The sequence below is a fragment of the Ochotona princeps genome, chromosome 11, assembly GCF_030435755.1.
Source record: "Ochotona princeps isolate mOchPri1 chromosome 11, mOchPri1.hap1, whole genome shotgun sequence".
NCBI lineage: Eukaryota > Metazoa > Chordata > Mammalia > Lagomorpha > Ochotonidae > Ochotona > Ochotona princeps.
The window spans coordinates 15,321,609-15,465,787 of record NC_080842.1 but is presented as its reverse complement, the minus strand read 5'-3'; the positions used below and the strand labels follow the sequence as shown (position 1 = coordinate 15,465,787).

Genomic DNA, 144,179 nt, shown 5'->3' with positions numbered 1-144,179 from the left:
CCACCGGCAAGCCCAAGGTCGGCTTCCCCCTGCCGCAGCCGCGGCTCAAGACTTCCTACACCAACCCAGTGGACGTACTGGACGGCGAGCGGGACAGGGCAGCCCGCTCGCAGGGCGCCTCCTCCCGCAGCACCCGGCCCTACCAGAGCTCGCTGCCCTGCGACTCGGACCTGTGAACGCCAGCCCCGCCCGGGCCCCTGGCTCCATTAGGATCGTGAGCATCTCGGAGGACACGCCGACGTAACCCGACCCTAATCTTGGGAGCTGCGGTTCCGCCTACAGCGGGAACCCCGGATACCTTCCAGTGCTCGATTTGGGTCAGCGACCTGCCTTTCCCGTGGCCAAGCTTGACTGCGGGAGGCATAGCCCAGCTCCGGCTCAGTCTTTGTTTCTGTAGTGTCTGGTTTTCAAATTCCCCAGAGTGATCCAGTCTTCTGATGAAAGGGCAGGCCTTATCGATTGCTAAAGGAGCCATATAGAACAAGTGACATTTGCTTTGTGGTGATCTGGGACAGTAACAGCAAAAGGACGAAATCAGCCTTCCAAAACAATGTGACGGCTTGTAACACCCTGAGCTACTACTGATGAATATTGCATCGGTATGACCAAATGTTATGCCTCCTCACCTCCCCCTTCCCCCACGCCGGCTAAATAACTCCTTGTCATTCTCTCAGGAAGCCAGTGTATTTCTGGCTGTGTTTGAAGGAGGTTCTCAAAATAAACTTAGAACGGTGCAAAATATTAGTAGCCTAATAAGAGCCGTGAGGAAGCAAAATGACCTGTTAAACTGAAGTCCCGCGTGAAATAGAATTTGTATCACTGATGTTTGGTGTGAACTTCGAGGTCAATGACTCAAAAGGTTCGGCTGTTCAGAAGCCACAGGAGAGCACGGTAGTGAGGACAACAGATCCAGCAATTTAAGGACTTCGGGATGGATCTTTTATTTATCAATAAAATTTTCAGGCAACCTTTTCAAAAACCCACTCCAAGCCTTTTGTCTCCAGCACGATCTTCCTTGCGGAAGCCAAGCCTCCAATCCTAGCTGTGTCCTGGCAGCTCGGGCCCTGGGGTCTGAAATCTAACACGCAGATCTTTGCACCTTTGAGAGCTAAAAGAAGCCAGTGGGCCCATTGAAATCCCTGAGCCTTTGTTTGCAGTTTCCCACTGCTTTCTGCCAAGCCCAGTCCTTGTTGGAAACTACTGGCTGCCCCAGTTTCCCCTGGAGGTGTACTCGTAAGCCCCACCCTCACCCCTGCAGCAGTGGTACTTAAAATCACTGGTAGCTTTGTGCTGCTGGCTGTCCATTCCAAATGGCTGATTTCACAGTGTGTTTCCCTGCACCCACTTTCATCTCTGCAAGGCAACTCGCAGGTCTAAAGTAGGAGTGGACAGCACAGGCTGCTGGTGGGCAGTGGGGTGATCTAGTGGGCTCCCTTTCCTGGCCCCTTTGCACTGGAATCACCTGCTCTTTTGGTTTTGAAGCCAAGCACAAAGGCTTATCACTTTGGGATCTTTTTTCCAGTGCAGATTTAGCAGGTCTGAAGGCTGATCAGGAAACTGCTTTCCTGGTGGGGCAAGAGCTGATAGTCCTGCATCAGGTTTTAGCAGGGACTCTTCACAGGCTAGTCCATCCTGCCTGGCGGCCCATGCTCAGGCCTTTGAGCACAGCCACCCGGGGGCTTGTGGAGACTTGCACTAGGGTGCAGAGCCAGCACATTGGGTGAGCACTGGCTACTTGGTGGCCAACAGCTTCGAAAGCAACAGAGAATTCAGGACCTAGCCAAACTGTGGAGAGACACTGGGGTTTTTGGCAAGCTGTGGTTCTTTCCTGTGTCATAATTACAAATCTTAGCTGCCGGGTGAAACCAATACTGGTGCTGTGTATGTTTCTCTTTCCCTCCTCCTCTTATTATTTTCCTGTGCTTTATACACAAACCACTTCCTCTTTGATGATTGAGATTTGGCTGCTGAAAGTCGCACTATTTTCTGCACTACTAACAGAGATAAAACTGACCCCCTTTATAGAATACCAGCTTGAAGGCTGGTGTGGTGGTGCACCCAGTTAAGCTGCCAGCTGCTGGCATCTTACAGGCATGCCTATTTGAGGCCTGTCTGTTCAGCTTCTGATCCTGCTCCCTGCTAATGCACCTGGGAAAGTGCAGAAGACGCCCCAAGTGCTTGTGTTCCTGCACTGGTATGGGAGACCCAGATGGAGTTCCAGGCACCTGGCTTTGACTCTGACCAGTTCTGGTCTTTGTGGCCATTTGGAGAATGAATTAGCAGGTGAAATGTATCTTTCTTTTTTTCTTCCTCTGTCTCTCTTTTTCTTAATTGGAAAAAGAAATGCAACTCTTTGGTTTTTGGTTTTGTTTGTTTTGTTTTTTGCTACAAAAAAAAAGTTCAGGAGGGAATAGAAGACTGCTGTGTTAGCCTGGGGTCCCCTTTTGGCCTGGGGTCATTTTCTGCTGCAGCAGCAGCATGAACCGCCCATGGGCCCGCCCGCAGTGCAAGAGGATGGAGAAGGCTGGCTGCCTGGAGTTGCTGCTGTGAGTGACGCTTCACCCCCAACTCACGACGGAACAGCCCAGCATCCGCACCACAGCGAGTCCACAGGCTTGCAATCGCTCTGCTACCTCACCTCAAGTACTTCACACCCCATCATACACCTGATCCTATCTTCCCACCCCATTTAATGGGTCTCCGGAAGGCTCTGCCTAGAGCACCAGGCATCAGAGAAACCAGAGCAGAAACCAGTGCCACAATCTGGCTCAAAACCAGATGCTCCCTGATCCCTCTTGGGAGGGGCCGTTTTCAGCACATAGCCTGCTTGCACCACCAGAGGCCGGGAGAGGAGCCTGTGGGGATACAGCAACAATTGCCCTCCCCACTTCTCTGTGCAGGTTGTTCTGCCTGCAGGTTTGTGTCACCTGACATGTTGCCTGGATACCTGGGGGCACTGTGGAAAAACAGAACAATTAGGGTCCTGCAAATCTCCCATGACAATGCACCAGAGTGAGCCAAGATTAAGGGGTGGGGGAGAAGTAGAGGCATTTTAACAGAAGTGGTCAGGAAAGAGGTGACACATGAGCAGAGGTGCAAAAGACAGGGGGGTATCGCAGGCAGTGGGAACAGCCAGTTCCCACTGAGGGAAGAGTGAAAGTAGGTGTCCAAACAAGGTTTTGCTTCTGCTCCATCCCAGAAGAGGGAGGTGAATATAGAAAGAAGCAAGTAACAAGATCAAGTAAGACTTGGCACATTGTGCCTTCTATCCTTTAGCAGGCTAATGGCTTTTTACAGAAGCCAGTAGAGTCTGGCAGAAAGTCCATCTGCTTCAGACCGTGCTTCCAGAATCAACTCGAAGTAACTAGATGCGTGAATAGCTGCTGGGGATCCGTGTGTTCAGCCCTGGGTAGCACCAGCCTCACAATACAGCAGCTCTTCCATCTTCAGGACAGCCATTGGAGCTTCCTAGTCAGGGTCTGTTCCCCTAGTGCAGCCCATGGGTCTAATGGTGCTGCAGGACGTTGGACGTGAAAAAAAACATGGCAGCAACCTCGTTTCTTGTCTTACAAGACAGAATTTTCATGCGGACAAACTGTTTGCAAAGTACAATGCATTTAGGAGAGAAAAAGGACTCTTGCCTGAGTGACAGGAGGGGGCTCCAAGGTAGGAAAGACCCGAGAAAATGGTAGAAATGGTGCTTTTTATGCACCATCTCAGGAAGGGGGGTTTATATGAATCACCACAAAAGCAGGGAGAAAAACCCTTATTCTCACGTTGGACAGTAATTTCTACCGCTCTGCCCCAAAGAAAAGGTGAGACCAGTAGCTTCCTTCCCCCACCCCGAAGGTAAATTGAGGTCACACCGTTCCTTTGACAGTAACCAAAATAATAAGTCTGGGCCAGTCTCCATGTTAAGGGACAGGGATTGACACACTCGAGGAAGAGTTGGGAAACATTTTAAAAGATAGTGTTATCAAAGGAGCACAATTAATGTTTTAAAGGTAACTTCACCAGAAACCCTAACTGTCCATCTACCTCCTGTAAAGGGGATCATGGAAGGAGGTTGGGTGTAGGGAAGGGGTAGAGGATGGGGCTGCTGGTTATCAGGAAAAGTGTGTGAGAATCTCAAACCTTCACTTGACAGGCAGGTGTTCATTCAAGGTGTTTCTTATGTTATACAGGCGTCATTTAAACTCCATTCATGACTTAGTCAAGCAAGGTCAAGTTTTTGCTTTATTTCAAACAAGCACATCCTAAACTACTTCCTCCATTAACTTCCGGGTGTCATAGGAGTTGTCTTGAAAATGCCAAAAAAAAAAAAGTTAAAAACCTATAGGTGGATTTCACAATTTTTTGCACCAAAACAAATTTAGGTTTCAGCTCCATTTTCTATGACCTTGTTGAGTGACCTTTGTGTGTGAACCTGTCACTTACCCAAGGTTTCCCATTTGCCTTTCTCTTTTACCTCTACATTGAAGGTGAAGCCTTCTCTGATAGTCCTGGAATGGGAACTAATCTTTCCTCAGTGCCCATTAGCAATTTAATCAAGTGATTTGCAAATGTCTTTCCCAGCCTAAATTCTCCTTGACCTTGTGGTTGAAGAAAGTAATGTAGCCCAAGGCTACTGGATTTGAAACCCAAATGAAATGTTTCCTCTTGAATAGAGATGGAGAAAACAAAAGATTCAATTATTCCTTCAAATAAAACCCAGTCTGAAACTCTCATCCAATCTTCCCAATGAACCGCACCCACATTCCCCTATCATTCTGTACAAGCAATGAGACCACTTCCACCTCTGGTGTTTCCCCAGTAAGCAAGTCTGACCATGCAGAAGTAAGAATTAATCTGCTCAGATTAAAGGACACACAGAGAAAGCCTAACACGGACCAGTGCTGAGTAGAGCACTTGATACCTGACCAAGACACATGGAGAGAATGGCTGAAGGCTGGACTCAAGCAGGATTTTTTCTACCTCTTGTCCAACTGGCCTGTCCAGTTTATAAGGACTCTGACAAACAGGTGAACCAGCAGTGCCGCCTGTAGGCCAATGTGACCAACAGGAGGAGAGTTTAAGGTGGTCCGTGCATGCATTTCACAGGTCCTGAGCAGTTTGGCCTTTGGCTTGGCAAATGCTCCTGTCCCCTCATTCCCCCACCGATATGAATGTCATTCATGCGAATGCCCTGCTTCTCCCCACAGAGCTGCTAGATGTACGTGATGAGACAGGCCTCCCTAGACTCCTGTTTCCCCACCAGCAAAAGTGGGAACACGGGATTAGAAATATCAGAGGGCCTCTCCAACTTTAACAGAATTATGGTAAAAGTTACAGACAGTTGAGGCAAGGTGGCAACAGCCGTAATTTGAACAGCGGAAGCAGGAGAAGCTGATTGACCTGCACTTCTAGTACTTGGTCTAGAGAATCAAGTTCCACATTCAAACTTTCTCTTTCTCTGAATGCCCTAGCCTCCCGGAGTTAAATAGCTAGAATTGACTGCATTGAGCTCCCATGGCCACAACCCCCACCCTCCTACTTGTTTCCTAAAGAATATGAATATAAAGTGCTTAAATTAACTGCTAACCACCAGCAATATGCACACAAGGTCAAGTTCTGTGTATGGTTCCTTGAGAAAAATTCATGAACCAATTGACTTATTTTTGTAAAGCCTCCTGTTCTCCAGAGGAAAGTTAACACTTGGATTAAATGTCTAGGAGAAAATTTAGAGTTTGAACTCCGCCGTGGGCTTGCTGTTCCAACCATCTGATGTAGAAGAATTAAGAAATGGACATGTAACATTAGACTAGAACAATACCAAGTTCATCCAGGGGAGTTGATTACATGCAGATTCTACAAATAGGTCAAGTTATGAAACTGAGACGAAAACTAGCTGACGCGGTAGGGTTGGTTAGGGAATATTAAAGATAAAACTCTGGGGGCTTTGTTGAGAAGATAAAGTAAGTCCTTCAGGTGAAAAGAACACTCAGATGTATTCTCAGACCGGGAAGGCATAACAGGATATGCTGAACTAGTTTCCAGGAGGTTAATATCTGGAAGAATTTTCACACGAGACTGCAGGTAGGAGGGCCAGTGAGGGTGCCTGCCTGTCTTAATCCTTTTGCACCAGTGCAGCAGTGAGAGACAAACACAGGGAGAGTTTAGCACAGGCTATTAAAGCATTCTCCAAGGGAGGCATGCGTGGATTATTAAAAGAAATCATGGCATTCACCCTGCTTCTCTGGTTTGGGGCTGTAACCCTTACATGTGAGAGCGCTGTCTGGGGACGTGGCCACGACATTCATAACTGGCATTTTTAGTGCCACATTGGAATTGCATGCCTCGAGCTCTCTGCACATGTGTCTTCCCAGCATGCCCTGGGAATGCCCACAGGGGAAAGGAGGCAGTTCTAATGCTGATTAGAACTAAAACGAAGCAGGGTCATGCCAATGTTAAACTGGGTCTCAGTGTGTATATGCCTTAAACTGGATTTTTCTGGTTTGTCTTAGTTTCTATTTTATGATTCTTCCACTAGAAAGTGGGCTCCTGGTGGAGAGCAGAGTCCCCGATCTTCCCCCTGATGAGGGTTTGGAGATTCATTCATAGGTACTCGAGTCTAATTATCTGCTGGACAGGAGAAAATATGAAGAAATCGGAGGTGGGGCCTGGTGTGGCAGGCTAGCAGCTAAAATCCTCGCCTTGCACATGCCAGGATCCCATATGGGTGCAGGTTCTAATCCCAGATGTTCCACTTCCCATCCAGCTCCCTGCTTGTGGCCTGGGAAAGCAGTCGAGGACAGCCCAACTCCTTGGGTCCCTGCACTTAGGAGAGAAACCCTGAAAAGCTCCTGGCTTCGGATAGGCTCGGCTCCGACCATCACGACCGCCTGGGGACTGAATCATTGGATGGAAGATCTTTCTGTCTCTGTCTCTCCTCCTCTCTCTATATATGACTTTCCAATAAAAACAAGTAAATAAATCTTGTCAGGTTTTAAGCGCACTTAAAGTTCCTACATTGTTACGCGCAGCTAATTCCCATAGCCAAGTCCTCTATTCACAATGTTTACCGCAGGTCAAAGTCCCAAATGCAGTAAGGTGCTTGTAAGTCCTTTATTCCAGCAGGGTAGGAACGGGAGCAGGGGTGGAGGGAGAGAAAGCTGGGAAGGACACATCTTCTGCCATGGTGGCAGGATGGGGGATGCCAGGGGAGGAGAAGCAACAAGATGGAGGGGGAAGGGGAAGAGCTAGGTACGAAGGGAAGGTCAGAGAGGGAGAAGAGGGGAAGGGCTAGGAGGGCTGTGTGCTCAGGCCCCAGGGTCTTGTGGTTGAGAGTAACCGAGCCACAGGTAGGTGGGTGGAGACGAGGAGGAGGGGCCAGCGATTGGGGAGTGGGACTCTCAGGTAAGGCGCCAGGTGAGATCTGATTGGTGGATAGCCGGAACAACGCGAATTTAAGGAGCTGTTGGGGAAGGGAAAGTTGGAAAGGGCACCGGGTCCAAGATGGGATGTTCAAATCACTCCTCACAAATCTTAAAAAAAAAAAAAAAGACCAAGGCAGCCTGCCCAAAGTGGGAATACCATTGGACATCACTGATACATGATAGTCTCATGCATTTTTCTGTATAAGTGAACACGGAGAGTGGCAGGAGAAAGCCACCGCGTTCTGTGCAGGACAGAAGGGTAGCATCCTGTGGTGCTGAAATAGCTGCTGTACAACACGGCTAAGATGCTGGAGCAACAATTCGCTGCTTGCTCTGTTTCCCAGTCCTGGAGGCCCAGACCCACCTTCTCAGGGTAGATGTTGCTCTCACAGTGATTCTTTATTTGGGAATGTTTTAATTGATGGGAAAAGTACAGTAAGAGACAGGTATGAACAGTCTAGAAAGGACCCAAGCCAAAGAAAAAAATCTTCCATATGAAATTTAATTTATCATCATTGGGACTCAAGGTACTGGAATCACGCACCCTTGCAGGCACTGCAGTGACATTTTTCTGTTTTCAGTCACTGCTCAATTGGCTCAGTGAGGTGTTTCCATCATTAGAGACATAGCTTCAGCAGGCTGTGCTTTGCCTAAGGCTGCCCAAGGTTGCAAAACCATACTCTTGCTTGGTTAACCAGCCTCCCGTCACAGGTCTGATTGCCTGGATTCCTTCCATGGGTGTGACGAGAACAGTAACCTGGAAAGGCAAGAGGACTTCACAGTAGCTCAAGCATCTCTACACTCCTCCTCAGGCAAGAGCCAGTGGAGGTGAATCCTGGCCACGCCCACACTCCACGCGGCTGACTACAGTATCCATTCAGTTTAGCTTAAAGGAGTCTCAGACCAATCATTTTTGCAAGCATCTAGATCTATGAACAATATTCACCTGTTGTATCAATTTGATAATCAAATGAAACCACAAGAAAACTTTATTTTTAAAAAAAGATTGATTTATTTTCATTGAAAAGTCAGATTTACAGAGTGGAGGAGAAACAGGAAGATCTTCCATCCACTGATTTACTCCCCAAGTGAGCCGCAACAGCCAGAGCTGAGCCAATCCGAAGCCAGGAGCCAGGAGTTTCTTCCGGGTCTCCCACGCGCGTGCAGGGTCCCAAGGCTTTGGGCCGTCCTCAACTGCTTTCCCAGGCCACAAGCAGGGAGCTGGATGGGAACTGGGACTGCTGGTACATGAACCAGTTCCATATGAGATCCCAGCAAGTTTAAGACAAGGACTTTAGCCACTAGGCTACCACACCGGGGCCAAGAAAAACTTTATTTTAAAAGGTTCATGTATTTTACTTAGAATCAGATTCACAAAGAAAGGGAGAGGCAGAGGGAGAGAGATTTTTTCATCTGCTGGCTCACTCCCCAAGGAGCCCTTATAGCCAAAGCAGAGTCTATTGGAAGCCAGGAGCCATGAGCTTCTTCTGGGTCTCCCACATGGGTATAGGTTCCTAAGGGCTTGGATCATCTTCCACTGCTTTCCCAGGCTATTAGCAGGGAGTTGGATTGGAAGTAGAGTGCTTGGAACTAGAACCACACCCATATGGGATGCTGGCTCCACAGGTGGAGGAATAACATGCTGTGTCATCAGACTTGCCTCAAGAAAAACAATTTTAATGAATTATTTTCCTTAAGAATTTATTTTCATTGGAAAGGCAGATTTACAGACAGAAAACCCTTCTACCCTCTTCATCACTCCTCAAACGGCCTCAACAGCCAGAGATGAGCCCATCTGGAGCCAGGAGCCAGGAGCTTTTCTGGGTCTCCAACATGGGTGCAAGGACCTAAGAACTTGAGTCATCATTTCCCAAGTCAGAAGCAGGGAGTTGGACGGAAAGTGGAGCAGCTGGGACATGAGCCAGCACCCCCACATGGTGTGCCGGTGCTTGGAGATGGAGAATTAGCCAGTTGAGCCATTGCACTGGCCCCTATGAATGAATTTTAAGCAAAAATGAATACTGACTTCTTAGGGAAGTTTACCTGGGCTAGGGAGTGGCAAGCAACTAGCACTTGGACTTTTGCTACACTGCAGAAACTTGAACTTTGTGTGTAATGGAGAAGCAAGTTGAGAGTGATTAGCCAGCACAAGGTTAGTGTCAGAGACAACATTCAGATCTAAATCTTCTGACTAGCACTTAGCCAGGCATCCTGAGATTTGAAAACTGTGACTAAACCGTAATTAACCTAAATCGCGTGGAGACTAAGCTGAAATATTAGCAGAGCGCTCACTAACGAAACCAGAGGGTTCCCTTGCATTTACAAATGAGTCATTGCAGTAAGTCATTACCATTTGCCTCAGCTGCAATGCCGTTCGAAAAGCGTGTGATGAAACATACAAGCAAGTTTTATCAGAATGCACCAGCTCTTTTAAAATAAGGTCAGTCCACTTGTAGAGAAATTCACAATCCCTGTGGCAAAAGAGGGTTGACAAGAGAGAGAACACACACCCAGTCACACCCACACAGAGCCGTGGATATGGCTGAACCACTCAGCAGTGAGCAGACATGGGTTTTAGGAGCTAACGTTAACCAACTCCTATAGCAGCCACTGTAGGATTGAGCACCCCAGGGAAGTCCAGCAAAAGCTAAAGGTCTTCATGACTATTTCTTGTACTTTTCACATCACTAACGTTTAATTGTCCAAACCGCTAAAGACAAGAGTTCCTGAGCAGTCGTTTGACACACGGAGCAGTGTTCACCGAGAGCCAGAAAAGCCCTTTCTGCTAATGCCGACTGCAGCCACCTCAGCAGGATTTTTCCCAGGGACAATCTCCATCTGTGTCCCACCGTCATTCTCCTTGTAGAGACTTCCTGGGCATCCCTGTTCATCGCAGGATTGGCTAACCACACCTCACTACTCGCCACACTCTCTTCCTCTTGGTGACTTTATTATGAGTCAGATTTCTTGATGACACTTGCATGAGTTCTAGAAACAAAGGCAAAGAGTTGCACCTGGAGGCAGCGCTGAGCTTGGGAAACGGTTAGGTAAAGGGCCAATCTGGTTGCTAAAGTTATTCTCTTATTTATTTATTTATTTATTTACTTATTTATTTAAATTTTATTACAAAGTCAGATATGCAGAGAGGAGAGAGAGTCAGAGAGGAAGATCTTCCATCCGATGATTCATTCCCCAAGTGACTGCAACAGCCAGTGCTGCTCCGATCCGAAGCCGGGAACCAGGAACCTCTTCTGGGTCTCCCACGCGGGTGCAGGGTCCCAAAGCTCTGGGCCATCCTCAACTGCTTCCCCAGGCCACAAGGAGGGAGCTGGATGGGAAGTGGAGCTGCCGGGATTAGACTCGGCGCCCATATAGGATCCCAGGGCGTTCAAGGTGAGGACTTTAGTCCACTAGGCCACGCCTCTGGGCCCGCCTAAAGTTATTCTCAATAGGAGTTATGCTCCACACTGAAAGCTGATTGCTGTTTATATGAGAGAGGATGGATATATGGATCTCATCCACTGACCCAGTCGGCAGATGCCTACAGTGGAGCTAGTCTCCCAGATGCGTGGTAGGAACCCCCAACAGTGGAGGCATTGAAGTTGCTTCCCAGGATCCACATTAGCAGGAAACAAAGTCATGAGCTGACACCAGGAATACTACCAGCTACTCCACTGTGGGACCCATTAAACAGTGTTCCATTTGGCAAAGATTGACCACTCCTGGCCATCTCTTTAGCTTGAAAAGAGACAGAGATGTAACTTAAAGTCATTGCTGTATCATCTCATCACAAATTGCTAGGCTGCCTAATGACCATTCTCAATATGAATTCCACCAAAAAGGGACTCCTGGGTGAAATCAGTTTGGGGAACCGGTTTGGTGCAAATAAAATGGATTTCTTTACTGCTAGACTTAGAGCTTTGAACATGCTAATACACAAAGGAATTACCAAAACGGGCTCTTGCCTACAAACATATTTGTGTACTGCTCAAAGACTTTGATAAAAGACTTTGCCATTTAATAACTTTGAGAAAAGTGTCAAATGCTTATGTGAGGATACTTAAAAATATTCATGGGAAGCGGAATTAAGAGATAAATTTAGGGGTTGATATCATGGTATGAAAAGTTAAACCAGCACCTATAACATGAGCATCTAATATGGGCACTGGTTCAAGTCCCGGCAGCTCCACTTTCGATCTAGTTCCATGTTAATGCACCTGGGAGAGCAGCGGAAAATGGCTCAGGTCCTTGGGCCTCTGCACCCAAGGTGGGAGACCTGGATGAAGCTCCTGACTTTGACATAGCCCATCCCTGGCCGTAGCTGTCATGTGTGGGAAAAAAAAAAACAGCTAATGGAAGATCTCTATCTCACCCCCTCTCTGTAATTCTGTCAGATAAATAAATCTTTAAAAATCAAAGGTGTAGGGGCTGTTACCTTGGCACGATATGCTACAAATCTGCTTGCATTCCATATGGACACTGGTTCAGGTCCCTGCTGCTTCACTTCTTTTAACCTTCTATTTAGTCAATTTATTTTATTTCTGATGATGCTTACATAGTTGAGATGTATGTCCATGTGGAGCATGATTAGGATGGGAAGGGTCAAGGATTGGGGGAAAGTAGATGAAACAATTACTTCTGTTTCTTTTTCTTTCTCTCTCTCACTCTCTCTTTTTTTTCTTTCTTCCTCTACCTGGGAAAAATGGGGAAAGAATGGGAGAGGGCAACAACCAACAGCCTAACCACATCAGTACCTAAGGATATCATCCTGGGGTTCCCTAAATGAGCTGCTCCACCTCTGATCTGGCTCACTGCTAGTGGCCTGGGAGGGTAGAAAAAGATGGCGGAAGTCTTTGGCTCCCCGCACCTGAGTAAGAGACCTGGAAGAAGCTCCTGTCTCCTGGCTTCGGACTGGCTCAGCTCCTGCTGTTGTGGTCACTTGGGGAGTGAATCCTCAGACGGAAGATTTTCCTCTCAGTCTCTCCTCCTTTCTCCTCCTCCTCACTCCCCATCCACCTTTTTCTGCAACGACTACAATGGCCAGAGCTGAGCCAATCCAAAGCCAGGAGCCTCTTCTGGATCTCCCACACAGATGCAGGGTCCCAAGGCTTTGGGCCGTCCTGCACTGCTTTCCCAGGCCACACACAGGGAGCTGGAAAGGAAGTGGAGCAGCTGGGATACGAACCAGTGCCTATATGGGATCCCAGAGTGTGCAAAGCATGGACTTTAGCCACTAGGCTACTGCACCAGGGCCCCCAAGTAACATCTTAATCACTCTGCCAAATGCCCACCCCGTGATATCTTGTGACATTCAGTGATCCAGTCAAGTCTTACAGCTGTGCGGTCAAGGGCATGCCCTGACCATTCCTCCTTGGTCACAACCTCAAGCTCTAAATGTCAGCACCACTCATCCCTGCAGCTTCAAGGGTCTTTGTGCCTTGCCCGCTCCGACGTCCAGTACAAGCACTGAGCACACTTGTACAAGTCAGGTGTGAGTAGTCCCGTAGCTGCACACATGGGCACGCTCTTCTCAATTGCAGGCCTCCATGAGCTCTTTCACAGGGCCTTAAGTCACTGCACAAACTGATTTTTTTTAAAAGCAAATTAAACCAGAAGCAATGCAGCATGTTAGGCCACCAGCTTCCTCGTTTCTGCAGTCCTGGCCATTGTGGCCATTTGGAAAGTGGACCAAGAGCTAGAAGATCTTGTTTTCTCTGTCAAGAAGAAGGAGGAGAAGAGGAAGCAGAAGAAGAACTCAGTCCAGGAGGCCAGAGCTGGCTCAAGAGCTTGGGTACCTGTCACCTATGTAGAGATGTGCGTGGAGTTCCGGGCTCCTGGCTTCACGCTGTTGCAGCTGCTTGGGGGAGTGAACCAGGGGGTGGAAGTTCTCTTTTTCCCTCTGTCCCTGCCATCTCTGTCTCCATCTCCACCTCTGCCAGGCTGCTTTTGAAATAAATACATCTTTTGGAAAACTTGTTAGGTTCTAGATACGTTTGATAACACAGATTTGATTCTAGAAACTGTGTGTGGAACTGTGACCACTGTGCACCTGGGGAAACGCCAAAGAAGCAGTAAGTGCCAAGCTGGAAAGAGAGGTGTTCTCTTCTCAGGGAGGACATAAGCTAGTCCGCAAGGATGGGGGTCACCTGCTGCACAGCTTCTTTTCAGGACTGGGGCTCAGGTGTCAGCACATGAGCCACACCTAAGAGCCCACCCCTTCTGGGGCAACGCCAAGGGCACCCCTTTGTGAAGAGTTAGGTTCCAGCACCACTTTGTGTGGTTAGGTGTTAACCACTCGTAGGTTTTTGCAACCCGGTTTTAGATACAGAACAGTGGTCCCAGTGACAGAAATTCAAACGCCCCTGGCCCAAAGCAGCCCACGTAAGGACAGTCTGGCCGGCCCAGTACTCAGGACAGAACTGATCTTGAAGCGGACCCCGCCCCTGTAGGTAGATGCCCTCTGACATGTCCTGCTCCCTCGACGCTACTGCCTGGAGTAGTTTGCTGGTGCTGCCTGAGACCACCTGAGCCGCAAACGTGCTTAAGGTGACAGCCCAGAAGAGACTGCACTCTGGCTTCCGGAGACTGAGGAAGGCGCTCAGGGGCAGGGAGTTGCATGCGACCCACGTTTAGCTGGAGGCAAGTGCTCCCTCTGCACCTGCGAGTACACTGGGAGGGAAAGGCAGCCAACTCCACCTCCCTCACTTCCCACACCCGACTGGCTGCGAAGAGGCCGAAAAGTCAGGGACCGCCGACCCCTCCCACATCCCGTGTAGCCCCTCGAGGACCGCCAGCCTCGCCCTCCTATGTCTTCCGGGGAGAAAAAGGCGGGTGGGCAGCAGCGAGAGGCATCAAGTTCTCGGCCCTCTGGCCCCCCGCAGAGCCGCTTGCACGCGGAGCTGCGTGAGGAAGCCATTCCCCACCCACCGCCCGGTCTCTGCTCAGCTGCTGCGAGGTTCCCCGAGGCGACCAACAGGAGCGAGTGGACACACCACCGGGAAGGGGACAAGGTGCAGGCGCCGAGGACGCATGAGAGAAGTAAGGGCCAGAAAGAAGGATTTTTATAATTAATGAGTCGATTAATCTGGAAGAGCAGTAACAGCAACTTACCAGCTACTGCAAGAAACATGAATAAGGATCAACGATGTGGCATGGCTGGTTAAGCCGCTGCCTTTGCCCTTGGCATCCTACATGGGAGCACTGGTTCCAGTCCCAGCCGCTCCACTTCCCACCCAGCTCCTTGCTAACACACATCTCTGGAAGGCGGAGGAAAAACGATCCCTGCTATCCCTGTGTGAGAAAAGAATGGGGTTCCTGACTTTTGGCTTCCACCTGGCCCAGCCGTGGCTGTTGTGGGCTTTTGAGGAAATGAACCAGTGGATGGAAATTTTTTTTATTGCTGGTGCTCTGCCTTTCAAACAAAAAGAGAAACCAAAGAAATGTGATCAGAAGATACCCTATCATACTATGGTAAGAACCTTGGATCAGGGTCAGAAACAGCCAAACCCCGTGTTGTGTAGAAGAGACACACTTGAAGAGTTGCACAGAAAATTTGAAAAATTATATATATATACATACATATATGAGAGAAGATGTCAGTTATCCATCAGCTAGCAATGGGAACATGTTCTGAGATAAGCAATGTCAGGTGACCATCACGGGGTGCACTTACACAAACCTAGCCCACGAGGAGCAGTCACTCCATGTGGCCACTTCATGCCTTCAGGAGACCCAGTAAACACAGATGAGAGAGGCTGCTGCCTGCATAACAGGGCATACTGCTTTACACTAAGAGAGCCCATTAAAATGATGATGAGAATTCATAATACAGAAAATACGTAAGCCAAGAGTGTATGCAAACATGAGCAAGTATTAGGTGCTGCACATAATTGTATGGCTACCTTCCTATTCGATGGGCAGCGCAGTAGGCTTGTTTATACTGTATTGCCATGAATATGCAAGTAACTCATTGTGCAAGAATGTTGCACCAGCACTAGGAAGTTTTCAGCTCTTACATGGGACCACCATCGTCTGTGCAGTCTGTCTGCCCATCATTATGCAGTGCCTCACGATGTTGCTTTCTTGGACTCAAACTAATGACCTTGGATATTTCAATCACATGGAGAAACAGGATGTTTCGAAGGATGCATCCATTCTGCTAAATGCTTCCGGGTCTTTACCATAATTCACTCAGAGCAACTAGATTCCCTGGGAAAGGTTTTGCAGACTGACCTTTCCTGCTTTGGGCTTTTGCTGCCACCTAGAGACGGCATCTGCTCACAACACTTTGTCCTTACCGCACAAACCCATGCTCAGCATCCAGCTGGGTCAGAAGCCAAGGTGCCCAGACAGGAACTGATTCTCACATGGGATGATGCTGGCGTCGAATGCAGTGGCTTAACCCACTACAGCACAGCGCCAGCCCCTACATTTACTTCTTAAAGAACCCTCAAAATGGCACTGTTTATTTCATGCTTTTCCTGCACCAGGCATCCTGTGCAGGTTTATTTGTTCTTCACAACAGTTTGGAGAGAGCTATTCACCTCCTTGCTTGCAGGTGAAGAAAAAAAAACAGTTCACAGAAATCAAGTAGTTTGTAAATCCCCTCCAAAAAACCCCATGCAACTGATAGCTGAGAGTTTCTGGGCTTAATCCCGAGTGTTCAGGTGCATGACAATGCTTTACAAAATGGCACCCTTGACTTACTCAAACACACAGAAAAATCAGTCTTTTTAAAAATTTTAATGATCTTTACATAGTTGGTTAGGGCTCAAAGGCTCAAGGGCTACAGGAAAGTGGGTAAGACCATTGTTTCCACATTCTCTTTTTTCCTTCCTGTATCTGGGGGAAGGGCAGAGACAAAGGGAGAAGCCACACCCACCCTCCCAACCACCCCAGGGTCACTGATGTGGAGCATGCTCTGAGGGCACTGCTCAAGTGGTTTTGATTGTTCAGCTGTTCTGAATTGCTGCCAAGCTCGCCATTCCAAGCACGATGAAATCTCTTCAGAATCCACTGGCTGACATAGTCCACCTTAGCGTCTCCATTGCCCAGAGAAAAATCAGTCTTAAAGTAGAATAACTCAAACCACCCTCCCCAAAGAGGGCTAAAATGTGAGTTACAGCACTGTACTGCTTTTACATATTATAATTTCTTGATGGTATCAATGTCTAAATCTCCACCATCAATTCAAAACATTTACAGGAGCTGATTACCTGAAACTTATAAATTCTTGAAAAGAATGACCAAGGAGCTCTTCTGGGGCAGGGACTTCTGGTGCTGTATCCATGCCATCCCACTAATGTGTTCTTGGTGCTGTATCAGCCACATGAAGCCAACCATGATATGACGTAGTGGCTGCACCGACAGTGGACGGAGACCACGCACGGGTGCCGGGAGCCCGTGATCACCACAGCACCCATCTGAATCAGTGTCTGCTTTGCTTCTTCAGATCTTTTGGAGAGTAGCCCGCTCCAAAAGCTACGAAAGAACACTCCTTGGCATGATGGTACAAACCTCTCTCTTCTTTCGCTACTTGGGTTTATTACAATAACTTTTTCATTGCTCTCCACTTAATTCAAATTGTGCAGCTCTAGAAGTAAGTGTTGGACCTAGCAATTAGGAGTCTGGTGAGGATCTCCACTCCCCCTATTGGGTGCCTGGTTTTGAGTCCCAGCTTTGGTTCCAGTTTCCTGCTAATGCAGATTCTAGGAGGTGGCAGAGTGGGATGGAATGATTCCTGTCACCCATGTGAGGGACTTGGATGGAGCTCCTGGCTCTGGTTTTGTTCTGGCCCAGCCCCAGCCACTCAGGGCATTCGGGAAGTGGACTAACAAGTGGGAGCTCTCTGTCTATCCTTCTGAATATTTTAACAAATTGTACAACCATGTTTTTAAAAGGTATGTAATATTTAATTATGGGGAGCAATTTGTTTTTACCATTCTGAACCTCAATTTCCTTCTCTATAAAATGAGTAAACATGGCCAGACAGACTCTAAGATCCATTGGGATTCTCCCAACCCATGGTTTTAGGAGGCGCTGAGCCGTGAAGGGTTGCACCATTCCGAGCTTTCATTTCCATTCCTCAAGATGCCCACTATTATTCGCCAATGCTTAACATTGCATCACCAAGAAAATTTTTTAAGCAAATCTTACTCTTGACTCGAGACTTTGATTTTCATCAGTCATAAATAATTACTGTTGACAGTTTACACTGACAAGTGTTTGAGGAGTTGTCAATAAAATGCTCATTTTACTGATTTTTTTTCTTCCTTATGACTTGAAATTTGAGTAGCTCAGGTTTAACTATTAGTGAGCATGCTGTTCTCTCTGTTACACGGCCAGAGAACCAAAAGCTTTGCTTCTAGTGCCCACGTGAATCAGAAGTAACAAGATTACAAAAGATAATGCAGGCAAGAATAGACTGGCACCTGAGTAAGTCACCTCAAAACCCTCAGAAGAGCCACCCGTTGATCTGGAGATAATTATCCAAGATCCTTCCAACAGGTGGAATGAGATGCCAGGTCAATACTGCCAGGAGTCAGTGATAGTCCCCAGACTGCGCCCACACCTGCACCTGCCCACACCCTGCAGCCAGGCTTACAGCCAGGCTTCCCGACGGGAAGTGGAAAACACATCTGCCCCTGGGCATGTCAGCACAGCCAAGCCCAGTCCCTTCTCAGTCACATCATGGCAAAGCCCGCCTTCAGCTGCAAGCCTCGCAAGCTACATGACCTGCTCTCAGCTGACAAATGACCAGGCATGACTTGATGGACACTTGAAGGAAAGATCTAAAATACAAGCAAAGTAAAAGATATTCAAGCAAACAACCAGAAACCAGAGAATCAGAAGGAACCATGAAGGGGGCAGAAGAAAACTGTAGAAAGTAGGAGTCTGGGCCCCGGCACAGTGGCCTAGCGGCTTGAACGCTAGTCCTCACCTTGAACGCACCGGGATCCCATATGGGCGCCAGTTCTAATCCCAGCAGCTCCACTTCCCATCCAGCTCCCTGCTTGTGGCCTGGGAAAGCAGTTGAGGACGGCCCAATGCATTGGGACCCTGCACCCGCGTGGGAGACCCGGAAGAGGTTCCAGGTTCCCGGCTTCGGATTGGCGCAGCACCGGCCCGTTGCGGCTCACTTGAGGAGTGAATCATCGGACGGAAGATCTTCCTCTGTCTCTCCTCTTCTCTGTATATCTGACTTTGCAATAAAAAAAAAAAAGAAAGAAAAGATAGTAGGAGTCTGCTCTGAAAAATACACTTATACTTGACATCTTCTATTGACAAAACAAGGTGACATTTTTTTTTAAAGATTTATTCATTTTATTACAGCCAGATATACACAGAGGAGGAGAGACAGAGAGGAAGATCTTCCGTCCGATGATTCACTCCCCAAGTGAGCCGCAAAGGCCGCTGCGCGCCGATCCGATGCCGGGAACCTGGAACCTCTTCCGGGTCTCCCATGCGGGTGCAGTGTCCCAATGCATTGGGCCGTCCTCGACTGCTTTCCCAGGCCACAAGCAGGGAGCTGGATGGGAAGTGGAGCTGCTGGGACTAGAACCAGCGCCCATATGGGATCCCGGTGCGTTCAAGGTGAGGACTTTAGCCGCTAGGCCACGCCGCCGGACCCACAAGGTGACATTTTTAAGGAATATGAAAACCTTGGTAGTTAAAGATTGACAGCCATTTAAAGCCAATAACTGTACTTAAAATAAGGTTGGAAGAAATTTTCTTAAAGAACTTTTACAAGTAACATTTTAAATTAATAATAACTATATGGGATACAATATGACATTTTAATATATGTATATAGTGTGTATTGATCAAAGCAGTGCAAGCAGCATTTTTCCTTTTTTGATGATAGTTTATGATTGGAGTCTTGCCTCTTCTGTTTTCTGTTTTCTTAAATGATACATCATAGTTTCCTGTGAATGACTGTCACTTCACTGCTGTTAAACGCAGGGAGTTCATTCCTTTGAATTCTGATGTGGTGCCCGTTACCCAACTTCTCTCTGTCCCCTCTGTCCTTCCCAGGCACCAGTAACCATCACTCTGAATTCAGATAGAATCCTTGGCTTTCACATGTGAGGGAGACCATACAGTATTTGTCTGTGTGCCTGCCTTATTTTACCTGACCTGATACCATCTGGTTCTGTCCATTTTGGTGCGGATAATGAACTTTAACTGTGTGTGTGTCCAAGTGTAAGACAGGATTGAAGAACAATGAACTAGGACGTTTGGTCCTCGAAGCTGCCTCATGGCTCCTCTGGACTGCTTATGGCGTAATGGGAGAAGCGCGAAATAAACTGAAAATGGGAGTTAGGATTAAAAAGAGAAGAACTTAAATATTTGAAAAGTGCTCACTCTGGCTATGGAAAGAATAAAAAAAGTGTGTTCAGGAAAAAAACACAAGTAATATGGCCAACCAAATGTCCACTAAGGAGAACAGTACAGATGGAAGGCAGACAGACCCTGTTTATCTTTACCACGGAGGAAAAGGGGCTGGAAGGCATTTCTGAGCTCTGCAACCCCCAGTACAGGCCCATGGTGCCACAGACTTGTGGGCATTTGTATACAGCATTCCTTGACCCCCATAGTTGTGGTCCAAGCAGGTGTACATATAGCTGGGCCATCTTTCCAGGAGGCACAACTAGGAGGCTTCGGGGATGCCCACGGGATGCTAACTCTGCTTGTGTGCAGTGTGCAAGATCCACACAGGTGAGGTTGTGCCCATTTAAGTATCAAAGGATGTCTCCAGTGTGTCTGGGGGCCCACACAGCAGGCTTCCACAGAGGCAGTACTCCCCCCATGGACCCTACTACGGCAACGTTTTTCAGAGCTTAGGTGTTAGAGCTGTTGGAGAGTCTGCGGTAAAGCGACAGAATTATTGGTAGAATTATTGGCAGAATTATTGTAGCAGCGTCATCCCTGAGACCCCAGACCTGAAGAGCCACGAGTCTGCAACTCGAGCCTGGGAGTGTCTCAGGAGTGTAACTCTAACCTGTAAGAACTGCTTTGTGGGCTGTACCCAACAAAACCATGGAGAAGGGGCTACCCAGTACCTTGGAGTCCCAGCTCCCAGCCCAGTGGATGCAGAAGATAGGACGTGGAGTTAAAGAAGATTATATGCAAGAATCAAGATTTAAAGTCACTTGCCTTAGGCAGTAACTTTATTGGCACCTGCCAAAGCCTTGGGATCCTGTACTCACATGGAAGACATAGAAGAAGTACCAGGCTTCTGGCTTCATATCAGCGCAACCCTGGCCATGGCAACCATTTGGGACGTAACCAACAGATGGAAAATCTTTCTCTGTGTCTGCTTCTCTTTGTGATTCTACCTTTCCAGTAAAAATAACTAAATTTCTCCTTTAAAACAAAATTTAACCTGCCATAGAATTATTGAATTTCAAGTTGAAACTGCAGTTGTCTTGGCAGGGCTGGTTGAAATGATGTTGCAGGCCTTATAAGGCCTGTGGCTTGGGTGTTCCTCACCCTTGCTGGATAATGAAGAAAGCAGGGGTGAGGGAGAGGGAGAAAGAAGGGTAAAGGAAGAATAGAATCCCTCCAGGTGCACCTGCACCTCCACTGCAATCAGGTTTCAGCAAATAGTCCACAGGGACGTGAGGGCCAGCAATCCAGCATCCTGAAAACCGCTCATAAGAAACCACCATGAGGTTTCCTGTGCACTCTCTGACAGAACTACTCATTCAGAATTCCAGAACTACAGGTTCCTGCCAAGCGCAGCTGGTGGGGAGAAGCTGGATTTAGGCAGCAGGACAGACACTCGGAGACAACCCGTCTCTGACGTCAAAATGAGTTTCCTAGCTAAGCCGTGTCAAGCGTCAGAATGTTTAGGATGAAGATTTGTAGGCTCTGCTGGGACCAACTGAACTGCAATCTTTTTTTTTAAAGATTTTTTTTTTTTTATTGCAAAGTCAGATATATAGAGAGAGGAGGAGAGACAGAGAGGACTATCTTCCATCTGATGATTCACTCCCCAAATGACCGCAATGGCAGGAGCTGTGCCAATCTGAAGCCAGGATCCAGGAACTCTTCTGGGTCTCCCACACAGGTGCAGGGTCTCAAGGCTTTGGGCCATCCTCGACTGCTTTCCCAGGTCACAGGCAGGGAGCTGGATGGGAAACAAGGCTGCCAGGACTAGAACTGGCGCCCGTATGGGATGCCGGAGCTTTTCAAGGCAAAGACTTTAGCTGCTAGGCCACCGCGCCAGGCCCTGCAATCTTAAAGGATGGGATGGGATCGCACAAACTTTATTTAACAGGTGTGTTTCTTAAGCACATGTAACAACTTTTTTTAAAAAGGTTTATTTATTTTCACTGGAAAGGCAGATTCACAGAGAGAAGGGGAGACAGACAGAAAAATCTTCCATCCACTGGTTCACTCCTCAAGCAAGTACCACAGTCACAGCTGAGCTGATCTGAGCCAGAAGCCAGAAGCCTCTTCCGGGCTCCCACACGGGTGCAGGGTCCCAGGACCTTGGGCCGTCCTCCACTGCTTTCCCAGGCCACAAGCAGGGAGCTGGATGGGAAGTGTGGCCACTGGTTCAGGAACAGGCATTCACAAGGCATGGCATCCATGCCATGCTTGGAGGTGGAGTATTAACCAATTGAAACATTGTACCAGCCTCAACTCTGTATTTCTTAAGGTTAAGAAATGCCCCCTGGTGACCCAGATTCTTTTTTCTGGACTCACCCGAGCCATTAGTACTTACTTAGCAACATTTTTTGGCTACAGTTACCCCTCTTAGGTTCCATCTTCTGTCCCTGGGATATTGTGATAATCACCATATGAAACACATCTGTGCAAGGCGCTATTGTACCAGTTCCTTAAAATGTAGTGGTGCACACCTACAAGCATTCATATCATTCTGTCTGCCGTTGCCTAAGCATGGACGACAAGACAGACCAGCAGCATTGCCCTTGCAGGGGTGCGGTGGGCTTTAATCAAAATGACTGCAGGGAGCCGCTGGGGAAGGCAGCTTTCTTTAGCTCACAGCTTGGGAGGTCCGCAGTTCCGCAGGAGACAGCCTGGTTGGCTGAAGCTTTCGATGACGCAACAGGGGAACCCGTGTGCAGAGAGGATCACCCGGCGGCCAGGCGGCAGAGACCGGGCAGCACACCTATCCACCCTGATGCTCGTTTCTCAGGAAGCCGGGTCATGCCCCAGCTGCTTCACTTCCCATTAAGCTCTCTGCTAGTGGCCAGGGAAAGCAGTAGAGGACGGCCCACAGCCTTGGGACTCTGCCTGAGTGGGAGACTTGGAAGAAGCTTCTGGCTCCTGGCTTTAGATCAGCTCAGCTCCAACTGTTACAGCCACTTGGGGAGTTACCAGTGGATGGGAAATCTTCCTCTCTGTGTCTCCTTCTCTCTGTAACTCTACCTCTCCAGTAAAAATAAATCAATCTTGAAGACAGGAAGGAAGGAAGGAAGGAAGGGAGGAAGCCAGCCATCATCTCACAGCCGTACACCTGTACCCTGGCTGACTAATCCAGTCGGTCACCTCTGGATAGCTCCCCATTCAAGGGCCATAGTTAGGGCAAGTCTCTACCTAATGCATCAATTGCTCACTAACCATTAATGCAAGACTTCTAGGCTTAAACACCTATGCCCAATTTAGTGACCAGAATCTTCTCCACAGAAGCTTGCAAGATAATGTAACCACACCAAGGATGATGAATGTTGAAATAATTAAAAGAGGAATATTCTTCTCACCTTTTAAAATATCTTTTTAACTTAATTATTAAACTTCATTGTGCTTTTGAGATAAAGTATATTTAATTCCACACCTTAGATGATACTATAACTGAGGTCTAAAGGTTGCCATTAACTTTTTATGCTTTATTATTTGTTTTTCCTATTTATTATAATATTATAAATTGATTATGTAAGAATTCAGAATACTTAAAGCGTAAAGAAAAAAAAACAGATTCATAATTCTATCATTCAGAGATAGCCAGTTAATATTTGTCTGTTTTTTCTTCTGTTTCTTTGTAAAATTGAAATTATACTACACTCTGTGAATGTTGTTTTTTTTTTTAAGGTTTGCTTATTTGAAAGGAAGAGAGGGAAAGCCAGAGAGAGAGATTTGCCATCTGCTGGTTCACTCCCCAAATAGCCACGAAGGCGAGGGCAGGGCCTGGCCAGGAGCAGGAGCCCCGGTGGGTCTTTCCCATGGGTGGGCATCTTCCTCTGCCTTTCCAGGTGTGAAGGAAGTAGCCATTACTTGAACTGGTGCTCATAGGGGATGCTGGCACCACAGGCTGGCTTAACTTGCTAAGCCACAATGCCAGCCTCCAATGTGTCTATAAACCTATCAAAAGCAGTTAACTATATCACGACATATTCTTAACAAACATGATTTTTAAAATGTTTATCTCTTCTTTTGATTGTACCAAAATTTACATATGTATAGCTCCACTGATTGTCTCTAGTGATTTTCTGCTATGCCACTACTGTGATAAGCATATTATGTACGCAATTATGTTTATTTGGGATTGGTTTCTAAATAAACTCCTAGAAGTAAATTGATTAAATTAAGCAGTTTGGGATAATGAAGGCTTCCACTGTGTTTTTCCAAATCATTGTTTTAAAAAAGATTTTATTTTTACGTAACAGGAAGAGTTACAAGGAAAAGGAGACACACACACACACACACACACACACAGAACTCTGCCACCCACTTGCTCATTCCTTTAATAGCTGCAATGGCAGGAGCTGGCTGGGTCCAAGGCCAGGAGCATTGTCTGCATCTCTCCTTTGGGTGCAGTGGCCCAGCACAAAAGCAGGGCGCTGGATCGGAAGTGGAGCTGTCAGGACACGAACAAGCATCCATTATGGGATGCTGGCACTGCAGGTGGAAGCTTAGTCTACTATGCTACCACGCCAGCTCCCTCCAAATTACTCTTCAGACAAGTTCTTTGAATCACTTTTAACTCTCCATTTCATCAAACTCTGCATCAATGAGCCCATCGATTCTTCCTTCACAAGGCCTATCTTTGCACTCCTGCCCTCCTAGGTCAAGCTCTGTCTGCTCTACCTGGGTGGGTGGCACTGTGGCACCTTCCTGCCCACAGCTCTACTTCCACAGCTGGCTTCCTGCCTTCTCTCCCCTCACGCCTGCCCTACCTCTGACTTTGCTTTTTCAGCGGGGTTATTTCTTTTGAGTATTTGTGTCTCTCCCTAGTGTATGCTATCATCTCCTGCTTTTTGAATGAGGGGACGTTTGTTCATCTCACCGAACAGGACTTTGGAGAACTGGCTACGACCAACATTCTCTACGTCATGTTAAAGGGCCCGTGTCCCCATCACTGTCTGGACAGGAAGATGCTTTGTCTTGTCCTGCTAACCGGGAAGACCCCATCGGACTTTTTAAGATGTACTCCTTGCTAGCATGAAGCCCTCCCTGGCCCTGTGCCCCCTCACCTGCCTTGCCACGTCTCCTAGCCCACGTGCAACAGACACTTGTTATATGAATGAGTCAGCATGAAATGGAGATTATAAAAACGGCGCAGGTGGGAGAATGGCTGAACCCCACCTGATGCAGGGATAATACTCTACTCCGTAGATGAAGAAATAAGTGAGGCACTTTGTGACCAAAAGGCAGCCTCTGATTCATTTTTACCTGACCAGGTACAGCAGAGGTATATCTTCAAAAATTGATTGAGGCACAGTGGGCTTAAGCTGTGGCTTGTAACACCCATATCCTGTAACAGAGCACCTGCCTCCACGGTCAACTTGGCTTCCTGTTAACATAACTCAAGTAACTGGGTCCTTGACACACGTCTGGGGGACCTGGATGGACTTCCTGTCTCCTGGTTTTAGCCTGGCCCAGCCAGTTGTTGCAAACATCTAGGGGGTGAACCATTGATGGATGTTCTCTGTGTCTATCACTTTGGCTCTCAAATAAATTTTTTTTAATTTCAAAAATTTATGGAAAGGAATTAAAAGACAAGTCGACTTTGATGTAAAATCATTTTCAAATCTATGCAAATTGTTTTTCAGAACATGCATTCTTCATGAACCTTTGGAAGCATTCTAAATGTGTGTGTAATGTTAAAGTTACACAGTCAGGTGGATCCATGACACAAGGCTAGGATTACTGGCTGGAGGCTGGGATTACGTCTTCCGTTGTGGGAATCAGTAGACACCAACATGGGCCCTGTAAGATTGTTAGCAAACAGACATAAGGACTTTAGGCATTTGCCAGGACACTGGATACTGTGATTGGCCTTTATGGATCAAGCCTGGAGAGGATCCCCATCACTACTGAGTTGGGGTGATGATCTCAGGGAAGAGCCAACAGCCTGCGATTTTGTTACAGGAACGGCCTTCAGTCTGATGGCTGGGAATTTATTTTAAGCCAGCAGGATAGCAGAGTGTCAACAGAAAGAGTCCAACCATCCCGCGCAGACCTGAGACGCAGCAGCAAATGCTGGCGGGTGAAGAATAAGCGGTCAGGGAGAAGACTCCTGCAGAGCAGCAAGGCAGCCGGAGAGCACCAGCAACCACCATCTCTGACCACCAGGTGGCGCAGCCGCTCTCGGTGGCTCCCCTGCCAGCTGAGCTTGGTGACCCCAGGGATGTGTCTGGAGGTGGGCTGCAGTCAGTCACCACTGCGGCTATTTCACCCTTGTCACAGTTTTAACACTTGAAAACACTTGGCTACATTTTCAAGAATTAAAAAAAGGTTCAGCTTAAGCGATATCAATTTACAATCAGATAGGGTATAATGAAAATAAAGCTGGGGAGGAGTGGTCGGCTCCTTGCTGCACACCCGCATCCCATATTCCAGTCTGGGCTGCGCTCACCACATAGCTTCCCGCTGGATCGTCCCTGGGAGGCAGTAGGCGATGCTTCCAGTGACTGGGAGAGCTGGTCTTGTAATGTGCCTCTGAAGGCAATTCAGACACAACAAAATGTGAAAACCTGCTGGAAGCCTGGCTCCATAGCTGGGCTTCAGGGTTTGTTTTTTAATATTTACTTATTTTTATTGGAAAGTCAGATATACAGAGAGAAGGAGAGACAGAGAGGAAGATCCTCAGTCCGCTGGCTCACTCCCCAAGTGGCCACAACGGCCAGAGCTGAGCAGATCCAAAGCCAGGAGCCAGAAACTTCCTCCGGGTCTCCCACACGGGTGCAGGGTCCCAATGCATTGGGCCGTCCTCGACTGCTTTCCCAGGCCACAAGCAGGGAGCTGGATGGGAGCAGGGCTGCTAGGATTAGAACCGGCTCCCATATGGGATCCCAGCATGTTCAAGGTGAGGACTTTAGCCGCTAGGCCACAGCACCTTGCCTGGCTCCAGGATTTGAATCCACGCCCTGCCATTTAATAGCTGTGTGACTGGTACTACTGACTGGGTGCCTATCCTCTCATCTGTGAAAAGGGCATATTAGCATCCGCTTCATAAGATGATTACAAGGACGAAATGAATTAATATGTTAAATCTGCCTTGAATAGCTGTATGGGTTAGTTATTACCATAATTCAAAAGCAATGAAATCATTAATATGGAAATCATGATGCTGCAAATAACAGAGACACATTTGAGGCCTAAGACCACTTACCACTCTTGTCCTAGATATACAGCAATAATAACAGCATTAATAAAAAACAGTAATACAGGATAATAAATCATTAATAAATATCAAATACTTTAAGTTGTTTCCTGGAAAAAGACAATATGCAACATCAGATTTTAATACAGAATAATACATTCTTACCATACAGTCCTTTTCAATATTTGGAAAGCAAATAGGAAACACTAAAGGTTTGACTGTAAAGATATGCATCTTGTCACCTTAAGTGCCTTGCAAATATCAGGATATCAGTGGGGTCTCCCAGAGGCGTGCTGTTTAACACAAGAGTGTGTCCTAAACGGAGTGGAGCAGAAAAGATGCTCAGATGGCTGGAACAACTGGACACGTGACACGAGACCACAAACGAGAAAAAACTCAGCTTTATGGTATGAGAAGAATCGTCAATTAGATCTGGGCTTTGCTGCTGCAATGGCTCTTTCTGGAAGTCTGAGAAAGACAGAGAACAAGTTCCCCTCTGAGTGTGTAGCCCATTGAGCCATCTTCTGCCCACGGCCCCAGGAAACTCAGGGATCCCTGAACTTGGCGTAAAATCAGGAGTGACTGGAAAGTTGGAAAGTCTGTTGGTCTAAGAGGTTGTCATTGCATAAACCAAACTATTTTTCAACAGGTCTGCTTATGGATTTATTTACTTGAAAAACACAGTAACAAAGGGAAAAAAAAAGAAAAGAAAGAGAACGAAGTCTTCATCTACTTGTTCACTCCCTCAAGCTCCTAGAGCTGAGCCAGGTCAAAGCCAGCAGCCTGTCAGGGTCTCCCATGTGGGTGACAGGGTCCTGTGTATTCAGGCCACCAATGATCACCTATCCAGTGCATTAGTAGGAAGCTGGATTAGAGACAGAACACTGATGACTCAAACTGGTGCTCTGATATGGGATGTGGGTGTGCCAAGCGGTGGCATAACCCACTGTGCCACACCAGTCCTCTGAGGCAAACCTTAAAGCCTGAATGTCAGCATGTCACACTCTCACCAGCCACCAAGCTTCCACATGGTTCAGCTGCCTGCTCCAGACTAACAGCTATCGGCTTTCTGCTATTTCTGCCTAATACAGCGAGAAGTGCGACTTTCAAACTTATTTTAAGGAACTACAACTCGTGGCTGTTGAGATGCCATGGGGTAAACTATTGCCTGTGACACCAGCATCCATAGGGACATCTGTTGGAGTCCCAGCTGCTCCACTTCCCATCCAGCTCCCTGAGGAGGCAGTGGAGGATGGTAGGAGCACCTGGGCTCCTAAACCCAACATGGGAAACCCGAATGGAGTTCCAGGCTCATGGCTTTGACCTGCCCTGGCCCAAACTGTGCAGCCGTATGGGGAATATAGCAGGGGATGGAAAAACCCTCTTTCTGTAATTCTGCCTTTGAGATAAAAAAATAAATATTTTTAGAAAACGGCAGCTAAAAAGAGTACTTTCCCAAGGCACCCCAAATTAAGAAACAGGTTTCATTAATCTATGGAAGTAATAATGAAAAAATAAAGTTCCAAAGGACATCTGAACAGCACAGGCTCACTAGTCCATGTTCGCGCCCGTGGAATTCTTAGCGTGCCGGGAAGTGACAGGAGGACTTGCGCACCACAGAGGATGCCCACACTGACGCTTTTCGAATTCCTTCTGTCACGTGGTACAATCGGCGCATTGGGAGGAGGAGCACGTGACACGCCAAGTCACTCGCGACTCCAGCTGTCCCACGGTCCCATTCAGATCCATTTTGGCAGCCCCACAGCTGCGGGTGCAGCCCAATGGGTGTCTCCAGGCATGACAGAGCAGCGACAGGGACAGGCCCACCGGCCCTGAAAATGATCTTGAGACAGGCAGGCCAGCACTGCAGACCCTGGTCGCACTTTTTATAGCTCAGATAGTTAGAATAAAGAGAAATGCATGCATATGGTTGATGATGTGTAAAACATGAAAGCATAGATGTTTTAAAATGACATGTAATAAACATGTGATTTCACAATGCAGCTATAAGCACTATTAACACTTCCACATATATGCGCATGTAAATGTATATATGTACGCAGAGGAAAAGCAAAACTGAAAGACACTTTCTTTTTCCTCATTATCTGTACCTTTTCTCTTGACATAGTGCCAAAGTTGTGAAAAAGTGGCAAAAATAAGATAAGGAATTTTAATGCACTCTGCCCCCAGTTCTCCAAATATTAATGCTGGATCCCATTTGTTCTGTGTTTCTCCCTCTTGTGTGCGTATCTTTTTTATCTGAACCATCTGATGGCAAACTGCAAGCCTCACGCATTCTTGTTTCCAAATACTTCTCTATGTTTGCTCCCTAAAAACAAGACCTATCTTATAGCACATACTCAGGTTAGACTCCTGAAAGTCATGAAATTAAAACTGCTACAACCGTTCCACTGCACTGCAGAGTTTGTTTAATGTCACAGGTTATCTTACTATCTCTCTCTCTCTCTCTCTCTCTCTCTCTTTCTCACACAGAGTCTGGCCCAGCCATCAGTCCAAGGTCACCTTTGGCCTATTTTCTTCTGGTTTTCTTCTGCCTGGAGAGTCGCTCTTTCTTGCCTGAGAGTTTGAAAGGTATCCATAATCATTTTGTAACAGACTTGGAGTTGTTGGCAGTTTCTTCTCCATCGCATTCCTGTCCCGCTGCTTTGGCAAGAATGCCATGGGAGTGACGCAGGGTTTGTTCTTGGCGCGCCCTATGAGGAGGCTCTGGCTCTGGCACATGACTGGGGGCCTTTGATAATGTAGTATCTGCATGCTACTGTAAATGCTATTCTACCCTAGGCAGCTAAACACCATCCAGCAGCTTTAGTTATCTTCCAGATTTCCCTTGTCCCTTCCCTTGGTGAGCTTGCCAAAGGCAATTATGATCACAAGCTTTTGCTCATCCAATTGCTCCTCATTTACTGGGTCAACAGTCATGGATTTTAATTTTATTTCATGATTTATAATCTGTTGAGTTTATTTTACTGCTCATATTGTCCCAGGGTTGTCCAGTGGGAACCTCTGCTATCTGGCTTCTTGAGGATATGTCCCCATCATTCTTGGGGTGCCTCCTTCCTTCCTGTTTTGCACAGCAAGATGTTCTAGCCCTGAAATCGGCTGATTTCCCATGAGCTGCAGCTCCAGCGGTGGAGGGAGGTGTGCAGGTCCAGATCCATCTTTGAGCATGTCCATCGCTGCTGCTATCCTTGGTCCTAGACAGTCCCAGCAACCAGAGCCAGAGACTGATGTCTGGGTCTCGAGAGTCCATCGGTTTCTATATCTACATCTGTAAAGCCATGTGGTTTTGTTGGCTCCTTCTATTCTGACTGAGCACCATTCTAGTTTTCTCCCTTTGATGATTTAAATTGCCATTTTCCGGTTGCTTTTAGAGTGATCCAACCTTTGCTATTCCCTTAGCATGTGAGTGCACTGGGGGCAAACCTCAAAGCTATGGGAATGCCTAGAGCTCCAGTGAAGGTGGGTCTGCCAACATCATCCTGTTGAGTCTTTCTCGCCTTTCTCTTTTTCTCTGTTTTGCAATCCTAAATTGGCAATATAGGTCTGCTTTAAATTCTATTGAGTTAGTTTGACCCCAGAGAGGCCTCACATTTGGTCTTGTCAGTCCGTGTTTCAAAAACAGGTCTTCCCAAATAGTCTTACAGAGATGCCCAGAGCACAAAGTTTCCTGTTGAGGTTTACTTTCCTTCTTCCTTGAGTTGTGTAAAACATCTTCCTATGGTTACAGCAATCAGCCCTGCACAGCTAATATATCACTCCTCCAATCTCTCTACTTCAGAACTTTTAGTTCTTTGTCTTTGAGCTTCAAAATAATTCCTGGTGAAATCCCTGAATGTGAGCGATCCCACAAATTGGTTTATTGATGACCCCCTAAGACAGAAGTCTTATAGTCAATTCTTTAATGCCATGTATGGTCAAGGGGCAACTATCCCAGGCTCTGCCAAATCTTATTGCTTCAGGCCACAATGTGGCAGAGGCGGACTTAGTTACAAAGAGAACTGGTCAGCACATGTGTGTGACTCAGCACAATGAGAACAATAACCCTAGTGTGGATGGGTCAGCTCCAGTAAGTCAGTAGATGTGGGATAGTAGTTTAATGAGCTGCCCCAGATTCAACTCAAACTGCAAGCAAGTTCAAGCTTAAGCTCAATCATTGGCCCAATGCCCTAGAGAAAGACACGCTTCAGATCCTATGGTTTCTTGGGCAGAGGTGATTCAGGGTCTTTTTTTTTTGTTTTTAAATATTTATTTATTTTTAATAGAAAGGTAGATTTACAGAGAGAAAAGGAGAAACAGAAAGATCTTCAGTCCGTTTGTTCACGCCGTAGATGGTTGCAATGGCCGCAACTGAGCTGAGTTGATCTAAAGCCAGGAGCCAGGAGCTTCTTCTGGGTCTCCCAAACAGATGTAGGGTCCCAAGAATTTGAGCCATCCTCCCCTGCCTTCCCAGGCCACAGTCAGGGAGCTGGATGGGAAGTGGAACATCCAGAACATGAACCAGCACCCACATGGGATCCCAGCACCTGCAAGGTGAGGATTTAGCTACTGAGCCATCACGCCAGAGCCTCTCCAGGTCTTCAGTCAAGTCCTCTGATCCTATGTTTAGTGGTCTTCCCGGTGCTCTGTTAGCTGTGCTCCAGCCCGTGTTCACAGGGCATTGGCAAAATCAGTTGAAAGAGAAGCCTGATTAGATCAGAAGTCAGCCTTGCTTCGTGTTGCTGCTACATAAAGGTAGTGAGTGAAATATTCTAGTATCTCCCAGAAGCTGGATGCACTTTATCTCATGAAGAAATAAAAACTCACTTCAGAAGTCATTTTCATAGCCCCCTTTTAATAATCAGCCCCAGTGCATGAAGGAAGAACTCCAACGCAAGATTCCTTTTCAAGGAGTCACAAACCAATCGCAGTGAAATGTCTAACTAGGGAACTGTAATTTCCTGACCCCAAGCCATTAAACCTTAGCAATGGCATCACATTAGCTTGTTTGCATGTAATGGTTTAAACATAGACTTGCCAGTTCAAAGCACTGGGAACTATTTCATTACGCTCTCTTCCTAGCTGTGCAAGAGTGACCATGTGCCAAGGCTGAGAAATGACAAGTTTACCCACAAAGTACGGAGAACTCGGATCCGTACAAAGAAGGGGACTCCAGTCTTTAATTACACAGCACTACTTGACTTAAGCAAATGGAGTGATCAAACCTTGTGGCCATATTCTTGGATGTGGAAACTGGGAACGATACTATGTTCTTTACTTCCTCTTAGATTCTCACAGGAGTTATGAGCAGAATTTATACCAAAATACACAGAGGGGATCTTGGATGGAGGTTCTGGGATTGGTTCTAGAGAGAGGAAGGACCCAGGCCAAGTCTCTCCTCCCTTGTGGTTTATGTTTCTGAAGATGAATTAAGCATAGGCATAATTTGAACTCTGAAGCAGATGGCACACCTGCTCTGATGACCAACGAAAGGTTAAGTGATATGCAGGAGAGGGATGTTAATTTTGCCCGACAATTCTGGAAGGCAATAAGGAGGAGGCAGCATGTTAGTCGGACCTGGGCATGGGCAGCTCTTTCAGCTAGCGATGGGAATTCTATGAACAGGAAATAGTCTAAGCAGAGTGAATCAAGGGCCAAGCGATGGGTAAGTACAGGCATGGGGTGCAGGGTGAGTAATACGGTGTGTAGCCCATCCAGTGCTGACTCTTCCACTGTCCTAAACAGTGCCCAGCACAGGAGACTGCCTTGGTCTCCTAGTCTGCTCAGACTGCCGTGAAAAACGCCTCAGATGCTGCAGTTTAGAAAGAGCAGGAGTTTATTACTCACAGCTCTGGGAGTCCAAGGTGAAGGCATCAGTGATCCAGTGTCCCATAGGGCTTGCTCCCTGCTCTGTGGATGGTGCCTCTGTGTGTATGGTGGAGGGCACGAAGGCCACTCAATCTCCCGGCGCTTCTTCCACAAGGACCCTAATGCTACTCTCATAACCCAGTCGCCTCCTGAATAGCATGCACCAAGCCCTCCAGCCAGGAGGGAGTGTGGCGGTGCCCTAGGTCTCAGCCCTTGTAGCCCGGGAGAGCTCTGCTCAGTACTGTTGACTGGCCGGCGCAGCATCGCGATGTGCCATGGCCTTTCACTTCAGCACTGACAAGGTCCTGTAGGCGCTCCTCCCTCTGGTGCTAGTAAAACCCCATGCTTCCTAGCTCATGGCTGGCATCATGGAGCTCCTGGCACCCTTCACTGCTCTGCTACTCCACCCTGCACCCAAATCCCCACCCAAGGGTGGTGGAGGCTTCCACCTTCCCCCAGTCCACGACAAAGCCCTGTGTCCTTGCATTGGAACCTGAAGTAACTCTGAAATCAGTTGTTGCCCTGGTTACTGTAGCATCACTTCTTAAGTTTGCTTGTAGAGTTCAATGCCATGCCTGCCTAAACCCATTTCCACCAGTCTGAGACTGGCCTGATGAGCTGTGCATGCGCATAAAGGAGGATGAGGACCCCGCAAGCTGCCCCCTGGAACCAGCCATGCATGCCTCACAGGCTGGTTTCTGACTGGTCAGCCTGCAGCAGAACCTGGTTTGCACCTACACACTAGAGTCCAGTCACTAGATGTTGCCATCTGCGTGCCCGTTGGCTTTCTAAAGTTGTCCCACTCAGCTGTGTTCACTTCTCCAATTCTTGGTTCTGTGAAGAGCAGCTCTGATTCTGGAGGGGCTCTGTAACTGGTCTCAGATGGCCTTGGGCTGGTGGGAGGGAGGGTGGGGCACATCCAAGTCCACAGACTATTCTTGAGAAGGCCTCTCTTCCACATTCCGACACGTGTGGGAAGGTTGCACATTCAGTTCCCACTTTGGAGACTCAAAATTTCCATCAGCATCTTAAAGGACAGTCCTGGCAGGAAGGATTCCTGCGCTTTAATGCATTCTCTCTGCAACTACTGGATCCTAATGATACGGTGTAGGGAAAGCAGCTAGTTCAGGCTCGTGAATCTGGAAGCTGTACCTTCCCCATGTATGTAATACTTTTTGTCCACCTGTGCCTCAGAGGGCACCAATCATTACCTAGGACTGGGGGAGGTGGGGTTGCATTGTGTGACTTTCCCCCTCAAGCTTTATAAAAGCCCATGCTAGGGAGGGTTTCATTGCTGGCACTTCAGCCTTTTTTTACCTTCTACATGCTCCAGCTCTTAGTCTCCCCTGAGCCTGCTTACTCTCTTGTTTCCTGCACATGAACTTGGAGAACTAAAGTTCTCTCTCCCTTACTCTTTTGCTTTCTGGCTCACTTCCCCCCAAACATGGTCCACATTTGTCTGTATTCCTCACCCTCTGAATAAAGTTGACCACTTGCTTAAGCCGTGTTGGTGCCTATACTTTAAGTGCTTTTTAAGAAGCAAGAACCTAGAAAATAAATAGTTGGCCTTAACCTAGCCCACAACATTAGAACCCTATGTTACTATCCCAGGAGACACAAATGTTTGATAGAGCAGTTTGGGAAACATTGGATTATTCTCATTGCTTAGAGAAAAACTTGTCTCACTCAAACTATTCCTTGAACAAGGAGGTGATTCTTTTTAGAAAGAGCTTCCCAACACAGTAGTTGTGTCCCTTAGTGACAAGAAAGAACACATCTGAGACATGCACTATTAGGTGATCTCAATGTTGTGCAAACATCATGGAACGTGCCTACGTGAAGGGACTAGGATTGCCACCTGTCACCAGGTGTGCAACCTTATGGGAGTACCACTGTATACATGGGCAGTCCAAGGCAGACTGAAAATCACCCTGTGTGCAGGACTGTATTTTTTTTAGAGATTTATTTTTTGTTTTTATTTGAAAGTCAGATACACAGAGAGGAGAGACCGAGAGAGATCTTCTGTCTGATGATTCACTCCCCAGCTGGCTGCAATGTCTGGAGCTGAGCTGATCTGGATCCAGGAGCGAGGAGCTTCTTCCAGGTCTCCCACATGGGTACAGAAGCCCAAGGCCTTTGGGCTGCGCTCAACTGCTTTCCCAGGCCACAAGCAAGGAGTTGGATGGGAAGCTGGGCCACTGGGAATAGAACTGATGCCCATATGGGATCCCAGTATGTGCAAGACAAGGACTTTAGCTGCTAGGTTACCACGCCAGGCTGCAGGCCTGTGTTCTAACAGGGAGTCTGTTACCAGGAGAGTGGTTGCAGCCTGTTGTCTTGCAAGTCCTCTTCCTACTCATCAGTGGGGAGTTCTTCAGGCAACCTGCCCTGATGGAGATGGAAGCAGTTACCTGCAAAGAAGATGCTAAGCATTTGAATTCGCCACCAAAGTTGCCACCTTGTGGCAACTTTGAAAGTGCCCAGCATTTCACTTTTAAATTTCAGTAAACATGGAACCTTCTTCAATAAACTCACAAGCAGGTAGGTAAATGGCCTTGGGAAGGAGCTAGATACTTGATAAATAATGCACGTCTAAATTGTCACGGCTTAGTGTGTGACCTGCTCAGCAAGTTTAAGGGACGTGGAGTTGCTTGCAGAAGGAAAACAGAGCCTGCATTGATGACACTTGCTTCCTGAGCTCTCCAGCCGGCAGGGGACAGCAGTGGTTCTCAGTGGGAGTCGTTAGTGTTATCTGGAGACAGCTGGTCCAGTGGTCACTCCATGGAAACTGCCTGTGGCTGCAGCACTCCTTCGGAAATGCCAGCTACCCCGCATCTCAGTTTTTGCTGGCAATGTGTGCATGTGTCCAGGACAGCGAGCGGATGGTTCTCCCTGCCTGTCCTGAGTCCCGCAAAGGCCCTCCTGGCCTGGGGCCTACTGCTTCTGCCCTTCCCTCTCTCATCTTCTCAGACCTCCACACAGGTGCTCACTCTTGCTTTCCACCTTACCCCAGGGTGATACTTACTGGTGTGGGTTTCAGTGAAAAACTGAATAGGGAAAAAGCATGGGAACTGCTACGCCCTCCCTGAATCCACAAGCTTTGATTTAGAAATATAGCAGACCACAGATCCCAAAATTGAGGCGTCAAAGGTCCAGCCTGAAAATAGGGACTCTTCCGGGTCCCTCTCCAGCTAGGACCCAGTCCCCAGAGAGTACTGCCACCCACCTCCCATAGGGCAAACCTGACTTAATGCAACACCATGGTCTCTTGTGATCAAAATGAAACCACAGAAACAGCAATAACTAAATTCTAAAAGTATCATGGTTTAATCATTTGTTTGTATTTTTATTAAAATTTTTTTAAATTTCTGCCTGGTTATGACAATGAAATAGGAAACCACAATTACAATTCACAAACTGTGGCATGGAAAACAACACGCACTCTGTCAGGAATTACATCAAACCCTTTCCTTTTTATTCATTCAAAGAGAGTCCAATGTACAAGTGTCAAATATGAGCACTGTCATTCTATGTATTTTTTGTTTGTTTTCTCTTAGAAGGGGGAAAAAGACATTTGTTCTGGCAGCACGCTTACAATTCCAGGAAGTGGTTTTGATACCACCAGTTTCAGGCAAGAGACACCGTTATAAACCTGGAAGGCATATTTTGCTGAGGCGAGGGACTCCTCGGCTGGAAAACCATTCTTCCTGTGCTTTGTGAATGGGCTGTCAGCCTCAGCCAGTGACTGAGTCTTTGCAGGTGTTGAAAGAGAAAATGGAATTTCCTGCACAGACAGCAGAAATTGCCATGGAGCAGAGTGTTCCTGTATCCCGAGCCCCGCCCCCCCCCCACCTCCAAGCTAGTTCTGCCTTCCTGGGGCTTCTCTGTGGTTACACGACCCTCCACCAGGGGCCACCCTTTTTCTAGAACCACGCGACACCAATGTTACCTCCTACACTGCTTCTCTAGGGTTCCAGTGATGGCACAAAACATCAGTTATCAGAAATCAGATATTAAGACTGTGGGCACTTTGTTCACACTAGGAGCAGACACTTGGGGGGAGGGATGTGTTGCTCTGAGGAGCACTTCTTTCATTTTCCATGCCCCCCTCTCCCTTGGGGGTGTCAGCCCAACATCATACACTTAACAGAATATTTTTCATGTAGAAGACTGGTCAAAGTTGGTTCAATGGACAGTGGCAACTGTCTTATGCCAATTAAAAAAGAAAAAACTTATTGCCCAACAATTCAATAGTTCATGAAGCAAGTAAATGTTACCATTCAGTACACACACACACACACACACACACACACACACACACACACATATACACACACACGAGAACTGTGACAAAAGGATCAACCCGAGTTATGTTGTGACTGTGTACAAAAAGCAAATGAACCCCCTAAACTTGATTAACGCCACATTCAAGTGTGGAGACACTCGAGTGTCACCTGATCTGTGGGACTCTTTTCTAGCTGGAGGAAGTCAGATAAATTCCACCGGCCGACCCAGAGCCAGCCCAGTGGCCTTGCTGGGCACAGCAGATTCTGCACCAAACAAATGTGTAATTTCCTGCAATGCAGCCACTTGTTTATTTCTCGGAGCGCGTTTTGTAGGCTGTGGCATTCCAAGAATCAACACTTTGTACAAGAAGTGGAAGAGGAATACCAGCTGACTCGTTCCTTGCCTGCCACTGGTGAGAAACGGTTGGCTTTCCATGGTGTCTGATTTCCAGGGGGAGGAGTCGGAGGGAAACATACGGCTTCTATGTTCTCCAAAGTTTAGGTGCTACTACTACAGTGTATGTTGCTTGGCCCCAACTGGGTGAAAGAGAACAAGTGATTTGCCGGTTTGCTTTTCTAGCTGCACCTTATGGAGGTTTTTAAATCCAGCATTTTGCTGGCCCTGGGCAGCAGACTGTGTCCAATGAGAGGCTCTGTGTGTTATTACCATTAAGGTGGGATCCAGCCTTCCACCTGGCCAGCCCGCTGTTGGAGGGTCCACCAGCCAGTGTGAAAGTGCTGTGCTGATTCCCAGACTGTCCAGACAGGGACTTACTAGCACAGAGCCCCTGGGTCTGACCAGTCACAGACCCCTGATTTGCATTAAGTTAGGCCAAGGCTCAGGGTGCCTTTAACTGCTATGGTGCCTCTGGCTTTGCCCGACACTCAGACTACATGGAGGAAGGGAAGGAATCACCCTGTGCCATGCCTGGTGACTAACAGGCAGGGATCACTATGGAAAAGCAGGGTGGGGACCAAGCCATGGTTGCAAACGCAGTTAAGGGCCCAGCTGCCTACCGGCAAGCTTAGAACCATGGGCTCCTGGACAAACACCTGTTTTGTTTTTCACATCTGAGAAGGAGGATTGACAAATCAAGAAAGAAAAAAAAAATTTAGTCTCACGGGAAAAAGAAGAGATCAGCTCCAGTTTGGCACAGTTCTCATGCAAAATATTGCACCCAGTGTCAACTAACGCTAGAAGCTTCAAACTGTATAAATTTAAATGTATTTGCATATTATAAAAATAAAGATAAACATATACATATTTTACACTAGTTTACGGGAACAGCGATGAATGTCAGTCGATCCTTCTTTCACATTGAACAGAACTGAAATCTGAGGGCTCGAAATACTGCCACCCGGACTGAACCTATGGCTTGTATGTACGCGGAAAACAAAATCCCTGAGAAGCCGTCCGACTTTTTTTTCCTTGTCTTCAAGTAGTGCTCTCCTTGGAGGATCACAGTTCTGAGGTTCAGGTTGTAAAACATTTGCTCCATAATCTCTCCCCTCCTTCCCCTGCCCTCTCCCCACCTCTTCCGGGTTCTCAGACACTGAACATTGCTTCCTTCAAGTTCAAGCAGAACGTGCTTGGGAGTGCGGAGGGCCAGCCGGGGCCAAACAGGGGTGGTGGTGGTGGTGGGGTGGTCCCAGGAAGTCCTGGTGCGCTCTCTGCTCCACAGAAATGTCACAGCCATGAAAGTCACTGGTTTCTGTGCTTTTCACCAACGTTCTTCCTGCAAAGAGAGCGCAGAGATGACCAAAGGGGTAAGACCACGGCACCCGATTCAAACAGGAAGTGATGGTGGAAATCTGCTTCCTGTGCAGTTTTGTGGCTACTTCTGGAACTCCTTATAAAACTGCAAGTGTTAGACAACTACTGGAGTCTCCATAACAGGAAACTGTCTTTTTAGTGATAAATTAATTTAAAAAAAGAGTAACCTACATTAACATGCCTTAATCCTGTACCCTGTTATAATTTTAAAGCTTAACCAGATTTCCAATAAACTGCCCCAAATGCTGCACACAGACCTGCTTCTTCCCAATAAACACAAATGCACAGACACAGACACCCTGGCGAGCCCTGCAGGAACAGAAACGCATACTAGGCGATGAGAATGACCGTCTTTCTGGAGTAAAGAGCGTGATGGGATTTCAAATGTCACAAACCAGGCTATCAACTCCAATCTGGAGTGGGATGAACATCAAATGAAGAAACGCCTGCATCCCCAGCTTGCTGAACAAGTGCCATTCAATACAAACAAACTGCTTAGGGGGAAAACATCCATTGTCCCCATCCATTATTTTAGCTTTCCTGTGATGACACGTGGCACGCACGGTTTTTCAAAGTTTTTGCAACATGTGCTGAAACATATGATGACACCAAAAGGAAAGGAAAACCACCGGGGTTGAGGGTAGCAGGGTTTATGATCTGGGTCCCCAAACCTTGCTACCCAACCTCACGGACACTGCTAATCCCTTATCCAATAAAGACATGGGCATCTCCAGCCCATGGAAGAATTAGCAATGGGTTTGTGTGAGCCCAACAACAATGACAACACCCCAAACCAGTCCCTTCCATTTTCCAACTGCATGATCTGAGTAATTCGTGACTCCAGATAGCTTGCACATTACTCTGCCTTTTACTGAGAGGCGGGGCCAGTCTGACCCTTAACTAGGGTCAGCTGACGCCCAAGGATGTCTGCTAGCTAAAGGCAAGGCCGGGCATTTGGGGCCCTAGGGAGAGTAGCCTATTTTTATAAGCACTTAGCCATTCAGGAGTTTCTGAAGGCTATTAACATAGCAGACTCCTGGCACAGGAGGTTTTGAAAACAGCTTCAGATTCCAGGAATAATGGGATGGATCCATTTTGGAGGAGACTTGCACTGTTAAGATGCACGTGTGCACTGAGTTGGGCACTGAGTTTCGGTTCATGTGGGAAAGCCTCTCTCACAGACCCTGATGAACATTCAGAAACGTGCATCATGTCGGGCTGTCTGCTCTCCCAGGCCACATGGAAGACAGAAACATCAGGATTCCTAGTCACGCGCACCCAGCCAAGAGACCTTACTGATGAGCCAGTTTGAACATTCTTCCACACCAAGATCCCTCTTTGCACACTGCCATCTTAGAGCCACTCAATCCTCTCCTCCTCTGTCTCTTGCTGCTCTTCCATCTCCATAAACTCCTGTGGGGACTGATGCCATGGTACAGCAGGGAAAGACGTCAGCTTGGGATACTCGCATCCCATCTCAGAGTGATTCAAGCTCCAGTACTCAGCATCTCTGATCTAGCTACCTGCCAGTGTGCCTGTGGCAGTGGGTGATGGCCCAGGTCCTGGGGTCCCTGCCACCCTATGTGGGCGACCTGGATGGAGTTCCCGGCTTTTGGCTGTTCCATCCATTTGTGGAGTGAACCAGTGAATGGGAGATCGACGCCTCTCTCTCTGCACATGTGTCTCTTCTATCTCTGTCCCTCTGCTTTTCAAATACATAAATAAATAAGCAAACCACAGAACACCCCTTCATTCCATCCTGCAGAACCAGTGCTGCTTCCTGGGACATCTGCTGACTCTGGCTTTGTCGCGTGTACAGGTGCCTGTTGACAGCACCATCTCAGGCAGGCATCACATGTCCTCTGGAACGCCACCCTCACTTGTCTGTGTGCTTACTCCTCTGATTCCCACTCCCTCCTAGCAGCAGGCCACAAGAATCTCAAGGGCAAGCTCTGATCTTTCTGCTTCTCCATACCCGGCCCCTTGCTTCTTGGAGGGTCAGGGACACAAAAAAAGATCTGCTGAATGAGTAAGGGGTGAAAGAAAAGCCACAAGTAAGACACAGTCCTTTCACGAGGCATACCCAGTATTAGCAGATGGGAAGAGTGACAAGTTAGAATCAGGAGCTGACACTTGACCTTGGCCTTGGGGACTGGGGGCCTTCACGGAGAGGGACAGTAGGGTGGCAGCCAGGGACACAAGAAGGGTGACTCCTCCCACAGTAAGGGAGTGGCTGGCATCTGATTGGGAAGGGCCTTGAGGGTCAGTGCTTGGCATTTTGAACTTGAATCTGGAATCATCAGGAAGCCAGTCAAGGTTATCAAATAGGGAGAGCCGGTGATGGGTTCAATGTTAAAAGATAAGAATGATGTGAAAGACAACCCTTCCAAAACAAAAAAACAAACCCAAAAACTAGTGTGGAGGTTAGAGGCAGATGAGACTGAACCCAAGGGGGCTCAAGGGAGGGTGATGCGGGCCAAATCACACCGAGGCACAGGAACACGATGGGAGTGATGGGATCACAGGGCTCAGTGACAGATCACACTGGGAAGGGAGGAGAAGGTCCCCAGCTTGGTGCAGGTTGGGGCAAGACGAAGTCATGACCCAAGGCAGGCAGCCGATATGGCTCTTTGTCTCCACCTGTGATTCCTAAAAGAGAGACCCTGAAGGGGGTACTCCAGCTGGAAGTGTGTGAGGGATGGGGATTGTCATACCCTGTAGCATACAGTTGAACACATGTGCAAGCAAGGGTACTCATGGCCGTGCACCCGGCACCAAAGTCAGCAGCCACAGCATGGACCTGGAGTCCAGCGGTGCACTTGGCCACCGTGACTTGGGGGGCATGCCAAGATCTGTGACTCAGCTGGTCTGCCATGTGTGACTCACAGGTTTGTGGGAGGCTTTTGAGTCCAGGGGCTTGGGCTCTGAGGCTTCTCCCTAGGGTGCTTCAGGCCTTTGGCACTGCAAAATAAAAGATAGGATCTCTCACACAACACACATCCCATGATGTTAGGCTGGGGCGTGAAGGCTAGCTGTAGACAGCCTTGTATACAGATCTTCATGTGTTCACCTTGACCCTGATGGGACTGGACCAGCACTATTATCATCCACCTGTCTGGCATCCACTCACTAGTTAACCGACAGAGATGTCAGGATTCTGGCCGTACAGGGGTGCTATGCAGTTCTCACATTTATATGCCATCCAGTGTACACCACTGATACTGCAAGTGGGAATAACAGCTGTTACTTTGAGTTGGGCATTTATTTATTCTTAGAATTACATAAAAGGGCCCAGCACAATGGCTTAATTGGTTGATTTCTTCCCCTTCAAGTGTCAGGACCCCATAAGGGTGCCAGTTCCTATCCCAGTCGTTCCACTTCCCATCCAGCTCCCTGCTTGTGGCCTGGGAAAGTAGTCGAGCACAGCCCCAACGCCTTGGGACCCTGCACCCATGTGGGAGACCCAGAAGAAGCTCCTGGCTCTTGGCTTTGGATCAGCTCAGCGCCAGCCATCGCAGCCACTTGGAGAGAGAACCAGTACATGGAAGATCTTTCTCTCTGTCTCTCCTTCTCTCTGTTCATATTCCTTTCCGATAAAAACAAATACATATGTATTTTTAAAAGTCTAAAATGCTCACAAGAACACGATGAGGTTAGTGTTGATGCCACTTCAGAAATGTCACAGAAAGACATTTTGGGGCTAAACATTTAGAAATCTGTGTGCTGGTTCTTTCTCATAATCAGCATTTCTCAGCAACTTTCTCAAGATCCCCCTGGCGTGTATCTCCCTGCTGTGCAGAGTCCCTGCAGGAACAAATGGTGAAGATTCACACTCAGGGAGTGACTCCAAAGCTCACACTGCCTCAAGGAAACAAACACCATCCCTACAGACCTTCAGGCTCGGTTAGTCAAGGGGCTTCTTCCTTCACAATGCTCGAGTCAGTTTTAAAAATTACTTCTTTCAGGGCTGGTGTGCTAGCTCAACAGGCTAATCTCTATCTTCAAATGCTGGGATCCCATATGGATGCCAGTTCATGTCCTGGCTGCTCCCCTTTCCATTCAGCTTCCTGTTTGTGGCCTGGGAAAGCAGGTCCAAAAGCCCAGGGACCTGCACCCACATGGGAGACTCCGAAGAAGCTCCTGGCTCTTGGCTTTGGATTGACTCAGCTCCAGCTGTTGTGGCTACTTGGGGAGTGAACAAGTAGATGGAAGATCTTTCTCTGTCCTTCTCTGTACATCTGCTTTTCCAATAAAAATATATAAATCTTTAAGAAAATGATTTCTTTCATCCAACAAGCATCTAGGATTGTCGATACAAGCAGTGTTAGTGCCAACGAAGGCAAACTCCAGTAGTTCCCTGATGCTTGGTTCCCGTCATGACTTGACTCTTTCCCGAGGAGGCCCGGCTCTGTGGAGGCTCTTCATCCCTTCCCCTCCCCACCCTTACCCTCTCTGCACTCACTGAGTCCTCAAGGAGGCCTTCCCCATTCAAGAACCTCTATGCTTCCCAGAGACTTACCCTTACACAACAGGTGCTCCCAAAGTCACAGATTGGGCACAGTAAAAATGGTGGCATAAGGGAAAGTAGCACTATCTTTTCCACTTAATTTTCCAAGAAAGTATGAAGGTACCTAAGCAGAGAGGGGGAAAAATGCCAGTATCAATGTGACTGACGGGAGACTAAATAATCACAGAGACATTATTGTCCCTGGCCTGGAAAGCAGCAAGGCAACGAGCTGTGCCACTCCTCGGCCAGGACACAACAAACCGATGCCCACCAGGGCGAGCCACGCCCCAGATGACCTCCGTACTTCTCTTGTTCTCCTGAAATTCCTGCCTCTTCCCACCTCCCATGACTGAGTCATTTGAAGAAGCCAGATCTCTCTTGCTGCAGGATCTCGTTTAAAACACAAAGCAAAAAGATCAGGTGTACACCAGCTGCCTGGAGCGTACTTAGCCACCCTGCTGCCTGTGTCCAGTGAGAAAGGACCTGAAATCTTCACAGAAGGTCCTTTCTCCCCACCCTCACACACCCTTCTGACATCCTAACCGTGTAACTGGCAGAACTGGGTGAATCAAGCCCCGGGTTTCTGCGCATGTTCACAGCAGTCCTAAGTAGAGGTGGGGAGCGGCTGGCTTGAATGGGGCATCCACAGCATGTAGGCAAAAATGCACGTTTCCAAAACGCACTTCAGCAATGTGGCACCGCTGCCTTGCCCTCTAGAGTGGTTGAAAAAGGAAGAAACAGCCCAACAATTTTTTAAACAAGCCCACATCTGCCCTGTTAGAAGTTACTTCCTTCCTCAGCCCCCCGGGAGCTCCCAGCGCTCCCTAGAGGAGACAACACAGATGGACCAGGTCCCAGCAGCAGCATCACCACCGAGGTGTCATGGGCAGAGACCACGGATGGCCCATTTCCTGTGGCGGCCAGGGTAAGTCCATGAAGAAACTGCAGATTGGAACGTGGGTGGCAGGTGTGGGGTTATCTGCCATTATATCCCGGAGCAGAGTTTAATTAGAGGCAGGGGAAACAGGCTTGGGTTGAACCTCTTTGGGAAGAGGAACACTCAGCGGGGCACAGAAAAATGAAACGCCGCTGGCAAGCTGCCACCTGACCAAATAAGCTCAGGCTCCCTGAGGGCTGAAAACAGTCTCCCCCAGAGCCACTGAGCAGAGACAGAATTCACAAACTTCCTACCATCTCCTTAGCTCTCCCACTGCGAAGGGTGTGCTTGGTCTCCTGGGGCCCCTAACCTCCAAAGCTCAGTGAATTTGGCAGACTTCAGGGAGGCTCTGTCTGCTGTCCCTCCTCCCCTCCCCCAGCATCTGGAGGGAGCAAGCCAGCATGCCGCCTTCAGGCCAAATCAGAGCCAGAGCTTCCCACCTTTAGGAGAACAAACAGGCAGCAGTGTCATTTCTGAAAGCAACACTGAAAATGCTCACTAACTTTGTTGAAGCGGGTGTGATACTAGACTCAGAAACACTAACTAGGCCCAAGTTTTCTTTCTAGGGTGCTGGAAAAATGTTCTCAAATTAGATCGGGGTGCTGGATTGCACAACTCTAAATACATTAATGCTGACTGAATGAATGAAGTTCTGCAGTATATAAACTGTTCACCTGTAAGCTTGAGAAAACATTCCTGAAACAATCTGTATTCTCAAGGAAACCAGAATCTTCCATAACAATCCCAGGAAATTTGCTCTTGGATGAATGCTCACTTTATCTCCTCACAAGAGCTGGTATGCTTGGTGATCAGGCCACAGTTAGTGTGGAAATTACTCACCCTTCTATCTGCTAGGGACTGGGTAGAACCCCAAACTGAAGATACTGCAGCCCTAGAGACTTATATTGACAGCTTTTGGTTCATGAAAAAGGCTGATGGATTGGAGTGGAGATTGGATCTTTAGGGCCCCTTCAGGGAGGTCTCTGGGGCCTCAGGGCTTGCCTTCAGAAGGTTGCTGTGGCAGGACAGTTCATTGGGGAAGCCAGAAGCCAACCTTGACTCCTGTGTCTCTACCTCCTGCCTTGCACGGGAGTCTCCCTCCACACCTGCTCAGCCCCTGGCACCCTCCACAGACCCATGGCACTGCCTGATCTTGCACAGTGAACCTCCAAGATAAAGGCCAACACAACCGTCTCCATCCCAACAAGCTCTTCGATGTTGGACATGCCACCTGCCCTCCTCAGCAGAGGCTAGGAGGCCCCCCGCGCCACACACACTCCCTGGGCCTCTGGGTACTAGTGGAGGCTCTACATCCTCATCAGCAGAGGCCAGGAGCCCCCATCCCCCCAGGCCTCTGGGTAGGAGTGCAGGCTCTGCATCCCATCTCTGCGACCTGCTGCTGGAGCCTGCAACCGCCCCCATCCCCGGCACCAGGACAAGTTGCACAAGGAAAGCAAGAAGAATCACCACTTACTTTTTATTTCCTTGTGGGTGATTAACGTGCCTGGGAAGCTTTTATAAATTTGGAACTCATAGGAAGAGTCAAACCCTCACTGCAGAAGGCTTCTTTTGTAGAAACCAAACACAGCACAGTGGGCCAAGCTAGGCAGGTAAGTGATAAGGCTGAGCAGAACTACAAAGGAGAACTGAACCAATTCATTGAAGAAAAGTGGGGGATGTCTGTTAGAAGCCCCCCTAGGTCAGTGGCCCAAGGGCTCAATGATTATTACCAATGCCTGCCTGGAACATTCTTCCCATTCCTCTCAACCCTCTCCTGACTCCAGCAGTAAGTGGTGTGTCCACCTGTGAGTGGCAGGTCAAGTGCTGAAGCTGAGAGCCACGTGGCATGGACCATCGCATCAGTGCTGACTACTGTTCCAGACCTGAGGAAGGTGACAGGGCCAAATACAGGGGCCCAGGGCCGGGGTGCTCACTATCACAGGCACGAAGGACTCTGACAGCTGGGAAAGTCCAGCACACATACACACACACCTCCTGGAATCTCCTGAATGTCTGTTCTGCTTTAGAGTGGCTCCAGCCTCATCTGTTCCTCAGGGAAGTCTAATGTGCATGCCTAATTAGTGACGCCAGATCTTGTCCACACATGTACACTTTACCAGAAGGTAGAGGAAGTCAAAGCTCACTCTGCGGTGACCTGCCTAAGTTAATTGGGGTTAACCAGTGCTTGCTGGAACTCCAGACCTCAGGCTCCCCAAGCTGAGGAGGCCCACCCACCACCTGTGCTGACAGCTAACCTGAGGGGTGCCCACCCGACTCCTAGAGCCTCTAACTTCCAACTCATTGTCATCCACTTGTGAAAGAGCCCTCCCACTGGGCTGCGCCCTGCCTTCAGGCATGTCCCTTTGGGTTTTGGGTTTGGGATGGTGGGTGCTGGGGGTGGGGTGTAAGACTAGAATGCTCAAGTATAGGATTTGAATCTAACTGTTTTTGTAGAAATGGTCAGACATGAGATCATTTCCTCCTGGCTTTCATAGTTTAAAAAAGAAAAAAATCATTTTGCAAGAAAAGGCTGGCTAGGAACGGGAAATTTTCCTATTTAGAGGAGATTCTTTCATTCAGAAGTGAGAATTGCATTGCAAAGCTGCTGTCCCCTTCATGAGATTCTTTCATGATCCATTTCCAAATCAAACGACTCAGATGGCTGGGTCACAAGTGGCTCAGTCTCCTCCCAGGGCTTCCTCCAGCGTCCAGGTGGCCGAGGCTGGCAGCTCCTGATTGCTCATGGCTTGCAGGCTGCCTGTTCATTTATGTTCAATAAAGTGCCAAGAGGGAGAGGCTCGGAGCCATGGAGGTCTCTGGCATCAATGGACCATCTAACTCCTACCTTGCCAGTCAAATGGCATGGATCTATGGCTAAACAAAAGATTAAGGTCTTTCCCAGCTTGGCATGATGAATAACTGCTTCTCGCTATCCCCTACCCTGCAGGGTCTATGGTGTATCTGAAAGAAAGGGACCAGTGTACAGAAATTAAAAAATAATAACAAAGATGAAACGTATCCTATTTAATATTTCCAGGAAAGGGAAAGGTCTGGTTCACATGATGTTACTGTGTACTCCTGTTGTAATATTTTCCTGTGGCTGACAGTCCTATCAGAGATGAATGAGACTGTGTGCATGGGAGCTATATTAGCATTGTGGAAGTCTGTGCATGAGATAAGAGCTTCTCCTGGGTGTTCTGTGATCTTCCTCAGTGCAGATGGATGGGGAGGCTCTGCCTGATGAGCCACCCAGATTGCAGAGAAGCAGGCTCACACTGCTAAGGAGTGACAGCTCCCCAGAAGGCAACCCACGGGCTGCAGGGAGCCCCTGTCTCAGGGCGTCATGAGAATTTCCCAAGGTCATGGTTCTCAAATGCACACACGTATCCCACTCTCCCAGTTCTGAAATACTTATGTAGGAAAAAGTAATCCTAGGAGGCCAAAAAGAAAAGGAAGGTCCAAGTTAGCTGCGTTAGGTACATGATGGGCTGGTTTCACCATGTTGCTGATAATTCACAGATAACAAAATTTGATCCAAGCAGGTCCATGGCTTTATTTTCAAGATTTTGGGTTTAAAAAGGCATTTCCATTCAAATGATGAGGAACTTGCTGTTTCTCAATACTTTTGGAAACAAAATGAACCCCGAAAACCCAGAGTGAGTTTATCTTGAGTACCAAGCGATCACTCTGCCCGGAAGTTACTTGATGGGTATTAGTTCTCTGTTTTTTAAGCATGTTTTGGGGGGAGGTGGTGGCAACTGCACAGCTCATGACTGTCAGGAGCTGATGAGAGCACCAGAGTCCTGTACTGAAACAAAAAATCATGGAATACACCCAAACCTAAAAACAACAAAACCCACAAAAGCCCAATTCTTCCCCCAAACAAACAAAACCCCACACTCATCGATTACAGATTTGCTCAGGCTTTTCTTAGTTGATGATCCCAGCTGTCCTTGGAAGCCAGCCCCACTGACTCTTCCACAAACACAGTTAAGCGTACCCACCATGCACCTACAAAATACTCAAGACCAAGGTACTGTAGATTGTTCTTGATTTAACCGGGGGGTGGTGGTGGTGGAGGGGAGCATATGAATGATGGTGTCAAAGACGTGCTGACTGTATTAGCAAAAGTAAAACCAAAACGAAATAAAAAACCATGAAAGAGAAACTGTCAAGTTCGGAGTGGTGTGGGGTATCAACCGGAAGACCCATACGTCTGCCATGTCTGCCCTGATGGCTGTGTCAAGGTGTGGGCAGGCACAGCTCAGTTAGACTTTCGGTCCTCATATTTCTAGAGTGGGATCAGGAGCATGAGGCAGAGTGTGGCTCGGGTATCCAGAACTCACTTGGAACAGGGGCTGATCACGGTTGGCGTCGGTGGGTAAACCAAGGCAACATTCACTCGCTCGCTGCCGTTCTTGGGGCAGATGATCTCGGCCACTCCTTCTGGTCTGGGCTGGCTCAGCAACTCCCCTGCAGAAAGAGGGAGAAGAGCGTATTAAGTTTGGCCCTTAACAGCGGGGACCACTTCACAGAGAAAAGACTTGTTTGGGGATGGGGGGGACAGGGTGGAAGCATGATGATGAGGAGGAGAGGGGAGGAAAGCTGAGGGGCCAGGAAGCCCAGGGTTTATAGATCATGGAGTCAGAGCAAAGGTGCACACAGGATGGCAGAGGTTGTTGGCTCCCGCTTCCTTCCATCCCATCTGCATCACCAGGGAGAATGACAGAATGACAGGTGGGTTCTGGCAGGAAGGCTGTGTCCCAGACAAAGGCGGCATCTGTCACTGCTACTTGGCTCATCTGCCTTTTCTTTGTAGAAACTGACTCCCACAGATCTCTTCTCTGCACAGCGCATACTAAGCCAGGCTCCCATGAGCCCGCTGAAGTGAGAGCTGCCAAGGACGAACTCATTAGGATGGGACCCATGGGACTTCAGGCAGACCACAGCAGCCTCTCCACGAACCTTTGCACATGCAAGCTACAGATGCAGCAGGTGGGGGCAGATACTGAGGCACACACCCTGGGCCCAGCTCTGCTACCTCCTAGCAGAGAGGACTGCCTGGATGGGCATGGGTGCCAATTCAAGGCACCGCAGCACTACCCCATTGAAAAACAGACCATTTGCTCAGGGGATCATCACAGTACTAGGGCTAATGGGATAGTTTGCACACCCTGGATATAATCTCTCCCACTATCAGTGCAGGACAATCTTCTTTTTCTTTTTTTTTTTTCTCCCAAGGGACATTTGGATATTTATAACATCATTTGCAGCAGGCCATGTAAAATTATCAACTGAAACATTAACTTGCTACAGACCCTGAATTTGGAGTCCTGTCTACAATTGCCATGGCCAAACAAGACCAAATGTTTCGGTGGGCAGGCCAATCAATGCCCACCCCTGTACTAGATCTTTCAATCCCTGAAAGCAATGTTGACTCCCATTCTTGACTTGCTTCCTGCTGTCTGCACCCTTGCACCTGCACTCTGTCCCCCCTCTGTCCCCATGGCCAGCACCTGCACTCTCACTTGGAGTCCTTCGTCAACAGCTGGATGATAGTCATGTGGCTGCTTAAGCTGCCCCGCTCTGCAGGAAACAAACCACATCAAAGACCTAAGTCAGAGACTGATGGGGGACAGACAACCCTTGAACCTCACACTTGAACTCAAGGGCAACCATCACTTCCACAAATGCTTTGAAATTCTAGGGACACCAAAGCACCTGCTGGTACTTGGTATAGATCGCTCCATCTCACTTGGCAGAGCTCATAATGGTAGGCCCATCTAATTTCACCATCATAGTACCCCAGAAGGACTCTCATCATACAGGGAGATTCTGCAATGGAGCTAGAGTCAGTAGTTAACAAACAGCAGCCTTAGGATGTGAACCTGCGAACCCAGCTCTGGGACCCTTCATGCTGTGTTACCAGCCTCTAACAGCAGTGGGGGAACAACTGACTGGCGGGCCACAGGAGGCCTGAGAAACCACTGGGTCTGACCCTGCCAAGGCAACCGCGGGTGGAACTCCAAAGTCAACAAATTTCTGGGCGGCTAAATTTTAAGTTGATAATTTTGTGTGGCCCACAAATGATGTTATAAATATCTGAATGGCCCTTGGCAGAAAAAAAAAAAATCAAAACACCCAGTTCTCCACCCCTGTAATTTCCCCAAACTGGTAACTGCTTCTCTAAGCCAGAACACATCTTCCCTAGAGGATCCATCTAAAAACAGTCTTTTTAAATACCAAGCTACGCACTGATATGCTTATAATTTTCTATGAAAGTTGTTAATTGCCTGATTTAACCATTTTCTATGGCTCTGCACCAAATGAGCTCAATCTGAATTCTAAAAACAAATTCCTGCCAACACCAAGCGATGGCAAAAGCTCATTTGGTCTCCTTGGCTTGTCTGCTGGATACAGACAAAAGTTCTGACAGCAACTAGGAAAAGATCTCAGAATATCAAAGTTCAAGTGAAAAGTGGAAATGCTCTCAAAGATATAAAGACAGACCCAAGGAAGAGCCTCCTGGGATTGGACTGAGACCTGGGAGTTGTTCCATCCAAACATCAGTAATAAGTGGGGAGCTGTATGAGTAGAACGGATTCCCTCCCAATCCCAGCCAGAACCGACATTTGTAAAGCAACCAAAGCACCATGCTTCACGGCGGCTTAGAGCAGTACAAGGGGAAATTCTCTGCACCCCCAGGCTGCACCCCAGAGCTGTGCCACCCTTCCCTAGCCCTCTATATTGTCAGGCTTCCACATTCTGTCCTGGGATCCCCTGCATGGCTGGAATGTAACACTGGCCTTTTCTGGCTTCCTCTGAAAACTCGCTCCTGGTTGAAATATCACACAGATCTGCCTATCTCAGATTATCATCACAGATGCTAAGTCCCTGCCTGCCCTGGCACCTGTCCCTGGCCACAGCCTGGCAGTGCTGTAAAAGTCCTTGCTGAGATGGCCACAGATTTTGGTGGGCAGATAGATCAGTTTGCTAGAGAATCTAGACTGATCCACAGCAGACTATTCAACCTGAGGGCCACAATTCTGAACTGTCTGCTGGAAGGTCTCAAACCTGAGTGTGTTGCCAGCTGTGGAAGGCCTTGAGAAGTTTCACACACATCGAGAATTCCCTGGATACAGACAAAGACTGACCCCCAGAGCAGAACAGCTGACAATCTCCGGAACGTCTGTTGGCTCAACTCACTGTTCCAGGGTGAAGAACATAAAGGAAACCACTTTTCCCCTTCCAGTCTATCTCAACACAAATACGAAGAGATTCCTAATTTGTTTGCTACCTAGGAAAACTGCAGAAGCTACCTGTGGCCAAAGGCCACACCAATGTGAGCTCCAAAATCAAGTGTACTCTTGGGTTCAGCAAGTGACCGTTGAGACCCCAGGCAAGCTCAAGGTCCAGTGTCTGATGTGAAAGGGTCCAGTGCTTGCAGAGGAAATGAACATGCCCAGGACCACACTGCTATGTGATGAGTGTCTCAGGGAAATTTACAGGGACTGCCAGGAGTGGAGTAATGAGAGGGAGTGGCAAAGGCCTCCAAGCGTGGGGATCATTTAGCAGAAAGTCTCAGTATTATTACCATTTTATGATTTTTTTAAAAAAATTTTTATTGGAAAGGCAGATTTACAGAGAGAGGGAATACAAAGAGAGGGGCATCTTCCATGCACTGGTTCACTCCTAAAATGATCCCAAAGACCAGAGCTGAGCTGACCCAGAGCTAGGAACCAGGAGCTAGGAGCTTCCTCCAGGTTTCCCACATGGGTGCAGGGGACTTAAGCCATCTTCTGCTGCTTTCTCAGGCCCTAAGCAGGGAGCTAGATGGGAAGTAACACATCTCGGACATGAACTGGCACCTATATTGAATGCTAGTGATGAAGGTAGAGAATCAGCCTGTTGAGCCACCTCACTGCCAGCCCAGTGAGTCCAGTTCATCATGTGATTGGAGAATAGTATATATGTGTAACTCACCATCATGCTCTGAGTATATCACATAGAAAAATAGACCCAACGTAACCCAGGACAGAAAAAAAAGATCAGCATGGCAAGTGACATTCAAGAGCATTCACCACGTACAGATGGTCTCCATCAAAGAGGAGCCTAAGGCTCAGAGGGGTCAGAAATTTGCCAATGGTCACGGGACAGGGTGGCAGTGCCTGAACTGGAACGTGGGGCTTCCCCCACATGCTTATGTATGTACGTATGTATAAAGTGAACAAATTCCATGATGCAGAATCAGCAACACAGCACCCTTCCTTCCTGGCAGCCTTCCCCACCCCCTCCCTCCTTCCTTCCTCCCTTCTTTCTTTTTTCCCTCATTTTACAATGGCTCATTTTTATTTCACTTCACAGTCACAGGCTTAACCCTCCATTAGGTGAAGAAATGAACATATAGCAAGTAAAGGAAAAAAAATCCAAAACTATTCCTCAGGAGTACAGACAATGGCTGTAAACTATAATCAAATCCCCAGATGTCAATCTCACCCATAAGTTTCATTTTTCGGCACTCTGGGTGTTATCACACATCAGGGAAAATATATGACATCTGTAGCTCCATTGCTGATAGCAGATCAGTTCACAGTAGCTAAGATAGAGAACCAACCCAGACGCCCATCAGTGGGTGACTGGATAAAGATTCAGCATATATACATTGAGAACTACTATTTAGTCATAAAAAGAATGAAATATTATCTTTTGTAATTAAGTGGATCCATCTGGAAATCATCACACTTACTGAAATAGGAGCACTGTATCACAGTATCCGTGATCAAATTAGAGAACAGGTGAAAAGATTAAACAGTGACGGTGTATTGCCATCTGGCAAGTTCTGCTGTTCTTACTTTGAGGAGAAGGTTTTGGTTAAGCTCCTTCTATCAAACATCAAGAAATCACACTGGACATAGGCCAGTGCCCAGAGTTCCTGGGCAGCACCAGAACACAGTTAGCACCCCAAGCCTCACAGGCAAAACCAACTGGCAGCAGACCTTTGCAAAACTGAAATGCAAAAAAGGGGCTGCTGTTACATATCTGTCAACACAGCACAGGTAAATTTTAAAGATACATACCAAAACTGGTGGGAGCTACTGAAAGAAAAAGGAGGACTTACAGAGAATATGGTAATAATAGTTAAAACATGTGACCTGATAGAGTTCCATTGTCAGGAACTCACTTAAAGGAAGCAGGCCTTTCTGACAGAAAAGCATGCGGTGACGGCTCACAGCAATACCACACGTAATACAGTAAACCAAGTAACTCCCCCAGATGTCCAAGAGTGGGGAAATGGTTACAACTGTGACAAAATGAGTCAATTTTTACATGCAACTTTAAAAGTACGCGCTAACCAGAAAAAGCAAACTGACAAAGAATGTAAATGGATTCAGAATGAAATAGGTCATTCAAGATTAAGGGGCCAGTATCGTGGCACAGCACATTAATATGCTGCCTGTTAATGCCCCTGGAAAAGCAGTGGGAAATGGTTCAGGTATTTGGACATCGACCACCCATGTGGGAGACCCAGATGGAGTTCCTGGCTCCTGGCTTCATCCCTGGCTTTTACGGCTGTTTGGAGAGTGAACCACTGGATAGAAGCTATCTGTGTGTGTGTAGTTCTGACTTTTCAAATAAATAAAATACATCTTGAAAAGATTAAATGGTCCCAAGGTTATTATTGATGTTTATATGTGAATCAACATAAAAGAGACTGCAGTGTGAATTGTGTGGGTGGAGACAGTGCATTTCACATGTTGATATTTTCCACTTCATTGGAGATTTCCCATTTGCTTGCAGTTCACAACGCAATGGTCTTTCTGACGGTGGAGCAATCTGGTCTCTGGAACAGAACGCGGCACTTGCCACAGCTGTCTTGGACCACCTCATAGGCTCCGGTGCCCAAGAGACTGATGAAAAATGCACTTCATTACTCCAGCCTAATGTTTCTGGAGAATGCCGACTGGCCCTTCTCAGCTGGTGCCTCCCACATGGAAGGAGGCAGCACCACATTTTATGATGATTTCTTTTTTTTTAATTAACGCTAGTGAAATGAGCTAGTCATCGGAATTGTCAAATATTAGGGGCACATGATACAAAACACTAAAAATTGTATCATAGCAACAACCCAATCCATAGTATCAAAAGCCCCAGGTATCTTTCCCGTGTACGTAAAAGCCACTTCCTGATCGAGCACAAAGACCAAAGTTACAAACATCCTTTGAAGCATTAAGACAAACAAAAATAAACAAATTTATTCCTACAGATGTTAGGGGAGATAAACATTTAGACCACAGCAAGGAGAAGCAGAGAGTGAATGACTCAAGATCGCATCAGCAGATGGAGATCAGACTGTGGCTGAAGACCAATAATTATTGACTGATTACAGGGAATGGAAAAAAGACTCTAGGGGCTATGTCATAGTGTAGCAGGCTGAATCTCAGACCATTCCAACAGCATCTCATATGGAAGCCAGTTCCAATCTTGCCTACTCCTTTCTGATCCAGCTTCCTGCTTGTGGCCTGGGAAAGCAGTAGAGGATGGCCTAATTCCTTGGAACCCTGCACTCATGTGGGAGACCCAGAAGAAGCTCCTGGCTTGAGATGGACTTAGCTCTGCCCATTGCAGCTATTTGGGAAGTAAATCAGTGGATGAGTGGACGGAAGATATTCTTTCCCTCCCCCAGCCCTGGAAATCTGCCTTCCCAATAAAAATAAACTTAAAATAACGAGATCTCTTCCTATGGTAAGTATTCAGAGAGTTGACAAGATGTGTGTACTATGAAAAACTGCTTGGATTTTAAAATACTCTTGAACCAATGGGCACAGCAGTTAAGACCCCTGCATGCTCTATCATAGAGTGCTTAGATTTAAATGCTAACTCTGCTCTCTGCTAACGCACATCCTGGGAGGCAGTTCAAGTACCCGCATTCCCATGAACAATGTGAGCCAAACTCCCCAAATGCTGCAACAGCCAGGAGTTGTGCCAGACCAAAGCCAGCAGCCAGGGATTCCATCAGCATCTCCCATATGGGTGGCAGGAACCAAGGGCCTGAGCCTTCATCTATTACATTATCAGGAAGTTGAGTGGAAAGTGGAACTGGGACTGAGCCATAGGTACTCACTAATATATGGGCTCAAGTGTCCCAACTGGCAGATTCACCTGCTATGCCACAAAACCTGCCCCTAGATTTCTTTCAAATTAACTTCTCTTTCAATTTCGCTTTCTATGAACTTTTTTTGCTAGGCCCTCCCACCCATACACTGGAGTTGCAGTGTGACCAGCTGCTTCATCAAGGCCTCAGTGTGCCCTCGGGACATTGCGCGTGGGGCTCACGTGGCCTCTCCTCCCTGCCCCTGGGTGAGAGCTGCTGGGTACAGGCACAGAGCGCCCAGCCCTCTCTGGCCACTCACCCACCCACACCAGCGCCCACCAGCAGACACGTGCATCTGCCACTTGGCCCGGTTTTCACGGCTGAGGGTTTATATAAACACACATCCACCCAAGAAAGGAAAACTATTTCCCCTTTTCCTGCTCTGGATAAAGTCCCAGCAGACTTGGCGGGGGATTAGACAAGCTTCTCAGATCAAAGTAGGGTGGGGGTTGGGGGAAGACCTAGCCCCGCCCCGCCCCACTCTCTGAATGCAGGCATAGCAGCTATAAAAAGCCTATGCGGCTGGGCCTACTGCTTTCAGAAGCTTGTTCCTTATTTTCATAGCCTGTCACCTACTTCTTCCTGGCAGGCAGGCCCAGGCTCTGCAAAAGTCAATGCAGACAGCAGAAAAGCGCTGGGACTGCCACATTTCCCTGCAATGTTGGGTCCCCTCTCCAAGGACATTTATGGCCTGCAAGTGTTTACACTGGCCAATTCCCCCTGCACACACACACAGATCCTCCATCCTTTGGTTCACTCCCCAGATGGTTATAGCAATCAGGCAAAACCAGAAACTCCATCTGGGTCTTCCACATAGCGGACAGCAGCCCAAGCACTTGAGCCACCCTCTGCTGCTTTCCTAAGTGCATTAGCACGGAGCTGGAATTGAAATGGAGCAGTTGGTACTCAAACCAGGGTGTATATGGGCTGCTACTGACACATGTGATGGCAGCTTAACCTGAAATGCCACAAGGTGGAGTCCGCAAATCCTGGTGATGTTGAAGTGCTAAGGCTAAAAGTTAAATACTTGTTCTTATTTCCTGACAAAGACTAACTGCCTCTGACCAACTACAGACATGTATGCCTGGTCCCTCTCTCCTCCTGTTTCTCTTCCACCTCAGGAAGCTACTTCTTACCTGTTACTAAGGCTAGGAGCATTTCAGGGGGCCAGCATGGTGGCTCAATAGGCTAAACCTCCACCTGCAAGTGCTGGCATCCCATATGGATGCCAGTTTGAGTCCTGATTATTCCACTTCTGATCCAGCTCTCTGCTTTTGACCTGGGAAAGCAGTGGAGGGTGGCTCAGGTCCTTGGGACTCCTGCATGCATGTGGGAAACCCAGAAAGAGGCTCCTGCCTTCAGATCAGCTCAACTCAGACTGCTGTAGTCACTTGGGGAGTGAATCAGTAGATAGAAGACCTCTCTGTCTCTCCTTTTCTCTATAAATTTTTACAAATAAAAATAAATAATTTTTTTTATAAGAGCATGGGCTTGGCGTGGTGGCCTAGTGGATAAAGTCCTCACCTTATACATGCGGGGATCTCATGGGCGCTGGTTTGTATTCTGGCAGCCCTGCTTCACATCTAGGTCCCTGCTTGTGGCCTGGGAAAGCAGTTGAGGAAGGGCCCAAAGCCTTGGGACCCTATGCCCATGTGGGAGACCCGGAAGAGGCTCCAGGATCTTGGCTTTGGATCAGCTCAGCTCTGGCCATTGTGGTCACTTGGGGAGTGAACCAGTGGAGATCTTCCTCTCTGTCTCTCCTCCTCTCTGTATATCTGATTTTGCAATAAAGATGAATAAATCTTTTCTAAAAAAGAGCATTACAAAATCAAAGTGGGACAATCTGCCTTTACCCCTTCGTCTGAGGAGAGGACAAGGCTGGTTCGGATGGAAGTATGCAGACAGGACACTGGACTGGCTTCCATCAGTAGCAAAGCACAAAACAAGCTGGCTGCAGACTCAAGATCCGCTCCCATGAATACCCTCTGCTGCTCTCCACCTAGCTTGGGAATGACACCATTTTTAAAATCAGACATGAGCAGAAAAGTGAGTAACTAGCATAATAATTTCTATCCATGAGAAAAGTGTCCTGGCTTTTATTTACCCTGTGTAAGGTAGACCCATGTGTATCACAGAATCAACCACATAAAGTCACTGGGAATGCAAAGTGCAGGCAGTGTCCAACCCAGAGAGTCTTAACTTTCAGAAATAATCACTGGCCTGCTCCTCTTAGCAGGCAGCTGTCTGCTCCTTCTGGGTGGGCGCTGTCTGCTGCCTGCGGTTCTGCGCCTGGCCCCGCCCACCTGCAGCCCTGAACTGTACGCAGGGCTCATGGGCATGGGAGCTCTTCCCGCATCTCCCGGTTTTCTCCTTGCTGTGCTGTAGCTTTTGTTTCTCTGCTCTGCATTCCACTATGGACTGAGAGGGTGCCAAGAAAAGAAGGCCGGCAGTCCTGCTCCCGAATATCGCAGGTGCTGTGGTTCTGTGGGCCAGTCTGGAAAGCTAACGAGCACTGACAGGCAGCTATGCTGATTCGGGGTTGTGTCTTCTCCCTCAGAGGGCGGAGACTGAGGCAATGTCTAGACCACAGTGCTTTGTGGTTGTAGACAATCCACGAAATTCAACAGCCAATTGTCTCTTTACACCCCACAATCCTATTATCAGGGACTCCCAAGGAACTACTGAAGCTAACCTGGCATGCTTTGTCTTTGATCTGGTTCACTCAGCTCTCCCAGCCTCTGGTTCACTCCCCAAATGGCCACAGTGGCCAACACTGGGCAAGGCAAAGACTAAGAACCTAGATCTTCTCCTGGTCTCACTTGGACTATGCTTCATTGTTTTCCCAGGTGTGTTAGCAGTGAGCTGGATCAGAACTGGAGCAGCCAGGACTTAATCCAACATCTACATGGGATGGCAGAGACACAGGCAGTAGCTTTACTTACTCCGCTATAATGCTGGCCTCACATATTGATTTTCTAAATGGATCCTGTGGGCCAGGAGCCTACCCATCCCCATTCCAACTCTGGCGGTTCCAGGCCCTGCCTCTTGGGGCTGGCTCCTGCTGATGCCTCATCACAGGCAGGGGCGGGACGATGCCAAGGGTGCCCCTGAGGCCAGCCCCAGCCAGCTGCTCTGTCTGTGAAACCTGCATTCCGGTCCAGTGCAACGTGTGAGCCCAGGCTGAGGCTACACTGCCCTCTACCATCATGGAATGCAATGATTGAAAGGGAGAAGTCACTGACTGCTTTTCCCAAACCACGCCTTTGCTAAGATAAGGACAATGAGTACAGATGCCCAAGTGAGGCTTCCAGCGGGTGAAAGCCTGCAGTTCTTACAGCCTCCCTTTCCCTTCCCTTCCCTTCCCAAGCCAGCCATGGGGACAGTGTGTGTGAGTCAGCCCAGCGAAGGCATCTGGAGCTCAGTGGCATACACACTCAGCCCACAGGGCCTGTAGGCCAGGCAAGTGACAGTGGGCAGCTGCTGTAGGGAGGCGGGACAGGCTGCTTGGGGATTAAGGGCCTAAGGGACCACAGTGCAAAGCTCAGGGAACCCCTAAGGTCCCAGTGGCACGAGGTCAGATAATCTCAGTCGGAGGAGGCGGTGGAAGTGAAAGGTCGGTGGCCACTAAGCCGGCTTTCACCCTGCATTTCTCGGCTCTTAGATTTCATCACGGCAATTTGTTCGGAATGCAAGTCAGTTAGTTCCTCCTCTCTATTCTCCATGGAGAAAAGACTCTGGGACCCACAGCGGCTGCCGAAAATTACAGCTCCATTTCCAAGGGTACCTCAAAGAGTTCATGGGAAGCCAAGAAGACATGTGTACACTGGTACCAAAATCTTTGGGAATCCATGCATAATGTTCTCATGCAATACATTTCTCTAGATATTTTGAAGACTTCTCATATGCAGGGATTTTAACATGTTTTTTTGGCAGATGTATGAGCTTCTGCTTTAATTTTATCAGTCCATGAGCTTTTGGAGGTACCTTATATATAGTTTTTCTAATACATGCTCTATAATAAAGCTTCATGAATAAATTAAGCACAGTGAGAGATGAACAATAACTCATAATATACGGGTATCAGTACACTGCAATAAAAACTATTCAAAATTTACAAGTCGCAAATTTATTTTCCATTGAATGTTTCCAAGACCACAGTTGGTCAGAAGAGAGTGAAACTGAGGGGCAGTGAGACATGGCTGAGCAGACACAGCTGCTGTTACACTCTCTCAAGCAAGGAGGACAGTGGAGATGGCTCACCTTCCTCCCAGACATGCTTGTAATCCTCAAGCCTACACCAAGTGGTGGTTCTTTTCAACACATGAGGGGTTTTGTTGTTTTTATAGAGAAAGAGAATTTCAATCTGCTGGTTCATGCCTTAGGATGGCCCTGACAATCTGGGGTTGACAACCCAACCCAGGCCTCCCAGGTGGGTCACTGTAACACCACCATCGTTTGCTCCTAGGGTCTGCATTGGCAGCAAGCAGGAGCCAGAAGTGGAACTCGGGTTCCCTAATGCAGGGTGTGTGATCCTTAACTGGGCAAGCCAAACACTAGCACTCATCCCTCCAAAAGCTTTTCATTACTGCCAGGGGTTGTGTAAATACAAGCCAAACACCACAGATAGATCAGAATCTGAATGATACCACAGCTTTATATTTTTAGGGTGCAGGGGCATTTGAAAAGTCCCACAAAGTAAGTAGCCAACAATGTTCAAATCTTCTTTTAGCATTTCTGTAAGAACTTGACCTGGACAGAAGCAATCTTCTTCTGCCCTAGGCATGTGATGATGCCAGTGGGTATTGCATAGATTCACAATCAGGATTTTTATGACATTGATATCAGACCTAGACTAGCTGGTTTAGAGGCCTGAACAGTCACTTTTAATACATGTACAGAATACAGTAGGTTTTCTTAGCATGGGAGCATTCTGATTTGTAACAGTTTTCCTCTTCCCGTGGTTTTGGTTTCCTGTAGTCAATTGCATCCTAAATATGTGAAATGGAAAATTCCAGAGACAAACAACTCATAAATTTGCATGCTGCTTCGGGTGGAGTGAAGAGATCCTGTATGCCCTGCTCCTGCCTGGGCTATGAGTCACCTGCGTGTCCAGTATATACATGCTGTTATACACTACCCTCCTGCAAGTCACTGTTCCTTATTCCACTTAAACATGAAAGAATAGCATAAGAGTAGTTGATATCAATGAGGAATGAGGGTATAAACATGAAAGCACAGACTAATGTAGCCGTGTTGCAGGGCTTCCAGGAGTAAACAACATATTGTATCTAGGGTTCACCACTAGCTGTGGTTTCAGGTATCCACTGGAGGATGGGGAGGGGAGGCAGTGCTACTGTATCAGGACACCACTGCTTCCCCTCTAGAAAAGCCAGGCTGCAGGTGCAGTCCCAGTTGGCTTCCAGCTCTACTGAGCCTAGCAGTGGCTTCTGGGCAAGTGTCACTGACAGCTCTGTATACCTCACAGGACATAGAGATTGTATATGCACAAAGCATCCCTCCCTTGACCTCCGCCACCCCTGCACCATGACACTGGCCCCAGATCTTTCCACCTGGCCATGGTGGGGTCAGGTGCTCTGTGGCAGCAGCACACACTGTGGTGAGAAAGGCAGTATGCAGTGGACAGGTCAGATTTCCTGGGGGATCTGAAATTGGAGTGAAGCAGAATTGTCTGCTGGAGTGACTGCAGCAGTGGGAGGCAGGAGCAGTCACATGGATCATGTACCAGCTCCTGAGGAGGTCGGTGTGAGAGAGAAAGAAATGGAGCATGACCCCAGGGAGAGAAAGAGATGGCCTGAGGCACAAGGACAGAACAAGGTGGTAGTGTGGGGGGATAGGCTGGGGGCAGGAGATGGAGAAGGGGACAGAGGGATGGGTTAAGGACCAGAGAACAGAGCTGGGGACAACGGACCAAGAGATGGAGGACAGGACAGCTGAGATGGGAGCAGGGTGACTGGCAGGACATGAGTAGCGGTAGACTGGGATGTAGGTGGTGGAGACAGGTGTGAGATAGCTTTCCAGCCTGCCATTAAAAGAGCTTTGGAGACCGGGCTCCATCATTCCAGGAAGAGAAATGCATTGCAAAGAAGTGTGTGAACAGGCAGCATTTCTGCGCCCACAGAAAGGAGTGAAACACTCTTAGCCCTGGGTTCTGATCCTATCCCACTTCCCACCCTGTGGTTCCACAACAAAAGGCAGAGATCGAACTGGTGTCGAAGGGCTGTTTGCCTACAGCACTGTAAAAATGTATTTTCTACCAAATTTTCTGGGCTTCTCCAGTTAAACGCCTTGCAAATGAAGCGTGAAGTAGAACAATCTCCTAAATAGGGCACCACCTTGTCCTTATCGCTCTCCCTGGCCACCCTCTTTCCCTGCCTCCTAGCTTCCCCCCTCCTCATCCCTGGAAGCAGGGGGCATGAAGAACAGTGTTATCTGTGGCATGCTGGCAACTCCCCTGCACAGTGCTCAGCCTCAGAAGAGCCACACCAGGTGAAGGAAATGGGCTCAGCTCTCTGGCCACAAAGAACGGAGCCAGGATGACATCCCAGGCCTGTATCTGTCTGCTGTTCCGGCAGATTTTTCCAGAACCAATTAAACAGTGGCAGCAAAGGAGGCAGACTTCATTTGCTGCCAAAATAAGAGGGCACCTGCAAAAGCCTGCAGCAAAGGGAGTTAAAAGGGAAGCTAATTTTGGTGGAAAATGTGAAATCTATGTACTTTTGCCTCCTCACATGGTCAAGGGTCCCCTCTGTAACCCCAGGCTGCAAGGCCCTGAGTGGCTGTAAATATTGACATCTGGGCTGTCCTGCCCCGACATGAGGCAGCCCAGGCCATTCTCCCCAGCCAGGTCATCAGCCAGCTTCAGAGACAGGAAGTGGAAATACCTCTTAGCTAAGGCCGACTTCTCAGGAATCAGCAATGAGCACCGTAGCCAGAGGCCAACCTCCCACTCAGCTAGTGACATCTGAGCATCTGTCAGAACACAGTGGAGTGGACCCATCTCCCATTCCTGCCTGGAAGAGGGCTCCTTGCTGGCCTCAGAAAAGATTCTGTATTCCTTAACCACGAGCAATCCCTGCACAGCATTTCGGGGTCCTCTGGCCCTGGCAGAGGCCTGGCTCAGATGACACAGCTGGGGTGATGGTCTGAAGGGCAATGGGACTCACACTGGCCTCCTATTCTGCTCCATCACCAGTAGAATGTCATTCCTGAACACTACCAATACGCGGTACCACACAGAATTATAATCTCGGGTGTTGCGCTCAGATCTCATCAAGTGAAGAGATTCAGATGTTCTCTAGAAGACAGAACCACATACAGGCCTTTTTTGGTGCTGTGGTCACCTTGGGTCTGTGACAGTCTTTCCCAGGCAAGCCAGTGTCCAAATTCCCTCTTCTTACAAGAAGCACAGCCAGACTGGATTTTCCCTCACCACAACCACCTTGTGCAACCTACTTGCCTGCCGAAAAGTCCCACCTCAAATGCAGTCACATTTCGAGGTACTGGGAACTCAGTACCATGTGAGCTTTGAAGGGCCGCCCTTTGGCCCATGATGAAGGCTCGAGCCTGCCCAAAGGCTAGATTACTTTTATTGAGTATTCTTCATCCTATTCTGTGGCTCCTGGATGCCGGATCATTAGCTACAGGGTCTGGGAGCCAGAGAGCACCTGATCTACCCTCTCACTGGACAGCTGAGCCAGAAGCCCACTTGTGGGGCAGCAGGAACAGTGAAGCCCTGGGTCCAGCTTTACATGAATGCTTCCTTTAAAGTTAACAAGGTTGCTGTTATAAAAAAAAAATTCCAGTAGGAAAGAACCAAATAAGGTGAGAAATGTGTCCTTCCTCCTCTTGCGTTTTTGAAGATTTATTTTATTTTTATTGGACTGTCAGATATATGAGAGGAAGACAGACAAGAGAGGAAGATCTTCAATATTTTGATTAACTCCTCAAGCGGCTGCAATGGCCGCAGCTGAGCCAATCCGAAGCCAGGAGCCCGGAGTCTCTCCAAGGTCTCCCATGCAGGTACAGGGCCCCAAGGCTTTGGGTTGTCCTCGACTGCCTTCCCAGACCACAAGCAGGGGGAGCTGGATGGGAAGTGGGGTTGCTGAGATTAGAATCGATACCCATATGGCATCCTGGCATGTGCAAGGCAAAGACTCTAGCTGCTAGGCTACTGCGCCAGGCCCATCCTTCCTCCTCTTGACTGCCAGTCTATTCTGCAGTGATAAGTGTGAGTACCTCCGTGACCTGTTTTCCAGATCTTGTGCAGAAATGTCATAAGCAGGTGCCAGCAAGCTAAGTCTCTACCTACAGTGCCAGCATCCTCATATGAGCCCTAACTCAAGCCCTGGCTGCTCCACTTTCAATCCAACTCCCTGACAATGGCCTCAGAAGGCAACAGAGGATACCCCAAGCGCTTCAGCCCCTTTACCCACTTGGGAGACTCAGAAGAGGCTCCTGGCTTTGAACCAGTCCAGCTCTGGCCATTGCATCCACTTGTGGAATGATGCAGTGATAGTAGATTCTCTCTCGCTCGCTCACTCTCTCCTTTTCTCTGTAACTCAGCCTTTCCAAAAGAGAAAAACATAGATCTTAAAAAAAAAAAAAAAAAACATTGAGGGTGTATATGTTAGGGGCTGGTGTAGACTGCTAGCTGCCCACTGGTACCCTCCTCTCTCCTTCCATATCCAGAGAATATAGCTCTGTGTCAGGGAAGCACACTTCCCTAACCAAAACTTGGCCTGCACAGGCTCTCTGAATGCCTCACTGCCCCAGGATAGCTCTAGCCAAAGAAATGTATGTGGGAGTTGGCTGGGGATTTCTAGAAATGTTCCAGCTTTGGTGATCTAAGGGAAATCCCATCTTCCTCGTTCTCTCAAGGAATGCCTGGGAATGCGGGTGGGAGGTCTGGCAGTGTGAAGTCCTCTTCCTGCCACAAGGACAGCGCCCACACCATCGGTGCTGTCAATCAGAGACAGACCTAAGACAGAGATGACCCAGAGAGGCTGTGAACCAACCCTGCGAAGCTCACACAGGACAGCTTCCTGTAGCACAAGCCAAGCAGACCCCATCAGGTGTTTTCCATAAAGAGTCAGTATCTTCCTTATCAATAATGGAAATATGCATATGTACATATAGATTTACAGATACAAATATATACATCTGTATATTGCCATTTTAAATACTTAGGATATCACCTACACTTACTGACTTGCTTTTTCATTTAACATTTCCCTGTCAGTGAATATGGAACTGTGCCATTTTTACCACCACACAGTATTTGGCTGTGTGTCCAGAGATGATTATACAGGTTTTTTCCATTTATTTGGCTATTATGAACACTGTTGGAACAAACCTCAGATCTGTCTACTTGCCAGGAAAACATATAAAGGGTCCCAGGAGGAACTACTGAGTCTAAGGATTTGTACCACTTAAATTATGGTAGATAACATAGAAATGCCCTTCAAAATGCTCCTTAGGGGTAGCTAGGTGTTTGGTGCAGAGGTTAAAGTGATGCTTGGGGAGCCTGCATCCCACATCAAGTCCCAAAGGTTCAAGTCCCGGTTCTACTTCCAACTTCAGCTTTGTGCTCATGTGCACCCTGAGAGGCAGTTGGTGATAGCTCAGGTACTTGGGTCCCTGGCACCCACATGGAAGATTTGGAATGAATTCTGGGCTCCAGAATTTGAGCTGGCTTAGCCTCAGATGCTCTAGGCATTTGGAGAAATGAAGATAGAAGACTTGATTCTCTACCATTGAAGCAAATAAAATTAAGTAAGTAAAAATTATAGAAAAACCCATGCTCATCAAGTGCATATGTGTTTCTGTAAACTTTTACCAATAAGTGGGGGTATTTTCAAACTTCATCAAGTCCATCTCCCGGAAGGACTAAATCAGATCTCATTACTAGTTTCAAATTTTTACAAAGCAAAGTTTGCATATGTTTATGTTAATGTTTTTCTGGTTGATTTCTGAGCCTTCTTTCTATACAAAAGAAATCATCGTTCTGACATACATACCACAAACACTTCCCCCATACATCGTCACTTGTGGAATTTTGGCCAAACACAACTTTGGGATTTTTACATGAAATTTCTCTTATTAGAAAGTGAGCCCACCCCTTCTGTCTTTCATGACATCTTAAGGGGGAAAGGCTTCTGCTCCACTCCAAGATACATATAAAATCTCCTCAAGTTTCATCCAGTAATCTTTGCAAAACTCCTTAAGTCCAAATTTTGGAGCCAGTTGTGATTTGTTTTTGTCTAAGCAAAGAGCAGGCACTCCTGCTTTCCTCTTTTTCCAACAGCTCTCAGTTGTCCTGAGCGCCATTCACTGTGAGTTTACTTCCCCACTATTAGAAACACCACTTTTCCTGTCCAGAAGTCCAGGTAAAGGAACCCAAAGACAGCATTCAGCCTCAGTTCTCATCTTCATGGCATTTCAGTCAGTTACACTGATGAAAAGGCATGCAGAGCTCTTAAATTGTTTGGCTGGCTTATTACCAAGAGAACGAAGGAAGAGGATGGCATCAGTGAGTAAAACAGAAATCCCAAATGGCTGGAGCAACAGGAAATGTGTAACAAGAAACCATCTAAGAGGATATAGTCAGAGCTTATATTTAGATGCAGTGAAATCAAAAGCATGGAACGCAGCATGGGACATAATGTGGAAGCACTGTGTATGTCACATCCTCCTTGAATTTCAGCAGGAGCTTTGCCTTTAATTGTCCAGGGTTGACAATAGACTACCAACAGAAGCAGGTGCACACACGTTACCTTAGAACATTTCAACAGAAAGAAGGTGACACCTTGGTCCAATTCTATATTACTCAGATCCCAGACCTAACTGTGAGGGCCAACATTATAAAGTTTCCAAAGGAAAACTGAGTTGAAGGTTTTCTTAGCCTTAACTAGGGAAAAAGGTACTAACCAGAAAAAAAAAATTGAAATGTTAAACTCTTTCTTGTCAAAGGACACTGTAAAGAAAACGAAAAAGCAAGCCTCTGACTAGGAGAAAACATTTCAATACATATATCTAGCAAAAGACTGGCATCCGCAAAGTGTATCTTTCAAGTCAGTTCTTTGTGTGTGCTGTTAAGTAAGGATGAGAATTTGTCTTTCTCTATGAAGATATCTAGTTGTCTTATCCATTTGTTGGAAATATGTTTGATTTACCTAGCCTAATTTTCAAAAAATACACTGATTACGAGTGTGTGTGTGTTACTGAACTGTCCCCATCCTTTGACATAAATTCCCATTCCTGGAACCTTGACTGTCAGACTGTATGATCGGTTTTGAAATCAGACCATGCTGGTAGTGACGTATATTGAAGAGTGATCTCTCAAGCGCATGGCTCTCCTGCGCACCACAGTACTTAGATCTGGGCATTTCAGACTTGGACACTGCGCGACTGTGCCCTCTGTCCACACACTCCGTGATGATGAAGCCCTCCCCCTCGCAGTGTGATTCAGCTGGCAGCGAGGTGAGTCAGGGTGACGAACGGCCTTAGAAGGAGGCATGTGCACCACAGAGCCACACTCCCCCTCTGCCCTTTCTCACCTCACTCTTCCCACGCTGTGCCCTTCTCAGGCACGAGCTGACACAAGGAGAAGGCACTGTTTCTGGGCCAGGAAGAGACCCCTCCCAGCATCTGACCATGCTGGCACTTTGACTGGGAACACCCACACTTGCAGAATCAGCAGACACATTTCTGTTGTTCGAGGTACAGAGCTTGAAGCTTTTTGGTGTTTTGTCACAGGAGCCCGAGCCCCCTGAGCCAGATCATAAAAAGGCAAGGAAAATATACTGAGAGTACTGGACAGGATCACCAAATAATAAGGCAAGTGACTCAACCTTAAAATTAGAAAAAAAAAAAAACTGAACAGATACACACACAGACACGCCCCAAACATAAATAGCCATTAAAAACAGACAAAGATGCTCATTAGTTATCAGGAAAACACAAATTGAAAGCATCCCAGCACAGACAGATAGCACACCCATTAGAATCATGAAAAACTTGGAGACTGGCAAAGCTAAGTAGTGGCAAATATATGGAAAAATTGGATTTTTCATGCCTTGTGGGTAGGAGACTGATGGTACAACCACTTTGGGAAGGTTTTGCTCTTTTCTTTTCTTTTAAAATTATTTATTTTTATTGCAAAGTCAGATACACAGAGAGGAGGAGAGACAGAGAGGAAGGTCTTCCATTCGATGATTCACTCCCCAAGTGGCCACAACGGCCGCAGCTGCTCCAATCCGAAGCCAGGAGCCAGGAACTTCTTCCAGGTCTCCCATGCGGGTGTAGGATCTCAAGGCTTTGGGCCGTCCTCTACTGCTTTCCCAGACCACAAGCAGGGAGTTGGATAGGGCTGCCAGGAATAAAACTGCCCATATGGGATCCCGGCGTGTTCACGGTAAGGACATTAGCCACTAGGCAACCATGCTGGGCCCTCGCCATTTCTTATAAAGTTAGACGTGTATCTGTTGTTTGAGTCAATAATTGTGATCCCAGAACCATGACAATATATAACTAAACAGGCGTGCATCCTCTTAGTGGCTTTGTTCATTCTGGTCAAAAAATGACCACTACTCAAATATCTCTTGTCACACACACACACACACACACACACACACACACACACACACACTATGGCATTTCCCAATGTGGAATACAACTCTGGAATAACAAGCAAAAAACAACTAATCATTGTAGCAACGTGAAAAAATATCATAAGCATTCTGCCGAGCGGCAGGTGTCCATCTGGGTGCCCACACAAGTCTTAGCTTTCTGCTACCCATTCAACTCCTGCTAATGTGATGGCCCAAGTACCTGGGTGCCTCAGATGGAGGGAGTTCCAAGTTCCTCTGGCCTGGCCAAACCTTGGCTGCTGTAGGCATTGGGGAAGTAAACTAGAGATTTCTCTAGGTCTATCTCTCCTTCCTCTCTCTTTCCTCCCTCCCTCTCACTGTCAGTCTGCCCTTCAAATAAAAGAAATAAAGGATAAATCTCCCGAAAAATTACGCTGGTCAAAAGAAATCAGAGCTAGCTTTCCCACGGGACATTGTAAGTGGCTGAGGGAGAGAACAGCAAGAAGTGGGAAGCCCCATGCACACTCCTTCAACCAGGTCCTCAGGACTCTTGCAACTGCTGCATGCTTCTTCTGACTTAGAGCATTGTGGGAAGCGATGGGCTCTCTACAAGTATTTATCATAAACCCAGAAAGTGTGGTTACCCCCAAACCAGATGCAGAAAAGTACATAGTACACAGATCCGCCTCTGCAATTTTGGTACAGTGACAGAAAGCAAATCAGCAGTCAGCTGGGCAGGGTCTATCTCTGTCTTGATGGGCACAGTGGTGATTGCTTGTCAGACCTGTCATACTTACCATATGCTTCAAATGGGTGTGTTCTTACTCTATGCAAATTTACCTTTATGAGATTGGCTTTATTATAAAATACCTGTCAAATAGTTCAAGTGACATTTAAGGAAAAAAAAAAAAAAAAACCTTTCTCTGGTCTACAACCCCTATCCAGGATGGCAAGTCCCTTGGGCAAGTGGTCAGGGACAGCCGCCGTGCAGGTGTCTACCCAGTGACTAGGAAAGCATCATGGCACCCACTCAAAGACCATCTGTCCATTAATACTCAAATTTTCCTCACAACAAAGATATTTCCATGAGGAAATGAATGCTGCAACTGAATTCCAAATATCCGACACAGTATTGTGGGGGGAGAGAAAACTATTTCAGCCAACATACCTTTTTTAGCATTTGTAATGGTTAAGAAAGCTTTTCTCATTCACTCCCTCTGGCTTCTGAGCACTGTGTAAAACTGCCAATTAAACATGTTAAAACTTCTTTCACAACGTCTGCGATTCAGACAACACTGTATAGAAGTGACAATGTTCAGACAGTGCTCTCGTGAGACGAAACCTCTCTCGGCCTTTGGGATGGATTACTCAGAAGAGGGGGTGGTAAAACATGACCCACTGACTGCTCATCATCCACATGGCTGCTTGCCAAGCTCATACAAGTCTCTGCTTTCCTACTCGGCAGCACAAGCAGAGGTGTTGGAGCTGCCAGAGACTCCTCAGCCTGAAGGCTGGAAACACTCTGAACCCTGATCTCCGGGGTTTCTAGACTCAAAGAGTGCCGGGGGCAGAGGGAAACTCAGGAGAAAGGCAAACGCCTGCATTTCTTAAACACAGCCCAACAGGTACATGCAGGCTATAGGGCAGGAATGGAGATCAGGGCTTCTGATGCTGCTAATAAAAGGTAACCCCCAAATGTTCTCTGATCCTGTCTGCCAGGCTGCTTCTGTGAAATGTCACTATCTTCTTACAAAACAAACACACACACCCAGTTTTCCTTTTTTTTCTTGTTTTTTTTTTTTTTTTTTTTTTTTTTTAAAGTGAGATATACAGAGAGGAGAAACAGAGAGGAAAATCTTCGGTCTGATGATTCACTCCCCAGGTGGCCACAATGGCTGGAACTGAGCCGAACCAAAGACAGGAGCCAGGAGCTTCTTCCAGAACTCCTACATGGGTGCAGGATCCCAAGGCTTTGGGTTCTTCTCTACTGCTTTTCCAGGCCACAAGCAGGGAGCTGGATGGGAAGTGGGGCTGCTGAGATTTGAACCAGCACCCACATGGGATCCTGGCGCATGCAAGGTGAGGACTTTAGCTGCTAGGCTACCGCACTGGACCCCCAGCTTTCCTTTTTTAAGGGTTTTTTTTTGTTTGTTTGTTAGTACTGTTGTTTTTGTGTATTTGAAAGGCAGAAGAACAAAGAGGTGTAGACAGAGAGGGCTCTTTCACCCACCAACAACACCCTAAACGTGTGTGATAGCTGGGAGTGGGCCAGGCTGCAGTCAGGATCTGGGAAATCCAACTGCATCCTTGGGTGTCAGGGACTCAGACAACTGGGCAATCTTGCTGTCTTCCCACGGTGGAGGGATAAGCAGCAGGCTGGATCAGAAGTGAAGCCACGACTGGAACCCACACATTTTGACAGTGAATACAGCAGTGAACACTGGGTCACAAGACCCCCAACCTCCCACCAGCCTGCCTTCGTAAACACACCCTGTGTGTCTCAGCCGTGTGCCCATGAACTCAGGTCAGAGAACAGAGAAAGCAGAGTCGCTCTTATCTGTCTTTGCCTCACATGGATCTGAAAACCCAGCTTCCTTTTCTCATCTGAATTTTCTTTTTTCTTATTTTTTGCTGCTGTTGTTAAACTAATGAATCTTTCTTTTCTCTTTTTCCCTCAAGGTAGTCATCTCACTGTTTATTTAAAAGAGCTCTTTGCATGAGCATCAAGTCTCATTCTGTCTGCCGAATGCAGTAACCCAGTTTCATGAAAAATGAAGTATTTTTTGTAGAAGTTGAATCACACTAGAAACAGCAGTAGGAGCTCTGTGCTTGCTACTCATTTGGCATTCTATAACCTGAACTGCTGTAAGTATGCAGTCAGCAACCGGGCATTTGTATTAGACTTTCTTTCATCACTATAATAGAACACCTGATGAGACTTGGGGATTTTATGCTAAGTATAATTAACCAGTCACAGAAAATACAAATAGGTAATGATTACCTATGTATGACACCTGGCAACATGAAATTCAGAGACAAAAGGAGGATGCTGGCTTCAACAACTGCAAGAGAGGAACAGTGATTGAATAGAGTCTTAGCTTCGGAGGATGAAGAGTTTTAGGAAAGGATGGTGGTAATGGCTGCCCAATGTGGATGTGCTAATTAATTCCACTAAACTGTATATTTTAGAATAGTTCACAGGAAAAGAAATGGAAAAAAAAGAGAAAACAATATAGCAATGGATGTATGTCTACAATAAAGAATCCTTACAGCTCAATAATAAGAACACAAAGAACTCAATGACAATATGCAGAAGCTTTGAAAGATTTATGAGAAACCAATATACATGTGAAAAGATGCCCAGGACCACTAGTCACTGAGAAGATACCAATCAAAACCAGACACCCACCAGAATAACAAGAATGAGAAGCCAAAGTAAACATTGGCCACAATGTAACTGGAACTCTCTCTGTTGTTGGCAGGACTATAAAATGGTACAACCACTCTGGAAAGTAGTTCTGCAGTTTCTTTACAAAGTTAAATACTCCAAGATCCAGTAGTTCTACTCCTAGTCGTATATCCAAGAAACATGACAATACATGGGGGGCCTACAAAGACTTACATATGAATGTTCTTAACCACAGTATTTGTAATGACTCCAAACTGGAAACAAATTTATCAGCAGGTGAGTGGGTGTGCTGTAGCACAGTTAGCAACCAATGAGGGTAACCATTGACACAGGCGATCGCACAGATTGGTCTAAGAATTCGTAGGGTAGGTGAAAGAGCCCCTCCCCTTCCGGCCCCACAAGGCACTCCTTGGTGATTCCATTTACATGATGCTCTGCTAAGGCAGAACTCATCTGCAACAACACATCCAAGGTCTGCCCAAATTGCGATGAGGGCAGACCTGGGCAGGGCAGGCAGGGACTTTCAGGGAGGTGATGACCTACAACTGTCATGTAGGGGTGGCTGCACCTGAGTATAAATCGTCACAATTCATCTAATGGTATACTGGATTGTAAGTCAGTTGCACATCAGGAAAGTGTTGTTATCAAATCAAACCAAACAGGAAATTGAGGGCCCCATCATTCTCCCTACACATTCTAATAAACTGCACACAAAGGCCACATGACATCTCTTTCTCCATCCTTTTCCTGGGTGCCTAGCATTTTCATATCTTGCAAGATTTCCTCCTTGTCTGACCCCAGGTGATACAAACTGAGAAAAGGAATGGTGTGTCTTTGGGTCACCAGCACAGGATTTCTCGAGTGCTTGACGATGTTCATGTGAAAGACTTTAATTCAGTTATAACTTACCACTTAAAGAGATTCATGCCGTTAGGAAATGAGAATATTGACAAACCAGGGAGCTAAAAATTTATGAGATCAGTAAATCCATTTACAAAGCAAAGAACTAAGATTTATGAGATCAATAAATCCACTTCCTACGGGGACTATCCCACATTCTGGATACTAACTAACATCACAGTTTTGTCATTCAAGGAAATGAGCAATAGTAGCTAAACAGAAATAGGGATGATAAAAGATTTTATGAAAATGTTAAGAAAAGCAAGTTGTTTCTTCTTAAGTCTTGTTCAATGTCTCTATCTATCTATCTATCTATCTATCTATCTATCTACCCATCTATCCATTTACTTATCTATCTGACAGGCAGGAAGACAGAAAGGGCACTACAGTCCCTAGTTCACTCCTCCAGTGTCTGTAACTGCTGCAACTGGGCCAAGGCAGAAGCACAGGACGAGGGACTGAACACAAGTTCTCCCACATGGTGACAGGAACACAGCTACTGGAGCCACCACCTGCTGTCTTCCAGGGTCTGGCATGACAGCAAACTGTGGTCAGGAGCCAGACTCAGTATGGGACCCAAGCTCTCTGACGGGCTGTCGGTGTCTTAACTGCGAGGCTAAATGCCCATGCTAGAGATATGTTTTAAGAAAGACATGAATGCTGTGATATTGTCTGTAAACAGATGCGAAGAAAACCCATGTAATATTTTAACTGTCCTCACTTATCCTGTAATAATGAAGAAATAATACAATGATAGACAGTTACAAGGCAAAGCTCCCATATAATGGGCAGCATGCTAAATAAGCAACCTGTCATGAGGGATGCATGCTTAAAAGCAAACAAAAAACCCAGGAAGATGGAATGTGTTAGGGTACCTCTCTAGGTTGGTTTGTAGGGAGGAACACATCACAGACACAGTACTAACTCCCCTGCTGCTGCATACTGTGTGGGCCAACCGTGCCTGCCACATAGCCAAGCTGAGCCCTCTAACACTAAGGGGCAGAGAGTGGAGCAAGATGGAGGAAGAAGCTCCAGGGCTCTCCATTGGCCAGTGTTCCATGCTGCTGCCCTGGCCCTGTTCACACCACATAGCTCTGCGTGTTCCTGCGTTGAGTAGTTGAACTTGCTGCCCTCGAGTTAGAAGAAGCCACTCTCCATGTTGCTCCATCATTCTGAGAAACAAGCCATGCCCATCTGGCAATTCCACATGCTATTTTCTGCAACGGTTCTTTGTGCAAGCACTTGGAAGAGAAAACCCCTTCTCCACCTCACCAGGGCACACGATGAGAAAGGATCATGGTTGTGAGCAGGCCCGGGGCAGCAGTTAGACACTGATGGTGTTGCCTGTGCTTCCATACCAGAGGCCTGGCTGGAATCCCAGCTCCCTGTTAAGGCACACTCTGGGAGGAAGCAGGTGATGACTCAAGTATGTGGGCTACTCACGCAGGAGACCCAGACGGAGTTCTAGGTACCCAGCTTCCACCTGGCCCAATCCTAGCTACTGTGGCTATCTCAGCAGTGAACCAACAGCTAAAAGATATCACCTACCCAACTTTCAAATAAAAAAATACATAAATAAAAGTTTAAAAACAAAAGAAAACAAAAAACAAGCGACATCCCATTCTCTCTCATGCAAGAATTCCCTGAAGGGTGAGACCCTGTGAACAGATTAGACTCTAGCACCCCGACCTGCCTTAGCTCTGCCTGAGGTTTACCTAAAGAAGCCTTAAAAGGAGAAGCCTTCCCTGCCTACTGAGACACAGTCATATCAGACAGCTAATTTTAGATACTAACACTTCCTCAATACACAGTCAACCACAACTCCAAGTGACATGACAATCATGTGCGTGAACCGGAACAGCAGCCCAAACACTCCACACCACCTGGCTGGCAAGTGCACTGGTATCGGCTCGGAGCTGGTCGGGAACACAGAGCCTCAGCCCTTGCCTGACCTTCTAAGTCAGGATCATCCAGCGGAGCAGGTGCCTGCATGTCAGATGAGCACATCAAGTCTTGTAGAGGCTGCCCTTGTCCTGGGAATACCCACATCATCTCACACTGCCTCCTACTCCTCCTCAGCTGGCATATCAGGCCACACAAGGCTCATAGCATTCCCTGTTATTTCTCCTTTTTCTCCCTTGTGCTTTTGGCAATTTTGGTGGATTAATCAGCATGATTTTAATCAACAGGGGAACACGCAACGAGGTGTCCGGTTTGACTGTGAGAAAGTGTGGGCAGGGGAAGTGTGGTTGAGAGAAAATCAAATTCAAGGCAGAGAGGGTCCGGGTAGCAGGAACAAGACAGGCGGGAGGAAGAGGAGCAAGGACAGAACTGGACACTTCTACCTACATTTCACCTTGTGCCTGTTCCCCACAAACATTAGCAATTTCAGCCCAGCCGTAAGTGCTGAAGGAGAAACATGGAGGCTTCTCCTTGGTGTTTATGCTAAGGGGAGAAGGTGGAAACTGAACAATCACCTCTATTATCACCTGCAACAGGATGGCCTGTCTCAGGACAAACTACAAACAACAGAAATCTATCTTAGCAGTGATTATGAAATCAATTTAACATCGTTACTACTCTTTTTGGGGACTAGCTGCATGGCTGCCACACTAAATACACAGTTTGTAATCATTTGGAAAGGTGGGGGCCTAGGCTTCTTTGTTACTAGATGGAAACGCATGAGGCCAGGTGCCTTATTATAAAGAGAATTTAGCTGGATTTAGCTCTCCGTTCTGTGGGTTTCAGGCCATAGCCAGGGTCTCTACTTGACCCAGGGGGGAGCTTTATGGCAGGTGGCTTCCTCACAATGAGATGCATATGAAATGGCAGGGCCAGAAGCCAGTGACTGGGGAACCACCAGAACCACGTTAAGCCCCAGCCAAGTGACCTAGTGACTTACCTGTGGGGCTCCGTCTCTTAAAGGACCCATGACCTCTTAACACTGTAAGGTTGAGAGCCAAGTCTCTAACACATGGACCTTGGGGGACATGGCTGACCACAGCAGATATGCAGAAAAGAACCCACAAATCAGGAAGTCTGGGTTGCAGTGTGGGCGACTTTCACTATCTAGCAGGACAACCTCAGGCTGAGGGTCCTGGCTTCCTTCTGAGTGTTCTATAAGAAGCCGGGAGGCACCCACAAGGCCAGGCCTCTACTCTGAATGTCCCCTTCTAGATTCATCTCCTTTGCAGTGCCCATCTCTCCTGACAGCCTGGCCCACTCTCGCATTTCCTCAAAGCTGAAGTTAGACATCTGCATTGTAGATTACTGACCAACTCTCTCCCCACGTTATCAACATTTGGAGAGCAGGGGCATGCCCTGTCATTGCTGTTTTCCTGGTCCTTCAGAAGGCTGGCTCAGTAACTACTGGTCAAATAAGTCCAGGTATGCTCTGATCCCAGGCACTGTTACTTTATTTTATTTAAAGATATATTCATTTATTTGACACAGTGACAGGGAAAGAGAGGGAGAGACGGAATCTGAGAGATAGTCCACCTACTGCTTCATTCTCCCCAAATCCATAATGGCTGGGATTGGGTCAGGTCAAAGCCAGGAGCCTAGAACTCCACCTGGGTCTCCCACATGGGTGGCAGGAACCTGAAAACACAGGCTATCATCTACTGCTTCTGCAAGTGCACTAGCAGGGAGTTAGTAGAGAAGTAGAGCAGCAAGGACACCTTTGGATGATGTGATATGGGATGCCAGCTTCTCAACCTGTGGTTGAATCTATTGCACTATAACACTGGCTCCTGTTGTTTTATTTCGAAAACAATGGCCAAAATCATTACTAACTGTACTAACAGCTCGACAAAGCAAGGCCTGGATGAAGATATGAACAGCAGCAACAAAGGGATGAAGAAGGCAGCAAACATGAAGACACATAAAATGGACTAAGCTCCTTGACCCCTCTATGCTTGGAAAGCAAGTGTGTGCTTAGCTGTGGGGATGTAAACTGATCTACTTGCATTCCGATGTAAAGAAAATGAAATCAAGTGGATTGCTTTCTACAAGCTACTCCACCTGCCATTCTTGCTCAGGATCAGTCAGCTGACCAAACAGTGGTACTTTCTAGGTGAGCTCAGATGGCAGTCAGAAACCAAGCCGTGAAAAGTGAAGCTGTTGAGAGAGCTGCTTTAACAGTAAATCCCAGCACTCGCCCGATCACCATCTAGGAAGTGGTAACAGACCTGTGTTCCTTGTCAGTGACATGAGCCCCACCACGTACAAAGCAAAGTCCACATCTTGGCGCCAGCAGGGCCACGCCTGGGCGCCAGGCCCGGGAACATGGGATCATAAATGGCCTCTGGGAGGCTGCCTGGAAGTGGGCACTCAATCAGATCTCCATGGTAAAGCAAACTGCCTTTACACACCCCCGACTCTGGGGTTAGCTCAATTTTGGGGATGCCTTCTACATGTATTCTTCTCATTTTTATTCTGCATTTCTTTCTTCAGCTTAAGTATTTTCACATTTTAAAAACGAAGACTGGCTTATTTATTAAAAAGGCAGAGTTACGAGAGAGACAGAGGGAGATCTTCTATCCACTAGCTCATCCATCCCCCACTACCCGCCCCAAAAGTGTGCAGTGGCAGCCAGAGCTGGGCTGGTCTGAAGCCAGGATCCGGTGCTTGGTCCAAGTCTCCCAAGTGGGTACAGGGTCCCAAGCATTCAGGCTGTCTTCTGCTACTTTCCCAGGCACTTTAGCAGGGAGCAGGACTGGAAATGGAACAGGCAGCACTTGAACAGGTGGCAATATGGAATACTGGCATCCCAGTCAGTGGCTAACCTTCTGACCCTAACCTTCATGAACGAAATGAACGAAATTTTTATCCCTAAGAACAAGTATTGAGAAGACTGAATGTGAAAGCAATAGCTTTCTTAGTTACCATTATACTCAACTAAATGCACCCCACAATCCATTTCTTATCACTAGTACATAAAATTCTGACATCAACGGTCTTATGTAGTACCAACAAATGGCCTTTGATACAGTGCAAACTAAATGTATGGATAAACGTACGCATCTGCCCTGCCACATCAGTTATTCTACCACCTGAATGGATGCATGAATAAACAAATTCTAACGTGCCTCCTCCAACCATAAGCAGAATAACTGTTAAGCTATTTTCAGGAAAATCGCTTATTGAAACTCAGGTAACTCCAATGCTTCTTTAATAAGTGGCAGAAAGAATGAGGAGAAATAGATAACCTTGTCTGATGATAGGACTATAAAACAACACAGCCTTTTGACGCAGTGGGTGATATTATGATGTTAGCTGAGATATCATTAGGAGACAATTTCCATGGGTCACTCATATTTGTGTACATGTTAAAAGAAAAGGCAGGCCCTGGCAGTTTTTCATTTCTTTTTTTTTTATTGGAAATACAGATTTACAGTAAGAAGGAGAGACAGAAAGAGCTTCTATCCATTGGTTCACTCCTCAAGTGGCCACAATGGCCAGAGCTGAGCCGATCTCAAGCCAGGAGCCAGGGGCCTCTTCCGGGTCTCCCATGTAGTTTAGGGTCCAAAGGACTTGAACCATCCCCTGCTGCTTTCTCAGGCCACAAGCAGGAGCTGGATAGGAGGTGGATTAGCCGGGACATGAACTGGTGCCCATATGGGATGTTGGTGCTTACAGGTGGAGGATTAGCCTATTGAGCCACCATGCTGGTCCCTGGCAGAATTTCTTTTCCGTGTGATCTTTTAAAGATTGTTTGCACAGTGAGCAAGCTAGGAGGGCAGTGTCTCCCTTGGGACAGATGGTAGGCTTGTTTAATGTCCAGAAGAGTAAACAGAATGTCTCCCTCCAGGACAGTGGTCAAGCACTTTTATTGCCACTATGAAACACTCAGGTGTCCTACCCCCAGTATCTCTCAATTGCAAAGCAGACTCCTGTGAGTCCAGGATCCACCTGGGTCACGAGAGCAAATGGAACCAACACAAACACTAGGCTCACACCACCTGCTGTCAGTGAGTCACAGCGTCCTTTGTCCCCAACCCAAGAGGCCAGTGTGTTTGTGGCAGCCTAACATGCTAGCTGGCACGTAACGGAAGTTCTCAGACCCTTCCCATTTGACACACTCATGGCCACAGGTGAACCATCTGATGGAGACAACCTCATGACCAACACATAGGCCAGTTTTTCAGTGAATTCTTTGTACTTTTATATCTTCAAAAAACATGTATTGAAAATTCCACCTGATCATAAATGGTTAAAAAGATGTCCATTCTCCCTCACTTCAAATGACCTGTGTCTAAATTCACATCACTCATAACCTGATTAGGAGAGCCTGAATAACCTCGATTTCCCAGCACCTGCATGTTTGTCAAACGACACTGACATTCAGAAGGGCGCTCAGTTTGGAATAGCAACAACAGGTAATATAAAAAGCAGGCTGATGTTTCTTGGCATTTTTCCCTTCCTATCATCAAAGGTGAGAGAAAGCAGAGCACTGCCCAGACCCAGGTGTAACTGGACTATTGCAAAGGCTGCCACAGGATGCTTTTCCAGTCCAGCAGTCCCCATTAGACGAGCTAATTCCCGTGAATCTGAGCTGCAGGGTATCTCATCCGATGCCACAGGGCTCAGGATAGCCACTTGTGTCCTGCTGTCCTCTTACCTTCAATCACATTACACCGCTGCTCATAATACATCCCTCCTTGTCTGCAAAGACAGTCCATTTACACATGGCTGTGTCCACACTCCCCAATCAGAAAAAGTCACTCTCCATTTTATACACAGCCAGTGGGGCTTAACAAACAAAAAACACTACACTCAATTTCCCGTTCCTTCTCAATCTCAGACAAAGCAGTAAAAGTGAAAGCCGCTGATACAGACACAAGTGTGGAAGCCCACAGGGCTTACAGGGGACGAACTCCACTCCCTGCACGAAAGCTGAAAATGACATGTTCAAATGCTTTAGGGCACATGGACAAGTCTTCTGACCACTGCAGACCTGGTAAGTCATTTTTAAACAGTAAATAAAAGATCCAACAGAAAAGCAACCAAGTTGTAAGTCCTCTCCTCAGGATTGCTTTGTAAAGCCAACAAATGAAAAACTGTACTATTACAGCGAGTACTTCTAGTACTCCCAGCTCTGAGGGCACTTGATGCAAAAACCCTTCAGCCACCATAGTCCCCGTTCTCTAACTGTACAAAACCACTTTGGGAAAATGTAATGAAAAAATCACGAGCCCTTTTTTTTTTTTCCTCTCTGAAGGTAAAAGCAGGATTCACCCGTGCACTCAGGACATGGTAAGAGTGCTCACTTAACCTTGTAGACCACTCACTACTTGAACTCAGCACTTCTGCCAAGGTCAAGGTAAACGCCGAGGCTGAAAGAGGGGCGTGCTGCAACCTTTCACTCTGAAGTCAGCTCTCTCTGACTTTGTTCTTTCATCCACCTATCTTTCTGTGTGTGAATCCCACATCTGCAAGAATAATGTACAGTTAATAAAAAAACACACACATGACCATTCATACATTTCTACCTGCAGGGTTCCCCAACTGTGCCGCCCACAGCTGGCGCCAAAGGGAGCCTCCTGGGAGCTGATAAGCCACTCACTCGGTGTCTCCCGGTCCAGAAATGGGAAGGCTTCCGTGGCTTCCCTGCAATCAGGGGAAACCACACTTTCGTATAAACAGACGGTTCCTTTGTCTTACCCCCAGCAGGTAAGGGCAGATCTGTTTCTGTTTCTAGCAAAGGTACAAGTTATCTCCTTTCCCCCTTCTCTCGGAAGCAACCACATCCTGGGAGATAGTTCATGGCTCAAAGCCCAATTGCCTAGTGTGACCCAGGGAAAATTTCACTGGGAGAAACTGGGCTTTCCTTTAAACACTCTGAGATCAGAGAGCCACAAAGTCTCTGACAAAACAACAACAACAATAACAACAGCAACAGAAAACTTCCAGGATGGTAGAAACTTAACACAAAGGAATACAATTACATCAACCATGGAAGGATTGAAATCTTTACCTTGAGCAACCCTGACAGCTAATTCATACCTCTTCTAACGATGATAGTTTCATATAAATCATTGCTTCTTAACTAGGCTTGAGGCCATCAAGATCACAAGTCAGAGTGTTAACTTCTAAACACAATAGCATGGAGGGCTAGTGTTGTGGCAAAGCCAATTAAAATGCTGCCGACAACACTGACAACCCATATGGGAACCTGTTTGAGTCCTTGCTCCACTATAGATCCAGCTCCTTGTTCATGGCCTGGGAAGGCAGTGGAAGTTGGTAAAAAAAAATATCTGGGCCCCTGCACCTATGTGGAAGACCCAGAAGAAGCTCCTGGCTACTGGCTCTATCCTGGCCCAGCCCTGTCTGTTGAACCATTTGGGAAGCGAACCAGCGTACGCTAGATCTTTCTGTCTCTCCTGCTATCTGTGACTCTGCTTTTCGAATAAATAAACAAAGCTTGAAAGACATGTAGTGGCAACCACTGCTTATTAAGTTAGTTATCACTTACCAACTATTAACTCTTAGTTCCAACTCCTGGAAAACAGAAACAGGCACTTAAAGTTTCTTTTCATCAACTGAAATCCAAGTAGCCTGAGGTGGCTGTGATATTATGCACTGATAAGTTCGCCCTTGTTAAAGAAGTATTCAGCAGCATTAGTAACTCTGATCAATATCCAACCAGAACATAGTACCCATAAGCAGGGATACAGTGTGGCTCTATTATTTTCCCAACACTATATTTCTAAATGATAATAAAACTTATCAATTAGAGGAAACCTCAGAGATCATCTCAAGGAGCTTTTGAAGATGAGGAAATTGAGCTGGAGAGTTCAAATGTCTCCCCAAGTCATGGGGTTTATCTTTAGGAATAAAATCAGAACACACTAAATTCCCAGGCTACCACTGCCGCTAGCACATCCACCTGCTTAACCCTCCAACACAGGCCAACAGGAATCAAAGCCATGAGCATCTTTGTGTGTAATGTGCAGAACTGGGAGTGACCAAGGGAGGCTGCCCAACTATCTGACATGAAAGCTCTCAACTGCTACATGAATAGGCTCAAGGAAATACACTTAAAAGTAAGGTCTGGACTCCATCAATAGCACCTTCAAACCTTGTCTGTAGAGCTGCTTTCTAAACTAGAGCTCCACCATGCCTGCCAGTTTAACCAAAATTTTCATCCCAGTGCTGCCACATGGCCAGGGAGTCCTTTGTTCTGCTGAGGGCTGTCTGCATATTTATGACATCATTTGTGGGCCACATCAATTTATCCACCTAAAAATCAACCTCCTGTAGATTCATGGGATTTCTATTTTCACATGTGACTGCTTGGGTAGGGCCAGATCAAAATATTTTGAGGGATTCACGTGGCTGGTGAGCTGGACGTTCCCCACCCCTGTTCTAAGATGGCATTATAAGATGACATTCTTGTGTGCTGTTCAACAACCAGGCAACAGAAAGCTGCAAGGTCCCAAGTACTGTTGCAAAACAGAACTAAAAACAAAACCCTATGCTTCCATGCCAGGCCCCTTCCTCTTGCCTTATTTTTCTCTCTCCATTCACTAAGTTATACTTTAACCAATGAATGCATTTAAAAACAGTAAAAACAAATGCAGGAAGTGCATCCAACTAAAACATGGTTAAGCTAAGCTAAATATTAAACACTTAATATTAAACTAGGACATTCTGATACTTCCCATACAACAAAAATCTTCTGACAGGTGAGGGTTCCAGGTGGTCCACCACATCCTGTGTTTTCAGCAAGCCCTCAGCGGAAGAAAGATGAAGTTTCCCAGGGGACCCTTAGAGGGGTTAAGGACAGACTCAGAAATGTCCCCACAGAGCCGTGTGTGGGAATTACTGGGAGCGCAGGAAGAAGGTCAGCCTAAGTCCACAGGATCATACTCCTGCCAACTGCTTAGTTCTCACCAGGGAGCTACCATGGCAGGAGTGCCAAGCAGGGTCCAGATGCCACAGCATGATTATGGAAAGCATATCAAGTAGGCCTGCTACACAGCCCTTGTGGGCTTCCACAGCTCCAAAGCCAATGGAAGGATGTGATTGTGAGGCCAATAATGTGTTCTTAGGATTCCAATCCCATTCGTGAAGGTGGAGAGCCCCACTGCCATGGTCACTTGCCATTGAGTTTTTCAATAAGCAGACACTGACTGGGTTCTGCAGTGCAGTGAGCAAGCTTTCTACCTCTGTTCGCCCTGAGAGGGCACGGCCCACAGGGCACACCCAGCCACACAGAGCCCCAGTTCAGCCAACACCAGAGAAAGGTCTTTTGCCCAGTTTCTTACATTAGCTTACAATTGCTTTTATCCAAATTTATATGCTGGGAGAAGGCTTTGAGCCCTCATTTACAAATATTTCAGGGCAGAACCATTTATATTTCCACAAAATCATATGCAAAAATCATCTGGGGATGTGAAGAATACCTAAAACAAACAAAAACCATCAATATGATCCAAAAAGGACAAGGGGGTCCAGATTCTCTTCTCAGTAGCACAAATTTGGCCCAGTCCCTAACTTTACCCCTACCAGCACCCATTACAAAACAAGGGTATGGAGCCTGGCACAACAGCTCAGCAGCTAAAATCATCACCTGGCATGCACTGGGATCCCATATGGGCACTGGTTTGTGTCCTGGTTGTTCCACTTCCCATCCAGCTCCCTGCTTTTGGCATGGGAAAGCACTAGAGGACAGTCCAAAGCTTTAGGACCCTGCACCAACATGGGAGACCCAAAAGAAGCTCCTGGTTTCTGGCTTTGGATTGGCTTGACTCCACCTATAGCAGCCACTTAGGGAGTAAACCAGCGGATAGAAGATCTTCCTTTCTGTATCTCCTCTCTAAAATCTGACTTTCCAGTAAAAATAAAATAAATTGTATAACAACAACAAGAAGGGTATGCCCAGCCACTCATGCCAAGTTAACAGTGTGCACATGCCCACCAATCCACAGACATGACTTATACTTCCCCCAGGAAACGCGGAGCCTTGGGATGCACATGGAGTCACAGTTGGCTCAGATGCACAGCAGAAAACAAGTGGCAGAGGGCCCACTACTTGATTACCAGCCGCATTTCCATAATGTATTAAATATTATATTATTTAATATGTACAGTGCCTCAAAGTATCTATTCCATGTCAACAAGTCTGGGATTATGCAGAAACAAGAAGCATGAGGAGACTCATTCACTCAATTCTTTGATACATATTTTTGCTGTCTAGAGAATCTAGCTGTCAAAGTGATTACTTCCACTTGAAATTCTCACCCTGCATTTCACTACATGTACCATGTCCATGGACAGGTCACCTTATAAAATTAAATCTATTTTGGATCAAAAAGTAGTTTATGTGTAATAAACACTGTAAGGGGTTGGTTGACTAAGCATGTAAAAACACACAATGATCAATTAAATTTGAACATTACAGGGACAAATTTATACTGAAAATTACTGGTTATTTAGCTGAAACTCATTATTATCAAAAAAGAAATGCACCCAGAACCCGTCACTGTTTATCTCAAATTCAATCTTAACTGCATCCTGGATTTAATCTGGTAATCTTAATCCTGTACTAGCAGTTGAGACAACAAGTACAAACTAAGAAACGACATTTGGTACATAGGAACTCACTGTCTGATTAAAGCAGAGTGAACAAGAAGTTATAATAGAGATTCAGGGGGATACGGAAGAGTACTAAATCCTAGCTGAAATGCAAAATAACACCAGTATCCTTCCCAAGGAAAATAAATATTGTAGAACCCATTCTATAATTCTATAGATTCTTTATGACTTCCTCCCTTCCTCCCTCCCTTCTTCTTTTCTTTTCTTTTCTTTTCTTTTCTTTTCTTTCCTTTCCTTTTCTTTTCTTTTCTTTTCTTTTCTTTTCTTTTCTTTTCTTTTCTTTCTTGTCCAAGTATTCCTCCCCCCCTTTTTTTTGGTGGTTCATGCTCCACTTTGCCCAAAACAACCAGAGTTGGGCTAAGACAGGGCAAAGCCAGGCATTAGGAACGCTAACCAGATCTTCCAAACAGGTGGAAAGGACTTGCCTACTTGATCCTTCACCATTCCTAGGATCTGCAATAGCAGGAAGCTAAAGTCATGCACCAGAGGTAGACTTCAAACCTCAGGACTCTGATGTGGAACATGGCTATCTTAACTGGCACTTTAGCCATAATCATGTATCTTTCTTTAAACCAGTTCACGAATTCATTAAGTTTTATAAATGTTCCTCCCTACCTGAAACCTGCCCACCATTCACCCTTCAGAAGTAAAATCCACAGCATGAGAAAAAAAGCCCAAGCTGAGTTGACGGTTCTGTGACTCCAGGAACAGCCTCGATGGTCAGTTCCCAGGAACAGAGCACTGGGGCTTGCATGCAGTGGTGCTCAATAAGGGTCACCTACATAAGAAAGCCAGTCTACCTACACCACACCAACTTCAGGATGAGTATAAGACCTGAACCACTGAGAAGAAATAAGCTTTCAGCCATGACTTGCATCTAGAATCTGTCACAGTCCAGGAAATCTGACGGGAATCAGAAAACACTGCCCCAACCTGATTTAAAATGACAGACATGAAGACACCGAGTTGTGTACAACTCTCAAGCTTCAAGATCCGGCAGGGTCTGAGAGGTCACCTGGCTATAATTTAGTAGGCAGCCATCACCATCTTGCCAAGTTGAGGGATTCCCCACATCTACATCCTGTCCCCAGCTCTGAAAGAGACAGAAGGGGCCCACATTTGGAAAATTCACTCTTGCTCTTGTTGTGCCAGCAACCAAGGGAGGAAGGGAAGGCACAGGAGTCCATTGGCCAGGGGAGGTCAGTCAAGGACACTGCTGGGGTCCTGCTGCAGCCTCACTCCAGTCCCTTGTCTGGCACTGAGCAGGTACAAAGAGTGGCACAGCACAGGCCCTGGCCTGGAGGACACCCTGAGCCTTCTCTTGAAGGGCCAATTCACTTCCCCCTGACTATTGTAAGATCACAAGAAGCAGGAGGAGGAGAGGGAAGAAAGGAGAAGGAAAGGGGCTGGTGCACACCCACTTCCTGATGGAATTCCCTTGAAGCACCAGAGGGCATGATAATGGCCTAGTGTATCAGGCAAGTCTGAGGGACCCACTGGTGGAAGAGCCACAATATATATCAACGATGATAATTTCAAAGACCTTAAATTGGGTAATTCACTTACAGAACAATAAGCTCATTATGTATAAGGACTCATATTTCAATATTAAAAATACTGACATTAACACTTTTTTTTAAAAAGATTTATTTATTTTTATTTGGAAAGGCGGATATACATAGAGGAGGAGAGACAGAGAGGAAGATCCTCCATCCGATGATTCACTCCCCAAGTGAGCGCAACGGCCGGCGCTGCGCCAATCCGAAGCCAGGAACCTGGAACCTCCTCCAGGTCTCCCACACGGGTGCAGGAACTCAAGGCTTTGGGACGTCCTCAACTGCTTTCCCAGGCCACAAGCAGGGAGCTGGATGGGAAGTGGAGCTGCCGGGATTAGAACCAGCGCCCATATGGGATCCCGGGGCGTTCAGGGCGAGGACTTTAGCCTCTAGGCCATGGCGCCGGGCCCCCAACACTTAAAGAAATGGTTTTTACTCCTGGTGTATTGACCTCGGCAGCCTCAGCCCTGAGAATGATCAGGACATGAAGCAGACCCCTGGTGTGGCCTGATAGATTAGTGAGTTCCATCGATGCCATCTTGAGCTTTCTCCTGCATGAGCCAGACTCCCTCCACCCCCCATCATGGGTGCTCATCAGTTTGCCATTGTGCCCAAGAAGCCTGCTGTCACAGGTTCTATTTACATACTGTCCTACATGCCAGCACAGGTCTCCAAGTAATAGGAAAAAGAAGTCTATGCAGGCTCTTAAGTTCCAAGGTTGAACACAAATTGACTCAAAACCACATTTTGTATCCAAACTCTGAGAGAAACTATTCCATAATACATAAAGAAAAATAGCCTGCCTAAGAATTGTTATTTTAGAAACAGTACAAGAGGAAATATCTCATAAAGCACTGACAAGTTCTAAAAAGAAGCTTAAAAAGCCAAAAGCAAATTTGTTCTATAAAACACAGCAGGGATGCAGGGGTGGGGGGGCATGTTAAGGCAATAAAGTCTGAAGAGAAATTTCATGAAAGATCGATACATTCCAGATGCCATCCCACTGGTAAACTATTAAATAGTCACTCCACTTCATTGCATAACCAAACCATGGTATGTTGCTTCCCATTCACTATCCCTTTTTGATCTCTGATTCCATAATAAGCTATCTCCCAGGCCAAATATGCCTCAAACAAATCTGTGGGTTTTCTGGGCTGAGGTTCCCTCTTCCTCCTCTCATTCATCCCACAAATGGTACAGTCCCCTAGGCACATGTAGTAATGTGTGTTAACATATAAGGAAATCATGGATGAATGTACGATATGTCATACATAAGTTTAAGTACTATATACCAAATAATGCATATCTAATTTTTTAAAAAAACAACTACCAAGTGAAATAAATTTGGTCTTTTTAATTAAAAAGTTCTCTGTAGGTCTTTTGAATTATAAATTTAAGAGATACAGAACTCTCAACTATCAATGAACCTGTACCAAAAGAGAGCCTTGACAAATCCATTTCTAAATGCCTAAGGCATGCTCTCCACTACGGTTGGGCGAGTCCTACCTGTTGAACAGCCCCACTTGCTGATACCCACAGATGGCCCTCAGTCATCCGCCAGCACCAGTTTCTGATAAACTACTTCCTAAAGAGATGACAAAAAACCCACGGTGATTCAGGTATCTGACAGGCACCACCCAAAATGTTTTTGACCTACTCTAGAGCAACCTTCTAATGACAGACTAGGCAGGAAGTGGTTAAAGGAATAAACAACATCATTAAGTATTTGCTGTGTGCCAAGCATTGCACTGCACTTGTACACACACTAACTTCTTTAACCTTAGTAACAGCTTTATGACATAGATTTCTCTTTCTTAAAAATGTTTGACAGCAGCAAGAGAGAACGAAAAGGCAAGCGCTCCTGTCCACTGGTATGTTTCCCTAATGCCCTCATCAGCTGGGGCTGGGCCAAGGCAAAGCTGGGAGCTGGGAACTCGACCCAGCGCTCCCACATGGGTGGTAGGTGCCTGACTACTTGGTCCATTACCATTGCTTCCCAGGTTCTGGATTGGTAGGCAGCTGGAGTCTGATACGGTGTGCGGGTATCTTAACTGCACAGTAGGATGTTGGCTCAGACTGTACTTTTTTTTTTTTTTACAGTTAAAGAGGCATACTCAGATGTCTCCATGCCATTAAATCTAAACCTATCAAATTACTCTTTCTTCATATTTCCTTTTATTGCCCTTCAAAAATTTTATCATGTGAAGGAAAACTTAAGCTTGCTATTATTATTGCACTAAATATTTAAAAATTCTATTTAATGGTTCACTTGATATTAGAAGCTAAGGAGGGTTCAATATTGAGTGATTTATTTGATAATGAACTAGAGCCACAGACTACTTCCATTCCAATTACAGTGATTATACAATGCTAGAAATACAACAGTATTAAAAATATTATGTCTTTTAGGCGATAGATACCTTCATCATGTTGATTGTGATGATGGTCTCACAAATACACATCTATGTCAACCAAAATATATCCAACTGAACAAATTCTGTGTCATTTGTGACTTCTACACAGCTGTGCAAAAAATAAATACAAATCAGACCTAAATAAAGATGAGGAAAGTAAAAATATTGACAAGGTTAAAAAAAAAAAAAGATCAATGAACAGAGCTGGATTCTTAAGCATTTCTCAAAGTGTATTTCATTCCAGCTCCGAGGGATTTTTCTTTTTTAATTTGAAAAGATTTTCCTGAATTGGAGAGGACGTGAAAAGCATGAAGCCTAGTTTGGACCCCAGTCCCTTCCTAAAAATAAGTCTTCATGATGGGCCAAAGGGTGATTATAGAAGCAGAACAGGATGCAAGCTCTTGGAGGAACAAAATAATCTGTGTCCTGATTACAGGTAAATAAATTTATAAACCAGTAGAAACTTCTCAAATTGTATATAAAAAAATCAGCCACATTATAACTTTCAAAACAATGTTTTAAAAGAATAGCGCTGCTTATTTAGCAAATATTTTTTAAAACATTGAGATTATATCTGATATTAACTATTTTTCAGAAAGGGACAGCTCAAAGAGCTTAAATAATCTTCCAGTGTTATACGCCACAGGAGGAGGAGCTAGGGTTTGAATCCACTTTTGTCTAGGAGCAAACTCTGTATCTGTATTTTGCTCCACTGTCCCCAGAGAGCCACAAAACAACTAATAAAAACATGAATTTGCGTATGCCTGCTCCCTCCCAGAGCTGTGAACCCTCAATCAAGAACGAAGGTATAGTCAGAGGGAGCACACACACACACACACACACAAGCCTGAGATTCCATCAGAGTGGAGCACAGGGAACAAAACATGGAAACCCATCCCACTTACATAACACTGTTTCCTGGGTACACTCTCATCTGTGGCTCATGTCCAATGACAACAGACGCCATGCTACATGTCAACAGTCTCGAGTCTGCTTGCTAAGATAAGTTCAGGCCACATAAAAATAAATACAACTCCCCATCCACCTCCTCGGAAGCCTGTCCTTAGGTGTCAGAAAGAGGAGGAAGAAACACATCAAGGCTAGGGAACTGAAAGCTGGCATTCTGTTCTCTTCTGTCTTCCCAGGACAGGTCTCCAGGAAAACTCAAGGAAAATGTGGAGCAAGGTGATCGGCTCAAAGGACAAGGTCATGCTGAATTTACTCGACATTTCCCAGGGCTTTTCATGTGCCAAGGAGTGTGACTCCTCTGTCACACCTCACAGCACACCGGGGCTCTTAGGATGAAGGGAAGGCCACTTTCCCAGGACCTTCTTCTCCCCAAAAGAAAGGCCACAAAGGTGCTCAGACTCTCTCTCTGAGGCTCCAAAAGCCTCAGGGATGGACCCAGAACCACGGAAGAGTCTGCACCAGCTTAGCCCCTAGGTGAGAGCGAAAAAAATCTCCCCAGAAAAAAGGTGGTCAGAGGGGCTCGCACTGGGGTGATCACCTAAATTTCCATGCAAATTGGTTTTGTTACCATTTTTTTCTATCTCATATGCAAACATGTTTATGTATATAGATACTAGAGTACTTAACAAAGTTTGCAGAAGGGCTCGACACAGTGCCGGGATCCCATATGGGCGATAGTTCAGGCCCCAGCTGCTCCACTTCCCATCCTGCTTCCTGCTTGTGGCCCAGGAAAGCAGTCCAGCACAGCACAAAGTGTTGAGACCCTGCACTTGCGTGCAAGACCCAGAAGAAGCTCCTGGTTCCTGGCTTCAGATGGGCTCAACTCCGCCCATAGCTGCCACTTGGGGAGTAAACCAGTGGACAGAAGATCTTCCTCTGTTTCTGTTTCTCCTCTCTGTAAATCTCATTTTCCAATAACAATAAATAAATCTTTTTTTAAAAGTTTGCATACGTAGGGCCCGGCACGATAGCATTAACAGTTAAGGTCCTCGTCTTGAATGCACTGGGACCCCATATGTGCACTGCTTCTAATCCCGGCAGCTCCACTTTCCATCCTGCTCCCTGCTTGTGGCCTGGGAAAGCAGTTGAGGACGGCCCAAATCCTTGGGACCCTGCATCCGCGTGGGAGACCCGGAAAGAAGTTCCTGGCTCCTGGCTTCGGATCAGCTCAGCACCGGCCATTGCAACCACTTGGGGAGTGAATCATTAGACAGAAGATCTTCTCTGTCTCTCCTCCTCTCTGTGCATCTGCCTTTCCAATAATAAATAAATAAATAAATAAATAAATAAATATTTAAAACAAGTTTGCATAAATAGTTATTTAGAAGTATGAACTTAAAGAAAAAGAAGTATGAGCTTATGTTGGTGAAGAAAATTACTTCCACAGGCTACGGAAAATTGTCTTAGAAGTGGCAAACACCCACAGAGCTGAATGAAAACAAAAATGCGACAAAATAAAATGCCTAACTTAGAACAAGACACTGAGGCATTTTCGCCTCTTAAAACCCTTGAAATTTAACCATGGTCACAGTCTCAAGACTGAAAGATAATCAAGTCATTCCAGTGAATGAAAAAACAAACAAAATTTCTACTATGAATGACACCACAAGAAACGACTGTGTGTCTTGGCCCAACATGATCGGATATCAACTATTTCATATAATTCAACCTAATAACAATATAATCAATCACACACACCCTAAGGCAGGAAAGTTGGACACAACTCCAGCAACTGTGTGCCACTTACCAAGGCATACAAAGGATGCCATCACCAGGCATATATTAAGTTAATGAGAACGAAGGTTTTTGAAGTAAATCATTTTAAGCAGAACTGATTTTTTAAATTACTTTTTTGGGGGATGTAATTCATATATATTAAAATTCACTGGTTTTCAGCTTAGAGTTTCAAGAATTTTGACAATGTATCTGGTCCTGTAACTCCCACCACAATCATAGTGAAGAACCGCTCCATTACCCACTCTGCCCCTCAAATCTTACTTGTGTGTCTCCCCATTCCACCAGCCCCTCACCTGCTTTCTGTCCTTGGAGTGGCTTTTGCCTCTTCCAGAATTTCATACCAATGGGCTCTGTTAGTATACAGTTCACTTCTTTCAAGTAGCAGAACACTTTTGAGATTAATTTACATTTTTCATTAGTCATGCATTTCTTTTTATTGCTAAGTACTACACTATTATCCATTTACTAGTTTGCTAGACAAGGTGTTTCCGGTATCTGGCTATTAAGAAAATAACTTCTTGGGCCCGGCGGCGTGGCCTAGCGGCTAAAGTCCTCGCCTTGAACACCCCGGGATCCCATATGGGCGCTGGTTCTAATCCCGGCAGCTCCACTTCCCATCCAGCTCCCTGCTTGTGGCCTGGGAAAGCAGTTGAGGACGGCCCAAAGCTTTGGGACCCTGCACCCAAATGGGAGACCCGGAAGAGGTTCCTGGATCCCTGCTTTGGATCGGCGCATACCGGCCTGTTGCGGCTCACTTGGGGAGTGAATCGTCGGACGGAAGATCTTCCTCTCTGTCTTTCCTCCTCTCTGTATATCTGACTTTGTAATAAAATAAATCTTTAAAAAAAAAAAAAAGAAAATAACTTCTTGAGACAGGTGTTTAACCTAGCGATGAAGGTGTTCTAAATTGGAGTATCTGGACTCAGTTCTCAGCTCTGGCTCCTGACTCCAGACCCATGCTAATGTGGCCTCTGAAGGCAGTGGTGACAGCTCAAGTCACTGGGTCCTTATCATCTATGCAAAAGCCCTGGATTGAGTTCCAGCTCCTAACTTTGGCTCAGCCTCAATGGCTGCAGGCATTTAGGGGTGACCCAATGAATGGGAGCTCTCCGCCTGTCTCTCTGTCTCTCAAATACATAAAAATATCGCAAGTAATTTTAAAAAAGATCTGTTTCCTAATGTGGCCACACCATTTTTCAACCCCAAAGCACTGCACCACCCGTGATCTGACCAGTCTTTTTCATCTCAGCCATTTTAGAGGGGATGTGGTAATGTCTCCTAGTGATGTAATGATTTACACTTCTCTTAGGACTAATGGTGTCGATATCTTCTCATAAAGCCATCTGCCATTCATGTATCATATTTTAGGATGTGTCTATCAAATCTTTTCCCTATTTTCAGTTGGACTACCTTATTACTGTGTTGTAAAAATAATTTTCAAACCAGACATATGTTGTGGAAATATTTTCTCCTGTACTGCGGACTGCCTCTTCATTTTTCTAACAGAACTCCCGAAGAACAAAGTTTGTAACGGTGATTACGCAAAATTTTTCCTTACATAGTTTCTATGGTTTTAAAAATAATCTTTGCTGTTAACAAGGAGGGAGGGGTGAGCAAACAGAGCACAGCGGATTTTAGTGCGTGGCAATCTTCTGTATCACTATCACAGTGAGTGCATATAATTGTATATTTGCCTAATCAGGGTACAAGAGTGAACCCTAACATAAACTACGGGCTTTGGGTGATAGTGATGTGTCAGTGTAGGCTAACTGCTATAACAAACATACCACTCTGCTTTAACATATGGAATATCTCTTTAATTATACTCAGTTCTACTGTTAATCTAAAATACTTATTAAAAAAATACACCAAGTCCAGTAAACCATCATCATCACCATCTTTGTCATCCAAAGGTCATGAAGGGATTCTCTAAGCTTTCTTCATAAGATTTTACAGCTCCAGCTATTTCATTTGGTCCTGTGTCAAGTTAACTCAAGTGCATGGTATGGCAATTGAGTCAAGGTTCATTTTTAGGAGCACAGGTCATCTAATCGTTTCATTATCATTTGTTGAAATATTATCATCTTCTCACTGAATTCTACTTGTGCCTTGTCAAAAATCAAGGGACCATATATATAGAACTATTCTGTTCCATTAGTCTGCTTGTCAAACACTTAACACCAACACCAACAGTCCAGACTGACATAGCTTCAAAGTAAAGTGTTAACATCAGGTGGTGTAAGTCCTCCAACTCAGTTATCCGTAAATACTTTGGTATCCAGCGCTGATTCCGCAGCCAACAATTTACTTCCCATAGGTCTATCATGAGACCTCTACCCGATGTTCTTTTTTTTTTTCTCTAAATTAACACTGGTTCTTCCACACATATGAGTGTGACTCCAAAGGCCTCCATGAGGTATATGGAGTCCTGACCCAGTTCATCTCCTTAAGAATGGGATCTCATCTGTCTTGCTCCACCAGTCACAATCCTCTACACCCTCAGTTTCCAGTTACTACAGCTTTCCAAACCCTATCATCAAAGCTTTCTAATCTCTTTTCAAATCATCCGATTCCCCATTTTCTTTGGCCTGCCTCCAAAAACCATTACTTCCTCAGCATGCCAGGCCTCAGCCCTGAGTGTGGCCTGGTCCTCTGAGAGGGTCAGCTTTACCCCAAACCACAGAAGAGCAAATAAAGAAAGTCATTTTCCATCCTCATCTCTAACCCAAACTGCTACAGACCAAGAGGGCTGTCTACTGCCTGACTCGGGGGCCATGCATCATTCATACCAGCAAAGCTGGTGTTATCTTCTACTTCTCTCCAGCTCACAGATGAGCACACACAATGCGGTCACCTCAAGAATGACAAAGCACAGAGGTTCTCTACGTTTCTTGGACCAGATTCATCTCCTAAATTCTTCTACTGACCTTGGTGTGTGCCATATAAATCAAAAAGACTACAAAATAACAATTTTGGTGAGATCACTTCTTCAATTCCCTCCTCCTAAAATACTCAAAATATGTATTTATGTTATATTTTAGGAGTACAGAAACATACAATTAGCTAATTCATTCCTACAATTTGTACCAGCCCAGGTACTATAACATAGTTTTGACTTTGCTTATTATGAAACTGAATTTTTCCAGTTACATCCCAAGACAGAAATTCTTGGTTGTGGAGGTCACTTGGTAGTCACTTTTCCTTTATACTTATCTACAGGCTCAAGGAAAGGAGAAAAGAGAAAGAAGGAGGGGTGGAAGAAAGGGAGGCAGAGAGAAAATGATACCACAAACTTATGTTAACATAGTGGTGAATTTTTTTTCATCAAAGGGTTACTTGGAATTTAGTTTACCTTTATGTATGAATCAGATATCAGCTACGATCCAGGGGCTGGCATTATGGCATAGCAGGTTAAGAATAGGGGCTGGCACTGTGGTATAGCAGCTTAAGAATATCTAGCAGCTGGCTTTGTTGGCACAGCACGTTAAAACGCCACCTATGTTGCTGGTATCCCAATGGGCACTGGTTTGAGAGTCCTGGTTGGTTCACTTCCAGCTCCCTGTTAATGTGCAGGAAAGTAGCAGAAGATGGCCTAGCTAATGAACACTGGGAGGCAGCAGTGAAGGTCAAGATTTTGGTTCCTGCCACCCATTGGGAGATCAAAATTGAGCTGAATTTCAGACTGAGTTCTGAGATCCTGCTTCTTGGGGCATTTGGGGGAATGAACCAGTGGATGGAAGACCCCTTTCTCGTGCTCTCTGAGTCTTTCTCTCTTCATTTGTCTCTCTGTGTCTCAAGTAAATTGTTTTTATTTTAATTTTTTAAAGATTTATTTATTTTTATTGGAAAGTCAGATTTACAGAGAGAAAGCAAGACAGAGAGGAAGAGCTTCCATCCACTGGTTCAGTCCCCTAGTGGCAGCAACAGATGGAGCTGAGCTGACCGGAAGCCAGGAGCCAGGAGCTTCTTCTGGGTCTCCCATGTGGGTGCAGGTTCCCAAGGCTTTGTGCTGTCCTCAACTGCTTTCCCAGGCCACAAGCAGGGAGCAGGATGGGAAATAGAGCAGCTGAGACACGAACCAGTGCCCGAATGGGATCCCAGCAGATGCAAGGCGGGGATTATAGCCTTGCATGTGCAAGGCCCAAATGAATTGTTTTTAAAAAATGAAGCTGAGAAACTGTCCAAAGACTTTACTGCACTTAACAAAAATCCAAAGAAAAAAATCAGAAACTCATGGATATAATTAAAAATGGGTCAAGGAGACCAACGGTATAGGAGCTAGAAGAGGGAAAGGCAGAAGCCACTTTAACCCAGAAGAAATCATGTGGACACACTGCTTGAGAGAGACACGAGGACAGTCACAACACAAAGCTATTGATGATACACATTAAGCGTTTGTTGGAAAACTCTCGGTTCCAGAAAGTGGCTGATAAGTACAAGCTTACATCACTTACCTGTCACATCTTCCACCTGTCTAGGACAGCTGCCTGCAGCATCTCTGCCATTTCTAGCAATGAAATGGATGGGAACTGACAAATCCAGAAAGTACTATGGAGTCCTCTCACCATGCACCTTCATTAGAGAACAAGATCTGTATCTGAGCCAAGACAATTCTTAGGTTCCAATCTCACAACTTACAAGTTACTGACGATACATTTAGAAGGTCACATGGGGGTAGGGGAAGAGGCAAGGGTGTTTCTTTTCAGTAGACAGGTAAACCATCCATAATGCATTCCATTGACTATTTCCAATATTATTAAAATGCAGTAATATAATAGAGAAATGAAAACAGAGAACCCTTTAGATGGAAGGAAATAAGATCATAAAGGAGATAAACTCAGCTATCCCAGTCCGTGCCAGCACAGAAGAAAATGAAACAAAGGCTGTGGTTTCATTAAAATCACAATGGTCACTAGCGTACTAAATTCTGCACCACAGATATTCTGTTGTCCTTCGGTAACACAAGTTAAAAATGTGATCAGGAAAGTATGCTTTGAACTGTTCTAAGATAACAAAAAAATACCATCAGAAACATCTTAGGATTTCATCAAAAGAAGGTGGAGGGTGTTGTGGCCCACTGGGCTCAGCCTCCATTTGTGACACCAAGGATCCTGCATCGGAATGCTGGTTCACCTGGCTACTTTCTGCCTTTCAAATTAATAAATAAATAACAAACCTTAACAGAGAAAAAAAAAAAAAAAAAAAAGAAGACTTGAGAAGGTACCTGTTTACGTCCTTACAGGTATCATACAAACTTCTTAAAAAATGTTGCTATTATTTTATTTCTAATCCAAGCCCAGGACTTAAAAAATAATGCAAAGTACTATTACATAAGAATGCTCTAATGGGACTGGCATGGTAGTCTGGTGGTTAATGTCACTGCCTTGCATGCACCAGAATCCCATTGGGTGCTGGTTCATGTCCTAGTTCCTCTACTCCCCATCCAGCTCCCTACCTGTGGCCTGGGAAGAAGAAGCTCCTGGCTCCTGGCTTTAGATTGGCTCTGGCTGTTGTAGGCACTTGGGCATTGAACCAGTGGACAGAAGTTCTTTCTCTCTGTCTCTCCTGTCTCTGTACAGCTGACTTTCCAATAAAACAAGTAAATAAATAAAAGATTAAAGAAAAAAAAGAAAAGAAGTGAGGCCTAGAAGAAGGTGGTTAGGTAACAGCACTCAGGAGATATTAAAAAAAAATACTAATGGAGGGGGTCAGTGGAGGTGACTCAGCAAGGTAATCCTCTACCTGCTTGCAGCACCTGCAACCCATGTAGGCACAGGCTCATGTCCTGGCTGTTCCACTTGTAATTCAGCTCCATACTTATGGCCTAGGAAAGCAATGGAGAATGGCTCAAGTCCTTGGGTCCCTGAACCATGTGGGAGACCCACAAGAAGTTCCTGGCTCCTGGCTGTAGGATCAGCTCAGCTCTGGCCATTCCAGCCATCTAGGCAGTGAACCAGCAGGTGGAAGAGCTCTCTTGTTCTTTCCTCTCTAAATCTGCCTTTCAAATATGAAATATCATTCATTCATTAAAAACAATGAAATTCCACCATTTGTAGTAAAATGGTTCCAACTAGAGACTATTAAGCTCAGTGAAATAAGCCAATCCCCTTAGGACAAATACCATACATTCTCTCTGATATAAGACAACCTTCATGAAATTTATAAAATGAATAGGTGCATGGATTCATACATTCATCTAGAGTAACTCTGTAAGGGAGATTAGCCTATGGGGAAGTGAAAATGCAGTGCAATACGCATCTCTACTCCTGAATAAAAGAATGACTCCCAGTGAAACTATCAAATATGTCTTGACAATAGGATGCTGGACTTTCTACCATTGTCTATAGTTACAACATTATGATACACTTAAATGGCAGAATGACGGACTTGTGACTGTTTCTAAAGGACTACACTGTTGTAACAATATAGGGGAAAACAGTCGGGGAGAGGGGAAATGGAGAAGATGGGAGGGAAAGTCCTATGAAACTGCGTGAAACATAGAAGTTAAAAAATGGAAAAATTTTAAAAGGATGTACTAATAGCACTGCAAAATTATTAATTATTTCATATTTATCGTAACTGGCTAAAATCAGGGGTTTGAAGATTTCTGTAGGAGAAAAAATGGCTGATTTATTTAACTGGGTCTTTTGTTCACAATGTGCCTTTCCCATGAGTAAGAAATGGAGCTCCAATTTATCCATAGTGTGTTCCGTTGGAAGGATTCTTTCCCTCAGAATGCTCTTGATCTTGTGTCTAGGTATCTCCCTAATGCTGGTATACTCCTCAGTGCTCAGAGCAGACAGGCCTGGACCAGGCTGAAGCAAACAGCTTGGAATTCAATCCGGGTCTCACACGTGGGTGACCACAACCACCGCTGCTGCCCAGAGCAGCATTATCTGGAACTAGAGCAGACTGGGACTTGAAGCCAGGCCTGCGGATATGGGTTGTAGATATCCAAGTGGCACCTTACTTACAACACACACCTGCCTCTGGATTTGCTTTGCACACTGAACTAGAATGTGCATGAGTCCTCTGGAGTGAGTTCCTTGGGGGTGGCTATCAGAGCAATTCCTGCTGAAGCAAGTTCACATCTGGGCAGAAAGCTTCAATAAATTCCTGTTGAGTCAAGACTAAACAAACACCCTGACAAATAGTTACCTATGGATAAACTCTATATGTTATCTTATTTCTCTTTATTGTATAAGCATGGTGTTGGGTTTCGAAGTTAATAAAATAAACTAAGCCAAACAATGATTCTTTCAGAGATTTTCTGGTATGAGCTAAAAATTGTCATTTGGGATTGCCAGGAGAGTCCTAATAGTTTACAATGACTATAACTTGACTACCAGTGACACTCCACAATTGAAGCACTCCTAGGGAGGCAGGCGGCCAGAATGACTCGGGAGTCCCACGACCTAGGGTCATTTCCAACTCTCTGGATTTATGTTTTATGTCCTCCCCACTACTGATCATCTTTCAGATGAGGTGGGTCAAAAGCCCGCAGGAAACACATGCATAAGGAATTTTCTAAAATGTGTTTATTTTCAGTGCTAGCATTGCGGCACAGTAAGATGAACTACCACCTGTGGTGCCAGCATCCGATAAGGGCACCTCTTCCAGTTCCCGCTGCTCTGTGGTGATCCAGCTTCCTGCCAAAGTGTCTGGGATTGTAGCAGAAAATGGTCCAACTAGAAGATCTCAGACTCTTTTTCCCTCTCTCTAATTCTGCCTTTCAGATAAATAAATTGTTTAGAATGTGTATTTTCCTCTACCTGAAAGGCAGAGAAACATCTTGGAGAGGTTCTGTTCCCTAGTTCATTTGTCAAATGCCTATAATAGCCAGGCTGGGCCAGACCAAGCCAGGATCCTGGAACTCCATCTAGGTCTTCCATGAGGGAGGCAGAGACTCACGTACTTGAGTCATAACCTGCTGCCTTTTAGCAGGAAGCTGGAATGGAAGCGGAGCAGCTGGAACTCAAACTGGCCTTCTGCTATGAGATGAAGACATCCCAAGTGGCAGTATGGCCTGCTTCATCATAATGCCAGTCCCACAGCCTTTCTCATTAATTACTGATGAGTCAGGCATGACATCTATGATGGGGAGGCTCCTCCCTCACATGGTTTTCACTACCGAAAGAAGTTACAAACGACACTGTGACAACTGGTTTTCACTTAGAGACCTCAAATGCTTCCTACGTGAAGTTTAAGCAGTATTTCTGATAGCTCACTCAGATCCCAAAAGATCTAGGGGAGTGGGAAAGAGAACAAGAAAAGCCTCACACTAATTCTCTGCTGTGCTTTGTGTGTGTGTCTGTGTGTGTGTTTTAATTCTCCCTAATTAGATCTGGAAGCTAGAGAATATTTGTGGGAGACACAGGCGTGTTTCCAATAGTGTATTCTGACTCGTTTTATTTGCTGTTAAGCAAAAAAGCAGTCAAGATCTCATTTCTTTCCCGTAAAGGTCTTCACAGAGTAGGGGGCTCACTCCCTTGCAGAATTTTAAAGAGTGCAAGAGGAGGAAGAGGCCAGGCTGCAAGCTGCTTTGGGGGCTCAGTGGTCCAAGAAGAGGTGCATGCTCCCTACGCGCTAGCCCAACCCGCAGCTGGGAACACCACCGGGGACTCCCCACCCCCAAAGAGGATAATAAAGAAACAAAGCACAGACAAAAGCAACACATGGACCAGGAGGGCAGAACCCAATCATCTCGTACCCAGCAGAGCCCTCGCATGCATCTGCCCTGACCCCTTCTTTGACAGGCACCACCACCGAAAATCAGCTAGAACAAAGGACGATTCGTTATGCACAGCCATAAAGAACTCCAGGGCCATGTCACATGCATAATTCATGATGCAAAGCAAGCTGCCATCAGCATCATTTAGCCTCTCAATATTTTAAAGTGGTGAAAGGTTACTAGGCATTTATGAAGTCTCTTATCTCTACATGACTCTTCCAAATTTAAGAAATGAGGAACTCCATTCTTCTGCAAATGGCATTACCTACAATCCTGAAGACTATAAATCTTCTAGAATTTGCTGGGTAGACAGCACAAGAGGGTGAGCAAACATATCTAATAAACCAATCAAGTCAGCTGGCTGCACACACCCATGCAGCTGAAGCTTACCCCATCAACATCACCTCTGTTTTCTGTGTTTGTGTACCTGTAGCTGAATTGTACACTCCAAGAGTCGCCCTGTAAATCTGAAGGACCAGGAAACTGAAGCTTGGACAAGTTCCTTCCCAGGCCCAAGAACTCAGAGCAAGAACAGGGACTCGACCTCATTAAGACCCTTGACTCTGTTTCTTTTGCCCCCCCTGGGACCTGCCTGAGGGCCTGTGTCATTTATTATTGTCTGAATTGCCTCAGAGTGGTCTCTCAGATTCCATACACACTCCACTCACATCCAGCCATGTTACCACCCTCAGTGTTGTTACAAACCTACGCAAACCTGACACCTCTCCTTGAACTCTGCAAATTTCCCTCTCACCCTCAGGCAAATAAATAAATAATAAATTCTCCAGCCTTTATTTTAGCTTCAGTTTGAGCTGTCTAGAAGTCTCTTCTGACAAAAAAATTCACTCTTTTTAAGTCTAGAATGTGCACTGAAAATAGCTGAGCTCCAGGTAATTCACATAATCCTCACACGCCCTGCACATAATGATAACACCTCAGTACTTCACACAAAGTCCCTGAATGTGTCTTCCTCCAGACACCTTCACCTGACATGGGGAAACCAGGCTAGACAATGAGGTAGGAATATTTGAGCTGATACATTTCGGTTTAGCTTCAATCTAACTCTACCCCCTTACCTATCAATCAAGGATGCCCATTTTCCCATGATGCACCTGTGTGTCATCTAGGGCCAGGAAGGAAGAAATGCCATATGGAAGTTGGGCTCCACATGGAGACACCCTCAGAGGCCTCATGCGCACTAACCTCCACTTAGTTGTGTGTTCAGTTAGGGCACCATCCCCTGCCTCATAAAAGGGATTGGTAATGAGGGGTATCCCCATTTTCTCCCCTTTGGCTTCCAGATCACGCTTCTGGAACCGTCTCTGGTCCTTCCCCACACAGCGAGAACATGCGTGGAACATGCGCCCCTGGTGGTGTGTGACTCTCCAGACTGTATGTGGTAAAGGCAGACCCGATTATGGAAATGAATGGCAGAAGGGGTGGTAGAAGCCACTGGAAGAAGCTGCAAGACACACAGTCATCCAGCAGCAGCACGTCCAGGGTTCCAGGACCATCTGAGCAGTGGTGCCTCTGCATCCTCAGACGGCAGGCAAGCGTGTGTTCATGCCCACATGAACAAAGCCACCGGCACGCCACCAGCTTCCTTAAAAGCAAATAATTGTCTGCAGCTGTGGAATCAGGATTTTCCTCCAACAGAGAACAATGCACACGGTTCTGACCGTAACTGCCTGTTTCTGCCTCCTGGGGTCTCAGTGGAAATCCGCCTAGACAGAAAAGCATCTTGCATCACAAATGGCCCAATAAATCACAAGACTTAGGGGCAGAAGATTCCAATAGGAATCTCCTGTATGTGCTACACCAGGGGCTGGATATGCGGCAGTTCATCTGTTCCTGCAAACAGTCACCTGCTTCTTCTGGCTGAGCAGGGGCTGAGCAGGTGAATTTGAACAGCCCTATTAATCAATGAGGCACAATCGTCACTGCTATTCAGGTAAGCTTTCAGCACTGCACCCTGTGATGCAGTACCCCATGACATGGTCAAGGCCAAATTCACAAGAAGAGGCTGACAGGTTATCAAGCTGCTGCTAAGCTTTGTCTGACTTTAGGGAGACAAGGCCCTAAAGCCAGAAGGCACATTTCTAATGGCCAAACAGTAAGCCAGTGGGTTTTCCCTTTGCCTGACACAGAGCAAAGACATGGTAGTGAAATAATCTCTAGGGAAGAGCAGACAGCATGCCTAGGTGTGCTTCCCCCAAGGTACACTCATACACATAGTGGCAGAGATTTAGGACAGAAAATTCACAAGAGCACCTGCTCAGTCCTACAGAGGCAGCATCTTTGAGGATTGGGAGAGGCACAAGTGGGGTTGGGGATGAGCAGTGTCGTCTACTGGGACAGGTGTACCCTTCCAAGGGCTCTGTCCCACATTTCTTGATACTGTATATCCCGGGCACAAAATGGCTGGTTTTCAGCAGAGCAGGGTATCATGATGTTCTTCAGGAAAATTCACATTGCTATCTTCAGATCTTCCCATTCCATCAATTCACGAGCAAAAGGCCCCCAGTCCTCCTGAACCAAAGGCATCTGAGCTACAATGGGCCAAGGCGTGTCATCCAGAAAGGAATCCAGAGGGCCTACATAAATTTGTTTTAGTAACCTGCTCAGAGAAAATGAGACTTGCACTTTTTTTGTCTTGCAGTCTACACTTATTTGAGTATTTAGTACAAGATGAAGAATTTTAAAGATCAATCATTGGTGTGTGTGTGTGTGGTAGTGCAGCAAGTTAAGCCACCAACTGCCACGCCAGCATCCCCTATCAGAATACCAGTTCAAATCCCGGCTGCTCTGCTTCCCATCCAGCTCTCTGCCAATGTGCCAGATGAAACAGTGGATGATGGATCAAGCATTTGTGCCTTTGCTGCCCACATAAGAGATACATATGAAGTTCAGAGCGCCTAGCTTCAGTCTGGCCCAACCCTGGCTCTTGCAGTCATTTAGAGAGTGAACTGATGGATAAAAAATTTCTTTCTTTCTCACTATCTCTCTGTCACTCTGCTTTTCTAATAAATGAAATAAAATTTTTAATAAACTAAAATAAATACCAAACACTTTGAGGAGCCATGGGAAACATCTCTTATTGCCAAGAGCCTGATGACTTCATCAGCTTCAAATAAAAATGCTTTTCACACAAAGCAATTATAGCAGATTTAACTGTTTACAGTTTTCCAGGTCAAACACATTTTAGTATGCTAGGTTAGACCCATTCTTTATTCATGACATGCAGAGAAAAACAAACAGTGTAGGGAATGGCTTGAAATTCCAAACCCTCACTTTGAGGACAAAACATCCAGGGCACACAGCTCCTGTGCAAAACAATCAAGATTAATCCTAAGAAATTCAAAGGTGTGGAACTCATCACAAGACAGAAAGCAAAAGCAGCATCCTGGCCCTGGCAGACTCCCACCGGGATGAGAGCCAGGGTTATGAGACACAGTGGGTTATCAATTGCTCTCCACTGATTGCTTCCGTAGACATGGCATTATTTTCACTGCCAGATGTGGGTGCACAGACTTCTCTCCATGTAGGATTTGTGATTATTGTTATGATTAAACATTGCCATACAGGAGGATGGATAAATGAATTTGTGAACTGCATAATTATAATGCAACAGTGGTATTTCAATATGCATCACCAAAGCCTATTTTGAAAAATCACCTGTGTTTTAAATTGAGAAGTTAAGCCTTCACAATTTCCAAGCCCTTTTTAATGTCTCACCGTTCTGACACAGAGATTTGTCTTCTGCTAATTGCATCTCAGGGGTGTTTGGGGGGCACAAAAGAGGGATTATATACCTCTGAAAAGAGGGAGGGGGGAAATTGCATTTCTCAACTCTCAGGGGATGGAAAGCTTACTTAGCTTAAGATCCATAGAACCACCTAGGAAAGATGAAAGCCCTGTCTATACCTGTGTGGCTACCAAACAAATCCACTGGAAGAATAGATGGCATACACGTATATTGGGTGTAAACTGCTCCTAAACAAGTATCTTCAAAGCATGTTTTTGTGTGATTAAATACAAGGTGCAAAACGGTGGACACAACATAATCTCTTTCAAGGTTAAATACATGCAGTGTTTTCCCTGGGAGAAGTCAGAGGAAACATCTCACCAAGAAACAGTTGATGAGCACTAAGAGAGGCAGTTTTTATTACTGAATTTACTACCCACACACAGATACTACCTCCTAACTATCAGTTAAAGTTGTGTGGGTGGAGAAATGCTGTGTGATTCTATCTCTTATCTGTCCGCATTCAGAAAAATCCTAATGTTTCCAGGTTTCTAAAGCTCTAATAGAAATCACAAAAAGATCCAAATATTGTGCTGAATGGATACCTATAACTAATTTGCTTATCTGAGAGGCAGAGAGATTCAGAAAAAGACAAGAAAAGAAAGAGAGAGACATAAGGGGAGAATAAAGGTGCTCCTATCCACTGGCCTATGCCTCCAAATTTCCAGAATCCTGAAATTCAACCAGGTCTCTCCCAACTGTCTGAGTCGTCACTGCTGCCTCCCAGAATCGACATCAGCAGAAAACTGGAGTCAGCAGCCAGGCCCAGGAATTGAACCCAGTTAGTCCAATGTGGGATTCGGGTGTCTTAAACATCAGGTGAAAGCCCACAAAATGAAATTAAAGATTTCAAAACATCAAAAAGACTTTCTTGTAAGCAATCCAAAAGACAAACAAGCTAGAAAAAAAATCTTAAAGGTGACACACACCAGAGGTATTTATCTTTAACATGGAGAATTAATAGAAACTGATGAACAATGTAATGAAAGTCAAATATAAGACATCACAAAGAGGATGCCAAAAGGACATTATCAGAGAAGTCGTAAGTGGAACACAATGAGGTAACATTCACACAAGAAAGCATCCACTACTTACAAGTTTGCATCACCAGTGGAACATTTTCAATGCATTGCTAGAGCATTTTTATGGTGACAGGCAACATGGAAGAAGTACATTTAAGAGATCTTGCCTCCGAGGCAGCTGGGAGTGTGAATGATGCCACAGTCATGGAAGATAACACACACACGTGCTAAGACTTAATGACATTCTCCCTACCTTTGACTCTGTGATTCCATGCCAGGAAGCACCATCCAAATAAGAAAGGGTTTTGATAAAGAAATACAGTATTAACAAAAGTGCAACATACACTGAAAACACCATGAGGCATTCAAAAAGGATGCTGTATTCTGATAAATGGAGTGAAGAGGAAGGACAAACCAACCACAAAGAGGACCTGAGAAAGCACCCCAGAAACTCCTGCTGGAGGGTGGTCAGTTGTGGCCAGACAAATGAGTGGGTGAGAGAGGGCATCCCTGTGTAGAGGGATCAAAAGCTGTATTCCCAGGGAGCCGTAGTGACACGAAAGCAACATGACAGCGCAAAGTGAACAGTCCACACGAAAACGTGAATGGCAACAGCCCCAGTCTGCCCTTAACACTCAGAGCAAGGACAATCTCCATTCTGGGATCCAAGCCTACAGAGCACAACACCTGGCTGTCAGGGTAAAAGAGTCCCTTCCCTTTTTGCCCTGTCCTCAGACTCACGGACAAGTGACCAGTGCACATCCAGATGAGGACTTACACTGCAGGAATTCTGTGGGCTCAATGGTGACTTTCTCGTGACTCGAAGCAAATCAATTCAAACCGCCCTTCTGTTTCCCCAGCCACAACTACCTTGTCAAATCAGCCCAGTGGGCTAGTAAAGTAAAAAGCACAAATAGAGCTCCCAAAATTCATCGGTGGCAAGTGTCTAGCTTAAGTCCAGGAATGCTCCTTGACGGCAGCAGTCCCTTCTGAGGACACCTTTTAGATGCTTTTGTGCACACACGCCCACTCTCTGCCCTGCTGACTGAGGGCCCTGTAACCTCTCTGTCCTTCTATTTGGCAGTGCCCTTTCCACATCCTCACATCACAGAAACATTCTCTGGCACTTGTATCTTTTGTGGGCTCACTGGCCCTCTCCTGGCCCCACACGCCTCCTTGACCATAACTTCCGCTGACCTCCATGTGGGCAGGTCTCTGGATACTCAGCACTGGTAACACAGTAAGAAGGGAGGTAGCAGAGGTGAGTTGGTCTTGCCTGCAAAGCAGATACCTACAAAACATAGGGAGGAGCTAAGAGGCTGGGATGAATCCACTCTACAGGTAAACCACAATTTCTCCACCTGTACATACAGCACAGTGATTATATCCCGCTTAACAGGGTCGTAGCGGGGACCAGATCAGTTGGCTGAGAAGGCACTGTGGTAAGAATTAAGAGTTAAGCACTGCTGGCAACACCTGCATCCCTCATGGGTGCTAGCTCAAATCCTCACTACTAAACTTTCAATCCAGTTCCATGCTAATGTACCTGTTAGAGCAATGGAATTTGGCTGAGGTCCTTGGGCCCCTGCCACCCATGTGTGAGGACCCAGATGAAGCTCCTGACTCCTGGCTTTGCCCTGGCCCAGTCCTCTCTTTTAGAGCTATTTGGGGACTGAACCAATGGATGGAAGACCTATCTCTCCCCTCTTCCCTGTCACTCTGTCACTCTGCCTTTCAAATAAATAAATCTTTTACAAAGACTCTTATTAAAACAATAAGGTTGAGAAGTCAACAACTGTATCTAAAAAAAAATCACAGTTTTTAGATTTTATCTTTTCTCTATTACTTTTAACTCCCCTTTTGGAAAAAAAAAAACGTGGAAGAAGAGAAACACAGGCAGGCAGGAGGAAGAGGGAGAGCAGGAGGAAGCAGGCCAGAGGATGGCAGTTACTGCCACTGGGACTAGGCATGGGTTATTAGCATGGGCCTCTTACAGAGGTAGGGAGGATCTAACAAAGTTAACTCTTTAATTTGCTTGACTTCTAATGCATTAATAACAGGAAGGTACCTCCATAAAGCATCTCTCTACACAGAAAGTTATACAGAGGAGATCTGCATTTGCACAGTGATGTCATCCAGTTCATGTGTTCTGTCTGCGCGTTCACAGAAACACCTGATCATGACTTCCAACTCTTCCCAAAAGGGAACAAAGCCACATAGGTCGAAGAAAACTGAAGATTCCAGGAAAAGAGACAGCCCTTTTCCTCAACAAGGTTAGTCTGTCTTGGAAGTTTCTGGAAACCCTCAGATCGAAGGGGGTTTTGTTTTCTAGCATCTTCTTTCTCAAACTTTTTCTGAGATTCCTCACAAACAGATGATCGCAGCTGAAAAATCAGCTGAAAAGAACAACTTGTATATGACTTCCCACCTACTCATCCACGTCAAGCAAAGTCAAAGCTGTCATTCTTTTTAACTTGGTACAAGCATATTTCTTCTGTGAAGAAAAAAAATCAAACTCCAGGTTTTTTCCCCCAAGCAATTTCTCAAATATGCAAATTGTCTTCTTTGTGTGTGGTCAGATTCTATCTAGACAAGAATCATTCTATCAGCCAAGATTCCAAATGGACTCCCCAGACCAAAGTTCTGCCTCTTATTTTCTAAACACGCCCACCTCCAGTTCATTACATACTTTTGTATATGATAAATATTCAACAGATGGCATGCTCATAAACAGATGACAAGCTAATAAACTAATGGTACACCTGCCTAACAAGATCAGGATCTAATTCTGTATCACTGCCACCCCACTCCCTCACATTCAAATCTATCTACAGCCTTGTCACTCACTCACTGCAGAGGCTCAACTCAAAGTTGATGGGAAGGAAGTCCCTGTGCAGAAGACCACCATCACACGGGGCTGTGTGGATGTGGGCTTCACTTCTCTGCATTCTTGGGGGCACTCCAGGCATGTGAGTCCCCCACATTAAACACCACACGTACCACAGAATACAGCACAAAGCTGGCTGCCCTACTTTCTGTCCTCTCACCAACATGAAAGTATTCCTGCAACAACCACATGAAAAGACAGCCAATCAAAGAGGCATCATAAGGCTTTGCACTTCTAAGTTGAAAGTCGAAACCGAAGTTACCACCAAGAGCCTGGCCAAAGGAACTCCCGGCCAATTCGCCCCCAGAAGGAAGCCGCCAAACCTAGCTGCCTCAAAAGTAGTTGGCTGCATAACGCTGAGACTACACTAGCTACCACAGGGTTATCCCCTTCAAGATGGTAATTCATAATAAGTTTTCACCTGTAAAAAAGAAGGGGGAGGAGGAGCATCAGAGCCTGTTTAATTGAGCCATCCCACCAAAAAAGTAGGACAACATGCACAAAACAGGAGTCTTTGAGGGGAATCTTCACAAACTCCAGTTTGTCTTGCCTCCTGGCCTTCACACCAAGTGTCCTTGTGCTGGTTTGCCAAAATGGAGCTGCTTGGGTACCAGGGCTGTGGATCTGGAGCACAGAGTCACTTCCGGAGGCAGGTGACACAGCCTGCGGACTCCCAAGGCCCATGCACGCCCAGGAATCAGTGAGGGCAGCACCCATGTCCTACTGTTCCGCATTCTGTTCTCCCCCATTGTCTTCCCCTGCCCTGGTTTGTAACTTCCATGCCCTTTGCCTTCTGTGAATTTACTGCTAACGAAAAAAAAATGCGGCAGGTTGCTTTTCATTCATCTACTCTTTAACAGACCAAGCCCTACTACTTTTAGCTGAAAGGTTATGTCAAGAAGGGAAAAATGAGAAAATGTTTTCAAGCATTCAGTGCCAACAAATACAATAACTGCCCTTTTCCCCCTCTGTGCATAAGTCGGTCCTGCAAACAGGGTTATTTAGGGGTTGCTCTTTATGATGTCACAATGATCTTGGGCACACGTGATGTCATCTCTGTGTTATAGCCAGCCACTTTGCCCAGAATTCAAATGAGCAGGCTTAACCCAGGCTTCACTAGAGCTGCCAGAATGCAACAACACCTGGAAAAAAGGCAAAATCACTACCACGGATCACTGAGAACACCTTCATTCCTGTGTACATTCATCCTCCACCATCCATCCTTTCTCCCTAATAGAGGAAATGGGAGCTGTGGGAAAGCCCACTGTGGGAGGTGGGACTAGGTATGGCCCAAGGAGAGGGAACGTGAGGCTAAGGGACAGAGGACATCCAGAAGCCAGTGCCTCTCCTCACCTCCTTTTGGGCTGCCTGCTCAACTGCTCCCATTTCAGGCTTGTTCCCCAATTCTTAAAAATTTAGGAGATGCATATAGATGGTAGAAATATATGTTCCAGAAAAATCAGTTGAGAAAATAATACAGGATCCCTTAGAGGACACACCTTAAGATAAAGAACATCATAAAGAATCAACACAAGCATCTGCCAAGAATCAACTAACACCAGAATTTCGTGAGTTGTTTAAATATTATTACTGATTTGAGAGGCAGAGAGGGAGACAGAGAAGGAGAGCTCTCATCTACTTGTTCACTTCCCCAAGTGCCTGTGATGTCCAGGTAGGCCAAGGCCAGAGCCAAGAACCAAGAACTCAAACCAAGTTTCCCAGGCAGGTGGCAGGAGAGCAACCACTTTAGCCATCAGTCACTGCCTTCCAGAATCTGCCCTGATGGGAAGCTGTTAGGGATCAGGGCGAGAGCCAGGAATCAAAACCAGACACTGCAATGTGGGACATGGGTATCTAAATGCTAGGCTGAACACCTGCTCCTTGAGCTCTTTCAAAATAACCAGTCATCGTTGACCATAAGAGCATTCAGATGTGTTGTCACAAAACATCTGCACTCAGAGGGGGTGTCCACTGCAGATCAGCAGTGCCATTCCTTACATGAGATGACTTGACAATAACACAACCTCATCTGAGGTCGGTGAGATGCCTGTCTCATTGTGGGTTCTCCAGGCTGTGCAGACACGAGTAGTCAAATGTGGAAGAGAAGACCAGCTTGGGGAATGCTACAGCAGGGTTAGAGAATGTGGGCCATCCAGGGCCTCCACCTCTCTCCTTGCAAACAGAAAGTAGCCAGGTCCCAGGGTTGGCAGGGGGTAGGGGTGCTGCAGGGAGGGGCATTGAAAGGCTGAATCACGGAGAAGTGAGAGCTGGCTAGGCGAGGCTGGCACTGGCTCCTTGCTTTTCAGAAAACAAAACACAACATGCCCTAATACATGCAGGAATGATCAGGTCCTCCATTAGAACACGTTCCCAGGGAGAGAAAAAAGCAAATGGGTGGATGGAGAAACGTACCAGAAATGCCTCCTCCAATGCCAGCTCCTGCTACCCACTGCGCTCCCACAAAATGAAGCAAAGACCCTCTTCCCATACAAGTACAAGGGTTTACAGGTGCCTCAACATATTCTCTCACCTGATCCTATAATTGCTCTATGAGATATACTATATAGATGTTTTGAATGTCAAGAAGCAAGAATCCAAAATGAGAGGCACTGTGTTATACTGGGTTAAGCTGCTGTCTGCAAAGCCACGATCCCATGTTCCAACTGCTCCACTTCTGATTCAGTTCCCTAGGAAAGCAGCAGAAGATGGCCCAAGTGCTTAGACCTGGACTACCCACATGGGAGACCCAAGTAAGCCTCCTGGCTTCAGCTTGGCTCAGCCCTGACCATTGCTGTCATTTGGAGAGTGAACCCGTGGTTAGGAAACCTCCCTCTCCCACTTCTCTCTCTCTGCCTTTGAAATAAATTAATCTTTCAAACTTAAGTAGGAAAAGTGTATCCTGGAGGGTAAGGATCAACAAGCATACCAGGACAGCAATGTCTAATAACAAAGACTTTATCTGGAAAACACTAAATCAGACCTGAGATTCTGCTTTAGAATTTAAAGAAGAGGCAAATCTTAAAGTAACACCATCAGGTCAAAATGCTCTCCAATCTGAATTCTATTCTTCACAGAGTTTCTTTCTTTCACTGTATGATGAAGAGATATGAAGATGCATATGAAACAAACCGGCCGTGAGTTCAAAAAAGACTAAGCTAAGAGGTCTCAATATTCATAAAGCCAATGTAAAAACAATGATGAATTCAGTTCAAACAAGTGGGGCATACTCAAACTCTAGCAATTCTAAAATTTAGATATAATAAGGCCAAGAATTTTTCTCTGCTTCAGTGGTCAAAATGAAGGACCTATTCAAGGGAAAGATTGGCTATTTAAACACAAACATACACACACACACACACACACACACACACACACACACACACAATGAGAAAGCCCGAAGGACTATCTGGGGATGTTGGGAAGCGAAATAGAACTGACATATTCTTACGCTACTATAGGGAAATCCAACAGTGTGAGCAACCAAGAATAAAGTATGTTTCTTATCAAAGATAGAACAATCATTAAGCAATCACAGGCAGCTCTCAGAAAGGCTCCAAGCCCCAGGTGTGGCTCACTCAGCCACAGCAAGTGAGCAACTGAGTCAGGAAGGGAGGATGACACAGCACTCACAGAGGACCTCAGCCATAGAGCCGACTGGGTGGCGCCAAAGACACACCACAGGTGGTAGGCAGGAGATGCAGGAAGGCACGAAGTCGCAAGGGAAAGGAGGACCCAAAAGTTAAAACCACCCAACTGCTTCTGTCTGTGGATCTGGGCTGTCCCCTCAGCACCTACAATCCCCACATCAGGATGCCTGTGGTCCATGCCCAGTCCTACTTCATGCGGACCTGGAAGGCAGCAAAGATGAGTTCTTGCCACCCACAAGGGAGACCAGCCCGCTTCCAGCTGTTACAGAAGGCCTCTGGGAAGTGAACCAGCAGGTGGGAGCTCTCTCCCTCCCTCTCTCCCTACTTCTTAAATACAGTTTTTAAAATGTTTTATCCTTAAAATTTTAGCAAGTAAGGGATTCAGTGCCATTTAAGGCAAGTTCAACTCACTAACACTGTTCCAATTTAGAAACATGTTGCATTTGGTCAGCTGCTTACACAGTGTTATCAGAGCCCACTGGTACCTAGACTCAGGCCTGTGTTCTACCTACCTCATCCTTACTCCATCTTCCAGACAAGGTACAGCCTCAGAAGGACTCAGCTCTTTGGGTCTAGAAATCATATTGGTGAGATTGAATGAAAACATCATATCCAACTCTAGGAAATGCACTCTTGGACAAGAACAGAGAACTGGGTAATAAGAAGGAAAAGAGACAAAGGGAAAGGAAGTCTGACCAGTAGGCCTGCACCTGCAGGAAGCACGTGATGACGTTCCCCATGACATTTATGCTTCATCACAGGCCTCTGAGTTCTCAGGAAAATAAATAAATAAATAAACAAATAAAACCTCTGTCACTCAATCCATGTGTCTAATCAGACACACAGGTAACACTTCACAATGTGATCAGAACTTTTTTATACTAACTTTATAAAAAATATTTATTATCAGAACTTTTTTATACTAACTTTATAAAAAATATTTATTATTCTTTTTTTGTTTTTTGGAAAGGCTGATATACAGAAAGGAGGAGAGACAGAGAGGAAGATTTTCTGTCCGATGGTTCACTCCCCAACGACTGCAGCTGTGCCCATCTGAAGGCAGGAGCCAGGAGCCTCCTCTGGGTCTCTCCCACGGGTGCAGGGTCCCAAGGCACTGGGCCATTCTCGACTGCTTTCTCAGGCCACAGACAGGGAGTTGGATGGGAAATGGGGCCGCCAGAATTAGAACTGGCACCCATATGGGATTGCAGCATGTTCAAGGTGAGGATTTTAGCCACTAAGCTATCGCACTGGGCCCTATGCTAACTTTTAAAATGTGGGTTTTTTAAACTAGCTTTTCCCAAATATTACTTCTCTCAGATACACTAAAATAAGAGAAAGAAATTTAGCCTTATAGGTCCAACCACACCAAGTGTAGCTTAGAAAATTCAGTAAGAGAAGGCATAACAAGCTCTCATGTAAAAACAATTTGGAAAATACGAATGCAACTTTGCTTTTCCACATAAAGTCAGGGGAGATAGCACTTTACTCTTTACTTTTTTTAATGTCTCAAACTTTGAAATGCAGGTTTTTAAAAAACTGTATACAAACTTATTACAGTTTGCAGAATTTGACACTTTTTAAATAAAATGTGAAACTAGGTATCCAGTTTTTCAATGTCCTTTAAAAAGCAAAATGCCTGCTTAAAAAGGTAAAACACTAATAATAGATGCAAAAGTTTCTGCTACATTAGAATATATGTAGGTCCAGCACTGTAGCCTACTGGCTAAAAGCCCTTGCCTTGCACATGCCGGGATCCCAAACGGGTGCCACTTCTAATCCCAACAGCTCCACTTCCTATCCAGCTCCCTGCTTGTGGCCTGGGAAGGCAGTCAGAGATGCCCCAAAGCTTTGGAAACTGCACCTACCTGGGAGACCAAGAAGAGGCTTCTGGCTTTAGATTGGCACAGCTCCGGCCATTGTGGCCACTTGGGGAGTGAATCAGCGGATGGAAGACCTTTGTCTCTGTCTCTCTCTATAAATCTAACTTTCCAATAATAAATCTTAAAAGAATTAGAATACTTGAATGTATAAATTCACTTGTTAATTTGAAATTTGGAGTTACAGAGAGGAATGGAGAGAAAGAAATTTTCCATCCACTGATTCACTCCTCAAATACAGCAGTAACAAGGAGTGGGTCAGTCCAAATCCAGGAAACCAGAGTCTCATCCAGGTCTCCCGCCAGGTTGACAGGAGCCCAAGCGCTTGAATCATCCTTTGCTGCCATCTGGTTGCATTCACAGAGCTGCATCTGAAGTGCAGCAGCTGGCACCGGATGTGGCACCCACATGGGATTCCAGCATCATAGTGGCCTCACCTGCCCTGCCATAATGCCAGCCCTAGAATATATTTTAATAGTCTAGTGATTCTATGACTGTACTTCTGACATATCTGGCAACTAATGGCACATTCAGCATTGCAGTTCTATTTTGACATCACCTGATAGCTTTTGCTCTTATGGCTCTTTCCAAGTCTTTCTGAGGGGTGACAATTACAACAAATGATGGCCAGTATTGAAACCATCAGAGAAAAATGGGCTTTTCCCCTGTCTTCTCACTGTAATGAAAAAGGCACCACCATCAATCTCTTTCCACTACTTGATGCCCTTTGCTGCTTCTGGAAGAAATACAATTCCAAACGTAACACCATGGCTAACTTCTTTTTGATAATAACACCGAGGAAATAGTAATGTACAGTCTAGAGAATACATAAACAAATATATAGTCTAGATCATCTAAAAGCAACAGATGACTCATTCCTATTTGAAAACTATGTCACCATCTTTCAACCACAGTGAAAAAAAAATGATAAAGTCATTGCATCCTGCCAGCCTGGGCTGCGAACCAGGTGTGTTTCATCTGAAAGACAACAGGGCGCCCAGAGAATGGGCTTGAATCCACATCCCAGTTCAAGCTTGCCTTTGGAATTTATGACTGCCACAATGCAAAAATAAAGAGCGGAAGTGGGATCATCCCAGCCTCACTGCTTCTTACTCCTCAGAGTTCCTGGGATTCCGCCCTGCAGATCGTTACTTGTTCACTGCTCCACGTCATCCCCTTTGTTGCCCATAGGCTGGGTGTCAGCGAGGCTCGCTTGCTTGGGCAGCCCCTTCCACATTGCAATACAAGAAAAAGCCGCCCCCTTTTATTTTTGGTCTGGCGCCCATGAAGCAAATACAATAGCAAATAGAAAGAATCTACCTAGTCCCACCCCGATAGCAATGCAGAATGGCCAGCTCGGCTGACCGTAACAAAATAGAGTGGTTTTCTTCACGCTGAAGGATTAAACTTCAGCCTAGATCTGGGGCAACGGAAAGACATCCTCTTCGGAAATATGGGCATCTGATTCCTTCCTGAAACTAGGGCAAGCTGCCTTAATGTTGGCATGCAGGCCAGGACAAAGACCAGGGTGGCATGCAGTCTTCCATTTCCCTGGCCCGCATGGTGCCCTAGCCAGGAGGACTGAGCAGACAGCTGAGCTGGGATACTATTGTTTGGTTTGGACTCGGGACACCTGGAATGTTGTTAACCAAGCTTGCTCCATACACACACACACACACACACACACACACACACACACACACATAAATCAGTTGTTTAAAGAAAAACTATAAGAGATGAGGAAATAGCCATAGTGCCAACTAAAGATTCTCTTGGTATCAATGAACCAGGCTGAAAAGACATTTCAACAAGGAAAAGGCAGGACTCCAGAGACAGTAAAAAAAAAAAAAGTAAGAAAAAGACAGACACTCCTCCGGGATGGAGGAGGACAGATGAGCTAGCAGAGTGAAGAAGACTGTGTAAGGGCAGTTAAGCTATCATGTGGGATATGATGCTGATGGCTTCAGGTCACTATATATTTGTCCAAACCCACAGACACTAGGTATAACACAGGCACTGAACCCTCATGTAATCCCTGAACTCTGGGTGATAATGACATGTCAGTGTAGCTTCATCAGTTCTAGCAGATGAACAGCTTGGTTGGGGGGGATGTTGACGGAGCAGGAGGCTATGCATGGGGGGCAGGGCACAATGGGTAGGAGGGGCAGGGGACCGCAAGCCCTGGTACCTTCAGTTCCCTTCTGTTGTAAATCTCAACTTGCTCTAAAAATTCAAAAAACAAACAAGCAACAACAACAACAACAAAAAGCTAAGTCTTGAACAATCAGTCCCAGGGTCCTCTGATTCATCTACAACGGTTTTAAAAGAAGCTCAAAAAAAGTGTCTGTTGGAAAGCATGCCCCAGAAAAGAGAACTCTGGATAGTTTTTCGCCCTTTCCATCTCTTACAAAAACACTGTTATAAAGCTTTCCTCTCTTTGACACCAAGAATCAAACCTGATGAGGTCGGTGAAGCTCAAAACTTCCAGGAAATGCCCAAGGAAGCCCTCGTTGGAGAGCTCAGTGATTTCTCTCCTAGCCTGGAGGGTGAGGGTGAAACAGCCATCTGGTGATTTAGTCATGCATTTCTGCCTTCCCCTTTCTATCGTCCACCCCAGCTACAACACATTCTTCTCTTGGATTCCATGAGAAAAGTGGGCAGCAACTTGTCTTGCATAGGATGGCACTTCAAATTGAAACAAAAGAACGTGACAATAGATACTTCAAGCCAAACCCTCCTTCCTTGGAGAGGTATCCGACATGCATCTCCATCCAGCAAGCCTCAGCCAAGGCCAAGGCACTACCTGGCTCCTCCGCTCATCTGGAACCTCCTGACCTTGCCCTCCACACATGGACCCAGGGACTCAACTGGGAAGGGCGGCGACAGGGGAACAACCCGGCTGGCTCCCAGTTTGGGGGGGAGAGGATGGTCTCAGGAGATGACAGCTTGTGACTTGCATCTCATGGAGCCTTCTGTTTGACTGCAGATCTCCCTCTATCTGGGAACAGCTTTTCTGGAGAACCTAGGGAGGTGATGCCAACACCCAGCCAAAGCAGAAAGGAGCATGTGCCAAAAAAGTGATCTCTCTCACACACACACGCACATACACACCCTTGAAGGCAGTATGCTTGCCTCCACTTACCTGGGAAAGCATGTGGATTAGGCGACCCTCTCTTAAGGCACTTAGAACAGAGGATGTGCACGGTGTAGTGCAGACCAGGCCACTCCTGAAGCAGAACATTCAGCTCCTCCAGCAAGGGGGTGATGGCCTGCCACGCGGTCCATATATTTGGTAACGAGGCATGGCTGGCAATGGACAGGGTGTCTGGCTGCAGGACTCCCTTGGCAGGTTTGTAACTCACCACCACGGGAACTTTGCCCCTGTATGCAAAGATCTGAAATTTCCCATCGGACCTGTGTACCACGTGGCTGTTGATCTGAACACTATAGCGTGCAAACAAGCCAGGTGGAAAGGTAAAGGGAAAACTGTACTGGATCTGTAGCTGCTCCGCCACAAAAGATTGGCCAGCTAAGTTGGTCCCGTTGAACCAGGCCTCTGCATGGGGCACCTCATTCTGTACATAGCATGGGAACTTGTACCAGGCTGTGGATCCATTCAAAGGCTTGCCCTTGGGTTTATTGAGGCAGTAACAGAGTCCCATCTTCTCCAGCAGCTCCAGCAGCAGCTGCAAATCCTGCTGTGCCTGCACATGAGGCTTCAATAGCAACCGAATGACGTGGGCTGGCAGGAGCCCATGGAGCAGAAAGCCCTCCACATAATGATGGAGCTGGGTGGCCCGCAGCAGGTCCTGGTTTGGGGAGAGGAGCGCTGTGGCGGGGGCGCCATCTACCTCAGCCTCTCCCTCTCCACTGGTGCCGAGCAGCAGTTTATGCAGCAGCAAGGAGGCGTCCCGCTGGAAAAAGACATTGAGGATGTCGATGAGGCGGGTGAGGTTGTGGAAGACATGTTCCTTGAGGGCCGGGCTGTCCTCAAAGTAGAGCAGCTTACCGCTCTCGTGCAGGTAGGAGAGTGCGCTCTGTAGCCGGTCCTCGGTCAGTCCCGCCTGCAAGCCCAGTCGCGCTGAGTCCCACCAGCTGAGCCAAAGTCGCTGGGCCTGAGGTGGCTGGAAATGCAGCTCCTCCAGCACCTGCCAAGACCGAGGCAGGACCCGATGGAGGTTGGGGAAGATTTCTCGGTGCTCGGCCACTGACAGCAGCTTGTCCCGGAGGCGCTGCAGCTGGCGGGGGTCCCTGCAGCTCACCGGCAACACCGGAGAGAGGATCTGTAGCCGATGGTTGAGCAGGTACTGGAAATGGGCCTTGCGCCGTCGGAGGTTCTTGTCGGAGACCCCGTAGTAGGCTGCATGGGGGCTGGCCGAGCGCAGTTCGAAGTCCCTGGCCAGCGCCTCGTCCACCACCCGGGCTAGCCGGCTGAGCCCTTCGGCGTCACGTTTCTCCTGCACAGAGATCTGGCGGTGGATGTCCAGACACTTCTCCTCCAGCTCCCGCTCCCCGCACAAGTCTGCGTGCGTGCCCACGATGCATACCACGGCATGAGGCACCCGCGCTCCCACCCGGTGCAAGAAGGAGCCCACGGTGCTAGGGAAGCGGCGAGGCTCGTAGGTGGCCAAGTTGACCACCAGCACGTACAGGGCCCCTGGGGAGAGGAAGAAGGGCTGGATCACCTCGTAGCTCTCGTCCCCAGCCAGGTCATACACGATAAATCGCAGGCCCCTGGACGCATCAGCCGTCCAGCTGGTCACTTCGATGCCCTTGCTCCCAGGGGGAGGTGAGGGTAGGCAGCTCTTCTCCTTGTCCCCTGCTCCCTGGACTTCCTCCATGCTTTCCTCCGTGAGGCAATGGCGCAGCAAGCTTTTGCCCGCAGCCTTGTGGCCCAGCAGGAGCAGCTTGAGCCTAGGCTGCACAGCAGGCTGGGAGTGAGCCAGTTCTTTCTGGTAGGCGGCAATGTAGGGGATTCCCTTCATGCAGACCTCGTAGGGGGGCTGGATCAGCGGGTTGTCCTTGATCTTCCACAGGCCCACCCGGGAGAGCTGGCCGAAGTTGTCCGGCAGCACCGCGATCTGGTTGCCCTGCAGCACCAGCTCCTCTAGGCCTGTTAGCTCCACGATGGAGTCAGGCAGGTAGCGGATGCGGTTATTGTCCAGCCAGAGAGTGAGAAGCCGGCTCAGGCCCGAGATGAGGGACGGCACCGACGTGAGCTGGTTACGACTCAGGTAGAGCTCCTCCAGGCTGGCCAGGGGCAGCAGAGCGGCAGGGAATTCCTCGAAGAGGTTGGAAGAGAGATTGAGCATTTTGAGCCTTTGCAGCCGGCTGAACTGGGCGGGCAGAGCCTGCAGCCCGTTGCTGTCCAGCATGAGGCTCTCCAAACTGGCCAGTTCACAGAAACCGCTGGGCAGCGTGCCCAGCTCGGCCCCGCTCAGCCACAGGATCTTGAGGGCACTCAGGGCACTGATATCCTCAGGTAGGCCCCGCAGCCGGTTGCTGGACACGTCCAGCTCCTCTAGGGCGACCAGCTGCAGCAGCTGCCGGGGGAAGGCGCTGAGCTGGTTGTGGTCCACGTCGAGGGTGCGCAGGCGGTGGAGGCACGAGAAGGAGTCAGGCAGATGCGCCAGCCGGTTGAAGCTGACATCCAGCTCCTCCAGGTGGGCGAGGGAGCCCAGCTGGGTGGGCAGCGCAGGCAGCTGGTTGTGGCTGAGGTTAAGCTTGCGCAGCTCCCGCAGGGCGCTCACCACCTCCGCTCCCAGGGTCGTCAGCCGGTTGTGGCTCACGTCCAGCTCGGTGAGGTGGTGGCCGAGCTCGGCCACGGCCGGGGGCAGCAGGGCAAAGCGGTTTCTGCGCAGGACCAGGACGCGCAGGCTGCCCAGCGCCGATCCCAGCCCTTCAGGCACCTCTTCCAGGCCGTTGTTCCCCAGGTTCAGCACCTCAATGTCTCCTATGTTGGCCGGCAGTACAAGCTGGGGAGCGTCGGGGGACTCGAGCGGGTCGGATCCAGCAGCTGGGCAGCCTCCGGCCGCGCTGAGCGTGAGCTGGCGCAGGTTGCTCCGCAGTTTCCTGGCGCGCAGGGCGGCGTCCCGCCACAACCTCACCGTCTTCAGGTTGCCACTGTCCTTCCCAGCCATGGCGGGGCCCGGGGCCGACAGCCTCACGCGGGAGCGGGAGCCCGCCGCTGCATGCCGCGCTGCGCTCCGGCCAGCGCCCGTCTCCCGGGCTTTCTGGCTCCCGCTCCTTCCTTCCCAGCGCCCCTCGGCAGCCGGAGGCCGTGGGTCCTAGCGCAGCCAGCGGCCGGGTGCCCGCAGCTCTGGGACGGCAGCGGCGACCGGAGGAGAGCGCAGATCGCATTCTCCTTCCTCGCGGCCCATGGGCGCGCAGGGCAGCAGGGCCGCCGCCCGCCGCGCCGCGGAGGATGCCTGCCTGCTCCTCCTCCCGGCTCCGCCCGCCCCGCGGCGCCTGGGTGCCGCACTCCGGCCCCGCTACTCTCGCAGCCGCGGGTCCGGGGCCGGCAGCGTCGTCGCCTCCGCGAGCTGCGGGAGGAGGGCGGCGCTCGGCTCGGCGGCCGGCATGGTGCGGGCTTTGGGCCCGGGCGCCGCGGCGAGCAGGGGGGCGGCGGCGCCTCCTTGTCTCCGCTTCCCTGGGCTCGGGCGGGAGCGCGAGCGCCGCGTCCCCGGCGCTGCGAGGGCGCGATCGGGAAGCGGCAGCGCCGCCCGGCGGAACGGGGACTACCCCCACCACCCCAACACGTGACCGGCGGAGGCGCCGCGTGTTCCCGGCACCGCCCCGGGGGCGGGGGCCGCGGACGAGCGACGGGTGCGGGCCGGAGGCCGGGGGACGCGGTGGCCGGGGAGGCGCCCCCGGGGCTGTCCTCCGAGGTGGCCTGGGGGCTGCGGGGCGGCTTTGTTTGGGGATCGCCGGCGTCGCGCTTTTGTTGGTCCTCGATCTCGGAGGATTCCTTTTTCTTGCTCAGATCCGCTGCTCCGTCTACCTCTCGCCCTGCAAACACCGTCTTGGTCCTGGCGCTTGGTTGCAGGAGCTCGGGAAGAATAGTGTGGTTCAACAAGAGGAGAAATGCAGCCTGCCACCCCTTGGTTGGGTAAACTGCAAGGGCCTGTCAGACCCACTTAGGCGTGTTCAGCTCCCTGTCGCAGGCTCCGAGCGGGTGGGGTAGGGATAGGTCCTAGCGGTGCCCCCGACCCCGGGGCGTACCCGTTTATCTTCACAGCAGTCCAGTGGTTCAGTACCTGTTGCTCTGTACATTCAAGAAAAGGGCAGCTGTTTCGAAAGCACCAGTCCGAGTGCTGGTCTCCCAGGTTCATTCCCCCCACCCCACCCCACCCTCCCGCTGTGAGCAAAGAAGCGCCTGGGAGATCCTGTCAGTACTAAGTAAATAATGTCTTCGGCATTTACCAAAGCTTGGAAGACTGTACAAAGCCTCTGCCTATGACCTCATCGCTGCCTCCACGTTGGTGAATAAGGAAACAAATAGCTTTCAGGAGACCCAGAACCGACCTGAACTGGCTCTCTCCTTCGCGGGGACATTGGCGACCCACACTCTAACAGCCACTGAACTTCTGAGACTGGGGACCAGGCCCAGTGATGGTTATCAGGACAGGAGCAGTACGTCCTTGTAACTGGGGGATGCTTAGGGGTCAGCTGGGTCATGGAGGCCATGGCGTCGCAGGTGAAAGAGATGCAAGTAATTTCACAGGGACACCCGATCTCTGTTCACCCCGATGGACTTCCTGGAAAAGTGCATCATTTTTCCAGGGTCCTTCTTTGCTTCTCACGATGCTCAAAACTGTGCCAAAAAAATCACAAGTCCTTTAGATTGAGCTTTACCCCCCTCCCCCCAAACACAGAGCAGAAAGGAGCACCAGGAACAGTCCATGACTTCCCAATCTGCCACCCAGGTGAAGAGCAGAGCCAGGTGTGTGACACCCATGTGGGCAGTACCCTGAAGGCTCTTCATAATGTTCTTGAGTCAGACTCCAAATCCGGGTTCAGCTCCTGTAACCCAGTGCTGAGCACCAGCCTGCCACAGGTGAGGGAAGGCACCCCCTCCCTGTTTTACCTTAACTAAATTTAAGTCCAAAAGTGATTTAGATCATCTCTAAATAATGTGCTAAACTGTCACTTTTCAGAAACCTTTAGAAAATCATATTTCCATCGTCAATGTCTTTTGAAAATGGTATTCTTCCTTGGCATTCGATAATCCATAATATTCTCTTTTCCAATAAAAAGAACTGAGTAGTACCCAAAAACACCCCTGGAATGGAGTCTCTCAGGCCTCACTGGAGCCGCCAAATTGGGAATTGGCTCAGCACAAGCAACTGTTTCAGAGCCCCTCAGCCCCTCTTTCAGAAAGAACCCCTGACACACCCCTGATACAAGCCAGTATTGTTCTAAGACAGGTTGTTAAAAATTAGAAAATGAAACCAGAAAACACCAGCAATAAAAATAAAAAGCCCAGGTGGCTGGCATTATGGCACAGTAAATAAAGCAACTGCTTGCAACAGCGGCATCCCACTTCTGATCCTGCTCCCTGCTCAAATGCACTTGGGAAAGCAGCAAAAGATGGCCCAAGTGCTTGGGCCCCTGCCATGCACATGGGAGATATAGATGGAGTTCCAGACTCCTGCCTTCAACCTGGCCTAAACATGGCTATTGTAGCCATTTGGGGAATGAACCAATAGATGAAAGATCTGTGTGTGTGTGTGTGTGTGTGTGTGTGTGTCTATCCCTCTCTGCCCAAAACTGCCTTTGAAATAATTATAGATTTAGACAAATAATAATAATAACAGGAAAAGAGCTTGTATTCAGCTCACCTAGCGCTTATACCCAGGACGCTTACCCTGGTTCCCAACTTGGCCTCCTCTGACCATGCCACACCCCAACAGCCATGTGCCCTCCAGTTTCTAGTACCATGCTGGCGGGAAGAAGTTGGAATTCTCTGACTGGGTTGGGAGGAGGCAGTGTTGTAGTGGTTACCAGGAGTGACTGCCACACATGCACCCCTGGACCTGGAATATGGGCCTGAGCCATGCCAAGGTGGACTCCAGGTGTGTGCCCACCGGGCTTCTCACCATGCCTGCTGGAACCCAGGTCCAAATAAAGTGCGAAGTCAGGGTTGCAGTCATGGCCTGCTGGAGAAAAGGTGAGTGGCCAGCCAGTTGATCGCCACTGTTATTGAAAAAAAATTACAAATAATTCAGAAAGAAAACTTCTGCATCCGCTCTGGGAAGCTTGCTTGTGTTATGATCTCATTGGCCTTGACTGTGACACAAATGTTTTAGATGCCTCCACATGTACGGTGTGAGTGGCTTTAAAACCTGTGTGGTTGCCTCAAGTTACTGTTAATGGAGAAATTGCTTGAGTGGAAGTCCATTTAAAGAAAAAAGAGTTACTTGAGTGTCAGAACTCACCCAGTCGTGACATGTTTGGCTGTCTTTGATGACACTTTACTTATGGTTGAGCCTGCTGCAGAGGAGGCACACCTGGCAGCAGGGGCCCTAACAGTAGCAATGGACAGGGGAGGCAGTAAACTGTTGTCACAAACCAGGTGGAAGCAGGCTGATTGGAGCTGAACTCCAAGACTGCCTGAGTCACAAGACATAAAGCAAAGAAACAGAAGAGGGGATTTAGAGTACAAAACCCAAATAGCCACCATAATTTGTAAAACTTATATTTGTTATACTGTACACAAGCTTTTTGCAATAAATAAATGCCAACTACAGTTAAAAAAAAACAACAGAGGAGTATGTGTGCCACATTTGCTAACATGGGATATTAGCACATTTAACTGTTTAGGACTGTGCCCTAGGCAGGCCTCCTCCACCATCCATGCCCCAGGTCTTGTTGTTGTTGTTGTTGTTGTTCTTTAAACCAAGAAAACAATCATCTCCATTGGGAGATAAAGGGACTTAGATGCTTAGAAGTCCTCTTGCTATGGGTATTTATCCAACGTTAACCTGTTAACTTTCCAAGCCAAACCTTTTAACTTTCCAAGCTTTCTCAATGTAAACCTTTTGAGTTATCCCATCTCTCTCTCATTTTTAGACTGTTTTTGTTTAAGCTGCTTTCTTTTTTTTTTTTTAAAGATGTATTGATTTTTATTACAAAGTCAGATATACAGAGAGGAGGAGAGACAGAGAGGAAGATCTTCCATCCAATGATTCACTCCCCAAATGAGCCGCAACTGGCCGGTACCGATCCGAAGCCGGGAGCCTGGAACCTCCTCCAGGTCTCCTACGCGGGTGCAGGGTCCCAATGCATTGGGCTGTCCTCAACTGCTTTCCCAGGCCACAAGCAGGGAGCTGGATGGGAAGTGGAGCTGCCGGGATTAGAACTGGCGCCCACATGGGATCCCAGGGCGTTCAAGACGAGGACTTTAGTTGCTGTCACGCTGCTGGGCCCTTAAGCTGCTTTTGAATGGTGACAATAACATTGTATGCACATTGCTTTCCCCCACATCCAGACTTTCCTTGTGGGAAGGGAGTGCTTTAGGCAGTGAGACGGTGGGTCTGAAGAGACTGTCTGGGTTAGATCTTAAAAAGCGTGGCAAGATGCCAGGGGAGGATTCTGGACCCTCCAGAACCTCCCATTGAAATATCTCCGGGAAACACTCTGGATGGAGGAGGTGAGAGTACTTTGTCTCCACCCTTTGCTGTGAAGAACAGCAAGTGCCATATGAAGCTTGCATCCCTGATTTCTTTTGCACTGTCCGCCAGACAGCCACCTTCCCGCCATCTAGACAGGTTTCTCTCTTGACCTTCCTCATGCCCTAGCTACTCTCTCAGCACCTTACCTCCTTCCCTGTCAAATAATATCACAAAAATGGCAGAGAGCTAGTCTGGGTTCTTTCCCCGGGCCCAAGAGTCTGCTTTGTGTCCCCATCAGGCCTAAGCCTTACTATCTAGGAGGTTAACTCACCCTGCTCCTTTCTTAACCTCCACCCTTGAAGCGATCCTTTAGGAAACATTCTTTCTTGGTCTGTAGGATGTTTAATATCACTTGAAAGTTTGGATTTGCAGAAACAGCCCTGTAAAGGTTAATTATTTCCTTCACAGGGTCAAATTGGCAATTAGACTATGTGCCCTAAAGGAACCATCAGCAAACTGGGTAGGACTGGTCTAGATGTAAGTGCCTTCTTATGCCAGAGTTTGTCCCTACACCTTTCCTATTTGTCTTGAAGATATATAATGTATAAAATCATACAGGTACATTTTTCCAATGAATGAGGTTCTGGTAATCACAACTTATATCTTTATTTGAAATTGTCCAGCACTCCATCGGGCAACACAAGATTGCAGGGTTATCCAGGAAGGGAAACATAGTGTGCTTACAGTAAGGGCAACTCCAGGAAATAAGTGAAGTTAGTTCACTACTTAGTCTTTTAAAAAATCCTTGGGGCTGGTGCAGTGGCATAGCAAACTAATCCTCTGCCTGCAGTGTCGGCATCCCATATGGGTTCAAATGCCGGCTGCTCCACTTCCAGATTCAGCTCCTGGCTTATGGCCTCGAAAAGCAGAGGAGAATGGCTCAGGTCCTTGGGCACCTGAACTCACATGGGAGACCTGGAAGAAGCTCCTGGCTCCTGGCTTCAGATCAGCTCAGTTTTGTCTGTGGCAGTCATTTGGGGAGTGAACCAGCAGATGGAAGATCTCTGTCTCTCCCTCTCTTTGTAACTCTTTCAAGTTAAATCAAAGCCCTTGTCTTGCTTTCCCTTTGCTCTTTAGGTGTTCTGAAATCATGGCTTTCTCTTCACCGGCTTTAGACTCTGACAACAGTGCTCACTGCAGTACTTAGCAGCTTTCCGACTTATTGCAGGCTTCAAGTTCTACATAATTTTGGAATATTTTCAAAACCTGTCTGGTCTTGAAAGGAAATGTAGCAATCCCTTAACCCACTGGTGTGACTGAAACACAGGACTAGGTTGCAACATTTTGTGAGAAAGGGAATCAAACTCTCTCCTAGACATCTGGACCTGTGGAGGATATGCTGCTTTTATTATGAATGTGAGACAGGGCTTCCCCCACTTCTCCTTTTTCACAATTTTAGATACAGCCAACACTTTGCTTTCAATAGATAACAACAGTACTATGGCTGAAAGTCATGCAAAGAAACTCTTGCCTCCATGATTTTAATTAAGCTACACCCTTCTTGGCTTGGCTTTGTAGGAGACAGATGGGAGAAAAATAGAAAATAATGAGGAGGAATTCCTCTTCAAGGATTTCAACTTGTCCCAAAAAAGAGAATCAAAAATAAAACACAGTTTTCAAAAGATTAGTTTATTTTCATTTGTACAGCAGAATTACTGAGAGGAGAGACACAGACAGAAGGGTCTTCCATCCTGTGGTTCACTTTCCAAATGGTCACAATATACAGATCTGAGCCATTCTATAGCCAGGAGCCAGGAGACTATGCCAGGTCTTCTACATGGGTGCAGGTGCCCAAGTATTTAGGCCATCCTCTGCTACTTTCCCAGGCCACAGGCAAGGGTCCAAAGTGCAGTAGCCAGACTAGAACGAACACACATATGGGATGCTGGCACTGAAGGCCAAAGGTCTGCCTACTATGCTATGGCACTGGGCCAAGTCTTAAAATCTACATCAGATATGTCAGCCGAAGAAGTCTCAGAGGAGGTCATGTTGTCTGAACTTGTAACACTGAGCATCATTAACCAGTATAGCTAAGAGTAGTGGGCAGTCCTAATAACTAACATGTAAATATTTTCTATGCAACTCAAGAATTCTGTTGTGTACTTATCATGTAATACTTCATTTAATCTTCATAGTAGATTTCACTATTATCTTTATTTTATGGATAGAGAAAAATGAAGAGTTCTCCTTTAGTAGAATGAAGACTCAAAACAAAGCAGAGTGCAGAGTCCAGAACTAATGGAGTTCATTACTCTATTGTCCCAGAGGCTGAGAGGACAGAGGGCAAGTTCACTGGGATCTGACAGTGGACTTTAAGCTGCAGAGAAGTAACACCAGCTGGAGACACAATCAACATCAGGTCCTTGGTAGAAGTTGAACTTTACTCCTAAAAAATTGAAGAATGCCCTATTGTGCAACGAAGAATTTTAAACAATCAGTGTCCCCAGACTGCATGAACTGGGCTTAACCTCTCTTATTAAATGTTACTGCAGGAGAAATAACAATTTCTACACATTATAGATCAGATGTGCTTTATTTTTTGTTGTTTTAGAGAGGGGGATTTAATATCAGTGTCCATAACATCTGCTACAATTAGAGGATATTTAAAAACCATACTTCGTTAAGACCTTTTTTCAAAAAGATGGAAGGCTAATTTACCAGACTGAGATTAAGTATGAAGAAGGTTGTATCTTTGGTTTGGGTTGGAAAAAATACGTTAAATGTATCTAATCCTCTTTCCCCAAATTTAGTCAATGTCCCTAAGCTTAGCATCTGTTTTGAATGCAAGCCAGTTCAGCTCAACAAGGGCTAGGCAGCCCAAGAGTTGTCACTTAATTACAAACAGAAGCATAAGAACTGTATCCAAGACCCTGACTTCCTCCATAGAGCAAAGGCAAAAATTGTCCCAATATGTCTTTTTTCTTTTTCTTGTTCTATAAAGAACAAATTTTGTCTTGGAATGGGCAGCATTAAATTTAACATTGGATTTCTTTGCGTTTCCAGGTCAAGTGGGACCACATACGCTTCCTCCTGAGGAAAATAAACTGCAATGTATTTTTAGCATCCGTTAAAAATACTTTTAGCTGAAGATATTCTGCAGAATCCAAGCTATTTCCCTGCTGGCCAAAGGACTGGCAGTAATGTCACCTAGAATTCCAGCACTTGCCTTCAGGGTCTGTAAAGAGCCCTGTGTCCTGTCTCCTCCACTACCTGCCGTTCTCGGTCTTGATTCTAGAGCAAACGTCCTCTTTCTGAGAAGAAAGACAAAAAAAGATGGAAAAGGTATTCTGTGAGAGATAAACGGAAAACACCTGAGACACAGTTATTGTAAATGAAGCTCATTATGGCACATGTGACCCTTTGACTTGAAGTTTGCTCAAGAGCAGGGACAGGAAGAGAGGGGTGCAGAGAGCGCAAGCCCCTGTCCCCAGCATGTGCCCAGGGCCCATGGTGAGCCATGGACAGGAAGCCACTGACTGGTAGGTGCTTCTATGGTGCCTTGTGCTCTCCATGTTCTTGGCCACACTCTAAGGTTGGTGGTTGAGGGGGAAGTTCAGCGGCCTCTGCTCACACCCTCTCCCCCCATGGGTGGCAAAGGCTGCACACAGGCTGCGCAGCTTTGGCTGCAGTGCCCTGGTGACTAAGCTCAGTTGTCACAGGATTTGATGGCTGTGAAACAAACAGTTTAAGACCTTGCTTCAGTCAGAAAAATATCCCAAGAGTCTAAAGTGGTATAGTCTAACACATTCCATAAAACAAACCATCAAGAATGAAAAGTTCTCCCTGGGAATTGTAACCTTGATTACTAAATTATAATAAAGCCATGCATTTATTAAAAGACAGGGGAGCCAAAGTTACCATGTATGATCTTTTTGATGTTATTATTCTTCTAGCAGAAAAACTTCAGTATTCTGTAAAATAGAACAAAAAACTTATTTTCTGTGTACTCCCAAGGTCATCCTATGAAACGGTGAAGTTTCTTGAAATAAAGCCATGTAAATATAAGGGACCATGGTGTGTCACAATGTAACGACTGCACTTAGCTGTAACATCATTAATTCAGTATACTTAATGGAAGGTCCTTTCTAAGGTACTGGACAGAGGATATGATGATTTGAGAAGGGAGTAAGAATTTGGCATTGGGATTAAGAAGGCGTAGGGAATGTTGCTGGGGTTCAAGTCATGGCTCTGCAGCCAATTCCAATTTCCTGCTCATGGACCACCAGCTGAAAGGCAGCAGGCAAAGGCTCAAGTAGGTGAGTTTCTACCACCTCCACAGAGTACCTGTACTGACTTTCCAATTTCTGATTTCAGCCTGTTCCAATTTGGGTAGCTGTGGACTTTCAAGACATAAATCCATGGACAGGAAATATGTCTCTTTGCCTTTGAATACATAAAATTTAAAAAATTTCAAAAAATACTTGAGGCGATGTCTATCATTGTTCACTTGAACAATCTGCAAAAAGGAAGTGTTTGACTACTAGGAGTATTGATTAAGACTGTCTTCAAATCTGTTGGCCATTCATAAGTGAAAATCATACTGTGTGCTCAAGAGTTCCCAGAGCAGGCTTGACGGATTCCTAGATAAAGTGGCTAGCAGACACCTCAGCTTTGTTCCTTTGTTCCCACACTACAGTATCCTTTGGGGGTCCTGAAGAACAATTTGAGGAAGCCCTTCCCTTCCTCTGTAAGGTATACTGTTTCATTGTGTTGGTGGTTCTAGAACACAGCGAGATTCACATCGATGTTTAATTTACATTTTCAGAACAGTATTTGGAATATTAAGTTTGTGCATTAGGGTGTTTATTCCAGCAGGGAGGAGGTAATCATTCTTTTCTTTGTTTGTTTGTTTGTTTTAATTAACTTCTCAGCAAGTTTAACATGCTATGCAAATTAAATGAAATTATGCCCCCAGATTACTTGAAAAAAGTTCTAGTAACCTTACCCTAGCAGTTTAGATTTTGTGCTGCATTTGCCATAATTGCATATAAAGAGACTTAAGGTGAAAAAATTTTGCACAGCTTTGCTAAATAGGCATTTGCCCTGAGTTTTTAAGGTCCCTTTGTACTCTACTCAGTCTCCAGAGAACAACTGGATATAACTGGAACCGAACTCTCAGGTTTTCTCTTAAAATTTTAGTTTACTTTCTTGTAGATGATATTCTCAAAAATGGATCGTTTAATCTATTTTTAAATTTCCCCATCTACATTGAATCTGACAGAGAGGTATAGGACATATTTTATAAAACACAGTTGGTGTGGTGTACCGGTTTTTGGTGTCTGTCTGAATTCACAATAGCTCTTTTCTTTTCCCCTGCTCCTCCAGAAGACATTTCTCTCGTGACTTCACAAGACATGGCCTGGGCACTGAATCAAAACTGGACCCCAAAATGCATCTCCTGAAATTCAGACTTTGTATTGGAAGAGGGAAAGGCAGGCTTATCTGTGGTTCTACATAGTAAATTTAGAGCTCTGTGCAGCCATCTCCCAATGACTAAAGTGGCTTAGGAGCAGAGGGTAATTGGTCCATTAAGGAAGGAAATTAGAACGCCAGTTCAGGGCTGGGCATTTGTCATAGCAGTGAAGTAAGACACCACTTGGGCTGCTTGCATGCTATGTCAAGGCACCTAGGTTGGAGTCACAGCTCCAGCTCCTGATTCCAGCTCCCTGGAATTTTATGCCTTCAGAGGGCAACAGGGGGCGGATCGAGTGATTGGTCTCTAGTGACACAAGACTTAAGTTTTTGGCTTCCGTTGTTTAGACAATGAACCAGCAGATGAGAACTCTGTTTTTCCTTCTCTTTCTCTCTCTTCCCAACCCCTCCAATAACAATTTTTAACAATTCAGTTCACCAAGAAAAAGAAAGGCATGAAATTATCACATATGAGAGAGAGTGAGAGACATAGCATATTTCTTGGGTTTCTAATCATGTTTCATTTCAGGATTATTACGCTTGAGTGCTAGTTACATGCCCTATCCTAAAAGCCCTGCTGTTGCTAGAACGACCTTGATTTTTTTTTTTTTTACTTTGAAACCAAAACAGTCCTCACATAGAAATTTTTCTGTGTAAGTGAGTTTGCAAGTTACAGTCCATCAAAGAAAATGGTTACGGCAAAGCAGATGGAGTAGGGGTGAGTCTAGAAACAAAGAACAATCTGCTAGAGTGTGTTCAGTTCTTGCAGCCTTTCAGGGAAGTTTGGGGCAAGAAGCAACCAGATTTCAGCCCAAGGTTACATAGACAAAAGCAGACCGAGGAAAATGCAACAGGAATACCATTATGGGACCAGAAGTCTTTATAATCACGGTTAGATTGCTTATAGTCAGCTGCAATAGCACCTTCAAGTTCGAGGACACTAATCATGCATCTTGCTTGGTTAGTAGCAACAAGACTCTGTGCTATAACAATTTTTGAAACTGAAAGTGGAGAGCTTATTGAGAACCTGTATTTTTTGGCAAAGAGAAAAGGAATATTTGAGAAAAACAGAGGAATTGGAGATTTCAGCATCAACACTTCGAGTTTAACACCTTTTCTCATGTGCCCCTCTCCAATCTATTCATCCCAGAAAATAAATACGATGGGGCCTGTCCCTTTGTAAAGCAGTAAGCTCAAATCAACCTGGGGACAAAGGTGACATTTCATAATACAGAGGAGGAAAACGTGCCACCATAAAGTAAAGAGAATGACGGAGAAAATATTTCCACTGCATAAGGTACAGAGTTTATATCAAAATCTGTGTGGAGTTCCTACAAATCAATTTTCATGACAAATACCTTAAGAGAAAAATAGGGAACTACCTTACCTGGGAAGAAAGACAAACAGCTAATAAATACATGAGAGTTTAATCACAACAGTAATCAAATCATATAAATAAAAAGGAAACTATATTTAGCTTATCAATTTGACATAGATTTTAAAAATTTATTTATTTATTTCAAAGAGAGGGAGAGAGAAATATCTTTCATCTACTGGTTCACTTCCCACATGCCTAGGCTGTGGAAGTCAGAAGCCAGGAACTCGATCTGGGTTTTGCAAGTGGGTGGCAGGTAAAGTCCGTGGGCCATAATCTGCTGCCTCCCAGGGTGCCCGTTGGTAGAAAGGAGAATCAGAAGCTGAGTGAGACATAATTCCAGGCACTTCAATATAGGATGTAGATGTACCAAGTGGTTCTTTAGCCCGCTCCACAGCAACACCTGCCCCATGGCACAGACTTTTAAACATCCACCATTAAAAGGAGAGTAGATAAAAGGAACATCTCAGATACTGCAGCTACAAATTACAATGGTGCAAATTTATATAGAATAGTTTAAAAAATACACAGAGAAAACCTAAAATATTGTTCTTGTGGGGATCATTCTAAAGATACAGATGCACCCGAAGATCCACCACAAGGACCTTCAGTGGAGAACACCAAACCCGCCTAAGTGACAACAGTGAAGTAACAGCTCAATAAACATTGGCATGAATAATGGCAAGCTCCGAGTACCCATTAAAAATTATCCTTAAAAAATTAATCAATTTGCCAACACATCTGTGGAAAATATCAACATAGAACTCTTCATATAAAGCACAACCCAACTTTGATGGAAAATATAAACAGAGATTTACCTATGTGAAGAAGTATGTGTGTAAACACACCTTCATAGAACAAACCCTGGAAATGTATGCATCAAATTATCAGTAGTTTTTGCTTCTGTTGGTTGGAATTATAGCACGTTTGTTTTTTTTTTCTCCTTTGTTTTCTCTTCTAGAGATTTGTCTTTAGAATAAATCATATCTCAAAATAAAACTATATAAAAATACATCCATCCATATAGTTTTGTCTAAGCAATCACAAAAAGCATTTCTTACTTTTAGTGATGTATCTCTATTTTGGTTTGTGCTTGTCCGAGAGCAAATATGCTTACAAGAAAATCCCCCAGTTTCCTTTCCTGGAAAATCAGTCTAAGCTTGCTTTTTGACCTTAACACAACCCTTATCCAATGTGTGCAGTTTCTCTAATTTCACAAGACCCATACAATTGGGGATTTTTAAATACATTTCAGCAATGTCAGGAATCCAGTTGCTTAGGATTGCAATAGAAAACATTTTCAGAGCTTTTTTCTAGCTGAAAAAAAAGACAAAGTTCTGAAAAAACTGTTTGGGTTTAACTTGAATCTTGCTCTAGAGATTCTTCTGCCCCACTTTTTTCTGTCCCTCACTTTTCAGACACCGTATTTCTCCAGCACAAGAAGTTCTGCAGAGCTGACTGTCACAGGACGACCTGTAGTGGAGTCCAGGTAAACAGTGGATAAGCAGATCCAGAGCCCCCAAAGAGAATTCAGCATGAGAAAGCGTCTAGGCCTATGACATCGCAGACTCCTACGTGCCTGGTGTCTCAACCAAGAACAGTACTACATGTTTTTTTCCAAGCGAATAGAAACATGCTAGCAGAAGAGCCCACGTGTGAGCATTGGAGGTGCACTCCAAGACTAATATGGAAATAAACCTGGGGCAATGGAGCTTCCCACATCAATCATGCAAATTACGTGAACTGTGTTTAGAAGTTTTACATTCAAATAATAGTAAAATTTGCTGTGTAACTAGAGCAAACACTCTCCCCTGTCTCATTCTGGCCAGAGGAAGGGGGACGTTCATAGTTCCATCAACCACAAAGAAAAGAGCTAAAACCCATCAGGTTTTTAAATAATTGATTTTTAATTGATGTATGTAATTGTGTGTCATTACAGTGCACAATACAATGTGTGAAGTGTAATATGCATGGTGGAATTGTTAATTAACATAATGTTAACTCATGCAGTTACCACATTTGTGATAAAACCCTTTTCATCCACTGTTATAATTTTTCAGGAATACAAGTATGTCCTTACTAGATAGAATCACCCTGCTGCATGCTCCATCTCTTGGACTTATTCCTGCTGCCATATGTAAACATGTACCTTGACCAATAGCTAGCTCCTCATAATAGATGCTGAATTTTGAGGCTGGCAATGGACAACAGAAGGTTCAGAAACATCATGTAAAAAACATGAACAAAAATTTGTCTAGGGTGTGCATTTTTCTAGGGAAAAGATACGTAACTTTTATCAGGTTCTTCATTAATAAGTCCAAGAGAGATTATAGTCTACTAAATCATATATTTAAATTTCATGTATCATCAACATTTTGTGACTTTCTGTGGAAGTCTGTTTTGGCTTGAGTGGAAAAATAATTATACTATGCATAGTTGGACTGGACTCCAGCAGAAAGTGAAAATCTTATTTACTCTTCAATTTAAAAGGACTTTTTGTTATAAAAGGGGTTTGCATATATATCCAAGAACTACCACACAGAGTTTATTTGTGTATGAGACATCAATTATATTTCATGTCAATGAAGGAAATTTTGTGATTGTGTGGATTTAGACACAATCCACTCATTTCACAAGTCTAATGAAATATTCTAAGTCAATATATGTTAATGACAATTATACACAGTGTTATCACTAGGATTATGATGTTAATAAAATGTTTTAAATTTTAAAATCTTGTTTAAATTTTTAAGAGACAGAAAGACAGAGAACTCCCAAGTGCTGGTTCATTCATATAACTGTTCACAATATCTAGGACTGGGAACACAATCCATATCTCCAATATCAGTTGCAGGAACTCAATTACTTGAGTCAACGTCTGCTGCCTCCCAAGTATTCATCAGCAGAAAGGTAGATTCAGAAACAGGGCCTAGGCATGCTCCAGTATGAGACACAGGCATCTGACTACTAAGCCAAATGCATTTCCAGTACAATTTGTAAAGAGCTGATTGAAATGAAATTGTAAAAAACCCTAGTGTTGTAGTTCCAAGCTTCCAACCCCATCAATATATAAAGAGAAGAAGAACAACAAATTCTGAGCCTTTAGATTTGTATTATTTGTCTGACATCAATAATGCAACATATCTATTCACGTGGGTTTCTCTGACATTTACCTATTCTTTCAAAAGAACAGGTGAAGAGTGACTTAATGATATAAGTACATGATCCCTTGCTGCCCGAGGAACAGACATTAGGCATCCTAGGAAATTCTGTCTGGGAATGGACACACTGGCAGCATCTCTGGCAGGGGCACTAGCTCAGTAGGCAAGCTCACAACCCTTTTCCTGGGCAGCCCTGATGAGCCCAGGGCTGATCTCACTGGTCACAGGTATTCTGTAACTGTCTCAAGGTGCACAGCAGAGACGCACCAGCTGGCTTTCACTCATAGAGAACAGTTTGTCTTTATTCTCAAAGTGGTACAAGGCAGGCTGTAGCCTGGTTGTTGAGATCCTGGTTGGAACACCCATGTCCCATATCAGAGCCCCAGGATTTGATTCTCACTTCTAATTTCTAACTCGAGCGTCTTGCTGATGTAGACCCAGGAAGGCTGCAGGTGATGGCTCCAGTAATTGGGTGATGACTGAAATGAGTTCCTGGCCAGCCCAGCAGGCATTTGAGCAGTGAACCATTGGACAGGGAACTCTCTATCTCTCTGCCTCTTATAAAGAATTTTAAAAAGCATTTTAGTAGTGGTCAACTTTGAAGTTTTAGAGCCCCTATAAAAAAGAGCTTTCAAAGAGCTCGTTGTGGACATCTGATTCTTATATTCCTCATCCTTCTGTGTTTTTGGAAAGTATCACTGGCACATGTTTTGTATATAGTCTCGGCCCCAAGGAATTCAGTGAATTTGGAAACAAAGAACAAAAAATAAATCAGGAAGAATTGTGTGACAACTGGAGGCTGGGAATATTATTCAATTATTAAGAAGAAGGAAATTCTGATACTTGCAACAAAATAGATGCACTTTAAAGACGTTGCTGAGCATAAGTCCCCAGATATAAAATGGCAAGTATAACTTGATCCATTTTTGTGAGGTCCCTATCCTGGCCACGTCCATAGAAACAGGCAGTAGGATGGGGAGTGCCAAGCCAGTGAAGGAGACAGGCTGGTGAGGAGCTAGTCGGGAGTCAGTCTGAGAGGTTAAGAGGCGTTCTGGTTATGGCTAGCAGTGATGGCTATACAAAATGAATGTGCCATTGGCTTGCACATTAAAAATGGTCAAAATGGTTCATTGTATGTATTTTAGCACAATTTTTAGAGTCTGCTGCATTATACAACTAAGAATCATGAGACAATGAAGGAAATTTGAACACTAACCAGATATGAAATGATTAAAACAGGAAATTATTCATTTTTAGAATATCCTGTTAATACTACAAATTGAAAGTTAAATAACTGAAAATTGTTTAAAGATGAAATTTTATGTCATGTGCTTTGGAATAATCTGATGATAAGTAGCAAAGGAATATATATAAAACAATGTTTGCTGCTAGCTGATTAAACACAATGTGAGGATGGGGTAGGTGCTGCAGGTTAAGCTATTCCTTGGGATGCTGGCATCCTATAGCTGAATGCCTAGTATCAGTCCAGCCTCTGTTTCTGATCCAGCTCTCTGCAAATGCACAAACAGGAAGGCAGCAGACGTGGGTCCCTGTCACACCTGGGGGAGACCTACGTGGAGTTCTGGGCTCCTGTACTGGACTGGTTCAGCCTCAGCTTTTGCATGCATTTAAGGATTTGGGTAGTGAACCAGTGAATGAAAAATGCTTCTGTTTCTACCCTTCTCTCTCTTTTGTTCTGCTTTTCGAATAAATAAAGATAAACGTTGCTTAAATGTAAAGATAGAGAAGAAACAAGACATATTAAACTTATATAAATGAAACTAAAATGATCACTGGAGATTATTTTAACTAAAACACATTATATTATTATAGTAGTTCCTGTAGTTAATTAAGTTATCTTGTTAAAGTTGAGAGTGAACTTAAGTATATACTCTCTAAGCTGTATACTTCTTGAAACCAAAATCTGGTTATTTTTTTAATATATTTTTTATTCTATTTTTGACAATCTTTACATAGTTAATTATGGTAAAAAGGTTCAGGGGCTATAGGGAAGTGGGTAAGACTATTATGTTCATATTGTTTCCTTCTTGTATCTGAGGTAAAGGGGGATATTGAGGAAGAAGCCCCACCCAGTTATCTAGAACATAATGGGCACTAATATCTGATGAGAAAATCTCTTAGAGGCATGGCACAGAGGGTTTCCAACATGCTTGCATCCAATTTGCATGGCAGGACCCATTTTCACTAAGCAAGGGATGAGCATTGATGAAATGAATGAATGACAAGTCGACTAAAGACCACAGATTTTTGTTTAGGCAGCAACTTACTTTGTGACTTAGTGGACACAGATGGAGGAACAAGTTTCTGAAAGAGCACTCAGTAACTGAGTCACCTGCTGTCACAATAAACCAATTTCTCACCTGAGAGACTTTTAAATGCAGGAATAGTGAACGTCTTGAAATGAATTGTTAGAAGCAGATGACAGAGCCAAATGGTTTTGTTGAGTCAGCTGCTCAAGACTAAATAGTCAAAATTCTCCTCTTAACCAGGCTTTGACATGTCACTCACTTGTGGAGCTTAAGGAAATTTGCTGATCTTTTCATTTTTTTTCCTAACAGCAAAATGGGGTATTAGCAACTGTTTCATAGGGTAAAGTAGAAATGATTGTTCAATGTGCTTTGAATATGAGAAATACATGTAATTATATTTCATGAGAATTTCAAAGTGAAATTTTACTTTTAATTTTTCAAATGGGACTAGAAATGCTATGAGCCAAAACTCAGTATGCCAGAGGATCACACAATCCCATGTAGCCCTAGCAATTAGCTCTTCACATGGGTGCAGTGGTTCTCAACTTTGGTTGCATTTCAGAATCACCTTGAAAGTTCACAAATAATATCCTGGATCTGACCCTAAGAGACACCTGTTTGTTTCAGCTAGTAGTATTGTGACTTTTAATAGCAGCTTTTAAAATACAACCAAAGTTATGATTTTCATAAAGAAGGCCCAGTTCATGGATTTCCAGATGTTCCAATACAAGACATGGGAATGGTGTACAAGAAGAGGGAGAGACCAGAGGGCACTAAGCATATTATGGTTTACAAATTTTTTTGTGATTCTAGGTATTTTATGCTGCTATAGGAATATTTTGTAGTACCCTACACCCTGGGTTGTTTCTCAGAGGGATCTAGGTTTTTAGACTTTAAGGCTCTTTAGTTAAATTGATCTAAAACAAAAGAAATGTCCAATGACTGAGATAAAGCATGGCATTACTCATTGAAATATAGCCAGTGATAAAAGTACTAGCTGTGATTGCTAGTCGCAAAACTTTGATGGATCCGATGTTGTGAAGTAGTATGTAAACTTCTGCCTGTGGAGCCAGAATCCCATATTGGCACCAGCTGCTCCACTCTGGATCCAGCTCTTTGCTAACATTCTTAGGAAAGCAGTAGAGAATGACCCAAGTCCTTGGGTCCCTGCAGCCCTGTGGGAGACCTGGAAGAAGTTCTAGGCTCTGGCTTAATCCCTGCCCATCTTAGGTCATTGTGGCCATTTAAGAAGTGAATCAGTGGATGGTCAATCTCTTGCTTTGTCTCCCCTTCTCTGACTTCACCTTTCAAATAAAAACAAATAAGTCTTAAAGAAAAAAACAAACTTTGACATGGCTTGAGCCATATAAGACCAAAGTGGTTATGTGTGTGACTTGAACTGCCTAAAAAAATATTGAATTTTGGACCCGCATGCTGTAAACTATCACTCACTTGCTATGAGAGAGTTTAGTTTCTTATGTTTGAACATTCTGATACCTACAGTCTCAGGTAACAGAGATCCCTGTTGCAACATTCGGCATTGCATTCAGCGCTTCTGCTCCCTCACACCTGGTACTGATGTGGTGTGCTTGGCGAATTGTAAAAGGTAGCATAAAAAAAAAAACACAGAAAAATAGACATGAACGAGGAAAGAAATACTGAAAAGCAAATATGTACTTTTAAAATCAGCAAGCAGGGCTGGCACTGTGGCATAGCTAGTTAAGAAGCTGCCTAGGGTGCCATCATCTGATATAGGTGCCAGTTCAGGTACCAGCTGCTTCACTTCCTATCCATCTCCCCACTAACGCATCCTGGGAAGCAGCGGAAGATGGTCCAAATCCTTGGTCCCCTGTATCCACATGCGAGACCTGGAAGAAGCTCCTGGCTTCAGAACAGTCTAGCTCCAGCTGTTACAGTCATTTGTGTGGTGATCCAAACGATCTAAGATCCTCTCTCCTGTGTGTGTGTGTGTGTGTGTGTGTGTGTGCTTCTACCTTCCAAATAGGTAATAAATAAGCAAGAGAAACTCTTATGCACTCAGCATCCAGGTCCCTTGGACCAGAAATTCTGCCACTCTTCACTCTTTGCATTGTACTCAGTGCTTCCAGAACCTGGCTCTTCCAAGGCCCTCCCTCACTTCCCTGGCTGCAGGTCTTGGGTTCTGCAAGAACTGTTTCCCCACTACTTTGCTCCAGGCTCTTGGGCTTGCATTTGGTGTAAGCTTTCAGAAGCACTGAGAGCTGTGTCATCATTCAGCACCTTATTTGAACACACCCTAATGTCTTGTGTTTAGTCTGGCTCATTGGGTGTTGCCCATAAAAACAGTTTGGTTTGTGTAATCACAATGAGCACAGAGCTGTGTGACTAATCGGTCAGCTCCATGCATCTCTCTTATCTTCTCTGAAGTGAGTCAGTGACTTCTGAGAATCGCATGTCACTCCCTAGTCTGATGTTCACATCTGTATTTGTTCCAGATTCCAGACTTTTTTTTTTACAAGTCTCTTTGCTTTCTGTCTACACACATATTCCAAATTCCCTCTCAAGAGTGGAACTAACTACACAGGAATTTGGAGAAATCCAAATAATGCTAGCCTACTGTGTAGAATTCCCAGGACAGGAAGGTCATTTGTCCTCTTCTTGGAGCAAATCATACCAATAGTTTCACTGGACTAGTTCAGATCAACACACACACATATTGAATATCTACAAGTACCAGGTTCTTTAGGTATTATTTTACAACCACAGTTTATTTTAGGACATTTTAAGATTTACAGGGGGAAAAAAAGTGAAGACAGTACAGGGAATTCCTGTATACCCCATATCCAATTTCTCCTATTATTAATATTTTACATTAGGCTTAGGCATTTGTTCTGATTTATGTAATGATTTGATACTGACACGCTATGATTAAGTTGTACTTGGATTCTATTTCCGTAGTCTTTCTCTGTTGTCCTTTTTACATCATCCTTGCGCAGGGACCATGCTAATTTTTTCTGTATCATTCCAATTTTAGTATATGTGCTTCTGAAGTGAGCACTCCCTATTGTCCTTTTTGTGTCTGGATCCCACCCCATATACATTTAGATGCCACTTCACTCCAGGCTCCTCTTCATTGTGACGGATTCTTAGACTTGCTTTATTTTGAGTGGACTTGATTTTTTGAGGAGTTCTATGTTTTGTAGGATGTGCATCAGTGGGATTTGTCGCATGTTTCTCTCACTAGATGGATGGAAGATGACCATAGGACAGAAGGCCCCTTTCATCATGTCATGTTAACAGTGTGTACGGCCAACATGAAACTGCTTGGCCTTTACCTACCCAGCTAGCTGTAACAGTGTTGATAACTATAGTGACCATTACCACCACCACTCATTGTGTACTCTTGGAAGGAAGTCACTACACACAGCCCGTGCTGAAAACTATGTAGCCACCATCTTGAGGAAGAATGCTTACATAAATTTCCTGGAGTTCTTATTTATCAGTGGATATATTAGAAGTACTTTTTTTTCTTGCTCAAAAATTTCCAGCTGTGGCTCCCTGGAAACTTTTTCGGTTGACTCCTTTGGCCTTATGGCAAACTCCTTACATGTGGGTTTTTTGGCTTTACATTTTCTTTTCAGCATTTCTTTAATTTCTGCTTTAGTAAGATGCTCCAGCCTCATCTTGTATATTTCCTTCCCTGATCCAAGAATAACCCCATTTCTCCAAAGAACTCTGGCTACTTCTATTGGATAATAGTATTAGAAACCAATATCTACATGCCAGGCATTGTAGGTGCTGCAGGAGTCACTTTGGTTTTCAGTTGAAAGAGGAAATACACGTGCACGTGCCAGCCCAAGCTTTTACACAGATCCACAGATATGTCTCTATCTTCCACTGCTATCTGCATTAGGCTAGACTTATATTCACAGAGCTTTCTTCAATTAATCTATTTCTACCCACATCCATCTACCCTCCCTCCTTTGCTCCGACAGTAAGAAACCCAGTTTCCATGTTCCATCATCCATTTAACTCAAATTTTCGTTTCCCTTCTATCTGTACAGCAGGATTAGACTTGGTGTTAACCTGTCAGTGACTGGAAAACATAATTCTGGATGGTCACGTGCCTGTGTTGTTCAACAGTTCTGTTCATAAGGAAGAAAGAGAGCTAACAGAAAACATTACTCCTCACGCTGAGTGCACTGCCTTGCCAGTGGGCGGGGTGGAGAGGAAAACAGTGGTTTCATTAGCTGAATTTCTATGAAAAGGTCAGTGTTTTCTCTTTGAAGTTGCAACTGTTTGTTGAACACGATGCCTTGTCCTTCCCTGCCACTGTACCACCTGCCTCTTTCCTCAGTCTCCATGGCTGCCAACCATCATGAACAGGATTTGGAGGGAAATGTATCTGGGTTTATTATAGAGCGAAAGAGAAGGCAACTTTGAGACACTGGCTGGCTGGCACCAAGGATCAGCAAACACCAGCTATGGCTGATCCAAGATAGACAGCTAGAGGGAAAAAACCATGGTTAATGGCATGACTTTTACAATTGACTGTTAAAGATGCCCCATCCATTCTTTTGACTAAACTGTGCCTTTTTATTGCTTTATTGGCCAACCAATAGTCAGTAATGATATTTTTATCCAGTGACATTGGCAATTCTTAAAAACAACCACAGGATCACTTTCTAAATCTGAGTCAATGTCTAGGAAGGTTCATGTCACTATGTGGGAAAGAAAAAGAACCCTAAATAGTAAATTCTAAAAATGTCCCAAATACAGAAAAATATGGAGAATTTAAGATTCCTGAAATAAAACAATGTCATATAGAAGGAAGGGGGAGGAAGCTGAATCCTAACTTTGTTGTTGTGCAGCCTTAGGACAATTATTTGATGTTGCTTAACTGAAATTGATATTAAAATATTAAATTACTGGGCCTGGCGGTGAGGCCTAGCGGCTAAAGTCCTCCCCTTGAACGCCCCGGGATCCCATGTGGGCGCTGGTTCTAATCCCGGCAGCTCCACTTCCCATCCAGCTCCCTGCTTGTGGCCTGGGAAGGCAGTCGAGGACGACCCAAAGCTTTGGGACCCTGCACCCACGTGGGAGACCTGAAAGAGGTTCCTGGTTCCTGGCTTCGGATCGGCGCGCACCGGCCCGTTGCGGCTCACTTGGGGAGTGCAACATCGGATGGAAGATCTTCTCTGTCTCTCCTGCTCTCTGTATATCCGGCTTTCCAATAATAATTAAAAAAAATCTTTTAAAAAAAATTATTAGGGCCGGCATAGTGGCATGGCAGGCTAATTCTCCACCCTGTGGTCCTGGCATTCCGTATGGACACTGGTTCATGTCCTGGCTACTCCACTTCTGATCCAGCTCCCTGCTTATGACCTGGGAAATCAGCAGACGATGGCGCAAGTACTTGGGTCCCTGCATCCAGGTGAGAGACCCAGAAGTTGCTGGTTCCAAGCTTTGGCCATAGTAGTCATCTAATTAGCGAACCAGCAGATAGAAGATCTTTCTCTGTCTCCCCCTCTGCTCTGTAATTCTCACTTTCAAGTAAAATAAATAAATTTTTAAAAAATGTTACATTATTAAATATACTGTATTGAAACAATAGTTAAATGACACCATTCATTATTAAGGAAATGATACATGACAAATCTTTTTTTTAATTTATTTTTAATTAATATTTAGCATTATGTGACAGTTTCATAGGCTTTGGGACTCCCCCTCCCCCTCCCCTCCCCCCTGGTGGATTCCTCCACCTTGATGCAGCATTACAGTTCAAATTCAATCAAGATTCTTTCCTTGCAAACATATATTAAGCATGGAGTCCAGCTACTTATTGTCCAGATGGGTTGAACAGTTTCTTGGGGAGACCATTTCTGGTCCGAAGTCAGAGCTGGTATAATATCATCACAGTCAATTAAGAGTCCCAATATAACATCAACAGCAATTTGCAATATTATGGAATTGACATGGTTTTGAGTAACCAGTATGTTAAAAAAAAAAAATCAAAGAACAAAATAACAAAAAACAAGTCCTAACCACAACCTATGATTAGCTCATTGACATCTCAATTTTAGTTTATATACAGGACCGGACCGGCTGCTATATACCTTGAAAAGGCTATAAGGTACCATTCAGCTGTCTCATGTCTATTTCATTTTAGTATTTAGCCATTTGTTGTGTTGAAGTATAATTTTGTTGATCTTGGCAGATTTTGGGATAATCTAGACTGGCTTGTAACTCTAACAAGACATTTGTCGACATTTAATGTGCAGAACATTTTTTTTTTTTCGGGGGGGGGGTGTGCAGGAAAATCCTCAACACCATGGTGAGGAGTGACTGATACATGACAAATCTTACAGAGTTTGATATCACAAAGAGTGAGCCTTACATTATACAGACTTCTAGGTCATTCAGCTGGTTAAGAATGCAGAATGCATAAGCAATAGTCCATGTTACTGAACTACGAAGCACCTCCCTGATGGGGGTGGGGCAGAGTGGGAGGTGTTAGCATATGTAGCTCTGGAAATGAGCAGAGTCAAGACAGGAGACTGTTCCCAGGCCCTGTGCTGTTGTTGAAGCCGATCATGCAGCTCCAGCAAATGCCTGGGTAGGGGATCTGGCCCTTTTCACTTCTCTCCTGTTGGGGTGATGAGCACAGAATGTCTGGGACAGAACGCACAGGATTAAAAACCAGGCTGAGTATAAGCACAATTGTGTGGAAGAAGTCTCTTCTCGTGATTGTGGGGAAACCATACCAGTTGAATCCACATGGAAGGAAAAGGAAACTTCCATCTTGTTTAATCCATACTTGTTTGTTTTAGCCTTCACTTATGAATCTATTCCTACCCAATAAAGATTTTACTTTTTTCTTCCTGCCTCTTCCCACCAATGCTTGTCTCTCCACCAACTCTTGAATTATGAGTGTGTGTGTGTGTGTGTGAGAGAGAGAGAGAGAGAGAGAGAGAACAGGTAACTTTTCATGATAACTCTCCTTTTGAGATGACTTTAAGTTTATTTTTTGAGAGGCAGAGAGAGTGAGAGTAAGGGAAGGCCCCATTTGCTGGTTTGCTCTCCCAAATTACTCACAATGACAGGGAGCTCAGTTCAGATCTCCCACATGGGTGGCAGGGAACCCATCACTTTAGCCATCACTGCCACATGACACAAAGCTGAAATCTGGAGCAAGAGCTGGGCATTGAATCCTGGAGCTTCAAGGTGGGATGTGGGCAGCTTCCCTGCTGTCCTCAACACTCACCCCTCATATTTTCTCAGACACTCAGTTCTAGCTGATGGAGTTGTGTGTGAAATGGACTCCAGATCTCAAAAGGATCTTGCTCTTGCATCAAATGAGTGGCAGTGCGTGTCATGATTTATATTGATGCCTTGTCTTTATCATTCTTAACATGAGCCAAGCAATAGTATAAATTTAGCTTTGTTTCCTTGATAAGAAGATTACCCAGACTGAAGCTTTGGAAGAAATGCCAAAAACTACAATCCATGGACATGTAAAGCAGCACGAGTTATTTTGTTTTCAGCAGTGGTAAGCTTTCAACCTAACATAGTAAACAGTCAGAAAATAACTAGGCTGGTGTTGTAGCACACTGGGTTAAGCCATCACTTGGGATACTTGCATCCCCATATTAGGGTACCAGTTCAAGTCCTCCTTGCTCATCCTCCATCCAACTTCCTCCTAATGAACCTGGAAGGCAGTAGATGATGAGCCAAGTACTTGAGCTCTTGTCACACTTTTGGGAGGAGACCAGAATGGAGTTTCTGGCCCTGGTTTCAACCTGGCACAGCTTTGGCTTGCAGTGACCACTTGGTTGCAGGAGGGTGAATGAGAGGATAGCAAATCTCTTGACACTCTATCTTTCAAATAATTAAATAAATAAATCTCTCAAAAAGAAAAGTGGTTGTTCACAAATGACAAATTATTTTCAAGTATTTTCCTAAAATTAATCTCATTTCTCTGTCTCTCTCCCTTCCCTTCCCTATGGTTCCATCTCTGTGTCTCTTCCCACCCTCCCATCCTCATCCCTCCGATCAACTTTTCATGTTATACTGGATTTAGGAATTAGGATTTCTGTACCTAAAAAGATCAGCAAAGGAAGCCAGTAGTTGGCAGTTGCTAGGTGTGCACTGCAGAATGGTTGCCTAGAAACCATCCCATATGGTCGTTTCAGTTGGAAGCTGGCTCAAACTACCCGGTGACTGGCTCTGCTAAACATCTCATTTGTATAGCTTTCTACTTTTACCTTTTGGGATTATATGGACTGATGTTCATCTGACCGCCTGTTTTTTTCTGTCTTAGGTCACCCTCCAACAAGGTGAATTGCTGTTTTTGTAGAAAACCTCTTGTTTTGTAGAAAACCACTTGTTTTCTACCTATGAAAACCAAATCTGACAGCATTTGGAGCCAAAACAAAATGTCTCTGAAATTTTCTAGGTGCCAGACGATAGAAGCAGTATAAACCTTCCCCCCATCCAAGACAAAAACAAAGTGTTCTTTTTGTTTCAAAGATTTATTTACATATTTGAAAGGCAGGATTACATAGAGTAAGGGGAGAGAGAGAGAGAGAGAGAAAGAGAAAGAGACATCTTTTATCAGCTGGTTTATTCCCTAGA

General features: G+C 46.0%; 2 protein-coding genes and 1 non-coding gene across 4 annotated transcripts in view; 1 reads left to right on the top strand and 2 right to left on the bottom strand.

The window, feature by feature from the left end:
- Nucleotides 1–298, top strand: part of CLDN23 (claudin 23) — a 1,008-nt gene extending 710 nt beyond the window's left edge. The window contains exon 1 of the mRNA XM_004592685.2: nt 1–298. This exon is cut by the window's left edge and continues 710 nt beyond it. Coding sequence (XP_004592742.1) covers nt 1–176 — 176 coding nt within the window. The 3' untranslated portion in view covers nt 177–298.
- Nucleotides 299–36,714: 36,416 nt separating this feature from the next.
- MFHAS1 (multifunctional ROCO family signaling regulator 1) lies at nt 36,715–119,387 on the bottom strand. Of its 2 annotated transcripts, XR_009246260.1 has the most exons (4): nt 115,818–119,387; nt 48,704–48,830; nt 43,433–43,544; nt 36,715–38,875 (listed from the first exon to the last, which is right to left on the bottom strand). XR_009246260.1 is itself a non-coding variant. In XM_004592686.2 (3 exons), exons 1-3 carry the CDS (start codon nt 118,813–118,815, stop codon nt 38,842–38,844), a joined length of 3,159 nt encoding a protein of 1,052 aa, XP_004592743.2. In that variant the 5' UTR covers nt 118,816–119,375; the 3' UTR covers nt 36,715–38,841. The 2 variants fall into 2 exon arrangements, 1 of the variants encoding a protein (XP_004592743.2); XM_004592686.2 differs by lacking the exon at nt 43,433–43,544 and having other exon boundaries at nt 115,818–119,375.
- A 19,106-nt stretch (nt 119,388–138,493) lies between these two features.
- On the bottom strand, nt 138,494–138,603 carry LOC118760048 (U6 spliceosomal RNA). The gene has a single exon (XR_004996544.2). It is a non-coding gene; the product is annotated as a U6 spliceosomal RNA (small nuclear RNA).
- Between the last annotated feature and the right edge of the window lie 5,576 nt (nt 138,604–144,179).

Excerpts from the sequence above, each read along its gene's own strand:
- MFHAS1 (XM_004592686.2), bottom strand. The coding sequence starts at position 118,815 with ATGGCTGGGAAGGACAGTGGCAACCTGAAGACGGTGAGGTTGTGGCGG. Across the intron at positions 48,831-115,817 it reads TAATCCACATGCTTTCCCAG|GGGAGTTGCTGAGCCAGCCC; the intron begins GTAAGTGGAGGC and ends CTCTTTCTGCAG. Across the intron at positions 38,876-48,703 it reads GTGATCAGCCCCTGTTCCAA|GAAGAACGTTGGTGAAAAGC; the intron begins GTGAGTTCTGGA and ends CTCTCTTTGCAG.